The sequence below is a fragment of the Oryctolagus cuniculus genome, chromosome 19, assembly GCF_051225735.1.
Source record: "Oryctolagus cuniculus isolate XC-2025 breed Fujian yellow rabbit chromosome 19, ASM5122573v1, whole genome shotgun sequence".
In the NCBI taxonomy this organism is placed as follows: Eukaryota; Metazoa; Chordata; class Mammalia; order Lagomorpha; family Leporidae; genus Oryctolagus; species Oryctolagus cuniculus.
Window position 1 is genome coordinate 4,579,887 of NC_142885.1, and position 140,284 is coordinate 4,720,170.

Here is a 140,284-nt window from a genome sequence, read left to right on the forward strand (position 1 = left end):
ACACACTCCACATACTTACGACACACAGATACTGCACACACATGACACACAAACCACACACCACACACACACCACATACACACCACACATAAGCACATACCACAAAGTCACACACACAGGCACACAAACCATACACAGAGACAGACACACCACACACAGGCAGCCCCGCCCATCAGACAGGGCGAGGGGGTGTGCGGTGTGCGTGGGTTGGGCACGCACCGCAGCCTGTTGCCACAAGTCAGGATGCAGGGCCAGTCACGTGCAAGGAGGCGGTTCCAGCTGCTGAGGAGGGGGTGTGAGCCCGGCCCCTCGCTCACCAACAGTGGACGCCCGCCCGCCTGCCTACCCCTGCTGGGCCCCTCTGCTCTCGGCCCTGAGCTGCCCACACGGAGGTCAGCACTGGCCGTGACCTTGCATCTGTCCTGGGGGAGTGAGGCCGTGACATGCCTGCTCATCAGAGCCGAAGCCCCGTGGGCTTGTGGGAGTGGGGGGAACCGGGCTGCATGGGGGCACCCACCACGGTGAGCTCTGCCCTGGGAACATCAGACTTGGGCGGCTGCCTCAGGCATGTGGAGACGGCCATGTCCGCGGCTGCCCCGGGGGAGCAGGTGGTGGGGCCATGTGCCCCTGTGGGAGTCAGCCCTGGGCATCAGGGTTGGTGGGGGCTCCGGAGGGGGGAGAGAGGTGTGCAGACATGAGCTGGCCAAGGGCCCTCTCTGTAGCTCGTGCTGATTCCATGCTGCAAATACGGCCACTGCCACCAGCAGAGAAGCCACTGGCTGGGGACCAGAGACGCCCGCTGTGGGCCTGGCTGGGCACCACTGCTCCACCCTCTGCCCCCGCAGGCCTGGCTCCCGACCCCTGGGCACAAGCACCCGAGCTCACCCTCTTCCTGACATGAGAACCCTGTGTCTGGGAGCAGGCGGGTGGGGGACCACGCGGCACAGCCCAGGGCCGGCCCCACGTCATGCCCCTCGGCGGGCCTGGAGCCTACCTCAGGACCTTGGCACCCGCTGCTCCCAACAGTGCGAAGCCTGTGCCCCACGCCGCCCTCCCGGGCTCCCGGGTGGCAAACGCTCACCTCCGCCTCCTGTATTCCTGCCCCCCCCCTTCACGGAGACGCCCCCGCAGAGCTCCTCCAGGCAAGTGCACTCGGAGGTCAGAGGATCGGCGGCCACAGCCAGGCCCAACCAGTCTCAGAGAACCCACCCTCTTGGGAAGACCACCCCCAGGGCCCCCTCCTCTGACCCAGAGACCACCCAGGGCCCCGTCGTTAGCTCAGGGAGCTATCAACCTCAGAGCTTCGACAGCTGCGTGCGATTCGGGGAGACGAGCGGCACCCCGTCTTCTGACTGGGCTGCACTATGCCCAGCCCCCGGGGCCCAGGGGCAGTCATGGCCAAGTGACAGGCCCAGGGGCAGGTCTTGGCCAGGGAGGTGTGGAAACGAGGTTGCCCCACACAAGGCAGAGGCCCCCGTCTCCCTCTGTTCCCTCACTCCAGGCTTGGGGTCCCAGCGTGTGAGGCCGTGAAGTCCGGATCTGTGGCAATGAGCTCGGCGTGAGGAAGCAGGTGTTCCCCCAGGCAGGCAGTCTGGAAGGCTCCCAGAGTGGGGGCCGGGCCCCTGCAGGTGGACGACGTGGCCGTCTGGTGCGCTGTCTGGCTCACTGGCATCCTCGCTGGCCCTCAGGCAGCCCCCCACCCCGAGCAGGGCCTGGGCCAGGCATACGGAGGGGATGTGGGGAGGGTAGGACGGCACAGCCCAGTGGGATGTCCCGTGGTGGGGACGCTCAGTCATCGGCTGAGCCCAGGCCAGCGGCTGCTCACCCCACAGGGCAACCCAACACCTCAGGGGAACTGGGGCTCACCTACACCCTGGGTGCCGCAGTGGAGAACTGCCCACCGCCCCACGGCCCCTGGAGTGGGCGTCCACCTCTCTGGTTGCACACACAGCTGGCCAAGATCAAAGCAGGAAGACAGGGAGTCTAATCAGACCCACAACAAGCAGTGAGCTAGAAGTCGCCCTTCCAGGCCGGCGCTGTGGTGCAATGGGTGGAGCCACTGCCTGTGTTGCCGGCATCCCACATGGGCGCCAGTTCGAGTCCCGGCTGCTCCACTTCCGAGCCCGCTCCCTGCTAATGCCCCTGGGAAGGCAGCAGAGGACGGCCCAGGTCCTTGGGCCCCTGCAGCCACGTGGGAGACCAGATGGAGCTCCTGGCTTCAACCTGGCCTGTACCTGCACAGTGTGCTGGTGCTGGTGTGGCCATCTGGGGAGTGAACCAGCAGATGGTTCACGCTCTCTCTTTCCCCCTCTCCTTGCAACTCTCAAGTAAAAAGCAAAGTCTCCCTTCAAAGAAAGTCCAGGGCCTGGCGCTTCACCACTGCATACTCCTGAGCGTTTACAGAACAGCCCACGCCAACCCCTCCAAGCTACTGCGGATTACGCGACAGGATGCAACTCTGCCAGCTCTTTTTCTTTTTTTTAAGATTTACTTATTTATTTATTTGACAGGTAGAGTTACAGAGAGAGAGAGAGAGAGAGAAAGAAAGGTCTTCCTTTTCCGTTGGTTAACCCCCCAGTGGCCGCGGCACCACGCTGATCCGATGGCAGGAGCCAGGTGCTTCTCCTGGTCTCCCATGGGGTGCAGGGCCCAAGCACTTGGGCCATCCTCCACTGCACTCCCTGGCCACAGCAGAGAGCTGGACTGGAAGAGGGGCAACCGGGACTAGAACCGGTGCCCACATGGGATGCTGGTGCCGAAGGCGGAGGATTAACCTAGTGTGCCATGACACTGGCCCCACTCTGCCAACTTTTGGCACAAGGCCAGCGTTGCCAAAACCAAAACAGGGACAACATACAAAAGGAAAACTGTGGCCCGGTCTCCCTGATGAGCTCAGACGCAGGGGCTTCAGCACAAGGCCGGCAAGCGCAGCCCGTCCCCGTGATCCCACAGCACCGCCGAGTGGGATTCACCCAGAGCGGCTGGCTGGGCCAGCCCCGGGAAGGCCACACATACGGTCCACGCGGGCCTGGAGAACGTGACTGCTGACTCGGCACCTCCACAGACCAGGGACAGAAGGGACGCACTCGAAGCCACAGAGGCCAGCTGTGACAAACCACCCCTGCTCCGTGTTGACGCTTGAGAGGTGGGCAGCACGCCGGCTAGGATCCAGGGCGAGGCAGGCACAGCCGCGTCCCCCCGCCCCGCCCCCCCAGTATGGTGCTGGGAGGCACCAAAGTGCAGAGGGGACGTCCAGCACCCGTTTGCACGTGACGTGAGCTGCCCCGGAAAGCCCAAGCCCTACACGCCGCCAGTGACGCTGCAGGCCCCGAGACCAACACAGGAAACACAGCTCTTCTGCCGGGGAGGTGGGCAGCGGGGGCCTCTCCACGCCCCGCCCCTCGCCCCCGCTTCCTCCGGGCAACACAGGGGCGTGCAGCAGCTGGGACTGGCACCCGCGCCCACCGCCCCGCCCGCAGGCCTGTCAGTGAGGGACCCGCGACCACAGTCCGGGCGGGGTTTAATGCCAAGGAGGCGGCGCGGCGTGGCCCCGGAGCCCCGCGCGCGCCCGCGGCCCTCACAGCCCTCACAGCTGGTCCTCGTCCACCCAGATGGTCTTGCGCTGCTCCTCGCCGATCTTGTCCTTGAGCACGCGTAGCAGCTCCTCCACGCTGCCCCACATGTCGGCCTCCACCGTGGCGTAGAGGCAGGGCAGCGCCTCCAGCTCCTTCTCCTTCAGCCGGCACATGCGCACGAACTCCTCCTCCGTCTCCGGCCGCGCCAGCAGCTTCCTGCGGGACACGGGGGTGGGCGGGCTGCCTGCGCCTGCGCCTGCCGGGGCCCCGCCGCCCGCCAGGGACTTGAGCTACGCGCCTGCTACGGTGCAGTAGGACAGCGCACGCCTGAGAGTCACCCTCACTCCACCCGAGGCCCCTACAGCGGGGCGTGGCCCAGCGGCAGCGGGGAGACCGCGCCTGCCCACACACAGGCCGACGCCCAGGTCGGCTCCGTCCCCGAGCGGAGCCCCCAAGGCCGCTGGGACGGGACCAGGGGTCGAGGCGCCCCACCCTGCGGCAGGGTCACCATTGGCATGTGGTCAGCGTGCGCTCAGCCCACGTTCCATGCACTGTCGCCCACTGATGTACACCAGGGCGTGTCCGCCTTGTGGCTCTCATGAGCCACAGGACCCTGCCCTGAGCCCTCTGCGTCTACACTGCAGGGTGCTGACGGGTCACAGGAATCGTCCTCACAGCCGTGGCTCCTGGCAGCTCTGGGCCTGGCAGGGGCCCTCTAGGGTGCAGAGCGCGTGGGGATCCTCGTCCCGAGCACTCCGCAGTGGGCTCCCCAGTGCCTCGCACTGCACAGGTGCTCCGCGAACGCCATTCTTGCCATGCCAAGCCTCAGTTTCCCTGCCTGTAAAATGGGCTCATGCTGCTCGTGAGAGGCAGAGGGGATCTGGGATCAGGCCGTGTCAGGGCACTGTCTGTTGCTGCCGGGCCCCCAGATCTCAGCGCTGCCCTCTTTCCCTACCCCCTGTGGCTGCATGCTCCACCTGGGACACACACCCAGGGTCTCAGCCCACGCCATCGTCCTTGCCGGGGTCACGGCACAGCCCAGTGCCCCAGGGCACGGGGAGGTGTGATTCCTAAGTAGGCCCTGCACCCTACTGGGAAAGGACAGCACAGGGAGGTGGGCGGTGACGCCCTCCGTCCCCCTGCCCAACCCCGGCTGCCCTGGGTGAGCCCCACCTTAGGCACCAGGCCCAGAGCTGTTGCCGCGTGTGCTCGCCCACCCCTCACTGCAGGGGTTTCTGTGTCAGCCCGAACCCCCCCCCCGACCCCAGCCCATGTCGCGTGGCCTGCCTGTGCTCATCACCGTCCTGTGCACACGAACTTCCTCACGGGGTGTGAGCACGTGCACGTGACTGCTTGTGGGTGCATGCACACACGTGCAGGTTCTGTGTGCACACACGTGTAGGCACGCACATGCATGTGCACACGCACAGTATTCCACGCGTGTGTGCGTCCACGTGTCTGTACACATACCTGCATGCATGTGCACGTATGTGTGCATGTGCACGTGCACGCTTCTCTACGCCCTGTGCCCGTGTGCGCCTGGGGCAGGGGCCGAGGGCTGCGTGGGAACGGCCCAGCCTGGCGCCTACCGGAACCTCTTGCTGTTCTTCTCGGACACGCGGATGAAGAGGATGATGGGGTAGATCTGGCACCGGATCAGGTCCCTCGCGCAGCTGATGCCGGCCTCCAGCAGGCAGTGCTTGTTCTGGGGGACGGCAGCCGGCGGTCAGCGTGGGCCACACCTGCCCTGCCTGCGTGCGCGCCAGGGCAGGGGCCTGGGCGCAGGCCGGGCGGCTCAGCACGCAGGCCGCGGGGCACGCCTGAGCCCGCCCCGGCCCTGCCGCGCACACAGGCAGGGCAGCGGGGCTGTCTGAGGGTCTGAGCGGGAGGCCTGCCGCCCTGGGAGCCTAGGCAGGCGCGCTGGGGCAGGCGGGAGGCGGCGGCCAGCTTCCCAACCCCAGGCTCCTCTGGCTGGGAGAGGGCGGCCCTGCCTTGCCGAAGGCTTCGCTTTCATGACAAACTTCACACGGAAACTCGGAGTCCGGAGGTGCGGCTCCATGGACTCGACGCTGGACACGCCGGGCGTGGAAACGCCGGGAACAGGCCCCCATGGGCCTCCCGCCAGTCCCCACTCCCCACCCACGCCTCCTGCGTGCCTGGCTGCTGCCTCGACTCCGGAAGCTGGGGCCTCGCCCACGACAGCGCCTCTGGCGCCCGCCCGCCCACTCTCTCTGCACCCCGGCACCAGCTCTTCATCAACTGCTCCAGCCCAGCCTCGACAAACAACTCGGCTGCCCAAGGGCTCTGCCTCTGCTCCTGTCCACGTGGCACCACCTGCTGGACAGCAGGGCACCTGCCGGCGCCTGCTCCTGTCCCCACCGGGTGCACTGCCCACCCTGGGGCCGGCCTCCGGGGCCGCAGACCAGGAACTCCTCACGCCCTGTGAGGAGACAGAACCGGGCTTCGGGCCAGCGGGGTCACCGGGCTGGCCCCGGGGGCTGCCTGTCCCACGCCATGGCCAGTCGCCCTCCTGATGTCCCATTCTCCCTGGCCTGGCGTAAACACTTGCCACTGCACTCCCCGTCTCAGCCGGCTCCTGTTGTTAGAGCCACACACACACCGCCAACGCTGCGAACTCACACACAGAGGGCAGCTCCAGTGCATGGACCCGGAGCAGACCCGGAACGGCAGAGTGGAGAGCAAGCTGGCGCGGGGCGGGCGGCCAGGGCGAGGGCGTTCCCCCGCCGGCCACGTCCAGCCTCCCCGCCCTCACCTTGGCCGCCACGGCCTCGATGTTGGCGGGAACGATGCATTCGAAGGTGTTGGGGTTCTTCTCGCGGGAGTAGATGATGGTCTCTGTCTTCTGCTTTCTCAGGAACTCCTCTCTTGTGACGATGTCTGCGGGAGAGGCCGGGCCTGAGGGCGCCACCGTGGTGCGGGGCCGCCGTCCTCTCTGGGCCCAGAGCCGCATGGCCGACGCCCTGGCAGCCCCCTTTAGGCGAGCCCCCCTCCACTGGCCGGGCGGCTCCTCGCGGGCAGGGCTGAGGCCCCGCCTCACACCCCCACGCGGGCCATAGGCCTGGCGTCGAAGACCCTCGGTTTCCCTCATCAGTTTCAGCAGAAAAGTAGCTCAGGCACCATGGTGCAACACCGCTCACCAGTCACGAAGGCCGCTGATTCTTCCTCCCACCCATCTACCCACCCACCACCCACCGTCCACTCAGCTGCCTACACACCACCCTTCCCCACGGCCATCCACCCACCACACACCCATTGTCCACCCACCCATCATTCATCCGCAGCCATCCACCCACCACACACCCATCCATCCATCCACCCATCATCCATCCACCATCCATCCACACACCCATCTGTCCATCCACCCATCGTCCATCCGCAGCCATCCACCCACCACACACCCATCTGTCCATCCACAGCCATCCACCCACCACACACCCATCCATCCATCCACCCATCGTCCATCCACCCACCACACACCCATCCATCCATCCACCCATCGTCCATCCACAGCCATCCACCACCCACCACACACCCATCTGTCCACCCACCAATCATCCACCCCCACACCTACTCACCACCCACCTGCCCACCTCCCCCATCCCTCATCCACTTATCCTCCCCTCAGCCAGCCACCCACCCACCCAGGGTCAGGATGCAACACGGAGCACTGAGCAATGCTGGCGGGGAGTAGTCTGGCAGGAGGCCCAGCAGCCAGAGGACGGGGAGGACCCTCGCCTTCCTAGCCCCGCGGAGCCCACACCACCAGGTGTGGAGACGGGGGCCCAGGGAGCGGCCTGCAGAGGTGGAGCCCGGCCATGCCTGGCACCGACCGTGGCGCCTGTGTCTGCTGAGCAGGAGTCTTCCCGGCCTGGCCCTTAGGGCCTGCGGCTCCCGGGGCTCAGGCAGGAGGAGGGCGCTGCGCCCAGCAGCTGGGCCTTGGAGGGGTAGGACGCGCCCAGCCCCTGCAGAGAAGGGAGGCGGGGCCGCAGCCAGCTCCCCTGGGCACCAGGACCAGAGCCCTGCCCCCACCCCAAGTCCCACCTCCAGAAGCGGCTGCCGCAATCCTGGCCTTCCAGGGATGAGCTGCAGGGCCCACACCTGGACCCAAACTGGACAGGGAATAGACCGGGGGTGGGGGACTGGGCAGCGACTGCCCAGGCAGGGGAGCAAGTTCGGGGGGCGGTGGCTAGGGCAGGTGGCTGCCCGGGGGTGCGCGTCCAGCCTTGCGCCCACAGCCTGGAGTGGGGTCCAGACTCCCGCTGACCTGTGACCCCCGTGAGCAGGGCACTCGCGTGGGGCCAGCGGGCGGTCCCTGGCGCACCTGACTTGCAGATGGTGAACTCCATGGCGCCCCCCGAGTTGAGCAGCTTCTGCACCAGCGTCTTGGCCAGCGAGGTGGGCGTGAAGAGCACGGGCCGGCGGCGCTCGCAGTGGAAGGCGCGCACCAGGCTGTAGGGGATGAGGCTGAGGTTCCGGCCCAGCTCGCTCTCGGGGTCTAGCTCTGCTGGGGACGGAGGGGCTGCTGTCAGGAACCTGCCCAGGGCGCTGCTCGGGCGCACAGCTGCCGACCACACGGCTCTGAGCACCCAGGGCAGGCGCTGGCGCACACAAAGCCGGGTGCTTCCTGGCAGGGCTTGGGCTGGGGGGAGGGGAGGGACGGCAGGGGCCAGGCAAGCCGCAGGGCACACTGGCCGCAGCTCCCCTTAGCAGCCGCCCGGGGCTGTGTGCAGGGAGTGCAGCAGAGGCGTGGGCCGGCCGCCTGTCCCTCTCCTCCCTGTCCTGCCCCGCCAGCCTATGGGGCGGGGCCTTCCTCTGCCAGTTAGCACCGGGCTTCCCTGGGCACCCCTCCCCCACTGGGGAATGGTAAAGGCCCTGGGTGGGAAAGAAACCAGGAGGCGACGCTCACGCTGAGCAGGGCCACGAGCGGGGACGTGGCCGCCGCCCAGTGGGGACAGGCGTATGTGACCAAGGCCGGCACGCACCTTCCGGCTTGTCCGTCAGCAGCTTGGTGGCGTCCAGCGAGGCGCGAGCCAGGCTGCCCAGCGGGCTCCCCGAGATGATGCGCACCCGCTCGTTGCTGTTCATGCGCTTGTACTTGTTCTCGGACCTGCTGACAAACTGCACGGCCAGTGGCCAGCGGCGTGAGGCTGGTCCTCTGCGGGAATCCCGCTCTGCCCCGGGCCGCACGCCCCCGCCGAGGAGAGCAGGCCCCTGGGCCCTCGGCACTGGCAGGGGCAGAGTGGACAGACGCCTGTGCTCGCCACCCTGAGCCGGCCCTCGCCTCGCTCGGGGCGCTGGGCTGACGAGCCCCAGCGGGCAGGTGCCTGACACCTTGGCCTCCCCTGCCCTGCGCTCCTGCACCGCGAGGCGCCTGCTGCCGGCTACAACTCAGAGCTGTATCCCGGAAGGCAGAACGGCGCCTTCTTCTGCGCCCAGGCTCGCGCCATGTCCCCGGGTGACCGGGGTCTCCCCACCCCTCCATCTGCATGGAGGCAAGTGCAGGAGCTAGGGCCTGGCCGGGGCTGGGCGTCCTCGGCCACATGCTCTGACTCTGGGTGACATGAGGTGTGATGCTGTGGCTGCGCCCTCGGTCCCGCCCTGGCCAGGCTTCTCTGCCGCCTGCTGTGTGGACCTGGCCTTAGGAGCGTGCTGCTGCCTTCCCTCGCGGTCTCCTCTCCAGCACTGGGGCATCACCCGTGCTCCACTGGGGTACGCCAGTGTGGGGGCCGGCGCTGGGGGCTCCTGCGTCCCCCGTCCCAGGGCCCGGTGCAGGCCCCGCCTCTGCCTCTGCTCCAGCCCCGCTACTGCGCGCTCCTGGAGAGAGCAGCGACGGCCCAAGTACCCGAGTCCCCGCCACCCACGTGGAGACCAGCCTGGAGCTGCAGGCTCCTGGTCCTGGCTGTTGTGGGCATTTGGGGGTGAACGCGGGATGGAAGAGCTCTTAGAAACGAGATGAAAACAGACGCAGGAGCTAAGCTTCTTCCGGTGCGGTTCCTGGAACCCAGGCATCTCTTCACCGCATGTCTGCCGTTACCCTACCAGAGACCCCTGGCTGCAGGGGCTAACGCCCCCGTCCACACCGAAGCAGAACCCGTGGACGTAACGCCCCTGTCCACACCGAAGCAGAACCCGCGGACGTAACGCCCCCGTCCACACCGAAGCAGAACCCGCGGACGTAACACCCACGTCCACACCGAAGCAGAACCCGCGGACGTAACGCCCCCGTCCACACCGAAGCAGAACCCGCGGACGTAACGCCCCCGTCCACACCGAAGCAGAACCCGCGGACGTAACGCCCACGTCCACACCGAAGCAGAACCCGCGGACGTAACGCCCACGTCCACACCGAAGCAGAACCCGCGGACGTAACGCCCCCGTCCACACCGAAGCAGAACCCGCGGACGTAACGCCCCCGTCCACACCGAAGCAGAACCCGCGGACGTAACGCCCCCGTCCACACCGAAGCAGAACCCGCGGACGTAACGCCCCCGTCCACACCGAAGCAGAACCCGCGGACGTAACGCCCACGTCCACACCGAAGCAGAACCCGCGGACGTAACGCCCCCGTCCACACCGAAGCAGAACCCGTGGACGTAACGCCCCCGTCCACACCGAAGCAGAACCCGCGGACGTAACGCCCCCGTCCACACCGAAGCAGAACCCGCGGACGTAACGCCCACGTCCACACCGAAGCAGAACCCGTGGACGTAACGTCCACGTCCACACCGAAGCAGAACCCGCGGACGTAACGCCCACGTCCACACCGAAGCAGAACCCGTGGACGTAACGTCCACGTCCACACCGGAGCAGAACCCGCGGACGTAACACCCACGTCCACACCGAAGCAGAACCTGCGGACATAACGCCCCTGTCCACACCGGAGCAGAACCCGCGGACGTAACGCCCACGTCCACACCGGAGCAGAACCCGCGGACGTAACGCCCCCGTCCACACCGAAGCAGAACCCGCGGACGTAACGCCCACGTCCACACTGAAGCAGAACCCGCGGACGTAACGCCCATGTCCACACCGGAGCAGAACCCGCGGACGTAACGCCCACGTCCACACTGAAGCAGAACCCGCGGACGTAACGCCCATGTCCACACTGAAGCAGAACCCGCGGACGTAACGCCCACGTCCACACCGAAGCAGAACCCGCAGACATAACGCCCCTGTCCACACCGAAGTAGAACCCGCGGACGTAATGCCCACGTCCACACCGAAGCAGAACCCGCGGACATAACGCCCCTGTCCACACTGAAGCAGAACCCGCGGACGTAACGCCCCTGTCCACACCGAAGCAGAACCTGCAGACATAACGCCCCTGTCCACACCGAAGCAGAACCCGCGGACGTAATGCCCACGTCCACACCGAAGCAGAACCCGTGGACGTAATGCCCCTGTCCACACCAAAGCAGAACCCGTGGACGTAATGCCCACGTCCACACCGAAGCAGAACCCATGGACTCCCCCTTCTCATGTCGGCTGTGGTCCCCCGGTGACGGGCGCAGCGCCTGCACAGAAACACTCACAGCTCCCGTTCCGATCCAGTCCCTGAGCTTGTTGGCCGCTCACCAGGAAGTGGACACAAAGAGCCCTTCTGCACCCCTGCACGCAGCACACGTCCCGGGCAGGGACCTCGATGGACACATCCGCACACGTCCAGCAGCTGAACAACTTCCTGCTTTCCCTTTGGCTGCCAGGAAGCTCAACAGCTCAGATTTTCTATTAACTAATAGTCCGGAAGCCTGACCTGTTATGGCCACGCGTCTCACTGACCCCTCGTGGCAGCGCCACAGGCCTCCTGCAGGCTCAGGGCCCGTCTGCCCAGCCAGCACTCAGGGGGACAAAATACACGCGCACATGTGGCACCACAGGTGGGCACAGCTGTTCGCACGCCAGCTTCTCCCCTCCGTGGGTAGAGCGCAGTCACCGCGGCACGTGGCTGCCCGGTCAGCAGGCGCTCTGTGGGCCTTACCTGCAGGAGCTGGCCAAACAGGAAGCTCGCCCGCGAGAGGCGGGGGCTGACCCGGGGGTCGCTGGTGGACAGCAGCTCTTCGGGCTGCAGCGTGTTCTGGAAGGAGTGGACCAGTCAGCAGAGCTGCAGGAGCCAGAGCCCCGTGCACCTGCCCGTCTGTGGGCACGGATCAAGGCGCCAGCGCCGAGCAGCTGGGGGTGGGGAGCAGGAATCCCCGGGCCCCGGAGGGCGTGGCTCCAGTGGGGATGGGAGACGGACAAGCTGGGCTGGCAACCAGCACTCGGGTGCCAGTCTGCCTGAAGCCAGGGCATGAGGGGCAGGGCTCCCAGTCGCTCAGGCTGGGCCCTGTCGCCCCCCTCCCCCGGTTCACACAGGGCCGTCGCGGGGCCGTGCAGCCGTGCAGCCGACCTACCCGGAGCGTCCTGAGGGTGTGGTGGCCGCCGTCCGCCTCCTCCCGGGCCCCGCGGTGCATCAGGCGCTGCAGCTTCACCAGGAGGAGCTGCTGGGCCCTGAGGGGCAAGAGGGGAGGCGCCTGAGTGGCTGCGACGGGGCCCCGGGGCTGAGCAGGGGCTGGGCGCGTGCCGGGAGGGCCCTCAGCTGCCTGTGTCTGCCCCCAACGCTGCCGGCCTCATCTGGGAGCCCGGCCTGCCCGTGTTCACCCTGGTCTCGCCCGTGTCACGGTTTTGGTGTACAGATGCCCTCGGGACACCTGTGCCGGTGCCTGCCCCCTGCCCGGGCTCCGCTTCCTCTGTGTGTGCGTGTGCGGGTGTGACAGACAGACACGGACTACAGAGAACAGGCGACCAGCAGGCAGGGAAGGGTGTGCGGTGGAGGGCCACGCTGCGCTAGGCTGAAGAGCTCAGTGAAGGGACGGAGCCGTGTCCCGGGGGCCTCACTGTCAGCCAGCAGAGGCGCGGGCCCCTGTGCTGACGCGGGCAGCCTGGCCTCACCGGCTGTAGCTGGGGATGGTGCCCATGTCCAGGTCGTGGTCGGTGAACGGGTCGACGCGCGCACACAGCCACTCGTGCCTGTCCTGGTACATGGTGTCGCGCACGTGCACGATGTCGTCACACTTGAGGGACATGGAGCAGGCGTCCAGCTGGCTCGAGATGTTCAGGTTCAGGCGGATGTAGAAGGAGTCGCCGGATGTGATCAGACCCTCCTCCATGTCCTTGAGCAGCCGTCGGTACCCTGCGCAGGGAAGAGCCATTCCAAACGCCAGCCAGACCCCTACAGGCGTGGGCCCCCGGCTGTGAGGGCACCTCCAAGCAAGCACATGTGCTCACCACCCCCTCGACAGCTGCCCGCACTGTCCACTGCTGAGCTCACGGCCGGTGGAAAGGTTTCTTCCCGGTGAACGGCTGGCTATGCCATTGACAAGCTCTCCTTTTCACCCTGGCTGCCAGGAAGCTCCAAGCTGAGTTGCCACGACGCCCCTCGCAGGCATTCCTGCCCCACCTCCCTGCCTTCTGCACGGCCAGCCCACGTGCTTTGTTTGTCCACATGGAGGCTAAACTCGGAATACGGTGAACGGCATAGATTCCCCAGCCTTCGGCTCAGCGAACTTTCACGATGTACACTGGCAGGGCGCCATGGTGGGGTGCTTGCTGTCAATGCCTCCTCCCCCAGGGTGGCCTGTACCCAGGCTGCCATAGCCACAGGGGGCTGTGTGCCACCCCAGAGACAGGCCTGTCCAGGAGGGCTGTGCATGACGCCACAGTGTGCTGGTGGGCACCCCCAATCCTCCTCTGGGCTACTGCGTGCCCCGGGTGCATAGCTATGAATAGCTTGCAGCAAGCGCTCTTTGCCTGCTCCCGAGTGGGCAGGGGCACAGCCTTCCCTCGCTGCTCACCAAGGGCACAGCTAACCACACACAGCCAGCTCTGCCGTGGCTTCACACTCACAGGTTCAACCCAGGATTAAAAATGTCAGGAAAGGGGCCGGTGCTGTGGCGTAGTGGGTAAAGTATCCCGTATGGACGCCAGATATGGGCACCAGTTCAAATCCCGGCTGCTCCACTTCTGATCCAGCTCTCCACTCTGGCCTGGGAAAGCAGAAGATGGCCCAAGTCCTTGGGCCCCTGCACCCACGTGGCGGACCTGGAGAAGGCTCCTGGCTTCAGACTGGCCCAGCTCCAGCTGTCGTGGCCATCTGGGGAGTGAAGTAGTGGATGGAAGACCTCTCTCTCTTTACCTCTCCTCCGTGTAACTCTTAAATAAATAAATATTAGTAAGGAAAGCGTGCAAGCCTGCGCCTGTACTAATGCGTAGTCTCCCTCCTGTTGTTACTCCCGGCACCTACGCCGTAGCAGGTACCAGAGAAGGCTGGGGGGTGGGGTGCGCAGGTGAAGAGCATCATGCTAAGGGCCTGTGAGCTGTGGAGTCTGCTTTCCTGGGTGTCCGGGTGATCGGGCGTCCACGCCCCGTGGGTGGCGTCTCTCTGCAGTCTGCGTAGATGCCGCCGGACGGTTTCCGTGGGACACCGGGACCGCAGCCCACGCTGTGTTCCCTGACTTCAACACCACAGTCCTTTTGAGCAGATTTTTGCAAATGCTTCGGAAGGAAGCCAGACAGGTGCTCGGAATACTCCGGACGCAGCAAGCTGGCTGTGACCGCATGGTCACAGGTCCCTCACACAGGCGGCATCCGCATCACTCAGGGGCAGATGGGCTCAGAGGGGGCCGAGCCGCTCATCCACACACCCAGGGTCACGCCAGCCTGCAGGGGGACGCTCCCAGCTTCCCGCTGGTGCTTCGGGAGTCCAGCCTTTGCTGGGTGCGCCCGCCCCCCTCCAGCCCCCTAGCTGGGCTCACCCGAGATCCCCACCGCTAGAGAGAACTTTCCTGGGAACTCCCGAAGGCAGCGCTGTGCTACACAATGCCGGGCCCCGCTGCCCGGGGCACAGAGCCTCGTTCAGACTTTCTGCAGGGTGGGAGGGCCAGGCCCGGGGGCAGGGGCCGGGGTGCCATCATCAGTCCCTGCCCCCAGCACAGCGGGGCAGTACAGGAGGGGCGCACGCGGGCGGCGCAGGGCAGCGGCTGTGCGCTCTGCTGAAACATTCACGGGGCTGTGTTGCAAAGTCAGACGCAGCTGCAGAGAGACCCACGCGGGAAAACCAGAGGGGAGGAGGGGGACTCGGACCTGAGACGGCGAAAACAGAGCTCAGGGCCTGCTGCCCACTGGAGTCCCAGCTGAGAGAGAGGCTTTGATATGAAAACCTGCTGGGGCCACGATGCGACTCAGCAGCCACGCTCGCCGCGAGGCCACTGGGAGCCAGAGGGAGGGAGCACACTTCACACTTGGAGCTGGTGAGCCACGGCGTGGCCTGGGCTGCCGCCTCCAACGCTGCCCTTGTGGCTGGGGGCGTGGTGTCCACCTGGCCCACCAGACAGCCCAGGACACCCTGGGGGAGCGGGGAGCAGGTAGAGACCTGGAGGGCGAGGTCACCTGTCCAGGGTCAGGGCTGCCCCTGTGAGGAGCCAGTGCTGCAGGGCTCGGGCCTCACCTTCCTGGTTGACCTTGTAGTGCAGGGTGACGGGGCCGCTGCACCTCTGGATGGTCCAGTGAGCCTCCTCCTTTGTGCAAGAGTCCAAGGGCACGCTCTGCCTCTCGCCTCTGATGCAGCCTTCGAGCTGGGTACCAGAGACACATCGTTCCCCTCGGCCCCGCACCCAGGGGAGCCAGGAAGTGAGCGCTCCTCCTGGTCAGAGGGGCAGCCCAGGGCTGCTGGGAGGGAAGAGAGCATCCCTCCCGGGGGTGCCCCTGCCTCCGGCCACGCCCCTCCCAGGGGGTGCCCCTGCCTCCCGGCCACGCCCCTCCCAGGGGGGTGCCCCTGCGTCCCGGCCACGCCCCTCCCAGGGGGTGCCCCTGCCCCCGGCCACGCCCCTCCCAGGGGGTGTCCCTGTGTCCCGGCCACGCCCCTCCCAGGGGCTGCCCCTGCGTCCCGGCCACGCCCCTCTCAGGGGGTGCCCCTGCCTCCGGCCACGCCCCTCCCAGGGGCTGCCCCTGCCTCCCCGCATGCCCTGGGAGCATGTTACATGTGCCGTGTGCACACAGGCTCTGGACACACAGGCAGGGGGCTGGGGACAGAAGGGCTCGGAGGTACAGACAGCTCAGCGGCCCTCCATGTGGCTCCCTCTTCCTGGCGAGCCTTAGGGGTCCCCGTCAGAGCCCAGGGAGGAAGCCCCCAGCCCCCCGCTGGCCCCTCACCAGCAGCAGCTGGTGGCCCTCGTGCAGGCCCGCCTTCTCAGCCAGGGAGCCGGGCCTGACGGAGTGGATGAAGCTCCCGCGGGCGTTGCCCCCCAGCAGGGTGAGCTGCGTGATGAGGTTGTCACCGTTGAGTGTTGTGTGCTGCACCGAGGGCCCAGGGCCCCGTACGTGCCCCCCAGATGTGACCGAGGGGCGGAAGGGCCTGGGTCAGGAAAGATGGCAGCGTCAGGAGCGGCCGAGCCGGGAGGAAGCCCCGCCCAGGACACGGTGTGTGTGGGCCCCCGGGAACTGCACTCTGGGCTGCCTCCCTGGCCACGGGCAGTGAGCTCACAACCGAGCCCCGCTCCAGGAGACACACGCGGAGCTGGCCACCCTCCTGCTGCTGTGGCCGGGGAGCCGCTGTCCAGAGCCTGTGCTGTCCGTGGGCTTCATGTGCCACGATGGGGCCCTGCCTCTGCCTCCACCCTGCGGGGCGCCCCCGGTCAGCCCTCAGAGGCGGCGACCTCCGCCTCAGGTGTGCCGATTCCAGCTGGGACTCTGGGACAACCTCTGTACCTTTCGAGAGAGAACTTCCTGAACATGAGGTTGACCTGCTCCAGGTCATAGGCGTCCAGGCCCTCGGACTGGTGCGAGGAGGAGGAGGAGTGGATGGAGGGGGGTCCAAAGGAGCAGCGCTCGTGGCTGTCATCTACAACGGAGCAGCGCCGTCAGCAGCGGTGGGGGCCGGGGGAGCCCTGGGGACGGCACCCGCCCACCGCGAGGGCCGGGGCAGGCGCTGGGATGGCTGAACCCTTGTGTCTTTCCAACGCAGCCAACCCCCTGCCTCTGCCAGCCATCTGGGTTTTGAGACCGAGCGGAAAGCAAGGCCTCGGTGAACAGATCCTGGTGCTGCCCCTGAGTTCCATTCTGGGACTGCTGCAGGAAGGGAGCCAGCCGGCAGGGCGGAGTGCAGGCCCCGCCTGTCTTCCCAGCCCGGCCGGACCCCAGGGCCCACCGTCTGCAGGCCCGCACACGCCGGCTCGGTGCTGATAAGGCTTCTCGGTGAAGCTTTTCCCGCTGCTGCAGACATCCTCTGGAAGGCTGCCCAGGATTCTGCTCCCAGCCCCCCTCTCCAAAGCCCTTCTAATTCTTGTCATTACCCTGCCTCCATAAGCGGCTCCCCCCTCACACTGCTTCTGATGGCCCCCAGTTAAGGACAGCCACCCAAAGCCGGGGGCAGTGCCGGGGGAGAGAACAGTGGGGCTGCTGCCTCCTGGGGGCGGGGCAGGCACCTCCCTCAGAAGGCCATGACCACGCCTCCTGTGTCCTCTTTGCTCCTAACTTGAAGTCACAGCCATCACTCCACAGCCTCCACCCAGTGAGGGCCTGGGGATGCGCGTCTGCATCCCAGGCACCAGCACCGGGCCTGGTGAGGCTGGCCGGGTTGAACTGGGCCTCCCGGCTCGTGAGGACTCCCACTCTCTGCTCTCGTTTCGAACCTTGTACCCGGCCTACTCCAGGCTGATGGGACGGCCTCAGGCCCTGCGCTCGCTGCCCTTCCCGATGGGGTCAGGGCCCCAGGGTCTGCCTCAGCTGCGATGCCCACCCCCGGTGCCAGCCCCGCCCGACGACCCCTGCGCAGGGCGCTCAGCAGCACACACGCGTTTGTCAGGGGCACTCCTGGTTGCTCGGCGTCTCTTCCTCTAGTGATGAAACTAAGGCAGCACTTCTGTGAGCAGCAGCTGGGTCAGACTCGACGGGACCCAGTGGATGGGCTGGGCGTCTCCACGGCCTTGCTGAGACACAGCGACTCCTCTCTAGACACCCAGACCCCTGGGCATGGCGCAGGGGCTTGCGTCCCGCACCCCAGGTCTGGACTGGGCGCCTGCCTGTCTCCCTGCCAGGCAAACCCTGGGAGCAGTGGTCTGGCGGCTCAGACCCACGCAGGAAACGTGGACTGCACGGCTGGCTCCCGGCTCTGGCCCTGGCTGGTGCGGGTACCTGGGAGGGAAGCACTCTGTCTGGCTCTTTGTTTCTCTCAAATAAAAACAAAAGGAGGCCAGGCCTGATTCTGCTCCCCGCCCCGCGGCTCTCCCCTGAGCCCATTCCACACACGACCCTGAGCAGCTACTGTGTGCAGGCTTCCTTCCTGGGCAGGCCCTGCTCTGACCAGACGGCCCGTGCGGCCACCGTTCCTGCGACGCCTCGCAGACGGGCACGTACCGTCCAGGTCCAAGGCGTCAAAGCCGCCACTCTCGTTGTCTTCTTCGACTGTGCTGCAAGACACGAGCGGGGCAGGGGAGGACACTGTGTGACTGTGTGTGCAGGTGGGCGAGGCGCGGACGTCCTGGCATGTTCTAGCTGAGAGGCCTCGCTTCTGAAGGGCAGCGTGGGCAGGACGGTCAGCGGCTGGGGCCGGAGTGTGTGGGGTGAGGGCCAGGCGGCTGCTGAGCCTGAGTTCCCGACAGCCCTGCCCGCTCTGACGGCCAGCGCGTGGCTGCACTGGCTGACAGGTACACAGCAGCCCAGGGTACTGCGACAGGAACGGAGGGGCGAGGGCTCCAGGGCGGCAGGTCCTTGCTGTCTACATGTGCCTCTCACAGCAGGCATCAGGTGGAGGTGGCCTCCCGAAAACCCTGGAACCCCTCTGCACGCCGGCCAGAGGGAGCCGGCTGTTCAGGAAACCTGCCAGGCTGGGGGTCCCACAGCTGGGCTCGAATACGGTGGGTCTATCCTGCTGACCCTGCACCCACCCTCCAGAGCTGGCCAGGCAAAGTTGGGCTCCCCGGCACCCCCTGCTCTCAGGACTTCTGGGAGCCACTGACAATCTGACTCGGAACACCGATGCCAGGCGCACCTGGCTACGGACACTAGCGGTTCTGGTGGGGAAGATGTCCTTGGGCCTCTCACATTTAGGCAGAGAAAGCCAAGCCCTGAGGCCATGGACCTAGGGACCTGATTGCTGGGCTGCATGGAGCCAAGACACAGGCTTTGGCGTCTGACACTCATGAGGTGACCTAGGAAGGCCACTTCCGTTCTGAAGCCTCCATGTCCTTGTGGGCACAATGGGCGCCACCCCCCCAGGTTGCTTCCGAGACTGCTACAGAGACGGGCGTGTGGGGGGCAGCGACCGTCCCCACCTGCGATGCGGCGCATCTTCCTTGTAGCGTCTGACGATGGAGTCGTTTCCAGGGGGCTCGGCTGTGATGGACATGATGCTGCTCCGGCTGCGAGGGGGCTGCTGCAAACACACGTGCACGGGCGCCTTACAGGAGCCGGCACGCAGCCCACGCCTCCGCGACACGGCCGTCACACACGTGCATGGGCGCCTCACAGGAGCCGGCACGCAGCCCACGCCTCTGCGACACGGGTGTCACACACGGGGACCAAGGGTAACTCAGAGCCGGGCACGCACAGCCCACGCCTCTGCGACATGGGCGTCACACACGGGGACCAAAGGTAACCCGGAGCCGGGCACACACAGCCCACACCTCTGCGACATGGGCGTCACACACGGGGACCAAGGGTAACCCGGAGCCGGGCACACACAGCCTACACCTCCGCAGTGTGGGTGTCACACACGGGGACCAAGGGTAACCCGGAGCCGGGCACACACAGCCTACACCTCCACAGTGTGGGTGTCACACACGGGGACCAAGGGTAACCTGGAGCCGGGCACACACAGCCCACGCCTCTGCAGTGTGGGTGTCACACACACGGGGACCAAGGGTAACCTGGAGCCGGGCACACACAGCCCACGCCTCTGCAGTGTGGGCGTCACACACGGGGACCAAGGGTAACCCGGAGCTGGGCACACACAGCCCACACCTCCGCAGTGTGGGCGTCACACACGGGGACCAAGGGTAACCCAGAGCTGGGCACACACAGCCCACGCCTCTGCAGTGTGGGCGTCACACACGGGGACCAAGGGTAACCCGGAGCTGGGCACACACAGCCCACACCTCCGCAGTGTGGGCGTCACACACGGGGACCAAGGGTAACCCGGAGCTGGGCACACACAGCCCACACCTCCGCAGTGTGGGCGTCACACACGGGGACCAAGGGTAACCCGGAGCTGGGCACACACAGCCCACGCCTCTGCAGTGTGGGCGTCACACACGGGGACCAAGGGTAACCCGGAGCTGGGCACACACAGCCCACGCCTCCGCGGCATGGGCGTCACACACGGGGACCAAGGGTAACCCGGAGCTGGGCACACACAGCCTACACCTCTGCAGTGTGGGTGTCACACATGGGGACCAAGGGTAACCTGGAGCCGGGCACACACAGCCCACGCCTCTGCGACATGGGCGTCACACACGGGGACCAAGGGTAACCCGGAGCCGGGCACACACAGCCCACGCCTCCGCAGCGTGGGTGTCACACACGGGGACCAGGTAACTCAGGTGGCAGCACGGAGCAGCCGGCTGGTTCTCAGTGGCCACCTTGGCCGGGAGAAGGCTCGGGCTCAGCCTGGGGAGACGCAGCCGCAAGCCTGGAGCACATCTGCCCACACAGCTGCTCCCAGGAAGGGCGCCAGCAGGAACTGGCCCAGGCTCAGGACGACTGGGCAGAGCTCCAAGTCCTCAGGGCTCTGCCCGATGCAGGCACCTGCTCTGGACACAGCGGGCCTGGGGTGAGGTGGGGACCTCCCGAGACTGCACAGCCGTGGGTGGGTGGCCTCTGGCTCCTGTGAGGAAGAGCCCTGGTTTTTTTTTTGCCACGTGGAGCTGTCAGCAGGCAGGACTCACTCATTATCAAGGGCCTGGTCCTGGGCCTGCTGTTATGGCCTGGGGTCTGGGACCCTACCCTCTGCCAGGCTACAGCTGAGCAGTGTGGGATGCTGGGTCAGGGGAGGGGTCCTGGGCCTCGGCTCTGCAGTGCACCCATGGCTCCAGCTGCCTGGGCTGAGGGGCTGTGGCAGTTTGCAGCAGCCCCTGGGAGGCCCGTCTCCTCCTCCCACCATGTGTACACACATACACTGTGTTAAACTGGAAGGGGCGGAGAAGAGGTGTGAACGCCCACGAAGCCAGGGAAAGCTATCAGCAAGGCCGAGTGCAGGCGGCAGCCTGGGCGGGAAGTGCTGCTGCTCACAGGCCTGGCTTGGGAGGAGCCCTGTGGGTCCCAGCCCTCGTGGGGCTCGCTGGTGGCCCGGCAGGGGACCACGGCGGCTTACCATCTTGGCGAAGGAGCTGGTGATGGGCAGAGACTGCGAGGAGCTGGGGCTGGCATCGGCGCCGTCCTCCTCGAGCCCCTTGGCTACCCCAGACCCGGCAGGGAGCCAGGGCAGGGCCAGGGAGGGTCCGAGGTTGGAGGGGGAGAGAGAGAAGCAGGGAAAGGAAGTGAGAGCCCCAGGCTGCTGAGCACAGGGCTTCTCTGTCCCGCTGGGTCCCAAACCCCTGCTGACACGCGTGGGGATGAGGGTCCTCTGCCGGGGGCCTCACGCTACCCCCCATCTGCTGCAGGACAGAGCTGAAAGAGGTCCTCTTTGTATTTCCCGTATTCCTCTGCCTGACTGTGGCCTTGGTGGGGGTGTGTGAGTGCACACAGGGCCAGGCCAGGCAGCCCCGTGAGGCTGACCTAGTACCTGTCTGAGAGGACTCACGGGGTCCCCGGCTGACACTCCCCATGCAGCAACGGACAACAGGAAGGACCGGTCCAGGGGAGCAGGAGTTCCCCCAGCATCTTCCCCTGCCACGCCGGGCTGGCCCGCAGGAGACCAGGGCAGACTGGGGGCTGAGTCTGGCAGCTTCTCCCTCTGCACTCCCAACCCTGGGCTGTCTTCAGGCCCTGGGCACAGCCCTCTCAACCCTCAGCTGAAATCCTGCACCTGCCCCCCCCCCCCCCCGTGTGTGCACATGTGTACACACACACACCTGTGTGCACCTCGCAGGGACAACCAAGTGGCCCTAGGGCTCCGATGCACCCGGCCTCTGCTTTTCGGGACAAACGTCTTGGCTTCCCCAGAGGCCCAGGCCCTCGGCTCTCTCACGATAAAGAAAGGCAAGATGTGGCCACGAGGGGCCTCTGGGCCTCAAGGGAACAGCTGTGGACTGCTCACTCTCCGGCCCTACCCACGCCACCTGGAGGAAGGCGTCCAGGTTTCTGGCCCCAGCCCGCAGGCCTGCCCTGCCCCTGCCCACCACTGTCTCCTGCCCAGTGCTCCCCTGCTCCGTGCGCCAGGACGGCCAAGCTGCTCCAGCGTAACACGGCCCCCTGTGCAGTCCTCCCAGGCCGGCGTCCACGTGCCCTGATGCTCCCTGTTCCAGGTCCAGTGTCAACACATTCTCCTCCTGTCTCCCCCAGGCCCAGTGTCAACACATTCTCCTCCTATCTCCCGAGAGTCCCTCCCTTGGCCCTGCCTCAGTGCGTGGGCTCTGGGGGTGTCTTCCCACATCTGGAAGAATCCCGAGGAGAGAGAGGACAGTGTCTGGGAGGATGAGGGGCTTAGGATGAATGGGCTTGGGCCCATGGCCATGTGGCCCAAAAAAGCCCTAGGATGAGGGTCAAGGTGCTCTCCGGCTGATGAGCTGTGAGGCAAAGGGCACGTTCCAGCGGCAGAGACCCATGGGCAGGGGCGGGGCGGGGGGTGGGGAGCCACAGAGGTGACGTCCCTATCTGGACGCCGAGGCCTGGCCCAGGTTTCCCGTGCAGCGTGGTGGTTGCTGCGGTGGGTAGGGAAAGCAGACGGGCTGCGAGAGGCAGAGTGACATACGACACAGGCGAGAGGGGGCCGGGCTCTGGCTCACCTTGAAAATCTGATGTGCGCTTCACGCTGATGGGGGATTTGGCTCTCTGCAGCTGAAAGAGGGGCGAGAACCCGACAGAGGACACAGTCAGATGAGGCCCGCGATGCCTCACAGAGCTGAACATGAGCCCAGCAGGCCCTCGTCCTGTGGCCGCCTGGGCTGGCACATACACATGGCTGTGCCAGCGCCCCTGGCAAGACGAGACACAGCAGCCCCCGGGCCTGCATCAGGCAGCTGTGGGGCACACAAGCCACGGCGGCGGAGCTGTAGGGGCTGAGCGGGGCTGCGTGTGCCGCAGGGGCTGAGTGGGGCTGTGTGTGCCACAGGGGGTTCGGGAAGGCAGGCTCTGAGGTGACAGCCTCTCCCCGGGAGGTGGGGGGCAGAGGCAGAGGCCTGGCAGGCCCTGATGAGACAGCCTCATGCATTCCCCTCCCTCACGTGTTCACCACCTGTGGCCTGCTCAAGACACGGAGCCACGCGACAGGCAGAGGATGGCGCCCGACAGGCGTGTGACAGTGGCACAACTGGCACTGTGTGACCAAGCGAGGAAACATGAATCTGGAAGTGGTGCTAATCTCCTCCTGGCCTCAGCTGTGACTGTATTTACTGGACAGGGGCATCAGGGTCTCAAGTGTGCGAAGAGGGGCGGCTGGGAGGGTTTCTGCGTGCAGGGCTGCCTTCTGCTGAGTGGCGCCTGGCCCCACGGCCACGGCCACGGCCACGGGGGCTGCAGTGCCGCCCTGTGCACCGGGTACCTGGATGCCCTTCAGGTTCATCCTGCGCCGGGGCGGGTGGTAGGGCAGGAAGTACTTGCTGTCTTCGGGCGACTCCTCCGAGGTGGAGGAGTCGTCAGCCTCTTGGCCGTTGGTCCTGGGGCCAGCGTCCCCAAAGTTCTGGGAGATGATGGTGGCTGGCAGGTTCCTGGGCAGACTCTGGGGAGAGAGACATGGGCGCTGGTGACGGAGCTGGATGAGTAAGCAGCAGCCGCCAGGTCGGCCCCAGGGGCTCGTGGGACCCCTGACTCCCGCCACACACACCTCACTCCAGCTCTGCAGTGCCTTCCCTGTAGGCCTCCTGTCCCACCCCGTTCCGAGCCGGGCCCGGTGACAATACCCAGGGGCTCCCCTTCCTGTAGATGCACCACCCGTGCAGGCCCAACCGCTAGTGCCGTGCCCGAGGCAGAAACACAGGAAGCACTGCAGCGCGACTGAACAGGGACCAGGCGCTGCGCCAGGGCAGGAGCAGGCGCCGTGGGAGCCCCGCACGTTCCCTTCCAGCCCAGGGCAGCAGCAAAGGTCTCCAGCCTGCACCACACCCCAGCTGCCCGTCGTGGCAGCCGCCAGCCTGCTGCGGAAGACCCCCAGGCAGTGCCGGGCCCTCTTGCCCTCCTCATCGGGGGCCACTGCCTGAGTGCGGTGCACAGATCGAGCCGACGCTAATGGGGTCTGCCCCGTGCCTGGCGTCATGCGGGCAGTAGGGAACCGAGCTCATGTGTGATCACGGACCACGGAACATCCTAGGGGATGGGAAGAGCCTATGGCACAGGCTCGGGTTTCTACTACGGAGACCAGCGAGGGCCTCCCTGAGAGAGCGTGAAGGGGAGACATGGCCAGGGGAAGTCGGGAGAACATTTGAGGAGGAGAGCCCTCCTGCTGGGAGTGATGGGCCTCCTGCCTGGGCTCCCATGGCTGCCTGCGACTTGGACTGCCAGCCCTGTGTGGCCACCCCACGGCCCCATGTTTGCTGCTTGGGCTCCCAGCCCCGTGTGGCCACACCACGGCCCCATGTTTGCTGCTTGGGCTCCCAGGCCCGTGTGGCCACCCCACGGCCCCGTGTTTGCTGCTTGGGCTCCCGGCCCCGTGTGGCCACAACATGGCGCTGTGTCGGTAACACCACGGCCCCGTGTTTGCTGCTGCTGCTACGTGCTGAGCTGGACCCTCAGCAGGTGCCTTGGCAGCTGGGATGTGAGCAGCGGTCAGAGCCGGGCACCTGCCTCGCAGGACAGGCCCACAGGTCAAGTGTGCACTACACGCATGGATGAGGCACCTGCTGGGCCCACGGATGCCACGACCGCAGCATCGTCTACTGCATGGTCTGGTCCCTGCAAGTTCACCTGTGGGACACTCCATCCCGAACTTGTCATCAATCTCCAGTCTCTGAGGGCGGGGCCTCAGCAGGTGCACAGGGTTAGGGGAGCTCCAGGAGCACGGGGCCCCCAACACGCATCAGCAGTTTTCTCAGAAGAGGAAGAGAGGCCCACACTGGCACTGGCATGCTGGCTCTGACCCGGCGTGGGGGGCCTCCTGCCACGTAGGATACAAGGCCACACCAGACACGAGCACCCTGATACACAGCTTCCCAGCCCCCACAACCGCACCCAACACAGCTCTGGGGTGGTCTGCTGCAGCAGAGAATGGACCAGGACGGCCACCCTGGGGCCCAGCAGCTGCAGTGAGAGAAGGGAAGGGCCCAGCGGGTGGCCGCCCTGGCTGTGGCCGGCCAGCAGCCACGAGGTCAGCAGAAGGCCCTGTGAGGGCGTGGCTGGGGCAGGTCTTGCCCTGTGTCCTCTGACGTCAAAAGGAGCGCTTTCTACTCATCGCCGCGCAGACACGCGGCGGGCTCAGGAGGCGGGCTGCACGGCCCGGCGCGGGCGCACCTGGTCGAGGCTGCCGCTGTCCTTGGAGAGGCGCCGGAGCTTGCTCTCCAGGTTCACGATGCAGGCTTCCCGCCGCACCATCTCGATCCGCATCTCGTCGTTCTTCTCCTCCAGCTCGCGGATCTGCTTCCTGTACTTGTCCTTTTCGATTAAGCACTGCGAGTACTGGGTCTGGGCTTCGTCGCGGGAGTGGAAGGCCTGTCGGGGAGAGGCAGAGCCAGGCCTGCTTGGGGCTCCCCTGACCAAGCCCAAGGCCCAGGGTGCGGGAATGGACAGCCTGTCGGGGAGAGGTGGGGCCAGGCCTGCTTGGGGCTCCCCCAACCAAGCCCAAGGCCCAGGGTGCGGGAATGGACGGCCTGTCGGGGAGAGGCGGGGCCAGGCCTGCTTGGGGCTCCCCCGACCAAGCCCAAGGCCCAGGGTGCGGGAATGGACGGCCTGTCGGGGAGAGGCAGAGCCAGGCCTGCTTGGGGCTCCCCCGACCAAGCCCAACGCCTAGGGTGCGGGAATGGATGGCCTGTCGGGGAGAGGTGGGGCCAGGCCTGCTTGGGGCTCCCCCAACCAAGCCCAAGGCCCAGGGTGCGGGAATGGACGGCCTGTCGGGGAGAGGCAGAGCCAGGCCTGCTTGGGGCTCCCCTGACCAAGCCCAAGGCCCAGGGTGCAGGAATGGACGGCCTGTCGGGGAGAGGCGGGACCAGGCCTGCTTGGGGCTCCCCCGACCAAGCCCAAGGCCCAGGGTGCGGGAATGGACAGCCTGTCGGGGAGAGGCAGGGCCATGCCTGCTTGGGGCTCCCCTGGCCAAGCCCAAGGCCTAGGGTTGGGGAACGGACGGCTTGTCGGGGAGAGGCGGGGCCAAGCCTGCTTGGGCCAAGCCCAAGGCCCAGGGTGCCCCACCGCCTCCCACCCTGCTGTCTGCCTCAGCGGCGCTGTCATGCCTGCCTGCCTGCGTCGGTGCTCCCCCAGGGCAGCCTGGCAGCCGGGGCTCCCTGCCAGCAGCGTGTGAAGGGCTCCGATGGGGGGCAGGCATCAAGACGCTGGGCTGGGACACCCGCAGCCCCTCAAGGAAGCTGCATTCCAGTCCTGGCTTCACTTCCTGTCCTGGCTTCCTGCTAATGCATGTTCCGGGGGGCAGCTCAAGTAAGCAGGCCCCGCCCCAGTGGGGGAGAACTGGGTGGAGCTGCTGGCTCCTGGCTTCAGCCTGGCCCAACCTGGGCTATCGCAGGCATACGGGGAGTGAACCAGCCACAGGGGCTCAGCCTGTCTCTGCCTCGTACACAGAGCCTTGATTCAGTGGGCGGCAGTGCCGCTGTGATCACACTCGTTTTCCACGTGGGCACTGAGGCGGCGAGGGACAGCCCACAGGTGGGCACACGCCCCTGCCTCGTGAGTGCCGGGCTGGGATCTCAACCTGTCTTGCCCACAACCTGGCCTGGCGGGGCTGTGCTCCGCTATGGGAGACGTGGGCTCCCACGGACGCGTGCGTGGCGGCCGCGGGCCCCCGCGTGGCCGTGTGCGTACCTGGTCCCGCTCCCGCTCCACCTCGTCCAGCTGCAGCATGACCGTGCTCATGCGGTGCTTGTACATCTCGCAGTCCTTCCCCAGGGTCGAGCACTTGAGCTCCAGGTCCTCCCTCTCCTCCAGGTACTGCGAGCGACAGGGAGGCCGCAGGGCCGTGCGTCAGGCCGGCTCCTGCCTCCCGAGCCTTCCCGCTGCCGGCTGGCTGCAGCGGCTTACCCCCATGCTGGCACGGCCGGGACGTGGCCGGATGGGGAGGGACCCAGAGCCGAGCCGGCCAGCTGAGGCCTGCTGCGGGCCGACACCTGGAGTAAGAGCCAAGGTGCCGGGACCGGCGGCAGGGTCAGACCTGGTCCCAGGCCCGCAGGTGGGGGTCCGGGCTCCCACCTTGTCCCGCAGCTCCTCCGCCTGCCGGACCTCCTCCTGCAGGTTGTAGATCTTGTTGACGAGCTCCTGCCGGTCCTCCAGGGCCTCCTTCCGGTCGTGCTCCAAGATGTCCAGGATGGCCTTGTCCGAGTCCGGCAGGCTGCGCTTCCCGGCCTGGGCGGGTGCGGAGGAGGGTTTAGGCTGCGGGCGGGGGAGCAAGCTGGACCCGGAAGAGTCAGTGACAGAGACAGGGCTGGGGCCAGCAAAGCGAGGCGAGAAGAGCCAGCTCTCATCGCTAAGCAGCTTATCGCTTAAGAAGTTTATCACCTGCACGAGGCACGAGACTCCGGAGGCGGCCGGGCCCATTGTCTGCTGCAGCTCTTATCAGAGCCCAGAGAGGCAGCGGCTGCGCCTCAGAGCACACACAGGGACGACAAAGGGAAGGCTGATCTGCTTCCAGAAAGAGCCGTTAATCGGCTCGATTAAAGCAGCCTGGCTCGCTGGGAGAGGGCCCCGCGGTCGGGGTGATCGGCAGGAGGCGTGGGAGGCTGCTGCGTGCTCTCCCGCAGAGAAGTGCTCTGGGATCTCGCCCTGTCCCCGCACGCGAGGCTGCGGCGACACAGGCCGGGGCAGTCGGGGTGGGACTGCAGAGGTCGGTGACGGTTCTGCAAGTGCCATCTCGTGTAATGTCACGGCGCTGACAAGCGGGTGGGCTGGTGTACACAGGCAGTCACGCGTTGCCTGGGGCACAGGCTCTGGGACTCACACCAAGCGGGCAGGTGTGTCTGCCCTGCTCTAGCTGATCCCCATTCTCACTCCCGCCTCCGCCCACACACTGTTCTAGGCCCTCACCTGTACACAGGGCCCCAGCCCCACCCTCACCTGTGTGATGGACTATGGCACCTGGATGATGGACGCAGCCCCGCCCTCACCTGGATGATAGATGCGACCCCGCCCTCATCTGGATGATGGACGCGGCCCTGCCCTCACTTGGATGATGGATGTAGCCCCAGCCCCGCCCTCACCTGTGTGACGGACACGGCCCCAGCCCCGCCCTCACCTGGATGATGGATGCGACCCCAGCCCCACCCTCACCTGTGTGACGGACGCGGCCCCGCCCTCACCTGTGTGATGGACTATGGCTCTGCCCTCACCTGGATGATGGACGCAGTCCCAGCCCCGCCCTCACCTGGATGATGGACTGCAGCCCCAGCCCCACCCTCACCTGGATGATGGATGCGGCCCATCCCTCACCTGGATGGACGCAGCCCCAGTCCCGCCCTCACCTGGATGCTGGACCCAGCCCCAGCCCCGCCCTCACCTGGATGATGGACACAGCCCCAGCCCCGCCCTCACCTGGATGATGGACGCAGCCCTAGCCCCGCCCACACCTGGATGCTGGACGCAGCCCCAGCCCCGCCCTCACCTGGATGCTGGACGCAGCCCCGCCCTCACCTGGATGATGGACTGCAGCCCAGCCCCGCCCTCACCTGGATGCTGGACGCGGCCCTAGCCCCGCCCAGACCTGGATGCTGGACGCAGCCCCAGCCCTGCCCTCATCTGGATGATGGACGCAGCCCCAGCCCCGCCCTCACCTGGATGATGGATGCAGCCCTAGCCCCGCCCACACCTGGATGATGGACACAGCCCCAGCCCCGCCCTCACCTGGATGATGGATGCAGCCCTAGCCCCGCCCACACCTGGATGCTGGACGCAGCCCCAGCCCCGCCCTCACCTGGATGCTGGACACAGCCCCGCCCTCACCTGGAAGCTGGACATGGCCCCGCCCTCACCTGGATGATGGACACAGCCCCAGCCCCACCCTCACCTGGATGATGGACACAGCCCCAGCCCCACCCACACCTGAATGCTGGACACAGCCCCAGCCCCGCCCTCACCTGGATGCTGGACACAGCCCCATCCCTGCCCTCACCTGGATAATGGACGCAACCCCATCCCCGCCCTCACCTGGATGATGGATGCAGCCCCAGCCCCACCCTCACCTGGATGACAGACTGCAGCCCCGCCCTCACCTGTGTGATGGACACAGCCCCAGCCCCGCCCTCACCTGGATGACAGACTGCAGCCCCGCCCTCACCTGGATGATGGATATGGCCCCAGCCCCGCCCTCACCTGGATGCTGGACGTGGCCCTGCCCTCACCTGTGTGACGGACGCGGCCCCGGCCCCACCCTCACCTGTGTCATGGACGCGGCCCCGGCCCCGCCCTCACCTGTGTGACGGACGCAGCCCCAGCCCCGCCCTCACCTGTGTCATGGACGCGGCCCCGCCCTCGCCTGGATGATGGATATGGCCCCAGCCCCGCCCTCACCTGGATGATGGATATGGCCCCAGCCCCACCCTCACCTGGATGACAGACTGCAGCCCCGCCCTCACCTGGATGATGGATATGGCCCCAGCCCCGCCCTCACCTGGATGCTGGACGTGGCCCCGCCCTCACCTGTGTGACAGACGCGGCCCCGGCCCCGCCCTCACCTGTGTCATGGACGCGGCCCCGGCCCCGCCCTCACCTGGATGCTGGAAGTGGCCCCGCCCTCACCTGGATGATGGATATGGCCCCAGCCCCGCCCTCACCTGGATGCTAGACGTGGCCCCGCCCTCACCTGGATGATGGATACGGCCCCGGCCCCGACCTCATCTGGATGCTGGACGCAGCCCCAGCCCCGCCCTCAGCTGTGTGACAGACATGGCCCCAGCCCCGCCCTCACCTGGATGATGGACTGCAGCTCCTGGATCTTGGTCTTCAGCATCTCATTCTCCCGCTCCAGCTCCAGCACCTGCTCCTTCTTGGGCCGACTCTCGATGTCATTCTTGAGCTTCAGCGACTGGTTTCTCTCCAGTTTGCATTCCTCCTCCATCTTGTTCAGCCGGTGCTTCAGCTGATCGATCTGAAACCCCCAAGCGCGTGGGAGGGCGATGAGGTGGGCAGCGCTGCCCGGGTCCTGCCAGGTGCCCAGCACTGCACGTGTGGTGTGGCTGTGGGGGGCTCCCGGAGACCCTCTCCAGGAAAACAAACCGCACTTCACTCCGACACAGCTCTCGACCATAACTCAGGACGGCTCTGAAGGGCTACCCGTCTCAGAACCTCCTCCCAGTAACCTGTGGGGTGGACAGGCTGTGGGACACTGCTGTGACGCCTCTCGGAGCCCTGAGGAACCCTGGGGCCATCAGAAGAAGAGGAGGCTGGGAGCCGGGGTCCGGGCAGCCTCCCCGCTGCTCCCTGTGCTGGTCTCCTGGGTTCCGCACGAGATTTTATCTGAGCAAACAGCATTGCCACAAAAGACAAACAAGACCAGAGAACAGCTTGCGACCCACTGGGCTCTAAGTTTGCGGGCTCTCTGAAATTAGCGCCCAGAGGAGCGGCTTCCTGGGGCACGGAACCTGTCCCCCCCAGTTAGCATCAGGCCCTGGGAGCTGTGGGAGACCTGCTGGCCTCCTGTAACTGAGCCCGGCTGCTGCTCCACGCCGACTGGCCTTCGTCAAACTCCCCACCCACGGAGACAGGGCTCAAGGGCTGCACGCCGGGGGGCACCAAGGGAGTGGAGTTATTTCTGAAATCGAGGCTCGTGGAGGGAACGGCCCTAACCACTTTGGCAAGAGGGTGGTGGCGTCAGAAAGGGAAGGCCTGCTGCTGCACCACCGTGGCATGGGCCAGTGATGACAAGGGCATGCTGGGAAGCAGCCCGAGCTGAGAATCTAGGGGCTTGGGCGCCGGCGCCATGGTGCAGGTCCATCCTCCCCTGCAGAGTCGGCATCCCCTATGGGCACCCGTTCGAGTCCCGGCTGCTCCACTTCCCATCCAGCTCCCTGCTATGGCCTGGGAAAGCAGAAGATGGTCCAAGTGCTGGGACCTCCGTACCCAAGTGGGAGGCCCGGGAGAAGCTCCTGGCTTCAGATCTACACAGCTCCACCCACTGCGGCCTTTGGGAAGTGAACCAGCAGAGGTGCACTCCCTCTCACTGTCTGTAACTCTCTCAAATAAATAAATATTAACAGAAGAAGAAGAAGAAACGGGCTGAGCTGGGCAGGTCACCATGAGTCTTTCTGCAGCCGAGGAGGAGGCGTAAGCCGGGGGCCTGGCATCCCCGCACAGGTTAACTGCCCCCAGACCGGGCAAGACCAATGGACACCACTTGTCCTGGCTCCTGCAAAGCCAAGTGCTCAGCGTCTTTGAGCGTCAGCCCAGTGTTTCCTGCCACAAGTGGGCAGGCAGGGAGGCTGGCACTGCAGGGGGCTTACCAAAGGCGTCCGGAGCAGGGACGCAGAGGCCGGGGCCTGGTGTGGTAAGATCAGCACCCCACTTGCAAGTCAGAGACTAGAGGCAATGCCAGACTGGTGCTAAAGCTAAAAACCAGAATCCGACTCAAACCTGTGGGACCTAACAGCTCATGCTATTCTTACGAGTTAATTCCTGAATTGATTTCGCAGAGAGAGCGAGTGAGAGGAATCCCATCTACTGGGTCACTCCTTAAATGGCTGCAATGGCTGGGAACATGGAACTCAATCCAGGTCTCTGTGTGTGGTGGGCACTAGCGACGTGAGCTGACGCCTGCAGCCTCCCACCGTGGAGGTGGGACTCAGATCCGGCATTGATATGGGAGGGGGGTTTCCCCACTCAACACCACCCGTCCACTGTGCCAGGGCCTCCATCTAACGGCCTGCGTACCGATCTGGCTGCTCCACTAAATTTTCAGCGACTTATTTATCTCTGTCCCCTCACAGTGTTTAGCACAGCGCCAAACACGTGGCAGGCGCTCAATAAATATTCCCAGAGTCTATTTTCCACCCAGCAGCCAGAGTGAGCCTTCCAAGACATCAATCAGCTGTCACCGCCGGCCCTCAAGCCTGCTGTGGCTGGAGTCAGCGCAGGAGTGCCTGTCGCGGCCACCCCGCCCACTGTGCCCACCGTGTGCCCCGCGTCCACCACGGTCACCCCACATGCACTGTGGCCTCCGTGCCCACCGTGCCCCACGCCCACCCCACCCTGCGGCCACCGCGCCCACCCCGCACCCACTGTGGCCTCGGCGCCCACCACGGGCTCTGCGCCCACAGTGCCCCACGCCCACCCCACCCTGCGGCTACCGCGCCCACTCCGCGCCCCGCACTGTCCACCCCCGTATCCACTGTGGTCACCACGCCCACCCCACACCCACTGCGGCCTCTGCGCCCACCGTGGTCACAGCGCCCACCCCGCGCCCCGCACTGCCCACCCCACACTGCGGCCACCGTGCCCACCCCACACCCACCGTGGTCACAGCGCCCACCCCACACCCACTGCAGCCTCTGCGCCCACCGCGATCACAGCGCCCACCCCGCGCCCACTGTGGCCTCCACGCCCACCCCGCGCCCTGCACTGCCCACCCCGTATTCACTGCGGCCACCGTGCCCACCCCGCACCCACTGCGGCCTCTGCGCCCACCGTGGTCACAGCGCCCACCCCGCGCCCTGCACTGCCCACCCCGCCCTTCCTCCCGGCACCCCTTCCTTCCACCGCGCCCCGCCCTTCCTCCCCGCACCCCTCGTCTCCCGGGCGGCCCTCAGCCAGGGGCTGCGTTCCGGCCACGTGGACTTGAGGGCAGCCCGCATCCTTGGCAGGGAGCCCGCGGCCCCGGGAAGACACACGGTCCTCCGGCTCTCGTTCTGGGGGCCGGCTTCCGCGCGGTGTCCCCGACCGGGTGGTGGCCGCTCACGGGCACGCCGCCGGGACGGGCACCACGCTGAGCTGCGAGCCTCCCACGGGGCTGTGCCCGCAGGACTCAGCTTTCTTCGTTTCCTCAACTTTCCTGACAGTCAGGGCCCGGCACCCTGCGTCTCCCACTTCCCCTCGCGCCCACCGTGGGCACGGCCTCAACTTCTCGTTTGCACATGCTCAGAGCAAGCCCAGCGGCTCTGGGTGCGCATGTGCGGACATGCGCAGCGCGAGGCCAGCGGGCGGCTGAGCTCTGCACATGCGCAGTGCATCTTGTGGGTGGAGCAGGCGGTTGCGCACATGCGCGCTGCGGCTCCCCGGCGCCCTCACCTCGAGCTGCAGGTCTCGGCTGCGCATCACCGCCATGTTCTTCTCCTCGCTGAGCTGCGCGTAGCGCATGGCCAGGTTGTAGTTGTCGTCCTTGACCTTGACCAGCTCGTCGTTGTAGCCGTCGCGCTCCTCCTTCATCTTGTAGTAGCGCTCCTGGAAGGTGAGCAGCTCCACGCGCGTCAGCGTCAGCTGCTTCTTCTCGTCCTCCAGCTGCCGCGACTTGGCCAGCAGCTCGCAGCGCTGCAGGTCCTTGGCCTTCATCTGCTGCTGCAGCTTGATCACCTCGTTCATCAGGAAGTGCGTGAGGCCCTCGTGGCCCTCCTCCACTGCGGGCGGGGGCGCCGGTCAGCCCAGCAGGGCACCCTGGGCACCGGGGACGCGGCGCGGGGCCGAAGCAGCCTGGGCCCGGAAGGCAGCGAGAGGCGACAGACCGCACGCACGCAGCGGGAGACAGCGGCGGGGCGAAGGCAGGCCCGCGGGACGGGGCAAGGGGCGGGACCAGGCCACGCTGGCCGAGCACAGAGGCTGGCCCAGTGCGTGGGATCCTCGTGGCGCCTGGGGAGCCACCGCAGGGTTTGCGACAGGGAAGGAAGGAGAAACAGTTGCGGCAGATCTGGAGTGGATGTGGGGAGGCGCTGGGGCCGTGGGGTCTGGCCTGGAGAGAAGATTCCAGAACGTGCAGGAAGGCAGATGAAGACAAGGTGCCCGTGGGCGGTGGCTCCTGGACACCGGCAAGACACAGGCCAGGCGAGGACAAGGGGCAGACGGTGCCCTGCGGGGTCCCACCCCACCGCCGCTAGCGGGGAAGCTGCACGGGCACTCACGGCTCTGCCCTGCTGTCACCCACTCCCTGTAGCGGGCAAAACCCAGCGAGGGCTAGGCAGCCCGCAGTCCTCCACGGCACACTCCCGGCTTTAGACGCCCCTCTGCTGGGGACACACACCCCTCCCGCGAGAGGCCGGCGCTCCCCCGGCCAAGCCACTCACCCACGATGGTGGAGAACCTCCGGGTGGGCTCCTTCCCGGTCACCAGCTTGTACAGCTCTGGGTAGTAGAACTCCAGGCTCTCCAGGAAGACTACGTAGCCCCTTTGCCCCTTGGTGTGGAGGATGTCCAGCAGCCGGCCTGGGGGCAAGGCCAGATCACTGGGTGAGAGGCAGGCAGGCAGGCGTGCCGGCCGCGGCTCCACACCCCGACTCCTAGGCACGTACGCCTCAGCCAGCAGTCTCGTCGCATCCTGTCCCTCCCGAGCCGTGCCCTGGAGTCCAGACAGAGCACAGCACCAGCCCTGGCGGGGACCCGCTGGGTGCTATCGCCTAACCAGGACAAACGGAACCAACACGTCCCAAGAGCTCCCCAGCTGACCGGGCCCAAATCAACCACACAGGGCCAGCCTGCCTGCGATGGATGGAGCTGGAACCCCAGAAGCAGGTTTGGAGCAACACGGCCCTCCAGGGCAGGCGGACACTCGGGAACGCCGCAGGAACCCACACAGCTTCCTGCTCGCTGGGGTCACCGTGTGGTCTGGGAAAAGTCCTCAGCCTGAATACAACGTCAGCGGTTTGTTTCTTTTTGACAAGATTTCATTTATTTATTTATTTGAAAGACAGAGTTAGATCTGCCATCTGCTAGTTCGTTCCCCAAGCCAGGAGCCTGAACTCCATCCGGGTCTCCCACATGGGCAGCAGGGCCCGAGCACTTGGGACCTCTTCCACTGCCTCCGCAGGCGTGCGGCAGGGAGCTGGACTGGACCTTAAACCAGCGCTGAAGCGGGACGCGGGCAACGCAGGCGGCAGCGGAACCCCCGTGCCACGGCAGCCCCAGCTGGAATCTGTAAACTGCGGTTCCAGTGGTGCTCGACACTGCTTGGCCCTTCCTTGCACACTTTGTTCCAGGTGTTTCTTCCCTGGAGGAGAGTCGTGGTACTGGCTCCCTGGGACCGTGTTGAGCAGGGCTCCAGCTCAGTGGGAAGACACGCTGTCACTCAGGGATGATGTGTGCAGTGGATGCCAGGGAAAGCGTCGGTGGATGTGCCACGGGTCCCCAGCCAGGCCGTGGGACAGCGGCTTGCAGACCGTGGAAACTGACCCACAGGGAGAGAAGTACGACTCCCCACACAGAGACAACATGCACATGGGTAGGAGGCTACTTCAGAGGGACCCTGCGAGAAGGAACTGAGAGATGCCGATTCTGGAGCCCACGCTTCCTGAAATCCACCAGTCGTCTTTCCTAACATGCACCCGAGGGCTTTGTGAGGACCCCCCTGCCTTTGTGCATGGATTTTGGATTTTTTTTTTGCACCAAAAGAAACATCTAATTGCATTTCCACAAACTTCCTGAAGTGCCCTCATGCCTGCGTACACACACACACACACACACACACACACACACGGCATTCATCCGACCAAATCAAGTTTGCAGAGCAGCCCAGCACCTTAACAGTGCCATAAAGTGCGCAGCCCGCAGTCTGGAGACCCCTCTAGGAGCCTCTCTAAGCGGATCAAATCCATCAGTACAAGGGGAACCGGTTAAGAAAAACAGCTGTCAGACGCTGAGTCTGATCAGCGACAGAGCTGTTTCTTCCCCAGTGCGTTCAGTAACAAGGGCACCTGCTCGCGCACGACTCCAGGGTTTTCCAGGGCGGCGCGAGGGCAAGGCCTGGGGAGAGCCTGCCACAGCAGTCGGTGGCGTGAGGACGCTGCCGTCCCGGCTGTTGACAGTGTCCCAGGTACTGATGGTCACCGCTGCCGCTCCTGCCGACAGGCGGGCGCCTACGCTCACTTTCAGTTTAGGTTTGTAAAGGAAAGATGGAACCCCTTTCGTCACCCCGAGTTCGCAGGTGCTCTGAACTGTGTCCACGGACAGCTTGGTGGGGGCGCTGGCGGTGGGCTATGGTCTAGGGACCCCCGTTTAAAATCCCCGAGCCCCCCGCGAGCCCGCTAACCACGGGGAGGTCCCGAACGGCCGCCCGGGAGCTCGGCCTCCGCACAGGCTCACCTGCCCGGTTGATCTTGGACGGCAGCATGGGAGCGCTGAGCACCTCGTCCTCGTCCTGCTCGTCGATGACCTTGCACTGGCGCAGGTAGGGGGTGAGCTTGGCCGGGTTGATGTAGCGACTCAGCATGTGCCGGTTGCACTCCACGTTCTCCCACAAGGCGTCCTCCTCGTCCTTCAGCGTCTCCATGTAGTCGTCCATCTCGGGCCCGCCTCCTGCGGACACGAACCCCTGCAGGCTTAATAAGGTGAGCCTTGCCCTCCCTCACGGCGGCCCCTGGGCAGCATGGTTCAGTTCAGCGTGACGGGGCGGGCACCGTGCCTAGTGCTGAGGCGCTGGTTACAATACCCGGGTTTTTTGAGTCCCAGCTCTGCCTGCTGACGCCCGCTTCCTGCTAGTGCAGACCCTGGGGGACGGCAGGGGTGGCTCCAGTAATGGGGCCCCTGCCACTCACGTGGGAGACCTGGCTGGAGCTCCTGGCTCAGCCCAGGCTGTTGTGGGCGTCTGGGAAGTGGACTGGGAGATGGGAGCTGGCTCTCTCTGCCCCTCTAATTAAAAAAAGGAAAATAACTTATAAAGGTGTACAGTAGAGTCTATGTAGCATTTTACCATTAAGGAAGAGGATGTGAACACGTATGGATGTGTATATGCTAATTATAGAGAACAGAAAAATACATCATAAAATCTTCAAAGATTACTTATAGGGGAGAGGCGAGACCCTGCTACTGCCTTCCCACCCCATGTTTGCATCTTCCTGAGAATACTCAGGCATCTTTCTCAGAACAACACGTGCTATTGTGCCTTTTCAAATCGAGCGTCAGCAGTGCCATGCTGCCGGTCTCCTGTTCGCACCTCGCTTCCTCCCCTCGGAACGTTTCTGGGACGCGCCTGCGAGGATACCTGTAGCAGGTTCACTCGTGTTAATAAACTGCTGTGAGACCACGCAACTACCCACAGAAAGTGCACAATCATCTTTGTAAACACACCCGTGGGGTTGTGACTATCAGCAGTCCTGCTGTCTACGAATATTTCTGTCCTTCTAGCAGAAACTCCATGCCCAGAGGAGGCCCCTCTTGGGTCCCCCACCATCTCTGTCATTAGCAACCCCCAGTCTACTGTCTCCGCCCATGTATGTGTTGTGGACACACAGACTCATGACATACGTGGTCTCCTGTGACCGGCTTCTTGTACTTGGCATGATGTTTTCCAGAAGTGGCCACATCAGAGCAGGCACCACCGTTTTTATGACAGCCGTAGGAAGACATAACTCACGCGGCCCATTGCACCTTCTCAGCACGCACACAGTGGACTCCAGGGATGCACAGGGCCGTGCAGTCATTGCTACATCGTTCAATTATTTACAAGAAAACAAAATACTCTGCTCGTGGCTCCGGGCTTGCATCTCATCTCGGCCCCTCCAGCCTGAGCTGGACAGTGAACATGAAGGAGACCATGTTCCTGAGTGTCTCTGGATGCCTTCCACCACTCAGCGTAGGTTTTCAGCACGTGTCAGCACGCATGCCCACCTGCCTTTTCACGGCATGGATACACCACGTTCTGTTTACCCATTCATCTGCCAAGGGACACGCGAGTCGCTCCTACTTTGTCAGGTGTGACGCTGTCATGGCTGTCCACGGACACGCGCTTGTGTGGCTGTGCACCGTCCTCTTGAGCACACACACACACAGTGAGATTCCTGGAGCCGCGCGCTGACCCTCCGTTCAGCACTGAGGAGCTGCCACACGTCTGTCCCGGCAGCCGCAGCGTTCGCACGCCCACCAGCGATGCGTGTAATTCTTGCCAGCACGTGCTGAGGGCACAGCTCTCCGCCTGGGCGGGAGGCACGGTCTCTGTGGTTTTGCTCCGTGGTCTCCTAGGGACGAAGGCATCACCCACCTGTTCACATGCACATTGGAAATCTGTGTATGGAGAAACTTGGCTCCTTAGCTCCCTGGCGCATTTTAAAATTGCTTGTCTTTCTTTCTGCGTCCCACGGCCCCTTCAGTGTTTGGGATGCCGAATCCCCCATGCTGCACGTGCCTGCTCTGTCCGTCACCTTCTCAAAGGTGGTGCTGATAACCTGCGTCTTAGGTTCTGATCTGGTCACATCCACGTCTCACTCATGCTTCCAGCATGCTGCAGAACAAGTCCTGTGCCTGGGTGCTGGGCACGGGCTTCCGGACTGCTCAGAGCTGTCGGGCAGTGCTCACCTTCGGGCCTGTGCTCTAGGGGAACACACGTCCAGCTGCATCCTTGTAGCGTGGACGATGGCTGTCCCAGCTCCCCATTCTTCCCCCCACTGGCCGGTCTTGGCCCCCTCGCTGACAGCTGACTGTGAGTGCAAGGTGTGGTCTGGACACTCAGTGCCGTCCGCTGGCTCCGTGCGTCTGTCCTGACGGCAGCGCCGTGTTGTCTTGACCAGATGGACAGCCGGAGTAGGTTTCAAAACTGCAAAGTCGGAGGCCTCCAGGCTCCTTGTTTTTTCTTCACAGGATGGTCTTGGCCATTGGTTGCCTTTCACAGTTTCACGAGTTTTAGGGTCAGTTTGTCCATTTCTGCAGAAAGGGAGCTGGCATATTGATACTGAATCCGTCAAACGTGTAGGTCGCTGTGGGGAGCATGACCATGAACAGGCGATGTCTCTCCATTGACTTAAAGCTGCTTTATGTCAGCAGTGTTTTATAATCCTCAGGGTACAAGTCTTATCCTTTTGTTAAATTTACTCCTAAGCATTTTAATACTTTTAAGAAGTATTCATTTGGATGAGAGGCAGAGACAGATCTATCTACTGGTTCACTCCCCAGATTTACAGATTCAGTCTCGTTACAGATCTGTTCATCTTTTCTGTTTTATTTATTTTTTTTTTTTGAGCCAGTTTTACTAGTTTGTGTCCTAGGAATTCGTGTAATTTGGTTTGTCTAGCTTACTGATAACTGTTGCTTCAGGTTGCTTTCGTAAGCCTTTAAGAAACATCTCTGTGAGGTCAGTTCTAATGTCTTCCCCTTCATTTCCTAATCTGGCAACCCGGGCCTTCCTGTCACTCTAGCTAAACGCGTGTCAAACTTCTGCATAATTCAGAGACGCGACTTAGACTCTATTCCCTTTGTATCCCCAGTCCACTCACTCTGGTCTGGTTCTTAGCGCCTGCCTCTGCTCCTTTGTGTTACGGTGGCTCTTACTTTTGCTACTTTCCTAAGATGGGAGGCTGGGTTACCTTTTGCGCCCTTTTACCTGTTAAAATCCTTGCGGCTGTAGTATTTCCTCTGACCACTGCTTTAGCTGCATCCTGTATTTGGTAGTTTGTGTTCCGTGTGCGTCTGACTGTCTTGAGAGTTCCCAGTTCCCCTTGTGAGTTTTTTCTTTGACTCACTGGTTGCTCAGGAGCGCGTCGTTTGATTTCTGTCCTCCGACGGCTGCTACATCCAGGGCTGAGCCAGGCTGAGGCCGGAGCCCGGAACTCCATCTGCTTCTGCCACGCGGGTGCAGGGCCCAAGCGCTTGGGCCGTCCTCCACTGCTTTCGCAGGCCACAGCAGAGAGCTGACTTGGAAGTGGAGCAGCCGGGAGTCCCACTGGCACTTAGATGGGATGCAGGCATCACGGTGTCAGCTCCACCTGTTGAGTGGCGACGCTGCCTTCCCTTGACCTTTAATGTCTCTGTGTCTCTGACACTCAAGTGTGGCTACTGTGCGTAGGTGATTTCTTTTAAAAACCAACCTGGAATCTCTGGCTTTTGATTGGACCTTTCTCTTGTAAACTGTTGTATATTTTTGCATGATTAATTAATACACAATTTATTCATTCATTCCCCTACTACTGGATGTAGTCGACTTTCCCTGTTTCACTTGGAACATTTCTTACTGTTGTAACAGGAAAAAATGAAAACTGCCTATCAGTGGTTATTATTTTTTTTTAAAATTTTTTGACAGAGTGGGCAGTGAGAGAGAGAGAGACAGAGAGAAAGGTCTTCCTTTTGCCATTGGTTCACCCTCCAATGGCCGCCATGGCTGGCGCGCTGCGGCCAGCGCACCGTGCTGATCCGATGGCAGGAGCCAGGAGCCAGGTGCTTCTCCTGGTCTCCCATGGGGTGCAGGGCCCAAGCACCTGGGCCATCCTCCACTGCACTCCCTGGCCACAGCAGAGGGCTGGCCTGGAAGAGGGGCAACCGGGACAGAATCCGGCAACCCGACCAGGACTAGAACCTGGTGTGCCGGCGCCGCAAGGCGGAGGATTAGCCTAGTGAGCCGCGGCGCCGGCCAACCTAACTGCCTATCACTGGTTATTCCTGGTCCTTTTGAACTGCACTGTGTAACCTATTAAAAGGAAATAGCGACGTGAAAACATTCCCGAGACATACTGTTTTAAAAACAAATTTTCGAATATGTGCAGGAGGCCCCCAGAGGGTTCACAGGGAGCGTGCACTATGAAAACAGCACTCGTGGAGTGCAGCGAGTGCACAGTTCTCTGCAACAGAGACTTGACTTTGAACCCTGTTTTTCCACAACGATTTAAAGTACCTTGTACGATACAAAATTATTTATATAACCCAACCCAAAGCAAGGCTTCCATCATGGAGGGTGAGTGGGAGTGAGATCCGGAGCGAGGGGCGGGTCTCAGGATTCGCGAGCCGGGTTCCCACGCAGGGAGACGCATGAGTTTCGTCTGGTCAGCACCCTGCACTGCTTTACAAAAACCGCGTGCTACAGGGATTACTCGAGCAGCTTGGAAACAGCAGCACAGTTAACACAGATGAAGCCGAGTTCGGGGCAGTAGGTACGCCAACAGGCACAGCCATCTGCCGCCCCATCTGCAGGCTGTGGCCCCTGGCTCGCCAGCCCCACCCTGAGCGCTCCGGCCACAGCCAAGCGTCCTGCTCCAAGGAGGGTCGATCCACAGGCCAGGCAGCAACAGCCAAAACTCCTGCCCCCTGGCGACTGCCTGTGGGGCCCAGGGAGGATGGGCTGGGCCGTGGGAACTGAACCAGCAGGCGGCATGAGGGCAGCCGTGGAGGCTCCAGCCAGCACCCAGAGAGCAGGAACACAGGCCGAGGCGATGGGGGCAGAGAGGGGAAGGGTGCAGGGGCGGCAGTCTACAGGAGGCGACCGGGAGGGACCATGGGAAGCAGAGGGCGGGGTCGCCTCCCCTGTGCACGGCCTTTCCTGACCCCATGAGCCCCGCGTGGTTCTGGTGCTTGCTATGGCCCTTCCATAACCTCCCCCGGAACTGAGCTACTTCGGTGGGCTTTCTGTTCCGTGCACACAAAGGGCCTTGAGTTTGCTGTGATGGGAAACCAGGACTCGGTTCCCACTCAAGCCCATGAACTCCGCACGGGCAACAACCCTGCCTCATGGAGTTCAGTCCTCACCCCTGCCCTGCTCTGTGCTGATCCAGCTGGGGAGCCTGCTGTGTCTCCCACAGACGCACCCACGCAGCGGTCAGTGTGTCCACACGGTCACCCTCACTCTCAGCACAAGGTGCACCTGCCTGCATTACTCTCCCAGTCGACATCCCGAGGATTCGATTTCACGCGTTATTTCCTGAGCATGCAGCAGACACGGCTGTCACGGACCCACACCGCCTCCCGTGAACACCGCAGAGGGTGTTCCAGGGCTTCCCCCACCGCCTCCCGCTAACACCACTGAGGGCGTCCCAGCCCCTCCCCCACCGCCTCCCGCTAACACCGCAGAGGGTGTTCCAGCCCCTCCCCCACCGCCTCCCGCTAACACCACTGAGGGCGTCCCAGCCCCTCCCCCACCGCCTCCCGCTAACACCACTGAGGGTGTCCCAGCCCCTCCCCCACCGCCTCCCGCTAACACCACTGAGGGTGTCCCAGCCCCTCACCCACCGCCTCCCGCTAACACCACTGAGGGCGTCCCAGCCCCTCACCCACCGCCTCCCGCTAACACCACTGAGGGCGTCCCAGCCCCTCACCCACCGCCTCCCGCTAACACCACTGAGGGCGTCCCAGCCCCTCCCCCACCGCCTCCCGCTAACACCACTGAGGGTGTTCCAACCCCTCCCCCACCGCCTCCCGCTAACACCACTGAGGGCGTCCCAGCCCCTCACCCACCGCCTCCCGCTAACACCACTGAGGGTGTCCCAGCCCCTCACCCACCGCCTCCCGCTAACACCACTGAGGGCGTCCCAGCCCCTCCCCCACCGCCTCCCGCTAACACCACTGAGGGCGTCCCAGCCCCTCACCCACTGCCTCCCGCTAACACCACTGAGGGTGTCCCAGCCCCTCACCCACCGCCTCCCGCGAACACCGCAGAGGGCGTCCCAGGGCTTCCCTGGGAACTGGCGGCCGCTCGCTTCGGGGCAGCTGGCATCTCCTGGCTGCAGAGTGGGATCTCACTGGTCTGCGCGGTTTAGGAAGAAGCATGGGTATGTCCCCTAGGGGTGGTTCTGTGGTCTCCCCTGATCTTTGTCGGGGTGTTAGTGTGCGGGGGGTATGGGATGCCTGGGGTCGTTGTGCCTGGCCTGTGCCCCTCCAATGGTGGGGCACAGAGATGGGAGGTCCTGGCACCCCGGGGTTGAATTCTTCAACCCGGACCCCTCCTACCTCCGCACCATCACCTGTAAGATAAACAAGTGCCCTTTGCCCTAAGCCGTGCAACCCTGGGTCTACCATGGTGGGCAGCCCAAAGCCTCCCAACTGGCAGGTGCGTCTCTTATGTGGGGAGTCAGATCAGCGCCTCGTGTGCAGACTGCCCGCCCAGGAGCACATGCCCAGGAGCTGGCTCCGGGCTCCCTGGGGCAGGAAGACGGACAGACGTGGAGGCAGTGAGGAGCATTTCTTTCTATCTTTTTTCTTTGGATTGTTTTTAGTTTATTTATTGGAGAGGTAAAAAGACATAAAGAGAAAGAGAGACAGAGAGAGCTCCCCTCTGCCAGTTCACTCCTCAAATACCTATAATGTCTTGGACTGGGCTGGCTGAAGCCTGGAGCCAGGAACTCCATCCAGGTCTTCCCACATGGGCAGCAGGCACCCAGTTACCTGAGCCATCATCTGCCACCTCCCAGGGTGCACGTTAGCAGGAAGCAGGAGCTGGGAGCCGGAGGTGGGTACAGAACCCGAGGTCTCCATGGGGGACTCAGGCATCCTAACTGCTCAGCCAGCCGTGCACCCCACCAGGAAGCGTTTGTCATGGACGAGGTGCTGGTGGTGGGCACCGCGGAGCTGCAGGGCCAAGAGTTCAGTGCCGCGGGAACGCTTCCCCCAGGGCCGGGGTGGCCTCAACCAGGCAGGGGTGCCTGGGGCAAGACCTGCCCCAAACGGAGTTGAAGGGGACCGTGCAGCCGAGAGGCGAGGGACTCAGACCCTGGGTCTTGAAGACACCTTCCCAGGAATGCTCAGGGCTGAGCCTGCGGCGGGCATAGGGCGTGGGGAACACGGAGCTCCTGCGTGTCCTCACCCGGGCTGGGCGCTGGGCTGGAGAGAGGCTGCGGAGACGTTTCCGACCCAGCGTCTCCCCAGCGGAGGGAGCTGGCTGCCTACGCAGACAATGGCAGCGTGGCCCGAGGAGCAGTGTCCCGTGCGGCCTGTAGGCGGGCCGCGAGCCCCTGCCTTGGGCTGCCCTGTGTCAGCCTGCGTCAGAATCGTCTCCCTCAGTTTTCCCAGAGATTGAGAGGCACACATGATCGACCCAGCTTTGCGGGCAACGACAGCGAGACAGACACCCCGAACAGCGCACTCGAGGTCACGGCCTGAGTCCGACTGGGATCCTGCCCAGACCTCCCCGCGCTAACGCTCCCCTGGGGCTCCTTGGAGAGCAGCAGCATTCTGAGCCGGAGTTTGCAGGGCACAGCGAGAGGGGAAACCGAGCAGCCAGGTGAGGGGCTGCAGTTCACGTGGCAAAGACCCTGGGCTGCAAAGAATGAAGTGGCCAACCTACGCCCACGAAGGGGAAGGAACACACTGCCCACTTCCTCGGGGTAGCTGCCCACGGACATTTGCAAGGGGCCGAGAAATGCGTGAGGATTAGAAAGCAGAGGGCCTGTGACCCAGGCTTCCCGCTTGATCCCTACAGGAAATCTACCTGTGTGCGTCAGGACACCTGGGCAAGACTGTACCATGGCAGCATCGTCTGTGCGCACACCTGGAGACCACACACGTGCCCTGGTGCCGAAGAGGGGACAGCACCTGCCTGTTCCACAGGGGCGAACTTGACAGCAGTGGTAGTGAGGAAAGACAGCCGCGTGCACCCGCGCCGGCACAGGCACGGCTCAGGATCTGGGGCAGCCGCATGCACCCGCGCCGGCACCATCACGCGTGCGGCTCAGGATCTGGGGCAGCCGCGTGCACCCGCGCCGGCACAGGCACAGCTCAGGATCTGGGGCAGCCGCGTGCACCCGCGCCGGCACAGGCACGGCTCAGGATCTGGGGCAGCCGCGTGCACCCGCGCCGGCACAGGCACGGCTCAGGATCTGGGGCAGCCGCGTGCACCCGCGCCGGCACAGGCACGGCTCAGGATCTGGGGCAGCCGCGTGCACCTGCGCCGGCACAGGCACAGCTCAGGATCTGGGGCAGCCGCGTGTACCCACGCCGGCACCATCACGCGTGCGGCTCAGGATCTGGGGCAGCCACGTGCACCTGCGCCGGCACAGGCACAGCTCAGGATCTGGGGCAGCCGTGTGTACCTGTGCCGGCACAGGCACAGCTCAGGATCTGGGGCAGCCATGTGCACCTGCGCCGGCACAGGCACAGCTGAGGATCTGGGGCAGCCGCGTGCACCCGCGCCGGCACAGGCACAGCTGAGGATCTGGGGCAGCCGCGTGCACCCGCGCCTGCACCATCACGCGTGCGGCTCGGGATCTGGGGCAGCCACGTGCACCCGCGCCGGCACAGGCACAGCTGAGGATCTGGGGCAGCCGCGTGCACCCGCGCCGGCACCATCACGCGTGCGGCTCGGGATCTGGGGCAGCCACGTGCACCCGCGCCGGCACAGGCACAGCTCAGGATCTGGGGCAGCCGCGTGCACCCGCGCCGGCACCATCACGCGTGCGGCTCGGGATCTGGAGGCCGAGTGAAGAAGCCAGCCATGGAACACAGACGACACAGACTGTCCACACGCACTTCAGAACCACACGATGCAGAACTCTGGTGCTAATGGAACACAGCCACCAGACGCTGGGACCCAAGGGGACGAGCCAAGCCTGGGGAGGCGCAGCCAGGCAGAGGTGACGTGGGAGGGACGCCCGGGGAACCACGCTACTGCCAGCTGGGGACAGCGAGCCCGTGTTATTGTTCTTTGTCTTGAAGCTCCACTGCGTGTTTAGAAGGCAATGTTTCATGGGTGGAAACTAGGGAGTGCACAGCCAGGCTGAAAAGATCAGAGACGTCCTGGACGTGGTTTGAGCGTCGTCTGCCTCCCAGATGCCTCAGGGCACCTCGGCCGGACTCAGCACAGCGGCCGCGTCCTGCTCCAGGCAGCTCCTTGGAAAGACTCGTGCTGCGGTGGGCTCTCCCACGCTAAGACTGCCCGGCAACGGCGGCCCTGGGCTGGCCGGCCTGTCCCTCCCCTCGGCCAGAGCTGCTGGAAGCCCTCACCCAGCCCTCGGCAGGGTTTGGCTTCCGGGCTGAGTTAAGTCTAAACTCACCAGTCTTCTCTACAAACAATCCAAAAGCAAGCTCAAGGCTGCCGGGCCCAGCTCTGGCGCAAGGGCTGCTTCGCCCACCTTCTCATGGGAAGCAGAGGACAAGCAGACGGCTTCCTGTGACAGCTCCCTCCGCTCCCCTCCCCACTGAAGGCATCCAGCTTGCAACCACGGCCCTGTGCAGGGTGCCTTCAGCTGGCCCCGGAGTCTCTTCACGGCCGAGCTGGGACATGCTGGCTTTTCCTCCGCCAGGCCCCAGGACTCGGACCCTTCCAGCTCAGGTAACCCCGCGCTCTGTTTTTCTGCACACGTCACGTACCTGGCATGCAGCAGGTGTCTGACGGGTAGGGCTGCTATCCTGTTACGAGGTCGAGGTCCGGCCTTCACTCCTGGCTGGGTCTCGCCTTGCCTCGAGCCAGGCTCCCGCAGGGTCTGCACCGGAGATGCTGGGCTCTGAAGAGGGAAAGAGAATCAGACACGGAGCAGGGGCAGAGGTCAGAGAGAAAGGGAGCCGCCCGAGCAAAGGGACGCTTGCTCTGAAAGAAAAAAGAGCAGCATGTCCCGGGTGCCCGTGTCTCCAGGTGACAATGACGGGGCACATGGTGCCAGCAGTCATGGGGGGAGAAGGGCTGGAGGCCATGGTCAAGGTGGGAGACCTTCCGGGCCAGACAACCTGACACGGCCACGGTTAAAGTCAGCTCGGTGCTCCAGGAGCTGCGGCTGTAGGTTTTTTTTTTTTTTTTTTTCTTTTTAGGGAAGTGCCACTTCTTGTGCAGGCCAGGGAGCGGGCAGGTGAGGAAGGGCCTCCCTGCTCCCTGACAGCTGCTCCAAGGAGTGGGGGGGACACTGGGTCACTGTTTCATCAGGAACCTGGTCGGTGTGGGCTCTGAGGGTTCATCACAGGTGACGTCAGATCTCCCAGAGGTGACAGAAGCCGCGCCCGCAGGGCGGGGGCCAGGGCCACTGTTTGCTGGCAGAGGCCCGCTGGCCGGGCTCCATGGCCTCCTGCCTCGCGGCTGGGTGAGCAGCCAGTCCAGCGCCACGTGCCAGGGAAGGCGGCAGGCGCGCCACCCCGAGCACGCACGAAGGGAATGGCACTTCCAGCACTCGCGTTTAGAAGGAGAAGTGCTGCTTCGTCATCAGAACAGGACAGGGAGAGCAGGTTCGCGGCGCCACCCTTGCTGCCCCACCTTCCTGCCGCGCCGGCACAGCTCAGGCCGCAGGCACAGGCAGGCAGTACACGAGGCTGAACTCCCCACTTCTGCACACGGTCTGACCACAGCCTTTGAGGCCTTGGTCTGAAGGTCAGGGAAAACTGCAAGGATGCTGGCTGGGTAAGTCCATCTCTCGGTCACTTGAGAGATCAGCTTGGTCACTCACAAGTGTAACACCCAGTAGGCCCGACATCATCTCTGCTGCTTGCATTCACTGTTAAAGACGTCTGACAAACCAGGGAACTCTTCCCTGATGTGGTGCCATCAGCACCCCCATCACCATCACCACTGTCACTATCATTGCCAACATTATCACCACCCCTATCACCATCACCACCGAAACCATCATCACAAAACATCTCCATCCTCATCAACATTATCACCATTACCACCAACACCATCATCATCACCAACGTCCCTAACACCATCCCCATCCCCATCCATACCAAAATCACAAACATCCGCAAGATTACCGCCACCACCACCACCATCAACGTCATCACTACCACCATCATGATCACCAGCACCATAAATACCAAAACACCATCACCACCCCATCGCCATCCCCATCAACACCAAAATCATGACAACATCTCCATCCCTGTCAACATTATCACCACCATCACCATCACCATCAACATCTTACAGCCAAGTAAACAAAAACGTGAAGTTCTAGGTCACATAATTTACACCAAAGGTCGTCTGATTCCCTCTCGATCACCACTGGACAGCCTCTACAAAAGCAGCTTTGGTTGAGGGCTGTAACCAGAAAGTGTGCACGGAGCTCCTCGCAAGGTCGCCGCACCACGCAGGCGCAGACCGAGAGGAAAGCAAGGCTTGCTAAGTGGCAGCTACTGGGTCAAAGTTCAGAGCAATACCTACTGCTTCCCCCAGAGACCCCAGGGGTCTCAGCTGCTGAGTGGGCGCTAAGTTCCCTACCACTGAAGGCAAGCAGGCCCAGTCGGTGCCCCCCTCCCCCCAGGGAAGCCCGGTGGCCGACAGGAAGAACGCCAGCTTCCGTCACCTTGTACTGAAGGGCACCTGGAAGAGCCCACCCTCCAGCCCAGCCTCCTGCCGATGCGGCCCCTGGGGCAGCGGTGATGGCGCCAGGGCCCAGGCCCCTGCCGCCTACACGGGAGACAAACCTGGACTCCTGGTCACTTGCTGCAGTCCCGGCTGCTGCAGGCATTTGGGGAGAGAACCAGTGGATGGAAGCTCTCTCTGCCTTTCAAAAACTAAAGAATAAAACTAAATGAAAAACACAGGGCCAGGGATCACTTGATGTTTTAGCAAGGCCTCCATGGGAAGGGTAGAGATGAGAAGAGACAAGAGGACAAGGGGGCGTCCTGCAGACAAGGCCAGAGTCAGAGAACACACAAAGACCAAGCCTAACAAGGCAACCCGATAAACCTGACCCTGCTGGAGGTGAGCTGAGATCCTGCAGCCATCCAACAGCTGCACGCTAAGCACAGGGAGCAACCAAAGAAGAGATCTGGGAGATTAAGGACACAGCAGCAGAAACTGGAAGCCTACGGAAGGCAGGGAAGACAGAAGTTGACTTCCCAGAAGTTCAAGAGGACGACCATAAGTAGCCGGGAAGGGCTTGAGGTCAATCTAGAAGGTCCAGCACCTACGACACAGGAATCCTAGAGAGCACAGACTGTGTCTCCTCCCTTCTTTTCACGTTTTATTTATTTGAAAGGCAGAGTGAGAGAGAGAAGGGAGGGTGAGCGAGAGAGGAGAAATCCTCCATCTGTTGGTTCACTTCCTGAACACCCCTCATAGTCAGGGCAGCGGCAGGCTGCAGCCAGGAGCCAGGAACTCTATCCTGGTCTCTCACAGCGGGGCAGGGGCCCAAGTACCTGGGCCACCTTCTGCTGCCTCCCGGGGTGCATTAGCAGGAGCTGGGTCGGAAAGGAACGCTCTGGGGCTGGACTGTCACTCCGCTATGGGCTGTGAGCGTCCCCGGCTGCAACTTAACACAGCGCACCACGACGTCTACCCCGTGTCTCCGTTCCTGTATATATGTCTGGGATAAATGTAAATGAAGGGATGGAGTTAGCAGAGAAATAAGGACACGGATCTTCCAGTGTCAGCGGGAGAGAATCTTCTCAGAGCACGACGTTCTGACATTTCAGACCACTAGGAAATGACGGAAGACCCTAGAAGCTTCCAGAAGGAACACCTCAGACCACAAGCAGAGAACCGGAAGCAAGGGTGGGACCTCTTACCAGCAGTACTGGAGGCGGGGGACCGTGAGGCCATGTCTTCCCTTTTTTGATGGAAGAGACTTTAAACTCAATTTTAGCCTAACCAAGTGTGTGGAAACAGAATGGAACTCTTAGGAGAGGCAAGGACTCTAAGTATCGACCTCCTCCTTGAGGGCACGCTCCAGCAAGATGAGGGAGCAAAGCCACACAGCGGAAGGTGGAGAGGCCAGGATGAGGGCCAAGCAGCATGGGGCGGCTGCCCCAGGTTCTGGCAGGCTCAGGAGCTCCCACCACAGGGAGGCTGCCGGGAAACACCGAATGCCTACGTGGCAGAGTTGATCATCGCCAGGATGATACTGTGAGGCCTGGACCAGGCCCAGCCCTGGTTGTGGCCATCTGGGGAGTGAACCAGTGGACGAAGACCTCTCTCTGTCTCTCCCTCCTTCTGTCTTTCCAATACATACATTCGTAATCTTAACACCCAACAGAGCTCCCGCACTCTGGTGCGCAGTCACATTGCCCCACACCTTCCCTACCCTGTGGGGCTTCGGGGAGGGGCTGAACAAAGACAAAATCAAACCAGGAACATCTTTGCCTACAGAGACAACAGCGACAGCTTGCCCTCTGTCCTGACGGTTTATTTTCATCTACTTGAAAGGCTGAGAGACAGAACAATCTCCCTTCGCTGATTTACTCTCTCAAGGCCCCCAAGAGTCAGGGCTGGGTCAGGAGCTCCATCTGGGACTCCTGCGGGGGCGGCTGAGGTCCAAGTGCTGCGGCCGACACCTGCCGCTTCCCAGGATGGGGAGTGGAGGAGCCGGGACGCCAACCCAGGCACCATGAGACGGGTGCAGGCGTCCCACACCGTGGCATCGCCTGCCTGCCCACCCTCCCCACCGCTTCTAAGCAGAAAGGGTGCAGCCCCGAGCAGGAGAACCCTGGGTGTGAGCTCTGCGTCTGCCACCTGCTGCTGCTGCTGCTGCTGCTGAGTGACCCTCGACACATCGCTTAACCTCTCTGGGCCTCCTTCTGTCATCTGCAAAACCAGACAAGCAATGCCAGCACCTTCAGATTGCTGTGTCTCACGAGGGGTCCACAAATCGATACCACCACCCTCAAGAAAGCAGCAGCGAAACGGAGACAGAGTCACACAGTGCCGCCTGGCGGCTCAGGGTAGGCGCCTGCACGCCCGGCACAGCGGCGAGCCAAGCTCAGGATTTCTCCTCAGCCCTTGTGCCGGGGACGTCACTCGGCCCAGCGATGCCTGGCACGAGTGGGAGACGGACATCTACTAGGGAGAGATTTCGATTGCATGAACTCCGGCCTTGTTTTCCATGCGACTTCGTCCCTTCAGTGAGGAGACCTCGCTCTGCAGGCGTCTGCTGAGTTCTCGCCAAGGCAGCAGCTTGGGGGGGCCCCAGCGCCCTATGTGTGGTCCCAGCCGGCAACCTGGAATCAGTGCCTGTCCATCCTGCGCTCTCCGTCGGTCACCGGCTGGAAGCCGAGGGGGACGTCCATAGACTCTGACCAGCGGGGACAGAGCTGTCTTTCTGGGGGAAAGGAGGATGGGCTCTCCACTTGCTGGTGTCCCCAGATGGCTGCTGCCTGCAGTGTGCACGAATCCTTAGGGGGTCGTGACACAGGTGCATCCCGTGTGTAGCCCCGTTTGTGGAGTTCAAATTCTCTGAAAGCTGACAACCTGGGAGCAGCCAGCATTTGCCAGATCACGTGAAACCCGCCAGTCCCTGGTGACGTCCTCACGGGCGGCGCGGAGGAGAGCTGCCTGCAGAGCCAGGGTGTGTGGCCTTCCTGGGGAGGGTGCCTGACCTGCGGGGTCCTCGGGCTCAGAGGCCAAGGCTGCGATGTGCAGCAATGCATCCCAGCAGGTGTGCAGGGTGAGGGGTCGCGTCTAGGAGGGTGGCAGGCAGGAGAGCTGAGAACCGCTGGGGCCCGCGAGGGCCATCTGCAGCCTAATCCAGGGCTGCTCTTGGTCAAGGCTTGGCTCTCCGGGAGCAAAACAGAGCCAGGACGCTCTTTACACAGGTCCAGTGTATCGCTCAGCAGGTAAAGCTGCCGTCCGGGCACTGATTCATGGTCCAGATGTTCCTCCTCTGACCCAGCTCCCTGCTGACAGCCTGGGAAAAGCGGCACAAGATGGCCCAAGCGTTTGGGCCCCTGCCACTCACGTGGAAGACCTGGGTGAAGCTCCTGGCTCCTGGCCTCAGCCTGGCCCCGTGCTGGCTGTTGTGACCATGTGGGAACCAGTGGATGGAAGACCTCTCTCCCTACGTCTCTCTGTAACTCTGACTTCCGAATAAATAGATAATCCTTTAAAAGTACTTAAAAATATAAAATACAGGCACTGGCATAATCCGGAGAAGGAAAATCCTCAAACGACGAAGCACGCAGAGGACACACAAGGCCACACGTGGCTCCCCCACGATGTGCGGGAAGGAAACTGACAGCCGCAGGCTTCAGACCTGCAGCGGGTCCTAGGGCTGACCCGCGCTGGAGGTCCAGGCCCTCCCGGCGGGCAGCAATGGAGGGAGTGACCGCTGGGGACCTCTGTGAGGATGCAAGCGGGCTGGAGCCTGACGGAGCGGGCTGTCCAACACTGCGTACGCACTGAAAGACACAGGGTTGTGAGCTCACAGACAGCAGTTCCTACGTTACGCGCATTTCCCTTCAACAAATAAAATAAATAAAAACCGCTACGATCCCTTGAGCGCAGGTGAGCAGGGGTCAGGCCCTGAACCAGCAGTAACTCCAACCCTCAAACACCCAGCCAGGGTGGTGTCCTCGTCACTGGCCAAGGCCCAGGAGAGGGACGGGGTCGCGGGACTTGGGTGCAGGTGGCAGGCTTGCGGCTGTGCGTGGGGGTCTCCAGGGGCTTTTCACACCTGAGGGCCGAGAGAGAGAGAGAGAGAGAGAGAGAGAGAGCACTCTGCGTGACAATGGCAGGCAAGGCCTCTGCGGGCGCAGGGTCTGTGGGCGTAGAAGGCAGAGGAGCTGGGGTGAGAGCCGGAGCAGAGGGCGGGGACGTGCGGCTGACGACAGAGAAAAGGGAACAGGAACCCGGGTTTTATTTAGTGCCCCAGGTGCAGAGCTGAGAGGGAGAGAGACACGGGGGAAGGCAGCACGGAGGGAGGAGAGGAGGTGGGGGGAGGGGGAGGGAGGGGCCTGCCTGGAGGGATGGCTCACAGCCCCCTCCCGGGAGTTCCAAGACCGCAGGTGCCTTGCACATGAACTTGAGTAATTTCCTGCAGGCCAGCTCACCTGTCTCAAAGCCATTGGTGATCTTGAAACTCAAGACATTTCGACTCACACTTTCCATATTCGTGTGCAGGACAAGAGGGGTCGGGAGCCCGCGGCCGGCAAACACCCCCACTGGCACCATTTTCTTCAATGAGTCTGCCAACGCCGGGAGCCAGCAGGGGTTTCGTTTCCACTCCCCCGGCTGAGGCAGGGGCCCTGTCTCTCCGAGGCTTTACCTGTCCTCTGCCTCGGCTGTAATGCAACACATGCCCAGTGTTGGCGGGACAGGAGCTCAGCACGCTGGGGCTCCTGGCCACGGGGGTGTGATGACAAACCAGGCACGGGTGCCAAGCCACGACTGTGCCGGAATCTGAGCCAGCACTACTGAGCCGAGGCTGCTGGGCGTGGAGTGGCAGAGTGTAGCCGGACTCTGCTGGGCTCGCCCTGGTCCCTGAAAACGTCTCGGACCGTGTGTGCATGACAGTGGTCCACACTGTGGGCTTCCGCTCCTCTGAGGCCTGGCTGACCCCACAAATGTGGGTCATCTCTCCCAAGCCTCCAGGCCCCGGGTCTGCTCCAACTCCTTCAGAAACCATCTCGCCACCTTCACGAGACCGGGGTGGGGTGGGGTGGGCGACCTTGCCCCCAGGGGTCCGCGCTGTGCTGTGTGCTCCTGGACCCCCAGCGCCTGCGGGGGCTCTCCAGGTCTCCATCTTGCTTGCGGGCAGGGGTGGGAAGGGGAGGACTCTTGGACAGCACTTATCTCTTGGCATTTGCGACTTCCAGCACCCAGGACAGCAACGGTGGAAGATGCTGGGGTGGGGGAGGGGCAGTGGGGGTTCTTCCCAGGTGTAGAGGGGGCCATGTGGCGGGGCTGCAGCTCCCCGTAAAGCCGGGCCCTGCTTCTGCAAACAGACACTGCACACGGCGCTCCTCGCCCAGCCAGCCTGCATCATCACAGAGCTTCCATGGGACCTGCTCTGCGCTCTGCCACCACCCCTGGTCCAGGACAACCCGGGCGCCTGGTCCCTGGAGGGTCCTCTCCATGTGTGCGTGCGTGCGTGCGTGTGTGTGTCCATGTCTGGGCTTGTGATATGTGTGTGCACGTGCCATGTGCTGTATGTGTACACTGTACACATGTCTGCGTGCTGCACCTGTGTGATGTACTGCATGGGTGCACACACAGGTGCATGTGTGTGCACATGTGTGGTATACATGTGCACACACAAGAGTGGTCTGTGTGCATGTTAAGTGTCTGGTGTGTTTGTGTGTGCTGATGCGTGTGCAAACCTCCTGTGGCCTAGCAGGAGCTGTGGCCCTGTCCCACTGTGCAGTCGTGGGTCCGGTTAAGGAAGTTGGACAATAAGGGCAAGCGAGAAGCCACTGTGACCCCGGGCTTGGAGGAGGGCAGGGGACCCGCGGGCCCGGCTGGAAAGCTGACTTGCGTGTGTGTGCCCAGTGGCCACACCGGGGTCTGGCCTGAGTCTGTTCATCCCCTCTCCTCCGCAGTGGCCTGGGAGGCCCCGGGAACCCTGATGCGGTGGGCTGCAGTCGCCACCCCCGGAAGCCCCGGCGGGCTCGCCCTCGCAGGCACCTCTATCTTTAGCCGAGCATGGGGGCTGCACACTTCCCTTTTTCTTTCTTTTCTGAGCAAAGTCTGTACTGACTTCCCACCCCAGGGAGGGGGCGGCTGCGGAACAGAGTGGGGGCTGCGGAGAGGCTGCGTCTGCCCCAGGGGGTCTGGAACAAGGCAGGTGTCCCCAGCATTCCGTGCACCGCCCCCCCCCCCCACCCCGCCCCGGGGACTGCAGCCCTCGCTCTGCCTCTGCGCTCCCCTGGAGGAGGCTGGGCCGGCGGGAAGACAGGGCCTGGAACACTGCAGGGAAGATCCTTCCAGAAGTCCCCAGAGGGCCTCCTCCCTTCCTCTCCTCCACTCTCGGACGAATGTCAGTGCCTTGGACGCCCTATCTCAGCCGCCACCTCCAGCCCAGACTTGGCCCGTGGACCCCCTCTGCCCACCTGCCTCGGGTCTGTCCCTCCCCACGGCCCCTTCCATAGCAGGTGGCCCCTGGACGCTGTGGGGAGACACCTGGGGGCGGATGGGATTACCCCGTGTGCAAAGTGCAGCAAGAGGAGCTATAGCGGCTCCTGTGTGTCTGGGCCCAGCCTCTCCCCCCGGCCCCTCAGTCCCACACGACAGGCAGCCGTCTCTAGTGTTAAGCCCGTATCGACCCCAAGGTTACTTCCTTTTCCCAAAAAACAGAGAAGTGCCCAGAGGGCCACACGGATCCCAGGACACGGCTCAACATGCCCAGAGGCCCAGGTGCCCAAGGCCCGACCCCCCAGGAGGGTCCTCCGGAGGCTGGGGTCCCTCCCGTCCTGTCACCCACACTCAGAGCCCACAGTGCCCTGGATCTTGCCCGTGTTCGCCTCTCTGAGCCTCGGAACCAGCCGGCAGCACAGGAGGCGCCGCCACGGGCCTGGCTCCCCTGTTCTGCGTTTCGGGGTGCAGCCGCTGGTGGGCTGTGAGGTCACTAGCTTGCTCCCTTTGTCACGGAGCCACACCCCATGCCGTGGGTTCTGCCTGGGGGTGGACACTTGGGTGCTTTCTCATTTGGGACGTTTTGGCACAGGACTTCCCGTGGATGCAGGCGGTCATTTCCCCTGGGCAGGTGCCCTGGCGGAGGGCCGAGGGTCACACAGTGCAGCCCACGCCCCCCGAGGGTCACACAGTGCAGCCCACGCCCCCCGAGGGTCACACAGTGCTGCCCACGCCCCCCGAGGGTCACACAGTGCTGCCCACGGCCCCCCGAGGGTCACACAGTGCTGCCCACGGCCCCCCGCGGGTCACACAGTGCTGCCCACGGCCCCCCGCGGGTCACACAGTGCTGCCCACGGCCCCCCGAGGGTCACACAGTGCTGCCCACGGCCCCCCGAGGGTCACACAGTGCTGCCCACGGCCCCCCGAGGGTCACACAGTGCTGCCCACGGCCCCCCGAGGGTCACACAGTGCAGCCCACGGCCCCCGAGGGTCACACAGTGCAGCCCACGGCCCCCCGAGGGTCACACAGTGCTGCCCACGGCCCCCCGAGGGTCACACAGTGCAGCCCACGGCCCCCCGAGGGTCACACAGTGCTGCCCACGGCCCCCCGAGGGTCACACAGTGCAGCCCACGGCCCCCCGAGGGTCACACAGTGCAGCCCACGGCCCCCGAGGGTCACACAGTGCTGCCCACGGCCCCCCGAGGGTCACACAGTGCTGCCCACGGCCCCCCGCGGGTCACACAGTGCTGCCCACGGCCCCCCGAGGGTCACACAGTGCAGCCCACGGCCCCCGAGGGTCACACAGTGCTGCCCACGGCCCCCCGAGGGTCGCACAGTGCTGCCCACGGCCCCCCGCGGGTCACACAGTGCAGCCCACGGCCCCCCGCGGGTCACACAGTGCAGCCCACGGCCCCCCGCGGGTCACACAGTGCTGCCCACGGCCCCCCGAGGGTCACACAGTGCTGCCCACGGCCCCCCGAGGGTCGCACAGTGCTGCCCACGGCCCCCCGAGGGTCGCACAGTGCTGCCCACGGCCCCCCGAGGGTCGCACAGTGCTGCCCACGGCCCCCCGAGGGTCGCACAATGGCTGCCCACGGCCCCCCGAGGGTCGCACAGTGCTGCCCACGGCCCCCCGAGGGTCGCACAGTGCTGCCCACGGCCCCCCGAGGGTCGCACAGTGCTGCCCACGGCCCCCCGAGGGTCGCACAGTGGCTGCCCACGGCCCCCCAAGGGTCGCACAGTGGCTGTTCACATGGCAAGCCTCAGCTCCCTGTCTCCCGCCAACACTCGGCCGCAGGCTGGGATGCTGAGGCTGTCCCTTGACTTTGCACACCCTGCCCTCCCCCTCAGCTTGCACAGGGCCTCCCACCCCCCGGGGCCCCTCTCTTCTTCTGCTACACCCTTCCCACCTCAAGTCCTGTCTGGGGGCTGAACAGAGTCCTCCCCAAGCTCACGCTACCGGCAGCCTCAGAATGTGAGCTTAGCAGGAAAGATGGCCTCAGCACAGGTAACCGAGTTGGGACGCGGTCTCCCGGGACACTGGGGTGGTCCTGAACCCAGCGGCAGGTCTCATTATGGGCTGTGGAGATGACGGACACCAAGACGACAAGGCGATGATGGGGGAGGAGCCCGCAGTGAAGGTGCCCTGAGCCGCGGAACGCAGCTACGCGGGCCCAGAAGTCTGCGAGGAGAGGGAGGCGCCTCCTTCGCAGCTGTGGGGGTGGGAGGAGCGTGGCCCTGCAGGCACCTGGCCTCAGGGTTCCCGTTCCCACAACTGTGCGAGGACGAACCTCTCTCATCTACAGACAGAGACCAAGCCCAAAGGGTGGAACGGGGGCTGCAGGCTTTTCTGCACCCAAGAATGAGGAGGTTCCCACAGGGCCAGGCCAGGGGTCCACAAGGGGCTGTCCCAGCGGCTGCCCAGCACAGACCCAGGAGAGGAGGGCGCTGGGAGCCCCTGGGAGGAGGAGAAGCAACTGTCCCACACAAAAGCATACGCCAGAGAGGGTGGCGTCCGAGCGCGCGGCGGACGACGGCTTTGCTGCAGTACGGCCACAAGAGGAATCGCGAAGTAGCTCGCTTTGCCACGCCACAGCCTCACGTGGCCGGAGTCCCTGGCCACGGAGCCGACCCCACTTGGCCCAGGGGCTCAGGGCACGAGTGCCCGCCCTAGCGCTTGGTGAGAGGAACCCCCTGTCCCATGCTGCTCCCAGGGTGTACATGGACCCATCCCCCGGAGCCCCCAAGCTGCGCAGGACCAGGCTGCCCCAGGACTTGGGATTCAAGCTGGCCCGCGAGGCCTGTTTTATTTATCATAATTGTGAGCCGTGCAGGCCCCTAACTGCTGACTCAGCTGCCCGAGCCCCAACCCGTAAAACCCTATTTCAGGAAGGTCCAGTGGTTTTATTTTCTGATCATAAATATGAAATTTAATTAGCAGCTTGCTGCTAATGAAGTCCGGCCTGGAGACTGCAGAGCAGGCCACATAGCACGTGCGACTGTTAACCCTTCCCGGCCCAGACTGGCCAGGAGCTGGGGAATGCGGGCGCGTAGCCTCAGGCCTGGAAGGAGGCGTAGCGTGGCTTGGGCATCCCCCCCCTCCCCCCCGCCATAGGGTCCAGCAATGTGTCCTTCTGTGTCAGCGACAGGGCAGGGCAACGTGTCCTGGGCAAGCACAGAAAGTGACCCCCAATCGAGGGGACATGACCACCCCGGCTGCCCAGGCCCGGTTAGGACAACCCCACAAGTCTCTCCTCCACCCCAAGTGGGGGATGCGTGTCTGTGGTGGGAGGGCGAGGGCAGTGAGCCCGGCACTGCTGTGTCTCAGAGGCCAGGAGGCTGGGAGGCAGGCGGGGAGGGCACAGCTGCCCCGGATCCTCCTGCGGGACGTCCCCGAGACCCCTGGGGTCCCTCGCCCACATGCAGGATGCAGGGGAACTCAGCAGCTGCCGCTCTTCCAGCTGCACCTGCCTCAGGTCCTCAGACCGCCACAGGGTGGTCACCGCGCCTGTGGCCCACGGTGAGTGTTGTTCAGAGCTGGCTGAACGCGCTTGGGAAGCCCACACCCGCAACACGGCAGGCGACTGGCAGACGGGTGCTCTCATGGCTATCGCCCAGGTCCTCGCTCGACACCCACAGGCTAGAACCCACCAGAAGGCGGGGGGTATGCCACGGTGGCCCACTCCCCCTCCTGTGTGTGCCCGCGGGGTCTCGACGTGCCCGCCCGGCGCCAGGATGTCCTCGTCTCGCCGTGTGCAGCTCTGCCCATGGAGCAGGTGCAGCAGGAGGGAGAAACACGCCCCCTCCCCAGGGCGTCTGCCGGGAATCACACCTAGTAAGAAAGGGGCGTGCTTCAGGCAGCAGGGTTCCGAGGGATTTCGTTCCTGCTTCCGCTCCACTGAGACACACTGAGCTCTGCACGCCCTCGGGTTCCAGCCCCGGAACGTCTGAGATGCGCTCACACTGCGGCCAGGCACTGCGGCACAGCGGGGTAAGTCGCATCCTGCCATCCCACATGGGCGCCGGTTCAAGTCCTGGCTGCTCCACTTCTGATCCAACTCTCTGCTCATGTACCTGGGAGAGCAGAAGACGGCCCAAGTGCTTGGGCCCCTGCACCCACGTGGGAGAGCTGGATGGAGTCCCTGGCTCCTGTTTTTTGTAGGAGCTCCAGCTCCTACAGCCATTTGGGGAGTCAACCAACAGATGGAAGATCTCCCCCTCCCTCCTTCTCTGTAACTCTGTTAAATAAATAAATAAGTCTTTAAAAGAAGAAGAGCTCACGCTTGGCTCTGGGTGGCCCTGCAGGCAGTTCTCCCGGGGCCACCTCGGCGGTTCTGGGACACTGGAGATGAACTCCGTCAGGTGCCGTCGTCCACCCCAGCAGGTGCGTCTGGAGTAAACGCTCTGTGTGAGCTGAGCCTGGAATAATGCATCCGCCTTCTCTCGCCTGCTGGGTTGAGGGTGGCTGGCTCCCACGTGAGGAGCTGCCCGGGGCGAGCCCACACTCAGACCTGAATTCCTCAACAGGCAGTGGTCAGCTGCCGCCTCGGCATCCCCACCGCGGCGCCTCACCACAGCCCCTCTGCGTGGGCGCCTGCGCTGGAGCACCTCCCCAGGCGATTCACAAGCCCACAGGGGCAGGTGCGGCTTGCGCACAAGGGCGGGGCAGGTGTGGCTCGCGCACAGGGGCGGGGCAGGTGTGGCTCGCGCACTGGGGCAGGTGCGGCTCGCACACAGGGATGGGGGCGGCTGGCCACCTGTCCTCCCTCGGCTGCATCTTTCAGGACTCCGGTTTGAAGCAGGCGCTTGCCCCTCTCCTGGCTCCTGTCCCTGCCTGGTCTCTGGGGGGTTTCTGACTTCCTGTCTTGGCTCCATGCACTCAACAGTCTTCTGGGGAACCGTGCCCCGAGTTGGACCATGTCTTCCCTCTGTATTCTCGGCCTTGCTGGCAGCTGTCACAGCGCTTCAGTGCGCCTGAGCCTCGCTCCTGACCGACCGCGCCACCTGCAAACACCTGCCCACTGCTGACCTCTCGCCGCCCACCCCCTAAGGGGTTAAGGAAGCACATGGCCTGCTGGTAGCTGCCCTGTCTGTCAGTGACGTGCTAAGCAAGGACCAAGCTAGGCAAATGACACACGTGTCCTGCAACCAGACTGCTGGGCACCCTCGACGTCTCATCAGGGGACAGGTGCCTGGGGAGTCCGACCTAAGCCACCCCACAGCCCGTCTCGCATCACTCCCTGTGACCTGGTCTGGTGCATGCACGTCACTTGTGAGGGGTGTGCAACCTAACACTCCGCAGTACAGTGAGCGCGTTACATGACTATGACGTGGGACAAGACCTCTGGAACGACGGCCCGCGCACACTGGACGCTGGTGGCTCAGGACGGACTGAGCGCGCTAAGCACGGGTGGGGGGTGGCACCAGCACCTTGCTCGTTGACAGGATTCTCTGTAGTCATCAGGGGGTGAGGTGAAGGGAGCCCAACGGAGCAGAGATGAGGACCACAGTTCAGACAGAGCTCCCGGCTCCTGGCCTGGAGTGGCCCAGCCTGGGCTGCTGGGAGCATCTGGTGAGTGAACCACCCATTGGACGGTGGGTCTCTCTCTCTCTCTCTGCCTTTCAAAGAAAAATTTAAAAATGCAACCAAAATGCGATTCTTTGAAAACAATCAACAAAAGCAATACACTTCTAAGTATACTACAAAAAAGGAGAAAAAAATACTAAGGAGTGAGAAGAGTGAACACTACCAAGCTATTAGACACTTAGAGTATATTACGAGATTCTAGAAAAAACATTTTGCTCACAAATCCTACAACACAGATTTAAAGATGGCATTAAAAAGATTCAAATTCCCAAACTTGACAGAAGAACAATGTGAATTAGTCCTGTAAGCTTTTTTTTTCTTGACAGGCAGAGTGGACAGTGAGAGAGAGAGAGAGAGAGAGAGAGAAAGGTGTTCCTTTGCCGTTGGTTCACCCCTCAGTGGCCGCTGTGGCCGGCGCACCGCGCTGATCTGATGGCAGGAGCCAGGTGCTTCTCCTGGTGTCCCATGGGGTGCAGGGCCCAAGCACCTGGGCCATCCTCCACTGCACTCCCTGGCCACAGCAGAGAGCTGGCCTGGAAGAGGGGCAACCGGGACAGAATCCGGCACCCCGACCGGGACTAGAACCCAGTGTGCTGGCGCCACAGGCGGAGGATTAGCCTAGTGAGCCACGGCGCCGGCCAGTCCTGTAACCTTTAAACAGTTGGAAGTCATCATCAGACGTGTTCCTACGAAGAACACTCCAGACGCACGTGGCGTTACTGGTGAATCTGATCAACTACGAACAAGTAACACCAATCTTTTACGAACCCTTGGAGAGAACGGAGGGAGAACTGCTCTCGTGTGTGGCCAGCACTGTACCAGTTCCAGAATCAGACAAAAAATGTAACGAGAACAATGAACCAGCATCTTCCACAGACACAGATTCAAAATTTGTAACGGAATTTTAGCTAAAATTTCAGAAACATATAGAAAGGACAATACGTTCTGACCAAGTGGGACTTATTCTTGGAATGCAAGGTGGGTTCAACATGCAAACATCAGCCAGCGTAACTGGGGGACCGGCATTATGGCGCAGGGGGTTAGGTGTTGGCATTCAATCTGAGTACCAGTTCGAGTCCCAGCTGCTCCACTTCAAACCCAGCTCCCTGCTAATGCACCAGAGAAGGCAGAGGAAGATGGTGCGAGTACATGGGTCCCTGCCACCCACGTAGGAAATCCAGATGAAGTTCCCAGTCCTGGCCTCTGTGGCCATGTGGAGAGTAAACAAGTGGACGAAGATCTCACTCCCTCCCGCCATCCCTAACCGTGCCCTTCAATAAATAAATAAATAAATAAATAAATCTTTTAAAAAAATCCAGAAGAATCTATAGAAAATCCACTAGAATGGTAATTTATTAATAACTAATGACTATTCTCTCTATTAGCAAAATCACAAGACGGTTCACACAGAAAAATAAAGACTTAAATATAATGAAAGACATGTAAAATGTCTACACTGAAAACAACAAAACCGCTAAAAAGTTGGAGAAGCCCTATGTCAAACAGAAACATCTTACGTGCCCGGATGGAAGATCTGTTAGTCGTGTTACAATACTGACGTCAGGCCCAAGCCGAGCTCCAGTCTCCGCGGACTCCAGCAAACCCCGACGAGGTTTCCTGGGAGCGCAGGAGCAGCCTCCTCTCGGGTGTAGAAGGGAGACCCGGGGCCTGGGAAGAGAGCACAGCTCCAGAAAGACAGCATGAAACCCAGGCGTCCAGTGCAGGGGTCGCTGTGGGAGGCGTGTGGGGGCAGCCGAGGGCCAGCAGTGAACTGGTGACACAGGGCCGAGCCACTCACTGTCCCATACGAGTCAACACCTGGCTCCGCGGAGGCGCTGGCAGCTGGTGGAGAGAAATGAGGTTCCCAGCCCTCATGCCTGGGGCGCCAGCTCCTTCCCAGCCGTGAGTGCGCCATGTTGACCATGGGCACCCACCACGGGGACAGGGGCTCAGTGCCCTGCACTGGGAAATCTTGTTTTAGAGATCCGGTTATTAGGAAGGCAAAGTAACACAGAGCGGTAGAGATGGGGGTGTGTGTTGTGGGGAGAGAGATAGAGATCCACCTTCTATCTGCTGGTTCACTCCCCGATGGTTCCAACTCTCAGGGCTGGGCCAGGCCAACCAGGAGCCTGGAGCTCCATCTGGGTCTCCCACATGGGTGGCAGGGCCCCAAGTCCTTGGATCATCTTCTGCCACCCTCCCAGGCACATTAGCAGAAAGCTGGATTGGAAACAGCAGCCGGGACTCAAACTGGGGTTCCGCTATGGGCCGCTGGTGTCGCGGGCAGCCTGTCTGTGGAAGCTGTCCCTCAGGGTACAGTGCCAGCTCCACCCGAGCGCCCCTCAACTTTGTGCCTCCCAGCCCCACTTTCAGAACCGTACTGGCCAGGCTGCACGGGGCCTGCTGCCCACACTCTGCCTCTCTTCCCATCGAGAGCTGGGGCCTCGCGTCGGGCTCTAAGTGACCGACCCTCAGAGCCCCAGGCAGGTGTCTGGATGCAGACCCAAGACACCACAGCTTCCCCTTCCACACCACGCTCCGCGGAGGCGCTGGCAGCTGGTGGAGAGAAATGAGGTTCCCAGCCCTCATGCCTGGGGCGCCAGCTCCTTCCCAGCCGTGAGTGCGCCATGTTGACCATGGGCACCGCAGCCCACAGGGCAGCTGCGCCTGTTGGTGGCACGTGGAGCAGAGGCCCATCTTCCCTGCCAGGCTGTGCCCACAGCACACATCCAAGAGCTAAGTAAAGCGGGGTCCCTGCTGGCTACGGTTTGGTCAGTTGTCCCCTCCACAGCTGGGGCTGGAGTCTAACCCTCACTGTGCCATGCCAAGAGGGTGGAAACTGAATCCCGCTGTGGGGGCTGGTGTGGGGTCTCAGAGCGACCAGGATGAAGCCGGGCCGTCAGCGTGGAGCCCCGTGACGGAACACGGGGGGGAGCCGGAGGAACAGCGAGCAGAAGACACGCCCTCCACACACGCGCCGCGGTCTGCCACATGGCGCCCTGCGCCCCGGGACTCTGCCACACAGAGCTCCCTGACCTCGGTTGCCAGAACCCTGAGACAAAAAAGTCCCTTCTTTTTCTGTTTAATTTATTTGGGAGGCAGAGAGACGGGGGGAGGCGGGAGAGAGAGGGAGGGAGGGGAGAGTGTGAGCTTTTCCATCTGCTGGTTCACTCCCCTAAATGCCTGCCTGCAATGGAGGGGGCTGGGTTGACTGAAACCAGGGCCAGAAACTCCACCCAGGTCTCCCCCGCGCGTGCAGGGACCCAGGCACTTGCGCCATCATGGCCGCCTCCCAGGGTCTGCATCAGGAGGCGGCTGGGGTCAGGAGCCAGAGCCGGACTCCATCCCAAGTTCTGAGACGCGAAAGGCAGGTACCTTAACCAGTGTCCTAACCGCTGGGCCAAACACACGGCCCTCTTTCCTGGTAACTCACACAGGCTGAGGTCAGCAACCAAAAACATTCCAGCACACTAAGTCGGCCACCAGGCAGGGGGCGGTTCCTAGGCGGCCCACGACACGCACTTGCTCTGGGCTCTGTTTCTTCCTCTGGAAAGACAGGGCGCCCAGCACACCCTCTCAGTAGGAAGGAAGCTGTATCCTCACACACTAACATCTTCCCTCAATGCACCAGAACACGCTACGTCATCACTTTTTTTTTCTTTTTATTAGAGAGAGCAAGAGAGAGAGGGAAGGAGGGAGGGAGGGAGCAGTCGTCTACTCACTGGTTCACTTCCCACATGTCTACAACATCCAGGGCGGGGCCAAGACCACGTCAGGAGCTCAGAGGCCAATCCCTGTCTCCCACATGATGGCAGGGCCCCATGCACTTGAGCCATCCCCTGCTGCCTCCCAGGATACGCACCAGCAGGATGTGGGAGCAGAAGTGGAGGAGTCAGGATTTGAATCAGGCACTCCGATATGGGATGTGGGTGTCCCAGGCAGTGTGTTAACCATGGTGCCAGACGCCTGCCCTGTTAGTACCTGATAAACACGGACGCCCTGAGAAGTCCAACACAGGGCAGGGGTGAGGGTGGGGTCAGAGGGGGGCCTGGGTGTCGGCATGGTTGCTGACAGACTGAGTAGCAAAGCCCCCAGGTCTGTCCCCAGCAGCCGCCATGACCTGTGGGGTCAGCCACAGGAACTTACAACTCCACGAGGAAGGTTCTAGAACCTTTGTCCTTTACAGATTAGGGACCCATCATCTGGAGAGGTCAGGTGGCTGTCCGTGTTCACAGAGAGTGGGCAGCGTGGCCAGAGCTTGGCCAGCTTGGTCAAAACCCGTTCCTAGAAGCCCCTTCCCCCAGAGCCCCAGGTGACTTGTGATGAACCACTCGCTTCTTAATCTTCCCCTCGTGCTGGCGACCGGGAACCGGGCAGCTGGGATGCCCATCCATCACGGAGGACGCGGCGGGGACCGGGCACACAGCGGGAATAACAAAACGGAGCTCACAGAGACAGAGGTGACTTTTCCAGGCTTCCTCTCGCCAGCCGTGATTAATCTGCAGCCTCTCCCACGTTAATGTTTTCCTGCCTTCTGCCAGTAATAAATAACCAATAAGCCTTAATACCTGGTTATTATTCATCCCTCTCAAATACTCGGATCCTGATTCTTTCCTGCAGTTCAATCACATTGAATTTCTTTAATCAGGACAGCTCCTTTACGAGCCCCTGACAAGGACGCCCTGGCAGGGCGCTGACAGTCATGGATAAAGGGTGACACGAGAGACGGGGGAGCTGCAGTGGGAGATATTGGCAGACACAGGGAAAAGAAGAGGAAACCAATACAAATCACCCCCCGGGCTCAGGGAAGTGACCTCGGGGTCACGGCGCAGACCAGCAAACCCAGACACTGGCCCTCTGTGACGTGGCTGCCTCTGTGGCCAGAACGGGGCTTCCTTCATCCCCTCCGTGCCACCCAGAGCCCTCTGGCACCACCTACCAGTGCACGCAGGAAGTCGGCAGGAATGGCTCCGTGGAAGAGTGGCTAAGCATTGTTCAAGTCAAGGCCAAGCCCTAGAGAAGCTGCTCATGGAACTATTTCCTTCTAGAAAAGTCTGTTCCTTCTCCCACAGTCTGTGACTTCCAGCCATCCTGCCCTCCCCCCAACACGCCCACCTGGCTCCACCGAGGACGGACCTGACAGTCCCCATCCTGCCCTGCCGCGCTGACCCGTGCGTCGGTGCCCCGTGTGCCAGTCACGGGCCGGCTCCTCCCTCCGCCACCACCTCTGGACTTCTTGAAACCACCTGCTCTCCCGGAGCACTTCCAGAACCCGGAAACGGCACACGCAGGGCCGCAGAGGGAAGCAGTCCCACAGAAACGCGGCCACCCTGGCACGCCTGCCTCACCACCAAACACGCACCTGTGACCGGTGATTCTGAGACAGCTCTCAAAGTGGACGGAGACGAAAATAACTCCTTTGCATTCTGTCAGTGACAAAGCCACAAGCACTACTGACACCGTGGGCTTGTCTGTCACACGCAGCGAGTGTGCATGAAGATAAACACGTGCCCTCCTCGTCCAAGTCCACGTGGGCTCCAGGCTGAGGTCCCTGCCCAGGGCTCACTTCCCTGCAGCACCTACAGAACTGCCGTGCTCCCTGTGGACCTGGACAGGAACCCCAAGCGTCTTGTTCATGGCAACCCCACAGTGCCTGCCCAAGCGTGCGGCACATCTGCAGGTGCGTGACCAACAGCTGGCGGACGCATGACGTGGCTCAGCCTCGCATCTGTGCACAGCGCTGCTGGCGGCTCCTGGAGCGGGCTGCCCCTGTGGTCGTCTCACCAATCAAAATAATATCTTTTACTTCTACTAAAGGTTTATTTATCTACTTCAGAGGCAGAGTTAGAGAGAGGGGCACAGAGAGAGAGAGGGGTCTTCCATCACTGGTTCACTCCCCAAATGGTCAATCCAAAGCCAGGAGCCAGGAGCCAGGAGCGACTTCCAGCTCTCCCACGCGGGTGCTGGAGCCCAAGCACTTGGACCATCTTTTGCTGGTCTCCCAGGCCATCAGCAGGGAGCTGGATTAGAAGTGGAGCAGCCGGGACTGACCCAGCGCCCACACAGGATGGCAGTGCCGCAAGCAGCTCCTAAGCTTCTACGCCACAGTGCTGGTCCCTCAGAGCAGTCCTGCACACTGAGGGTCTCTGGACTGCAACGCACACGCTATGGAGTTCGCCATGTAAGAGTGAGCGCTTCCACGCACACTGACCATCTTCACACGGTCACACAATCAATCCACCACGCAGTGGGTTTCCATCCCCCCAGGAGATGCTGTGCCTACTGGTTCCCCATGCCCCTGCTGCCCCAGCCCCCACTACCAACCTCCGGTCTCCACGGGGTCCCTCTCTGGACCATTCACAGAGGTCGGCGTGCCACCTGCATCCTTTTGGGTCTTACTTCTTACTGAACAAGATGCTCACAAGGTTCACCCACGTGGTGGCACGCGCCAGTGCCTCACTCCTTTTTTATGGCCAAATAGTATTTCACGTAGACACAACGCACTGTATTTATCTGTCGATAGTTACTTTAATTTATTTGAGAGGCAGAGACAAAGAGAAAAAGAGCTCCCATCCACTGCCTTACTCCCCAGACACCCACAGCAGCCGGGGCCAGAGCCAGGAATGCAGCCCAGGCCTCCCGTGCGGGTGCTCCCAGGGTCAGCCTTAGCAGGAAGCTGGGGTCAGGAGCACGAGTGGGGAACCGAACCCAGGTACTTGGATATCGCTGCAGGGGTTCTGACGGCTAGGCTGAGCACCCACCCCTAAGCCTCTCTTACTTCCACCTTTATGAACTTTCTTAAGTACCCCTGTATGTGGTGTTCTACCTAACAGATCCAGAAGATGATATTGTAACACGTGGTCAATATGACAGTCATCAGAGACATTCCGAGTCCCCCTGTCTCCTCATCCTGTCCTGGAAACCCGCCGTCTGTTTTCCTGAGAAAGGACTCTGGGAGTGGGACTGGCCTGTCTCCTTGCCGGGCGGCGAGCAGTGCTGCCTGAGGAGGACTGGCCACGCTGCTTTCCTTGCGCGGGCCGAATATATCAGGACCGTCTCGGGGACGGCCTCAGGGGGAGAGGGCCGAGAGCCCATGCCCGGCCCCGCTCTACTCAGCACTGTTTACAGTGACGAGAGCGGCGACGCAGCAGGGCTCTCATCAGCCTCACAGGTCACACAAAGCTGGGCAAGACGGTTACAGGACAGGTGCGCTCATCAACAGCCATCCAGACTCGACAGGCGAGAACACGGCCCACAGCACGGGACACTGTCAGTGAGAATACATGGAAGGTGCTGATGTGTGCTTTGAAAGCTGGCAGGAGCCAGGAGCTTCTTCCAGGTCTCCCATGCAGGTGCAGGGGCCCAAGCACTTGGGCCATCTTCCACTGCTTTCCCAGGCCATGAGGTGGAGCAGCCGGGACACAAGCCGGCGCCCATATGGGAAGCCGGTGTTGTAGGTGGCAGCTTTACCTGCTACGCCCCAATGCTGGACCCACAAGCTGAGTTTCATGAAGACAACAAACTCAGTAGGTGCTGTCGTTTGTGCTCCCTACTCCACTCCAACCCAGTGGAAAAGGAATGATGAAAATTCTTCCAGGAGCCGGCAGACGGGAGCAGCCCAAGAGCAAGCCGAGGCCCCACAGGGCTGTGGGGAAGGGCCGCGGGGAGGGAGGGGTCAGCTGAGGAGCCACGCCTGCCTGAGGGCAGCACAGGGTTATCCCCACCCCAGGCTCTCTGCCCTGGGGCCCGGGGCAGCCAGGCAGCCTGGGGAGGGAGGTGGTGCAGGCCTTGCAGGCCGGAGGAAGCCCCTTCTCTGCAGCCCAGGGGCACTCGTCTGGGCTCACAAGGAAGCTACTGGGAACAGTGATCCGGCCTAGGTATTTCAACATTTCCCAAGTGAGAACAGGATTTAGTTAGCGGGGTGGCCACTGTGCGCCACCCCACATACAGAGACACCCTTCGGGAGCGGCCAGGAAGCTGCACGCGGAAGCAGAGCGAGCGAGCGGTCCCCCATGGCGTGCCCCACAGGACGGAGCCCGCTCCTGCTCCCAGCCTCTCCATGAGGTGGGGGTGGTGCCTCAGAGAAACAAATGCAGGGAGGGGTTCAGTATGCATCCTGGCTCCAGAAGAGACACAAGTGCATCCTGGGAAGGCGGGCCTATCAAGCTCAGTGAACTGACCTGACGGCCCAGGTAGGCCATACCAAGGGCAGAGAGGTGGCAGACCGTCCCGTGGGAATACAGGCAATACCGTGAAGGGGGCAGGGCCAGGTACAGAGGGACCCTCACGGAGGAGGGCGCTCCCCGCCCACAGAGCAGGCCTCGGAACACACGTGCCTGGCATCTGCAGGAGCCTGGTGGCCCAGTCACTGGGCTACAGGTTGAACCGGGGAGTTCTCCGGGGACCTGGAACCACCATCATTGTCCTCACAGGAGGGGGACAGAGCAGAGGTCAGTCACGAGGATGAGGAGGTCTGGAAGTCCCGGCACCTATCTTAGAGGCGACCCCACGGGAGAAAACTCCTAGAGTGGGTGGAAGCGGGGAGGTGGCTCCCAGGGTGCGCAGTGGCGCAGCCCCTCCCTGCCGCCCCACGGCTGTTCTGCTCCACAAAACCACACAGCCAGACCCTGCGTGGCTGCCAGCTGCACCCCGTCATGACCCGAGCTCACTAACAGGTCAGTGTAGTAAAACTCGCAGCCGACACTCCACACCCATCGTGCGCCTGACACCATGACACCTGCAAGACTGCCAAAGAGAGCAAGGAAATGGGCGGGACTCAAGCCCTGCCCTAAGCCCCGCCCCTTAGCAATAGTCAAGGAAACTCTGCCCAGACACCACCCTGTGCCTCTCCAGGGAGCCCGGCTCTCTCCCGGGCCTGCCCACACACCTTCCTGGACGCATGCTTTCACTCTGCATGCGGATGACCCTTCCTCTCCGCTGGCCTTCGCCTAGGACTTGTCCTCCAATCTTTCCTGCATCGAGACAAGAACCGGGACCAGCCACCCAGGACAGCATGGAGGAAGGAGTGCCCGCAACACTGGCGCCACAGTGAGCACGCGGCCTTGGGCTGCTCTGTCCCACACTGACGTGCCTGGGTCCAGTCCCAGCTCTCCCTCTGATCCAGCTTCCTGTTAACGTGCACCCTGAGAGGCAGCTGGCGAAGGCTCAAGTACCTGGGTCCCCGGATGGCGTTCCGAGCCCCTGGCTTCAGCCTGGCCCAGCTCCAGCTGTTGCAGGCCTTGGAAGAGTGAAGAGCAGAAGGGGGATTCTGCCTCTCTCTGCCTTTCAAATGGAAATAAATAAAATTTTAAAAAATGAGAGGAATGTAAACTCAAATAAATTCTAGGGCAAAAAATGCCCAGAGGCGAACACGGATGTGACTCCTGAACTTGAAAGCCCGTGGAGGACCAGCACAACACAGGAGGAAAGACGGGTCCAGGACTGTGGCGGACAGGACTAAGCGGCCACCTGTCTCATGGCGTCTCATGGGCGCCGGGTTATGTACCCCGGCAGCTCCACTTCCCATCCGGCTCCCTGCTGATGGCCTGGGAAGGCCGTGGAGGATGGCCCAAGCGGCCAGGTGGGAGACCCAGATGGAGCTCTGGGCTCCTGGCTTCAGCCTGTCCATTGTGGCCATTTGGGGAGTGAACCAACAGATGGAAGATCTTTCTCTCTCTCTCTTTCCCTCTTCTTCCCCTTTCTTTCTGTAACTTTGCCTTTCAAATACATAAAACAAATTTTAGATTAAGACTGGGACACAGGCCAGTGCTGTGGCATAGTGGGTAAAGCCACTGCCTGCAGTGCTGGCATCCCATACGGGTGGCTGGTTCTAGTCCCAGCTACTCCACGTCCTACCCAGCTCTCTGCTGCGGCCCAGGAATGCAGTGGAGGATGGCCCAAGTCCTTGGGCCCTGCACCCACATGGGAGACCAGGAGGAAGCTCCTGGTGCCTGGCTTCGGATCAACGCAGCTCCGGCCAATGTGGCCAATTGGGGAATCAACCAGCGGTGGAAGATAGCTCTCTTTCTCTTTCTCTCTCTCTCCCGCCCCCTTTTCCTCTCTCTGTGTAACACTGACTTTCAAATAAATAAATAAATCTTAAAAAAAAAAAAGACTGGGACACGGGGTTCTCAGGGAAAGCTGAAAGCTGGCAGACTTGTCCACTTGTCCCCTACAAACATAAAGAACTGGACAGACCCAAGGGCGACACCAGACCAAAGGGCAGCAGGAGAAATCACTTAAAAACTAGACTACTTTGTTCCACTAGACAATGACTCAGGTGTAAAAAAGGAAAAAATACACTTGTCACACAAATAAGGGCTCACAGGTCTATCACCCCGGGGCTCCAACAAACCATCACCAAAAGCCACGCACCCGTGAGGAGCCCAGGGGACTGTGGGGATGGAAGGGCAGGGGCGGGGACGGCTGTGAGGACGGAGGACGGAGGTTCCACCACGCGGCTGCCCAGCCCCCCCCCCCCCCCCACGTCCAAGTCTGGCCCCAGGAGCCCGGGGTCTGCGGACGCCCTGATCTGACAGCACTGCCGTCCTTGGATGAGAAAACAGAACACAAAGGACAAACGCGGAGAGGGCCCAAGAAGAGTTTATTCCCTGAAGAGGGACTCTGCCTGTCACGACTGGTGCTGAGCAACCCTGGTCCCCGTAGGAGCAGGGACCGGGAAGACCTGTCACAGAGAGGCCCTCCCTAGAGGGGCAAGCAAGCCCCGACACACCATCAGCCGTAACCGTGTGGGCTGGAGCGGGTGGAGCGGGGCGCAGGAGCTGAGTGAGGCTGGAGACTCCCACATCCCCTAGGAGTGCCACTTTGAGCTCAGCTGCTCTGTGCCTCCAACCAGCTTCCTGCTCGTAAGCCTGGGAGCCAGCAGATGGTGACCCAAGCCCTTGGGCCCCTGCACCCACGTGGAAGACCCATACGGAGCTCCCGGCCGCGGCCTGGCCCAGCTCTGGCTGTCGCAGCCATTTGGGGAGTGAACCAGCAGATGGAAGACTCCCTCTCTGTCACTCTTTCCAATAAATATATCTTTTAAAAAAAGTGTTTGCTCTAAGAGATCCACAGAACTCTACTCAAAGACAGAATTCAAATTCTTTTCACACACGTGGAAATTTTACAAAAATTCTCCATGTATTAGCCACAAAGGAAATTTCAAGCTGTAATGAAAGGTGCAATTAGCATATGGAATATTTGCTGGCAAAAACTTAATACAGCTTTAAAAAACACTGCCAAAGACATCCCCAGCCGATCTACTCACTGGAAAATTAAAAGACAAATTAAAAATTATTTGAAAACAAACAATAATGAAAGCATAAACTGCTAGAACTAGCAGCCGAGTTCAGCAAAGTAGCTCAGTACAAGGTCAACTTATCCCTCCAGATATTAAAACAGACTCAAAATAACAATAGGCCACACACACACACACACACACAACTAATTAGCTAACTGTACAAATGCCTAACAAACAACCCCGATCCGTGTAAAAGCGCAGGGTAGGATCAGGGCGAAACTTCAGAGCCATGTGGGGAATACAAGCAGTACTCAAGAACTATTGGATAATTTGGGAAAACCCATGCTCCCACCTGCCCCTTGGCAAACACAACTAGCGAAGCGATGGATGACTTAGAAATTAAAGAACACACTCTCAAAGTATTAGAAGAAAACCATTTAAATGCACTTGCAACCTTGGGATGGTACGGGCGTGTTAATGAGGCACAGTGCGCTGGTGCCGGGGAGCGGGTGACTGACAGGTGCGCAGGCGGGGCCCTCCTGTGTGGAACTCTGACCTGGGGAGAGCCGCACAGCAAAGTCAAAGCGCAAGTCCCAGTGCACGGAGACACTGTTGTGCAGGTGCTGACCAGCGACAAGCAGGAGGCCAGGAACGTGGCAGAGTGGCCAAGAGAGAAAGGCTCTGTCTTCAGGACCGACAGACAGGGACGGATAGTGAGGCCGAGACCCCGGGCACGGTGGGCACACAGCGAGAGCCCCTCTGCACCCCAGGCTCCCTGCCGCGGAGCACGGGCAGTCGGGGTCGCTGCGGAGTCAGTGAACATAAGGAAAGCTCTTGGACCAGTTCCCAAACAGGATCACAGCCGACAGGCACGAGCGGCTGTCGCCGTGGTCACCAGCATGGTGCAGTGGCTGAGCGCTCAAAACGACCCGGCTGGGTCGTGTTCAAGGGCATTTACACAAAGTTCATACATAAGAGAATTAAAAGATGGGTTTGTTTCAGTGCAAAGAGAATACGGGAGCTTATGTGTAGGAGGGGTCTTCCCAAAGCTCATAAAAAATGTGGACCACAAGGACACAGAGCATGGATTGGTCCGGCAAGGTCCATGAACCCACACGGTCATGGCCCCTACCCCGGTGCCACGGACCTGGGACTCCCATCCTCCCAAACGCATGCTGAACTCCCAGCGCCAGGGCAATCGTGTTTGGAGGTGAGGCGGAATCCTCACTTTGGGAGGTAAGTGGGACACGGGGTCCAGCAGCGCCCTCTCGAGGGGGATCAGTGTGCTCACGGCAGAGGCCCCAGAGGCCACTGGCTGTGGCTAAGCAGCCCACACCACGGGCCAGCCTGGCCGGCGCCTCCATCTTGAACCGAGGAAGAAACGGTGTTGCTTTTATGTCACCACTGATGGCAGAAGGAAGGGACCGAGACGCCAGGCTGCCCCACCCTGGCCCCTGACCGTGGGGGATACTCGCCCCTCTGCACCAGGGTGGCTGCACCACACCAAGGCACCCAGAGAGACCCACAAAGTCACAACTGGGGCTTTCGTACCGCGGGAGCTTTGCACCACGTCTCCCACACGGGCGGCAGGGACCCCAGTACCTGCTGCCTCCCAGGATATGCCTTGGCAGGAAGTCCCGGAGCCGAGCTGGGATGTGAATGCTGGCAGTCTGGCGTGGGGTGCACGCATCCTACCTAGCGCCTTACCTTCCGGACCAAACACCGCCCCTGAAGTTATCCTTCATCACACTTTTCCAGGAGCTTTCTCAAGTACGCTCCTCTTGCTAAGCAGGAAGCTGAGTCCGCATGAACACGGCCAGACCTCCGAGACGTAACTGAAGCGAAGCAGCCGCAGAGAGCAGGGTGAGGCGCGCAGGAAGGCAGTGACGCGGGACCGGAGCTGCGCCGTGTGTCTGGAAGGCGACCCCGTGCCAGCACTGCTTCCTCAGGGCCCCGCACCCATGCTACGCCTGCGAAAGGAGACCCGAGGGTCTGTTCACATCACTTCAAACGTGTGAAACAATGTTCTCACGGGCGATTTTTAGAGCCAAAACCAACAAAATAGAACACAAATTCCAAACCAGAGCTATCCTTGGCTGTTTCATAAGGCTGGCAAGGCGGGGTCCACGCCACAGCAAGTTGTGTCCACGTTGTACGGTTAAGTGACCCATTCGCAGTGGCAGTGGGACAGCCACAGTCTGCCGATGACCTGTGATAACCACTGCCGCCCCTCACCCTCACCGGCTCCCCGGACTGACTCGAACGGACCACTCCCACCTTCCATAAACGCCTAACCTCACTATATTTCACATCCACCTCACCCAGCAGGAACGGGATCTGTTTACTCGTGACCATAAAACACTTATGAAATAAACCACAGAAGACAGAGATAAATCCTGACCAGCCTGATATACTTAACTCCGTCACAGTAACAGTTACAGCAGGAGCGGCTCAGGCTGTCACGGAAAGGTACAAGATCAAGCAGAGTTGAAACACATTTTAAAAGTTGACTTAAGGCCGGCGCCACGGCTCAATAGACTAATCCTCCGCCTTGCGGCACCGGCACACCAGGTTCTAGTCCCGGTCAGGGCACCGGAATCTGTCCCGGTTGCCCCTCTTCCAGGCCAGCTCTCTGCTGTGGCCCGGGAGTGTAGTGGAGGATGGCCCAGGTGCTTGGGCCCTGCACCCCATGGGAGACCAGGAGAAGTACCCGGCTCCTGGCTTCAGATCAGCATGGTGCGCCGGCTGCAGTGCGCCGGCCGCAGCGGCCATTGGAGGGTGAACCAACGGCAAAGGAAGACTTTTCTCTCTATCTCTTATATCTCTTAACTCTCTCTCTCTCTCACTGTCCACTCTGCCTGTCCAAAAAAAAAAAAAAAAAAAAAAAAGTTGACTTAAGGGGCTGGCGCTGTGGCATAGCAGGTAAAGCCGCCGCCTGCAATACTGGTATCCCATATGGGTGCCGGTTCGTGTCCCGGCTGCTCCATTTACAATCCAGCTCTCTGCTGTGGCCTGGGAAAGCAGTGGAAGATGGCCCAAGTCCTTGGGCTCCTGCATCTGCGTGGCAGACCCGGAAGAAGCTCCTGGCTCCTGGCTTTGGATCAGCGCAGCTCTGGCCATTGTGGCCAACTGGGGAGTGAACCAGCAGATGGAAGACCTCACCCCCACCCCGCTTTTGCCTCTATGTATCTCTGCCTTTCAAATAAGTAAATAATAAAATCTTAAAAAACAATGTTAGCACCAAGGAAGCCAACAACCCAGTCTGAGAATGGACTAGCATGGACGGACCTTAACAGAAAAGGACCTGTGTGTGCTAAACCAGCATGCCAAAAGGCATGGGCTTCGTCAGACTTGAGGGAAAGGCCAATACATCCAGGACGAGGGAGCACCACATGGCTCCACCATGCTCAAAACCAGAGGGCCCAGGGAGATGGGCAGCAGGGCTGCATGTGCCGCCACAGAGTCATGGCTGAACACTCGCACACGGAATGAAGCAATCCCACTGCACGAAACTCCCATCCACGCGTGTCTGTAACCGTGCCGTCGTCCCACACTCGAAGCTGCCCTGATGTCCACCAAGCGGTGAAGAGCCGGGCATGGTGCTCGTGCCCCGCGAAACGTCGCTCAGCGACACACAGGGGACAGACTCACAGTCGGACGCGGGTTCAGAGGCTGCACCGGAAACACGGGGCCAGAACACGGCAGAGGTACCTTGGAGTGGCTCCGGGCACAGGGGTGCTGAACCTCGCTTCTGCCCAGGGCCATCTGCTATCTACAACACCATCCACGGGCCACACGGAACCATCAACTTAAAAATCAGCCTGTACGGATTACTGAATTTTGAGCCCTGCCTGTGGCTGCCTCGTTGGGACCAGACCCAGCGCCTGCCAGGCCCACACGGGACCAGACCCAGTGCCTGCCGGGCCCACACGGGACCAGGCCCAGTGCCTGCCGGGCCCACACGGGACCAGGCCCAGTGCCTGCAGGGCCCACACGGGACCAGACCCAGTGCCTGCCAGGCCCACACGGGACCAGACCCAGTGCCTGCCGGGCCCACACGGGACCAGACCCAGTGCCTGCCAGGCCTCACATGGGACCAGACCCAGTGCCTGCCAGGCCTCACATGGGACCAGACCCAGTACCTGCTGGGCCCACACGGGACCAGAACCAGTGCCTGCCAGGCCCAAACGGGACCAGGCCCAGTGCCTGCCAGGCCTCACAAGGGACCAGGCCCAGTGCCTGCCGGGCCCACACAGGACCAGACCCAGTACCTGCCGGGCTCACACGGGACCAGACCCAGTGCCTGCCAGGCCCACACGGGACCAGACCCAGCGCCTGCAGGGCCCACGCAGGACCAGACCCAGTGCCTGCCAGGCCCACGAAGGACCAGACCCAGTGCCTGCAGGGCCCGTGCAGGACCAGACCCAGCACCTCCCAGGCCTCACACGGGACCAGACCCAGTGCCTGCCAGGCCTCACAAGGGACCAGACCCAGCGCCTCCTGGGCCCACACGGGACCAGACCCAGCACCTCCTGGGCCCACACGGGACCAGACCCAGTGCCTGCCAGGCCTCACACGAGACCAGACCCAGTGCCTGCCAGGCCTCACAAGGGACCAGACCCAGTGCCTGCCAGGCCTCACACGGGACCAGACCCAGTGCCTGCCAGGCCCACAAGGGACCAGGCCCAGTGCCTGCTGGGCCCACACGGGACCAGACCCAGTGCCTGCCAGGCCTCACATGGCCTACGGCCACACACTCCCCCACCCCTGCCTAGGGAGTTCTTTCAGGGACAGGGAGCTGTTCTGCACTGGGCCTGGGGCGGCGGTTATGTGACTCCAGGCACGTGTGTATCAAGGTTCCTGAATCTGCAGCCAGGGGAGTCCTTTTCCCGAACGTGAATTAAAGCGAAGAGTGTCCTGCTTTGGACAGTAAATTCTGTGGTCGTCTTCATACCCAGGGAGAAGGCGGTTAATAGGAAAATCCAAACAAGGCCAGTGGAGGGCCCCCAGATCGTAAATACCAATCCTCAGTAACCTTGGCCGAGCGTGGCACCAAACAGCCCACAATCAGCATCCTACGGCAAACACAGGCCAGCATCACCCTCCCTTAGCGGCGAAGTGAGAAACTGCCCCGTGAGTGAAGCCAGTGTGCAACCATCACCCCCATCAGTTCCCAAAACATAGTCATCAACCCCAAAAGAGAGCTCATCCCCTTTCTGCAGGCCCTCCCCAGCTCCCCGCCGCCCCGGCACCCACTCGTCTGCTTCCTGTCCTTGTGGATTTGCTCAGCCTGGACGCTGGCGTCACCATGTTGGCCAGGTCCCCCGTGCGGGTCAGTGACAGCCCACCGCGTGGGTCTGCCAGGCTGTTTCTTGGCTTGTCCTTGGCAGTGGATGTGGGATACTTCCCCCTGGGGTCACTGTGAGGAGGGAGGGGCGGCCTCGCGGGTCATCCCTCCTGGCATGGCCTGCCGCAGCACCGTTTCACATTCCCACTGTGGCTTCTCTTTTAATCACGAAGCACAGTGAGAAGTTGGAGAAGGGAGGCAGTGGTGCTGGAGGAGGCGGCCAGAAAAGCCTTCCTGGGGCTTGAGGACAGCGCAGGAGGGAGAGTGGCGGGAGCAGGGAGCAGCCGGCAGAGTCCTGGGGATCCTGACTGGGGGCGGGCGGTCCTCTCGCAGAGGGTGACCCCAGGCACTGGCCCCTGGCCTCCAGGCGGGTGATGGGAAGTCTGCTCGAAGAGGCGGAGAGGCTGGTAATGAGGCCGCTGGCCGCCCTGACCCTCGAGTGCAGAGGCAGGGCACGGGAGCTGTCATCCGCCCGCTTCCAACTGTCATAAAAGAGATGGGCCAAGTGGGGCAGCTAGCAAACCAGATTTAACATGCAATTGAGCCAGGGAAGCAGCGGCTCCACTTCTCTCTCTCTGACTTTAAAATGAACTCCCAGAAGTCCCAGGGCAGCTTGGACAGAGCCAATTTAAAAAAAAAAAAAAAATGAACTTAGCACCGTGCCCACGGCAGGGCTCAGGAACAGCGGGGGTGACAGTGATGCTGGGCAGGGCACGTGGTGACTGCAAACCCTGCAGGGCTGCCCTGGCCCCCGGGGGGCTGAGCGTGTGCTGGGAGAAGCCTGCCGATCAGAAGCCGGCAGCAGCAGCTGGTGTCCCGGAGGGAGCGTCTGGTGGCCAGGGTGGGGTCCCATCACAGGGCCTCACAAAGGTGTGGCCTGTGGCCGCAGGAGCCACACTGGAGAGACCAGGGTCCACAGGGGCCTAGCATGTGTTCCTGCGACCGCGCCTCAACCAGCAGTCATGGCTTCCTGGGGGCCCGAGACCAACGTGTTGCAGGCCTGGCTTCTCCCGGAGCCTCTCCGTGGGCTGCAGGCGCGATGCTCCGTGTCTTCACCTCCCCCCACCTTTACTTATTTGAAAGGCAGAGCTACAGAGAGGGAGGAAGATGCAGACAGAGGTCTTCCACCCGCTGGGCTCGCTCCCCACATGGCTGCAACGGCTGGAGCTGGGCCGATCCAAAGCCAGGAGCTTCTTCCAGGTCTCCCACCTGGGTGCAGGGCCCCAAGGGCCATCGTCCGCTGCTTTCCAGGTGCAGCAGCAGAGAGCTGGATGGGAAGTGGAGCAGCCGGGACAGGAATCGGCGCCCATGTGTGATGCCAGCGCTGTTCACTGACCCCCCCCCCCTTATCAGGACACAGACTGGGTTAGGGGCCATCTGGTCGAGTCCCTCATTCCTATTTGCAAACAGTCAGGGTCCCCATTATTAGAAGTCAGGTCCTCCACAATTCAGCCCCACAGATCCCGGCAGGGACTCCGGCCCTGGGCCAGGCCTCTGCTCCCCGCAGCGGTATCAGGGAATTGACCAGTCCAAATGGTAGCCTTCCACAGGTGCCCACCTCAGGCTGCCCCTGGCTACCTGGGGGCAGCCCAAGGAACGCTCCCACCCCCAGTGCAAACGCAGAGCTGCCGTCCCGGGGAGCCTACCCCCAGGAGCCCCCCACCCGTCACTCATCACCTGCACAAAGCCCAGCGCAAAGCCTGGTTCCCAGCCTGGGCTACTAAAAGGACCGAGAGTCGCAAGGACAGACGGCGGCCAGCGATGGCCCTGCCATCCCTCTGCCCGAGGTGTGATGGCCACACCCCTCAACACTGCGGACCCAACAGGGCACAGTCGTGCGCAGACCCGAGCCCTGCAGAGCCCGGAGGGAGGGCGGCGGCGGCGGCACCATGGGACCCTCACCCTGTTTCTCCCACGTCAGTGCCCGGATGGGCCACATTCCCGGACAGGGCCTGAGCTGTATGTGTGTGAGCGACTGTATGTGTGTGCATGTGTGGGTGTGTACATGTGTACATATATCTGCACATGTACGTGTGTGCGCATGTGCACAAGTGTGTACTCATGCGTGTACGTGCATGGATGTGTACATGTGTGCGTGTGTGCACACGTATGTGTGTATGTGTATTGTGTGCATGTGCACGTGTGTACTGTACAAGTGTATGCATGTGTCTGTACAAGCGACTATAAGTATGTACATGTGTGATTGTGTGCAGGTGTTGCATGTGTTGTCAACATGTGTGCATGTGTATGCGTGAATATGTGTAGGTGTGCACATTGCATGTGTATGTATGTGTACGTATCTGCGTATGTGTGTACGTGTGTGCACATGTGTACTGCATGTTTGTATTGTAGGTGTGCGTATGAGTTCAAGTGTGTATATGTGTGCATATGTGCACACATGTATCTGCATGTAGTTGTACATGTGTGTGTGACCACATGGATGTAAAGACAGGAGAAGGTGACAGCAGGCAGGAGGTCAGAATTTCAGATGGACAGCAGCAGACAGCACTGTCCCTGGGCTGTGGCCTGGCTATGACCCCCCAGGTGACAGATCTGGAGGTGGGCCCCCCGCACGGGACTCGAGCCCACGGGAGAGACATGGGAGCTATGCGTGCCCTTCCACGGTGGGGGACGCGGGCCAGAGACACAGAACCTGCCAGCGCCTCGGTCCAGGATGACCCGGCCTGCAGTGCTGAGAAGGGGTCCTGCCTCCTCCAAGCCGCCCCCTGTGGTCTTCCGTCAGAGCCGCATGAACTCAAGCACACAGTCCATACTCCCCTCCACCATCACAAACCCCAGTGCCAGACCATAGACGCCCTGGAACCGTCACCAGCACACACGGCTGCCCAGGTGGGCCACGGGACAGCACTGGCACTGCCCCCGCGTGGCACAGGGCGCGGCCCCCAGGGTGTGGGAAGGAAGCTGGGAGGTGTGGAACAGGCAAGACTGGTCCTGTGTTGATGGCGGAAGACGGTGACAGTGCGGGGACGCGATCAGGCACCCAAATTCTCCACCAGGAAGTGCAGTTGGCAGGGGACTTCCTGCTGTCACCCCTTTCTGGACGGGTACAAAAAGCTACCGACCCCAACCAGTCACCTAAAGGACCAACTCCACCCAATGGGCGACACCGTCTCCCCGGGCTCCCCTTGAGCTCAGGGCTTCCCTGGAGCAGGTGCCCTGCCTCCGCCCACCCCCAGTCTTCAGTCCCCACCAGGGGCTTCTTCATGAGCACCTGTAGCACCTTTGTGCTGGCTTGGGGCAGCCCGGCTGGCGACCGTCACCCCAGCGCTCTCTGTTTACTTGCACCGGTCACGAGCTATCCGTCATAAACAGTCTCTAACATACACAACAGACATAACCACGTAAGCAGCAGATTTTGAGGAAATGAGAAACCTCCCTAGAAGCACGAAGGATACTAAAACTGACGCAAGAGGAGATGGAACGCAGCAGTAGCCATAAAGTGTATGAATAACCACGGAAGGAATTCAGCCCGCCATCTACAGACTTTGTACAAGGAAAGCTCCAGGCCCAGGCGGTTCTGCTCCCAGAATCCAGGGAACAAATGATGACAAGTTCACCCAACCCTTCTGGGAGCAGCAAACAATAGCACAGTGTGGTGTGAGAATCGCACGGCAATTTCACTCATGAACACAAGTACAAGTTTTCTTAAAATTATAAGTGTACCAAGCCTAACCAAACTAAATAAAATCGTGAGAGCAGGCACTGTGCTTACAATGCCGGCATCCTGTATTGGAGTGCAGGTTCAAGTCCTGGAAGCTCTGCCCATTCCAGCTTCCCGTTAAAATGCACCTGAAGAGGCTGGTGCCACCCATGTGGGAGAACGAGACGAAGCTCCTGGCTCCTGGCTTTGGCCTCGCCCAGCCCCAGCCTCTGCAGCCACTTGGGGAGTGAACCAGCAGATGGGAGACCTTTCTCTCTGTCTCTACCTCTCACTGTCTGTAACTCTACCTCTCAAATAAATAAATAAAATAAAATAAAAAATAGAATAGAATTCGGTGATGTTGTCCTCAAAAGTGAAGGAGAAATAAAGACTTTCTCAGACTAACAAACACTGAGAGCACGGACAGCCAGCACACGTGCCCTGCAGAGGGTCTTCAGACAGAACAACAACGGTACCCAGAAAGGAAGAATGCTGGAGAAGAATAAATTAAAACTCATTCTCTTTTTAACAGATTTATTTATTTATTTGCAAGGCAGAGTTATAGAGAGGGAGAGACTGAGACACAGAGAGAGGTCTTCCATCCACTGGTTCCCCAGAGGGCTGCAATGGCCAGCGCTGGGCTGAGCCGAAGCCAAGAGCCAGGAGCTTTGTCCGGGTCTCCCATGTGGGTGGCAGAGGTACAAGCAGTTGGGCCATCCTCCACTGCTTTTCCCAGGGGGCTGGATCAGAAGTGGAGCAGCTGGGACACGAACAGGCACACATACAGGAAGCCATGTTGCAGGCGGTGGCTCTACCCACTAGCCCGCCACAGCGCCAGCCCCTAGTCTTCAAAGGTTTTCTCATCTGAAAGGCAGACCAGCAGAGAGAGATCTTCTAGTCACTGGTTCACTCCATAAATGTAACAGCTGGGGCTGGGCCAGGCTAACACCAGAAGCCAGGAACTCCACCGGAGTCTCCCAGACAGGCAGCAGGGACCCAGGTCCTTGGGCCATCATCTGCTACTTCCCAGGTGCACTGGCAGGAAGCTGGGTTGGAAATGGAGCAACTGACACAGAAGCAGGCGCTCCAAGCGGCCGCTTAAGCCACGGCGCCCCCTTCTCCCTCTACACCTAAGACCTGGAGAAGCCCTGTTTAAGGTAGCAGCAGGAATGCCGTGTGCAGCGGGTACAGCACGTGGGTGAGACCAGCTGCAGGGAGCTGGCGTGGCCGGGAAGGGCGAGCCAGAAGCCTGGACAGGCTTCCTTGGCAGTGGACTCCCACCCGAGAAACACGCCATCTCCGAACTCTAAGGCCGAGAGACGACAAGTGTAACCGATTCGCTGCAAGGACATAAAGGAGAATCCCAAGCTGCCGGGTTAAAACCCAGGCAGGCAGAAAACGAGGTGGGCAGAGGAAGGGACCCCGTCTCGAAACAGCAAGCGGGCTCAGGGGTCCCACTCAGGCTGTCAGGGGCGCTCACCGGCTCCAGGGGCCCTTGCAAGGGCAGAGCCCCCACTCACCCAGGACCCCTGTCCGGGGCGTCGCCTCTTAAAGGCACCACACCACCTCCCCGACCACACGGGGGACCAGGCTCCCAGCACAGACCCTCGGAGACAAACCACAAGGTGGCATCGGGGGAGGCGGGGACTCAGGGGTGGCTGGGGGCCTGCTGGTTTCTCTCCAGAGGCTGTGTGCTGCTGGTTCAATTTTTAAACCTAGCAAATACACATTATTCAGGTAGCAATAAAAGTTACACTGGAATGATGAAAAACCCCAATTAAGGTCTCTCCTGGCCTTCCCCTGCGGGGTTTTCTCCGCTCTGGTCCTGGACCCAGAACAGGAAGTGGCTTCCCCACAAACCCAGTGGCCTCAGGGACACAGCCTGGCCCTCAAGGGCACAGTTCTGCAGGGCATGGGGAGGGCAGGGGTGTGGTGGGGAGCGGGGGTGCTGTGCTCGGGACTTCACAGTCCCTGCGCGGCTTCATCAGCCATGGCTCACTTCCTCCCAGCCCCGGCCTGCATCGCTTGCCTGGGCCTTGCTTCAGGCTACGCTATTTATAACAGCAGGAGCAGTTTCTGGCTTCTCGCCTTGCTCCCAGCCTTCCCCACACGGCAAGCACTCAGGAGTCTTGTTAAGAAGCCGAGTGGGGCCCGAGGCAACTTTGTGGGGCGAGAGAAACATTGTAAACCCTGCCTGTGCTCACGTGGCTGTAGACACCCACCCAGAACTCACCCAACTGTGCACTTAAATTGGGTGGACTGCAGCGTTTTATGTCCATCACACCTCAATCAAGTTGCTTTTAAAGGCAAAGGATCCGTTCTGGATGGGTTATGTAGATGCAGGAACTAAAGCAATGGCGCTTTCAGAAGCGGACTGCGTCTCGGGGCTGGTGCGTCTTCCTTAAACAAGATGTGAGTAGATTCAGCCCCGAGAACTCACAGGACTTGGACTAAATCAGAAAAAAACTTCTGCTCATCAGTAGGCTATTTAGAGTGAAAAGAGGGGCCGGCGCCGTGGCACACTAGGTTAATCCTCTGCCTGCGGTGCCAGCATCCCATACGGCCGCCGGTTCTAGTCCCGGCTGCTCCTCTTCCAATCCAGCTCTCTGCTGTGGCCCGGGAGGGCAGTAGAAGATGGCCCGAGTCCTTGGGCCCCTGCACCCACGTGGGAGATTGGGAAGAAGCTCCTGGCTCCTGACTTCAGATCAGCGCAGCTCTGGCCGTTGCAGCCATTTGGGGAGTGAACCAGCAGATGGAAGACCTTTCTCTCTGTCTCTCCCTCTCACTGTCTGTAACTCTACTTCTCAAATAAATAAATAAAATCTTAAAAAAAAAAAGAGTGAAAAGGCAAATTATACACAGAATATACACTTATCTGACAAAGGACTCATACCTATCATATGTAAAGAGCAGCTACCAATCAATAAGAGCCAAAAACAAGCAGGCAATTCACAAAGGAGGAGATCCACAATGACCAATAAACATGAGACCCTGCTTAACAATCCTAGGTGAAATGCAAATTAAAACCGCAGTTATTTGTTGGCTACATGCTCACAGAACGGCTAAAGGCAAGAGGCAGAGGACGCCACGTCAACCTGCACTCACATCCCTGACTGATGGGAGTGTGGACTGGAGCAACTCGGCAGTATTCACCAGACCAGACCAGAAACACATCCTAGGGTCCAGGAAAGCTGTCCACGGGAGGCAAACACATGTCCCAAGAGAAAGGGCTAAGAATACTCACAACCGCATCGTTCCCAACAGCCAGAACTGCGAACAACTCCACGGCCCATCAACAAGAGCTTAAAAAGTATCAAATATTCATGAATGGGCTCTTCTAGGGATAAAAAATCCCAACAAACCACTGTCATGTGCAACAATACAGAGGATGCTAGGGGAGCCAGAAAACACAGAACACTCAAGGAAATCAGCATTTTAAATCAACCACCTGTGATTCTGTCGTGCAAGAATGTTCCGTGACCTGCCTGGGACATCCTTACATGTAAAACTCTTCCCACCTAGGAAGGTGCTATCGTTACTGTATCCCAAGTGCACCCTGCAGCTGGTCACGCTGTGGTCGTGGCCCGGCTGCCACAGGTGACACGCGTGTGTCGGGTTTTGTCAAAGCCCCTGAGCTGCACGCTGAGATCCGTGAAGGAAGCGTGTGTGTGCTGTCCGTCCACACAAACTGCACTGAAACCACAGCGAGGCTACGCCTGGCCCGTGTCCCAGCCAGCCAGGGCTGCCTGTTGCCTCGAGGGCCCCACCTGTTCTCCTGGCTGCTGTCCGTGATCTCCATAACCCGGACCTCCATCCTGGCTCACAGCCCCCGCTCGGAACAGGCGGCAGGACAGCACCTGCCCTCCCTGGCACAGCACCCCAGGGCTCCCGAGGCCGCTCCCGCACCCCCCACATCTTTATCTTCCAGCCCCAAACACGAACCCCGGCTCTGCTCGCGCTGAGACCCACATATCTGCCCAGCTTGTCTGGGCTGCCGTGTGCTCTGAGAGGCCTTTCCCGCCTCAGGCTGACCGCCCGCGCCTCTCCCTGGGGCTGCCCTACCTTGTAGCAAGTGCGCCATCCTACAAGTGACTCCTCACCAGATGGCAGACCTGTGGGGGCGGGGGCCCCGACTTCCCATCTCTCCCACCCCCAGCCCCAGCAGCGTGTCGCCACAGCCAGTGCTGGGTCTGCACACAGGTGTCTCTGTGTGTTACGTGCTGCTGGGAGAGACAGCCATGGACTGGGTCGTCTATGAAAAACACATGATTCGGTTCTGGAGGCTGAGAACTTCAAGGTCAAGGGCACCCTTCCTGCCGTGCCTCCCCATGGCGGAAGGGCAGGGGGCTGGTCATCCTCACCAGGAACCTGCTCCCGTGGCAACACACACATCTATCCATGTGGCCGCGGAGTGGCCCCCGCTTTTCAACACTGCAGTGCCGGGACTAAGTCCCTGGCTTGCGCTCCGGGGAGACACAAGCAGCCCCTGGGGGTGGTGACCATCGTCACGGGTGACTGGGAACCAGGCAAAGGAAAACAAGGCTGTGCAAAGGGTCCACGCTCCACTCGAGCCTCTGGCCGCTGACCTCGAGGCCCACCCCTGGGGCTTTCCGTACGCACTGACCGCAGCCCGGCCTGAGTGGTGTGCTCCGTGCACCTGCTGGGCGCCAGCACGTGGCATCGGACTGAACCTGCTGTGAGGAGGGTGCCAGGGAGCTAAGAAAGGGGACCTGGCCAAGGTCTCGTGGCTGCCACTGAAGACAGCAGGCGCTGAGTCACTCACCAGCCCCTGTGCAGCAAAAGGAGCGCCGTGCCCGCCCTGCCCCGGGGACACGTTCCCTCTCAGGCAGCCTTCTGGCAGCTCTCAAATCGGTCCCTGGGGGTGGCTGCCCCTCACGTGGGAGCGCCCAGGGTGGGGGCAGGGGCGACACCTTAAGGCCTGGGCTTTATTCAAAGACTCCGCTGCCCTGTGAGGTCTTCAGGTTTTAAACAAAACAAAAATCTGATTCACTGTTTCCAGTCCTGCAGAAACTCAAGTCCTTTATGGCAGAGTTCTGGGCGCATCACACTTCACACAGTGCCAAACACTGCTCACGTCCTAGGCAGCGGAACGAATCCCAGAGCAAAAGACAGAAGGAAATGAAACGCATTACAATAAAACACACTCGCCAATAAATAACAGCCAGGGCAATGAATCCGACGCGGAATCTCCCACTGGCAAGAAAAAATGCCCCAAAGCTTTGCTTAAACCAAATAACAGAAGAACAGACGGCTCCCCTGGGTCTCGGCACGATGGATGCGCGCGGGAGGCGGTGCGGGGAGCTCTGTCTGCAAGCCGGCACGAAACACAGAAGAGCATTCAAGGTGAAACAAAGCAAGGGCTTGGGTGGGGGGAGGCTTCTGTGACGTCACAGGACACACCGGGGGATCCCCACTGGCCCGCGGAGCTCGCGGCCACGCCAGTGACGCACCAGGGCTGCTGACTGCCGACTAGAGAACTCACGTAACACCAGCAATGGGGAGAGCGAGGCTGGACCCTTACGGGCGAGATGGATTTACCTGGGGATGGTCCCCCCCCAGCCCTAACCCGCATTGTGGAGTGATGGGGACAAGGCAAGGGGAGCAGGTGCTCTGGGGCCCCATCACACAGCGGAGAGTCAGGAAAACATCTCTCTTCCCCTGCCCAGGAGATCCCCCTCCACACGGAGGGGTTGCACCCCACAGCCACGCGGAGCCCCATTCTCATCAGCCCAACAGAAACCCAAAGGCATGGGCTGGCCAGAGCAGAGGAGCTGACTAAGGTGGGCGCGAAGACCTGGGCCCGGAAGACAGTCGGTGGCGGGCGTGGCCCCCACTGACGTGGATTCACAACCTCGGAGGTCAATTCATAAAAGTAACACCTCCCACCGGAGCACGTTCTGGGATTTCCAGCGCCGTTTTTCACACGCTTATCTCACAGGCTCGGACAGCAGTCCTGCGCAGCCGGGAGCCACAGTGTATTCATCTCCATCTCGCTGACGAGGACACGGAATCTGGGGACACTGCCGTGATTTGCTCAAGGTCACGAGGTCAGCGTGGACGCGCAGGGCTGCCAGTGCTGTCGGCCACAAGGGGAGGACTGATGGGGGCAGCCAGCCTTCAATTTTCAGTTTCACACCCACGGCAGACATCGGCAATCGATCACAGAACCCTCTTCCCAGGAGCTCTGATTTTCCACATGCTGCTTCAGGAAGCCATTGCTAGCCGATTGGGATTGGCGGGCAAGATGAAACCCCTGTGCCACCCCATGCCATGTCTCATCTCCTCACCTGGCCCGTGGGGAGGAAGGGACTCAGCCCAGACTGCCCAATGACCAGTGTCCCCAAGCCAAATCCCAGCGCTCACACTGTGCCCTACCTGCTGCACTAAGTACTCCCCACCCAGAGAGGCACACGCGTGCACCTGGCCTAGTGGTCAACATGCTCACGTCCCACGTCAGAGCGCCTGGGTTCCATCCCCAGTCCCGGCTTCTGACTCCAGCTTCCTGACAATGCAGACTTCAGAAAGCAGCCGAGACGGGGCAAGTGACTGGACTGAGCTCCTGGCTTCAACCTGGCCCAGGCATTCCGGGCAATAAACTAGCAGGTGACAGCTCACTCTTTCATTCTTGTTCTCTGTGTCTCACAAGTAAAAAAAAATTAATGCATTAGCAACACAAGAGAACAGCATTCTTCATAACCCAGCCGCAGCGAATGCTTTTCTCTGCACCGAGCACATGGACACCTGATGCTGAGAAGTCAACAGATCCCAGCTGGATCCGGGATCCACCCCGTCCAGGCAGTCAGGGAGGAAAGGGCAAAGGTCAAGAGGGGTGTGGCCAGGGGAGCCACGGGCTCATGGATGAGCCTGGGCGAGCCCCCAGGAGAGGCGCCAGGACAGCTGGGGCAGCACACCCTCAGCCAGGCGAGGGAACAGAAACTGCGACGGGCTGCCGGCAGGGTGGGAGAGAAACCCAGGAGCAGGTCCCACGGGTGTGCAGCTGCGGGGGGACGTTTGCACCTGCGGTGGCCAGCAGGTCCAGTCCCACCAGGGCTCAGCGTGGAGCATGGACAAGGATGTCGGTGACCTTGCCAAGAGCCATTTCGCCTGAGCGCCGGGACACGGCCCCGCTGAAGTGGATTCAAGGTGGAAGGAGAGGAGAGGAACTGGGCAGCGAGTGTAGACGGTGGTTTGGAGATTCACTGTCCAGGTGTGACGGGCTGAGCACTGCCCCCCAGTGTTGCAGGCTGGCGTCTTAATCCTGGCACCGGAGGGACTGTCTTTAGAGACATGAGCAAGTCAAGAATGAGCCACTGGGGCAGGCTCGAGCCCAAGGTGACCCATATTCCTTTATTTGTTTATTTGAAAGGCAGAGTGACAGAGAGAAGGAGAAAGACAGAGACAGACCCCCCATCCTCTGGTTCACTCCCCAAATGGCTGTAACAGCTGGAGCTGGGCCAGGTTGGAGCCAGGAGCTTCATCAGGGTCCCCCATGCAGGTGCAGGGGCCCAAGCACTTGGGCCATCTTCTGCTGCTTCCCCAGGCCACAGCAGAGAGCTGGATCAGAAGTGGAGCAGCCGGGACAAGAGTCAAGCCCATATAGGATGCTAGTGTTGCCACAACACCAGCCCCTTAAAAATGTATTTTAAAATCAGTTAAGAAAAGTGGAAAATGTAATAAATTTTTTACACGAGATGAAGGGCAAAACAGACAAGAGAGGTTCTTTCTGAGCAGGTTTTGTGCCTGCCAGGTTAGGGCAGGTGGAGAAAACCCGGGGGTGTCTGCAGGCGCCTGCTCTCACGGTGTGCCCAGGGCCGAGGCAAAGAACGCCACCCGACAGGAGACAAGGGGCCGGCCGCTGCTCCACTTCTGATCCAGCTCCCTGCCAGTGTGCCTGGGAGAGTAGCAGCAGGTGGCCCAAGAGCCTGGAGACCTGGGTGCAGTTCCTGGCGCTGCAGCCATTCGGGGAGTGAACCAGCAGACTGACGATCTCTCTGTGTCTCTCCACCTTTAAAAGAAATCAAATAACGGGGCTGGCGCTGTGGCATCGCAAGTAAAGCCTCTGCCCGCGATGCTGGCATCCCACATGGGTGCAGCGGCCGAGAGGATTCACTGCACCTCAAGTCCCCTTGGCCCCCAGACCTCAACGACGCCCCCTCCACCTTCTCCTTCATGAGAACCCGCGCAGGCAGTGACTGCTGGCAGCGAAGCCAGCTCTGCTCGGCCCAGCTGCGGGACAGGCTGGGGACAAGGAGGGCTGGTACCCACTCCCGCCCTCTGCCTGGGTGACGCTGGCGGCATGGCCAGGGACTGACGCTGGGAGGGGGCACCGGAGAGCCCTGGGGGTCGAGAAGACACTGAGGCAAGGGAGCAGCCCTGGGGCAGACGCTGACCCCTCCCCTAGCTCTGTGCTTTAAACCCGGGCAGCGCACTCTGTTAGCGCCCCCAGGAATCACGGTTTTGTCTCTGAATGGGCGCGCTGAGGTTGGGACACTAACATCCCTGGGGCTTCTCCACCTTCTCGTTCCTCGCTGGTCTGACAGGTGACACGTGCACGCTGACATGCTGGTCTGCGTCTCTCAGCCATGCTCCTGCTGCGTTGGATCCTGGTTCTGAGGCCGGCACACAGGCACTCTCGTGCGCCAAACACGGCCACCCTCGCTCCCGCATGCGGCTGCTTCTCACCAGGCCTCCAACACTCAGCATTTGGACCTCCCGAGCCCCAGGGCGTTGGCTCCTGCCTCTCACCGACTAGGGCTCGCTCGGGCCTCCTGGAGACCAGGGAACGGACTCCTGCTCACGCACTGTCCTGGGGTCTGCACTGTGCTTGGATGCCTACCCCCAAAATAACCACGTCTGAATAAAACTGAAAAGCAGAAGCCCCGGGTGCGGTCGCACACCGCGGCCCAGGCCGCCTGATGGGCGGTGTGTTTACACCCACTTGGCACAGGGGACGTGGCTGAATGTCACATAGGCAGTGCGTGGTGGGGTCGGGATGGACTCTGCCTGGCTCCAGGCCCACGGAGCCGCCCTGGAGAGCACCTGCCTCCTCCTGGAGGAGACCAGGACCAAGGTGTGGCGCAAAGCTCTGTCCTGGGGGCTGGCACTGCGGGGCAGCTGGTTAAGCCACCGGAGATGCCGGCAGCCCACAAGGGCACTGTCTCACGTCCCAGCTGCTCCGCTTCCAACCCAGCTCTCTGCGAACGCACCTGGGAAAGCAGCCGAAGATGGTGCTAGCACTTGGGCCCCTGCACCCACATGGAGACCAGACGGAGTTCCAGGCTCCCGGCTTCACCCAAGCCCAGAACTGGCTGTTGTGGAACCAGCAGGTGGAAAATCTCTTCTCTCTCTCCCTCTCCCTCTTTCTGTCTCTAACTCTGCCTTTTAAATAAAAACAAAAATGAATCTTTAGGGGCTGGCGCCGAGGCTCACTTGGCTAGTCCTCCGCCTGCGGTGCCAGCGTCCCATATAAGTGTCGGATTCCAGTCCCGGTTGCTCCTCTTCCAGGCCAGCTCTCTGCTGTGGCCCGGGAGGGCAGTGGAGGATGGCCCAAGTGCTTGGGCCCTGCACCTGCATGGGAGGCCAGGAAGAGGCACCTGGCTCCTGGCTTCGGATCGGCGCAGCGCTGGCCGTAGCAGCCATTTGGGGAGTGAACCAACAGAAGGAGGATCTTTCTCTCTGTCTCTCTCTCTCTCTCTGACTCTACTTGTCAAAAAAAAAAAAAAATCTTAAAAAAACAAAAAAGGCATGGTTCTGGCAGGTGTTGCCCTGACATCAGTGGGGTCTGCGAGGTTGGGGCCAGAGCGCGGGGGAGCCCCCACCGCACCAGCACGCAGAGTCTGAAGGCTGCTGGTTCCCAGGTCGGGGAGGGGCAGGAAGGAAGTGCTGACTTAATGCGGAAACCACACGGTGGGGGAGGGGCCCTGGGGCAGGGATTTTGCACAGCTCCCACCCCGGAGAGGAGCAGGGCCCACGGGAGGACCTGACGGGGCAGCCGTGCCTTGGGGAGAAGCGGGCCACCGCCGGGCAGCAGGCCTGGGGCACCTCCCTGAGCCCTGGCGCTGGGCCACACACACCCATTACACAGATTTGATGGCGACCGTGAGGAGCTCGGAGCCCTTGGACAAATCACAGCCCCGAAGCTTACCCTCCCGACAACCGTCACCTCATCAAAGCGACCGAGCCAGGAGAGCGTGGGGACGGCGCGGGGCTCCTGGAAATCCTGTTCCGTCTCACGTCTCCGCGGCAGAGCAGCGTGTTTAAGGCGCAGCCTCAAAGGCTGTCTCTCTCTCTTAGTTTTCTATCGATCCATACACGTTCGAGAGAGACTGCACACGGGAGCCACAGAGTGGGGAGAGGGGCTTGTGTCAGGGTCGATTTATCCTCCAGGGGGTCCTTCATGGCTCACAGTCCCCGTAAGACAGGGACACCCCCAGTCCTGGCTGCTCTGTGTGTGAGGAGGCGGGTGGTGCAGCTCCAGGTCCCGGGTCCTGGTCTGCTCCGACCTCGGGGACAGCAGCACACAGAGGTGGCCGTAAGGTGTCACATCTCAGTTTCGCATTCTCACGATGCAGCTGCCGACACTGTAAATACTGTTAATATGTGGCTTCCTAAGAAACATGACCTCTGAGGGCTTCAGGCAGGGACGTCCCAAACCCATGTCTTCACGGCCTCAGCTCCCAAAGACTGGACACTGCCCACTACTACCTTCATCCCTGGTTGTATCTAAACACACACAGACACACACACACACACGGACATACATGGACACATGTGTCGCGGGTCTGGTTCTGTCAAACAGCCATGCCCCGAGTCGCGGCGTCTGTCTGGGAATTTTCGGGAAATGCTGCCCGGGCGAGTGGACACAGACAGGTGCATACCGCCTCCCAGTGCAGCCTCACCCCGGACCCAGCCTCTGCGACCCACCCATCCCAAGACAGGGAGCCTGGTGTCCGACAGTCCTCTGTCCCCCACGGCGCATCGGTCATAGCCACCCCAACAGTGGCACCGATGGATGGAAGAGTTCGGTTCCAGGGTCCTTTTTAAACATCCCATGAAGAATGAGTGGACCAAAGCCACCACGCCGGGTCCAGGGAACCCAACGCACTGAGGCCTTAAAAAGTGCTGACACGGGTGAACCTGCAGGCACCACGCACAGCGAGATGGGCCCCAAAGCACAGATGCCGGGTGATTGGCTTCTGTGAGGTCCGGGGAGGGGAGCCAGGCTGCCAGGGGCTGGGGGAGGGGCAGTTCCAGGACACACTGCCCTGAGCATGTTCCTGCTGCCCAGAACTGGAGGCCCCACAAGCAGTTACAATGGTACATTCCACAGCAGGCTATTTAAACACCATGTTTCTCTTTTAACCAGACTCACAGAGGGCCATGCCCACACTCAGCCTGCATGCCCGGCTGAACCTGCCCCAATGAAACAGAGGCAGGTGCAGTCTTGGGCCCAACGGGCTGCTGCGGCCCACGTGGAGCCGTCACCTGGGAGCCTGGTGGGGGCGGGCAGAGGCCGGGTTACAGGAAGGGCTCAGGAGTGGAGAATGCACAGGGCTCCCAGCACCGGTCTGCCCCAGAGGGCACTCAGTAACTCTTCTGAACCGTGCCGGGCGGGCTCTGTTCTTCTGGTAGGCTGCGGCCCTCACACCTTCAGGGCTTCCCAACTACAAATGAGGGCCGGGCTCAGCTCGGCCCAAGACCACCCGGCCAGGCGGCCGCTTGCAGACTGCTGAGCCCAGCTGTGGGAAGGCAACCGTCCTCAGCACCCCAGGGGGCAGTGCACCTGTGGGGGTGCTGGGGCAGCAGGGCCCACAGCACAGCTCCCGGGGGCGGTGGTTTCAGACCTGAGGCTTGTGGGGGGGTGGGGGTTCCGAGCCGCCCCCTGGCAGGGGCCATCCTCACCCCTGCGGACCCGCCTTCTCAGCCGCCTCTGCGTCAGGCCCCAAGTGTGGTCTGCGAACTTCCGGGCCCTTCGGGTGTCAGAGAAGGGTCTCTTCCTCCCTGGTGGCAGGTGCACCCAGGGGGGCCTTTTCCGCTGCGGCCCCGTGAACCCCCATTCATCCTCTTTTAGCAACGTCAGAGACAGGGAGGCAGGGCGACAGGTGTCGGAAGGGATGGTGGGGAGCGGAGTGGGGGCTGGGGAGAGGGGAGGTGGAAGAGGACCGGCGCGGGGTTCCGTCCCGGCGCCCGCGCCCCCAGTCCCCAGAGCGCCCGCAGCGCGCCCCCGTGTCCGCCCCCTCCCCCGCCCAGCCCCGCGCTCCTACCTGGGGCGCTCATGCTCCGCCGACTGCGCGGGACGTCTCCTCCACGCAGGCCGCCGGCTTCCTCCTGGCACGCAGGGGGTCCCGGGTTCCCCCGCGGCCCGGACGCTCTGCGGGCCGCCGCCCCGCCCAGGGGCTGCAAGACCAGGAGCAGGCTGCGCGCGGCCGGGGCAAGAGTCCGGAGGCCAGAGGAGGCAAAAAGAGAAAAAAAGCAGAGAAAGTGTGTCGTAGGCTGGGAGGGGCGGGGGAGGGAAATGCAAACCCGGCAGGAAGTGAGAGCGAAAAAAAAAACGCAAAAGGTTCGAACCGGAGGTGAGGCGGAGGGGGCGGGGCGGAGCCCCGGGCGGGGGCGGGGGCCAGGTCACCCTGCACCTGCTGAGAACCACGGTGGTGGTGGGGGGGAGGAGCGGGCGTCCCGGGACTGGGGGGTGGCCTCTTTCCTGGTTCTCCAGAGGGCCAGGCGCCTTCGGGGGGGAGGGGGCTCCCCAGCAAAAGAGTGGGCAGGCCCAGGTCTGCCCAGCCCCTCCCCTCCCTCTGCCCTTGTTCTGGAAACTTCCCCAGCTTGCCCGGTGTCAGGGCATCCCTTGCGGACCCTCCCTGCACCCCATACACCTGCCCCAGCTTTCTTGTAAGAGAAATTGTGATTTCTGGATGTCATCCTTTTAATAATTTTTTAAGACGACTTACTTGTTTTGAAAATTTCAAAGACAGAAGGGGAGAGGGAGGGAGAGAGGAAGAGAGATCTTGTAACCACTGGCTCACACCCCAGATGGCCGCAATGGCCAGTGGGCCAGGAGCTTCATCCTGGTCTCACATGAGTGACAGGAGCACTACCTCTTGGGCCGGCTTGCACTGCCTTTCCCAGGCGCATTAGCAGGGAGCGGGATCGGAAGTGCAGTAGCTGGGACTTGAACCGGCCACCCGTGTGGAATGCTGATGCTCCGGCAGCTTAACCAGCTGCGCCACAGGCCCCAGCCTTTTAATAATTTACCCCAAATGGCCTCCTTGTGGTTTGCTCTTTGCCGATCACTGTGTGGGTGGGGCAGCCCCCAGGTAGCTGAATGGTGGTGGCAACACCTGGCCGCGCCAGGTGTGTCCGAGAATCTTGGGTTCTGGCGCTTGGCTCCTGGCCCCCTGGCCCAGCCCCTACACCCCTCGTTCTGCTCTGCCTGGGTTTGCACCCTTTGACTAGAGGGTGGGTTTTTGAGATGGATCGGCGGGGTTGCATGACAGTACAGCCCCTAGGTGCGTCTGCCCGTTCCCCCAGACCTTGTTAAGAGCAGTGAACATTCAGAAACGCTGGGATTGCCGAGTGAGCACCGATACACCCCACCGACCACCACGCGAGTGACGTTTGCTGGGCTTGCTTCATCACACGCTTGGCCGTCAGCCTGTGTTGTTTCCTTCTCCTGCTTCATTTCCTAGCACATTGCCGACGTTGGTACACATCTCCCTTCAACCCTCCGCCACCCGTATCCTCAACTACAGAGGATTTTGGGGGCTGCACAGCCGACCAAGCCTCTGCCTATGAGGCCGGCGTCACATATCAGAGTCCTGGTTCGAGTCCCGCAGCTCCACTTTTGATCCAGCTCCCTGCTAATGGCCTGGGAAAGCAGCAGAAGATGGCCCAAGTGCTTGGGCCCCTGCACCAACATGCGAGACCTGGAAGAAGCTCCTGTCTGGCCCAGCTCTGGCCATTGTGGCCATTTGGGGAGTGAGCCAGCAGATGGAAGATCTCTATTCTCTTTCTCTCTCTCTCTCTCTCTCTCTCTCTCTCTCTCTGTAACTCTGCCTTTCAGATAAATAATTCTTGAACAGAAACTGGGGAGGATTTCCGAGGTGACTGGATCATGGGGTGGTTGACGGTTGTGCGCACCGCGTAGCTGGGACCCTTGTACAGGCATGCGACTGCGGGAACCAAGAGGGCGGCCGCTGGGCATGATCGAACGGCCAGTGCTTGAGGCCTCACTGTGCAGGGCCGGCTTCTCCCTCACGCCAAGCCGGAGAAATATTTCTAAGGAAACCTGGTCAGAACAGCGGCCATGGCCCACGGGGACCCCTCTCCGTGGGACTGACCCTGGGTGCAGGGCTGGCCCGCGTGGGCCCCTTCCTGAGTGAGCTTCCAGTCTGCAGAGAGCCTCACCCCCTGCCCTCGACATGTTTAATCTGTTACGATGGACACTTTTGCAAAGTATAATAAAAATTAACTACTGGAAAATGGACCCTAAAGACACGGGGATGCACGCCAGCCGATCGCGTCTGGTTACCGCAGCAATGTCCGAAGTGCCAGGAGAGCTTCCACGGGCTTGGTCACAACAGCTGTCCTTAGCGCATCTCGGACCAGTGCCAGGGGGACACAGGGCCCACGGACCAGGCCCTGTGGAGCTGGGGCCTGGAGGAGCGGCAGCGGTGAGCGGAGCCTGGACCTGCCCAGATGTGGAATGGGAGCCAGCAGGTTCCCCGCCAGGGTGGGAAGGGACCAGAGAACGCTGGGAAGGGGATGGAGCGAAACGAGCCAGAGAGCCCCCTGCGGGCGTGCCCCGAGTCCACACGAGAAGGCCCCAGCCTGGATGATGAAGGAACGGTGCGTGGCAGTCAGACACGATCGCTGGAGGAGGCCTGAGTGTGCGGCCTGGCCTGGGCAGCCGAGACAACACCAAGAGATGAGAAGCGAGGAGAAGGGCTGAGAGGCACGCGACCTGCTCCGCCAGGCCAGGCCGGCGTCCAGCAGGAGGGGCACCGCGGGGGCCCCAGCCCAGCAGACCGGTCGGGGTACACGCATGGCTCTGGAGGAGTGAGTGGCAGGTGTGCACCTGCGGCTGCGGCAATTTATGAAGGACAGAGATGGGTCGTCTGCAGTAGAGGAGGCTGGGGAGACCTGGACAAGGGGCCCGTGCCTGGCGGGGGTCTTCTTGTGGAGTCATCATCCCACGGCAGCAGGTGGGGGCACGTGGGGGAGGGGAGAGCCAGGGGAGGGGCTGAGCCCCTTCTCTCATCAATGCCCTTCTGTGGCACGTGAACCAGTGACAGCAGCGCCCCCTGGGGACTGAATTCCCAACACCTTCAGGACTGGACCATGCCTTGCACCTAAATGCACCCCCGTAAACCCCAGGAGAGAAAGCAAAGGACGGGTGATGGGGAAAACGGGCCCCGCTCTCGCCAGCCCCGCAGGCGAGGCTACTGCGACCGCACGGCTGCACGCCCAGCCAGCTGGTCCCTCGAGTGCGGGAGCGAAGCAGGTGCATTCCCAGCCACGAGGCAGCTCCGGAGGGCCCCGCCCAGGCACCCCTCAAGAGCACGTTCAGGGGTACGCCACCGCCTGTGACGGCAGCACCCCACGTCACAGCAGCACTCTGAGTCCCGGCTGCTCCACTTCCAGTCCAGCCCCCTGCTGTGGCCTGGGAAAGCAGTGGAGGACGGCCCACGTGCCTGGGCCCTGCACCCGCGTGGGAGACGGAGATAGAGTTCTCGCTCCTGGCTTCGGTGTGGCCCAGCCTGGGCTGCTGTGGCCCATTAGGGAGCGAACCAACAGATGCAATCTCTCTCTCTGTCGCTCTGCCTCTCAAATAAATAAAAGGTCAATCTTTTTATTTTTTAAAGAAAGCAAAAAAAAAAAATAAAATAAACCCAGGAAAGAGGCCGGCACAGCACCTCAGGAAGACTGAAATAAACCCAGGAGGAGGAGAACAAGCGCCACGATAAAATAGCCACGCAGAAGGCCTCTGCAAAGCCAGACCCCACCCATGCTCTCTCCGAGGACCCTCGCTGGCACATGAAGGCCCAAGCCACGGGAAGAACAGGAAGGACCAGTCACGGAGCTGCGTGGGGCTGAGTTGTCACCTGGATCCACGAAGCAGGGAGTGGCGGGGCCGATGGGCGTGTCTCCTCATCAAGGCCCTCTGTCCACACCCATGCCTCTGTAAGAAGCGTGTGTACACATGCGGATATGTGCACACATACGTGTGCGTGTGTCACGGAGCTGTAAAACCCGGACAGGGAGCCGGTCATTTCGTCCCCTGCTCTCCCCACGCTCCGCTTCTCATTCTCTGGATGTGAGCGCGGTCACAGGTCGCTCTCAGCCAAATGTGTGTTTACGGAAAGCCTCTATTTTATCTGGAATTGATCTGTCGCTCCTCTGGGTCCTCCTCCGTGCAACCCAGTAATTTACGTTTTTGCAGGCAGGGCTCTGTCTTTGCCACAGCTGCTTCTCCCTCTGCCTTCCCACGGGGTTGGCATCTGAGGGCACAGGAGAAGCAGGGCCCAGAGGGCCTGGGCTGGGGGCCGAGAGGAAGACCGGGGTCCTGTGGCTCGGTCCACACTGCGCCTCCCACCCTGTACTGCGGGACCCACAGTCTGCTGTCTAGGCATGGCTGAGTCTCCGCTGTGTTCTCGTCCAGCCCGAGGCCCACCTGCAGCCCTTGCCGAGGGACCCTGGAGTGCCACAGCAGCTGTCACCCAGGTCCAGAGCAGAGATTTCCCACGGCCAGCCAGGCAGGCACAGCCGGCCCTTGGCTGGCCCCTCTCCATCTGCGTCCAACACGTGTGGACCACATCTCCTCCGGGGGCAGCTGGGAACAAGAGCTGCACCCACAATGCACGCACGCAGCGTGTTCCTTTCCTTGGCCCCACCCCTTGGGAGTGGGGGTGTGAGCTGCCCACAAGAGGGAGGAGGTATGTGGGGGACATCTTCCCTGAGCGGAGATCATCGGAGGATTGGGGTACACCTCCTGAAATGCTCAGGTCCCCTTGCAGCACCCCCTTTTCCCACCATCGCCCCCTGCATTGTCTCAGCTGGTCTGGCAATGGTCCCAGCCTTCCAGTCCTCTCTCCTGGACAAAAAAAAAGTATCTACTCGACGGGACTTCAAAACGTTTGCGGAAAGTGGAATTAAAAGGTAAGTTTGGCCGGCGCCGCGGCTCACTAGGCTAATCCTCCGCCTTGCGGCGCCGGCACACCGGGTTCTAGTCCCGGTCGGGGCGCTGGATTCTGTCCCGGTTGCCCCTCTTCCAGGCCAGCTCTCTGCTGTGGCCAGGGAGTGCAGTGGAGGATGGCCCAGGTCCTTGGGCCCTGCACCCCACGGGAGACCAGGAGAAGCACCTGGCTCCTGCCATCGGATCAGCGCGGTGCGCCGGCCACAGCGCACCAGCCCCTGCAGCCATTGGAGGGCGAACCAACGGCAAAGGAAGACCTTTCTTTCTGTCTCTCTCTCTCACTGTCCACTCTGCCTGTCAAAAAAAAAAAAAAAGGTAAGTTTATTTGCATGCCAAAAAATATTGAAATCTGTGCATACGAGGGGTCTCCAAAAAGCTGGTGAAGCTGTGTATCCTGAAGATTTCAAACACCCTCACCTGGACACCCTCACACGTCTGTGTATGACACACGGACATGACATACAGCCGCTCGGGCAGGTCCCAAGCCCAGCCTCGGCCACGGTGCTGTTTGGAGCCATGTCCCTGTGTGTGCAGAGCAAGTTGCAATGAGCGTGGGAGCCCAGCAGCGCCCTGGCCAGGGCCTCCCTCCCCCCAACCAGCTCCAGACAGCAATGTCACGCGGCGCCAAGAAAATCTTTCCTTCTCAGGGCGGCAGCCACACGTCTGGGGCAGAAGGAGGCATTGCACAAACTATTGATCTGGGAATGAATAGACTGCTTCCTTCCTGGGTGCTGCACCTCACTGCCCTGGTGCCTGCCACGGCCCCTCCCCCGCAATAGCATCACGGCTGAACAGAGAGCATCCTGCACCTTTCATTGTGTTCTGCGCTCTTTTCAACGCCATTGTTGCTCCCTGACCCTGCAGGCAAGTGCATGCCTCTCTATTTCACACGCCTTCGCGCCCATTCCCCTCACAGAGAAGATTCCAGAAAGGCACGATGTCTGTGTCACCCTACACTGACTTGCCTGGAGCCACACAGCTTCAATGACCCTTGACTTTGATGTGTTTTAAAGTTCTTGCAGAGGGGCGGGCGCTGTGGCGTAGTGGGTAAAGCTGCCACTTGCAGGGCCAGCATCCTATATGGGCGCCGGTTTGAGTCCCGGCTGTTCCACTTCCGATCCAGCTCTCTGCTATGACCTGGGAAAGCAGTAGAGGATGGCCCAAGTCCTTGGGCCCCTGCACCTGTGTGGGAGACCCGGCTCCTGGCTCCTGGCTTTGGATCATCCCAGCTCTGGCTGTTGTGGCCATCTGGGGAGTGAACCATTGGATAGAAGATCTCTCTCTCTCTCTCTCTCTCTGCCTTTCAAATTAATAATAAATCTTTTAAAAATTTCTTGCAGAAGGCACAGCTCAAGCCAGGGAGGAGAAGAGTCATATCTGCAGGCACACAGCACGCATCCGACAGCTTCTGATTGCCTGGGCTGTGAGATACGGTGACAGGCGCCGCCTGTGGAACCAGCACCCAGCTTGCTTTCTGCACGAAACACAGGCCCCTGACAGCAGCCCTGTTGGTCTCAGCCGGGCCGTCTCGTGCCCTGAGGTGTCCAGAGCCGCCGTCCTTAGCACGAGGCAGATGTAGGAAATGCAGCATCACCCGGCTCCCTGCAGACTGCTGAGCTCCGGCTGTTCTCCGCTTCCAAGGAAGTGGACAGAGGACAGCTCCCGGAACCTGACACCTCGTCTCTTCCTGGTGACTGACCCGTGGCTGCCACGTCACCCTGCGGCGTCTGGGCCCATGGCTCCCGATACGCAGGGACTGACCACTGTAATGACCAGACTGGGCACGAGCTGTCGTGGCCGACACAGAATGGACACTGTGTTTGTCTCTGGGGACTGCGTTAGCAGCACCTAACAGAATAGCCTTACACGCCCTGGGCTACCCGAGACCTCCAGGTGCTGCGGGCTGTGCCAGTCTGTTCCCCTCCGCGTGGATCAGACAGGCAGCCCAGGACTTGCTGTTGGTCCGCTTGCTTAAAGACGGAAGCCATCAGCCCTGTTCGTGGTCACCATGCCTGCTGGCTGCTCTTAGAGAAAGCAACTGGACACACCCGAGCCGTGGGAACGGCCCTGAGTTATGCGTGCGTTTAGCTCACGGCGCTGGGGTTCGACAGTCAGGGCTCATTAAAAAGACGAACGCTGTAGCTTCTGGAGCTGGCCACTTCTCACACAGCCTCCCACACACCAGCGGCTCGCAAACCCTACTCTGGGTTTTAATGAAGCGTCTCTGAGTGTGTGTGTGTGTGTAACACACACCCGTGTCTCTCCCTCGCACCCAGCTGGGCATGGCATGCACAAGGGGACCCCAGCCAACAAAGCAGAGTGCCTGTGACGGACGTGGAAGCTGGGACCAGGAGCAGGCCCTTGGATACAGGCTGCGGGTACCCCAGATGCCTTCTTTACCGTGGCGCCAAACGCCTGCCCCCTGATGTTTTTGAATTCAGAGTGTTTTACGTGCTGGAAAATGAGTGTGTTTTCTTACCGACTTTGAACTTACCTGCACATAGAATGTTTGGAAACAGATGTGTCTCTGAGTTGCTCAAAGAGCTGTACCCATTCGAAACAGCTGTGCAAAAATGGCCCAGCGCGGGGGGCAGGAGCCCAGAGAAGACGCCCACCTGCTGATAAAGGACCCACCCCCGCCGTGGGGGCAGGGGTGGCACTGCAGAAAGACAAGGTGACAAGGTGACGGGAAGTGAGAGGAAGAACGGGGCGCCCTGCTCCGGCCAAAGCCACGGCCAGGGATGGCCACCAAGGGCCGCTGAGGGTCAGTCACTCCAAGGCCAAGGCCGAGAGACACATGGCCCGCCCTGCCCTGCTTGGCACTGCGAGGGCGAGCTCCCCCCGGCCCAGTCGGAGACCCCTGTCCCCAGCACTGCCCACAGCAGGGGCCCACAGAACAAAACCAAACCAAAAATCCAAACCTGAACAGCCAGCCGGCCAGACACACACACTCACACACACACATTCACATATACACACTCACACATGTACTCATATACACATACATACACAACCACACATACTCAGTCACACACACACTCACCCTCACACAGTCTCACTCGTACACGCATTCACACACACAGTCACACATAAACATACACATTCACATACTCACACAATCACACATACACACGTTCACACACTCCACTCACAGTAACACACAAGCACACATACAGTCTCACACACATTCACATACTCACAGACACACTCTCAAAACACACTGACACACATAGTCACATAATCACACACTTCACTGAAACACAGTCACACACTCAAACTCAGTCTCACAATACTTACAGTCACACACACTCACAATCTGACACACATGCAGTCACATACACCCAGAGTCACACATACTCACAGCCACAACACCCACACACTTACACATACTCACCCTCACAGTCTCATATACTCGCACATACACTTACACTCAGTCTCACAACACTCACAGTGACACACATAGTTACAACCACACACTTCACCGAAACAGTGTCACACACTCAAACTCACAGTCTCACAACACCCACAGCCACACACACTCACACATAGTCTCACAACACCCACAGTCACACACACTCACACAGTCTCACAATACACAACCACACACATGCACACACAATCTAACACAAGTCTCACAACACTCACACACAGCCACACACAGTCTCACAACACTCACACAGTCTCACAACACTCACACTTACACAGCCACACACAGTCTCACAATACTCACACACTCACACAGTCTCGAACACTCACACTTACACAGCCACACAGTCTCACAATACACACACACTCACACAATCTCGCAACACTCACACTTACACAGCCACACACGGTCTCACAATACACAGCCACACACATGCACACACAATCTCACACACAGTCTCACAACACTCACACAGTCTCGCAACACTCACACTTACACAGCCACACACAGTCTCACAATACACACACACACTCACACAGTCTCACAACACTCACACTCACACAGCCACACACAGTCTCACAATACTCACACACTCACACAGTCTCGAACACTCACACTCACACAGCCACACACAGTCTCACAATACTCACACACACACTCACACAGTCTCACAACACTCACACTCACACAGCCACATGCACTCACACACGCAGCATCACTCTCCCTGCGGCTTTTGTCTCCGGGACTGGAAACCATGAACAGCGCCAGCGCCGCGTCCCTGAGGGCGGGGGCCGCCCGGTCCTTGCCCGTGGCTCTGGCTCAGCCCTTCCTCCTCCTGGCGGCCCCTGCCCCTGGAGCCCCTGACTGGTGTTTGCAGACGGAGCCCACATGCCCCAGCCCCACTAAACCCCGCCCATCCTTCAGCTTTGCCAGCTCCGAGCTCCCGGAGCTCCCCAAGGTCTCCTGGATCCCAGCCCCCTGGGGTCCTTCATTTCCTTTTCTTTCAAGTCCTATGTGTGCGGGGGGGGGGGCAGACACAGAGCTGGTGGCTCTCTGGATTAACTCCCATGTGGAACACCGTGCTCACTCAAGTTCACTCCGTAGAAACTGCAGCTCTGGCTCACGTCTGCACTCCACAAGCCCAGTGGCAGCCCCGGCAGGTGCCCGGAGCCCCGACCAGGCCAGGACCCCTCCAGGGACGAGTTGCCGGCCACTGGCTTTGCCTGCGATGGCTGGTGCCTGCTGACGACAGAAATGGACCGATTTTTAGCTGCTTTACCATTTCAATTAAATTTTACTGCTGCTTTTAAATTCTCTACACTCTATCCCTTTATCCCTGCACCCACTGTCCATCCTTGGGGCACCTCTGCCCCCTAAAATGGATGCAAATCTCTCTCTGCCGTGCCTGGGTCCCACACCTGCCTGCCTCCCTGGAGGCCCGCAGAGCCACACTGGGACAGTCGGGACCCTTTGCACGGCGCTCAGCTGGCCCTGGAGCCTGTGCCCGGGGTGGGGTGGGGGGACAGCAGTCCTGGCTGCAGCTGAGGCTGGGGATCCCCGCCCCCACCTGGGGGCAGCAAATGCCTGCGAGGCTGGTGCGGCCCGGGGCTCTTGGTTCTGCCAGTCACGCCTGCTACGTGCCTTTCAGCTTCTCTTCTGTGACGTGGGCACAGTGGTGCCGGCCCCACCTGCCCCCCCCCCACCTCTCCCTGCACACCTCAGGACGGAATGGAAGGGACGACCTGTTTGTGTCACTCCTGCCCTCCCTGGGCTCCCATTCTTGAGCTTGTCAATCACAGACGTGGCTGGTGAGGTGGGGGGGGGGCAAGGGTCTGGGACCATTTCTAGGGGAGATAGAGATGGAGACTTGTTTCCAGTAATGAGGCACTGGCTCCTGAAGAAGCCGTCAAGGGTAGAGGACCCACCCATGGCCCCTGGGGCTCGCCCCTCTGAGAGGGAAGGCCCCACCTCACCACCACCTTCCTGGAAGATTTCTTGGTGCTGTTGGAGGATAAATGCTGCAATTTCTCACCTTCCAGCAGGGGGCGCTCTGCTGTGTGTCCGGGAGGTCCCCAGCAGGCCAGGGGCTCTGGTGGCCTCCCCTCTCCCGCCCCATACCCTCCCACTTCTTGCAGGGGTTTGGGGACCCCCATAAATGACCTACCCACAAATCTTTCAGAGTCTGCATCTGGCTCCCCCCATCCCCAAAGCAGCCAGATAATTTAAAAACTGCGGGAAATGCAATGAAAAGATCAGTTTATTTGGCTGCAAAAAAAAAATTTTTTTTTTTTTTGACAGGCAGAGTGGACAGTGAGAGAGAGAGACAGAGAGAAAGGTCTTCCTTTGCCGTTGGTTCACCCTCCAATGGCCGCCGCGGCCGGCGCGCTGCGGCTGGCGCACCGCGCTGATCCGATGGCAGGAGCCAGGAGCCAGGTGCTTTTCCTGGTCTCCCATGGGGTGCAGGGCCCAAGCACCTGGGCCATCCTCCACTGCACTCCCGGGCCACAGCAGAGGGCTGGCCTGGAAGAGGGGCAACCGGGACAGAATCCGGCGCCCCGACCGGGACTAGAACCCGGTGTGCCGGCGCCGCTAGGCGGAGGATTAGCCTAGTGAGCCGCGGTGCCGGCCGGCTGCAAAAAATTTTAAAGTTCATGCATACCAGAGGTCTTCAAAAGTTTCTAGAAAAATGCACACGATGGGACTTGTGCTGTGGTATCCCATGTGGGCAGTGGTTCGATTCCTGGCTGCTCCACTCCCAACCCAGCTCCCTGCTAATGTGCCTGGGGAAGCAGCAGAAGATGGCCCAAGTGTCGGGCCCCTGTACCCGCATGGGAGACCTGGCTGAAGCTCCTGTCTCCTGGCCCTGGCTGTTGCAGCCGTTTGGGGACTGAACCAGCAATGGGAGATCTCCCTGTCTCTCCCTCTGCCTTTCAAGTGGATAAAATAAATCTTAATAAAATGCATATTAGGAGAAAAAGATACTTGGATTTTAAGTTCTTTTTGCACCAAAATTAACTTATCTTTTCATTCTGCATTCCACGAACCTTGAAGCACCTCGGTAAAAGACAAGGGAGAGATCTGCCAGGGGCTGTCTTTGCGGTCAGTGGAGGCCACGGTCAGTGGAGGCCATGACCACCTTCTTTTTCCAAGGGTCACACAATTCTCAACCAAGGACAGCGTGCCAAAGTGGCTACAGAGTCGCACGTATTTAAAATAAAGAGATGTTGCTGAAATAACTTTTCACATGCAACGCAATATAATTGTGCTGACTTGGAGAATCTATTATTTAAAAATTATTTGAGAGGTAGAGAGAGAGGATGGGGGGGGAGGGGGAGGGGAGGGAGAGCTGACATCCACTGATTCTCTCCCCCAATGCCTCAACCCAGCACCAGGGGGCGCTCTTTCCCCCTTCCTGCCCACCCCGCCTGGGTGACTTTGTCCACCCCCAGGTCTGACCCCTCCTCCTCACCTGGCTGTGCCTTTGAATCCAATCTCAATTCAGTCTCTCCCAGGAAGCCTTCCGAACCCCACCCACCCAAGGGCGGAGTTGCACAGTCGCACACCTGCTGTTGACCGAGGCCCCTGGGTGAGCATCTCCCAGGAAACGCTGGTGGGGGGCGCGAAGGGGACGCAGCGCTGCCGAGTGAATGAGTGATGAGATTCACGCTCGGAGGGCCGGCTTCGGAGTGAGCCCCCCCCCCCGCCCCCGACTGCAGACCCGCGCCGTGAATCGCTTCTCCCAGCACGGACTTGCTCCACCCCCCACCCCCACCCCCGCGGGATTTTACTGATGAGCCAGCGAGGAAGGGGACTTCAAAACATTCGTGGAAAATGGGATTAAAAGATAAGTTTATCTTGGCGCAGAAACATTCAAAATCCATGCCTGGCCTTTCACGGTTGGCATCGCACAGTTTGTAAGACCCCGCGCAGGCTGGCGTTTCCGAGGCTTTCTGGGCGCGGAACTGAACTCGCCTGTGACTCCTGTCTGCACAAGCCTTTCGAAGCCCCGCCCCCCGTGTAGCGGCTCCTTGGGTGCCTGCAAGTGTTCCCAGGGTGCTCCCGAGAGGCCAAGGCTCCTCCCCAGGGAGGCCGAGTCCCCAGGCCAGGAAGCGGACGCTAACCAGGGCCTCTGAGGGTCTGAACTGCCCCCGCTGTCCCACCGCACGCCCCAGGTCCAGCACCACAAGGCACCCAGCTGTGGAGGAGTGGGCGCAGGGTCACCCACCTGCAATCCGCCAGCCGAGTCCAGGGACGGCTTCTCCCCTTCGGGCTCCTTCCTGGAGGCCTGCTGCATGGCCTCCTCGTTACAGTGGGAACTGGCGCCCACCTGGAAGGCGAGCATGCGTAGAGGAGGGAGCCGCAGCCTCAGAAATTGTCACTCACGAGGGCCAGGTGCTGCAGTACAGCCCGGCTACTCCACACTTCTGTTTCCCGCTAAGGCACCTGGGAAAGCAGCAGGTGTGGCCCAAGCACTTGTGGCCCCTGCCACTCACGCGGGGGACCTGGATGGAGTTCCTGGCTCCTGGCTCTTGGCTTTGGCCAGGCCCAGCCCTGGCTGTTGTGGGCATTTGGGGAGTGAACCTGCAGACGGAAAATCTCTCCTTCTCTCCCTCTCTTTCCCACTCTGCCTTTTCAGTAAATAAACAAATCTTTGTTAAAAAAAAAAATGAAACACTCACGGATGTGTCTTTGAGCTGCCACTGTCCTGGCCACACCCCAGCGGCTCCCCAGGCCCTCAGGTGTCAGCCCCCTGTCCCCGGCAAGCAAGGACAGCTTCCTTTTAGAAGCTGGAAAACTGGCCCGGGGACTGAGAGGGGACGCTGCATTCCACACCGTGTGTTTGTAACGGGGGTGGGGAGGGGCTCCTAGACCCTTAAACTTCCCAGGCCGTGGTGTGGTCTTCCACAGCACCCCCTCAAACCATGCCCGAGCTGGCCAGCCGCACCAGAGAGACCCACATGTGATTAGAGTATTGAGACTTAAAAAAAAATGTTTATTTGACAGTCAGAGTGCTGGAGAGAGAGAGAGAGAGAGAGAGAGAGAGAGAGAGAGAGATTGAGATCTCCCATCCACTGGTTTACTCCCTAAATGGCCCAGGCCAAGCCAGAGCCAGGAGCCAGGATTCAAAAACCGGTCTCCCACGTGGGTAGCAGGGACACAAGCACTTGGGCCATCTCCCGCTGCTTTCTCAGGCGCGTCAGCAGGGAGCTGGATCAGAAGCGGAGCAGCCAGGGCTTGAAGCAGCGCTCATATGGGCTGCCGCCATCACCGGTGGTGGCTTAGCCTGCTGCGCCACGACACTGCTCCCCAGTGCCGAGACTGGGTCAGGTGACAGCAGCCTGACTTTTGGGTGGGCGAGTGGGTGGGCTGCAGCCCCAGTTCATTCCCGTGGCCCGCAACGCTCAGAGCTCGCAGGGCCTGGCTGGTGGGCAGTGGGGGGATTCTCCCTGCACCACCCCCCCACCTGCCACGTCACCCCCTGTGCTGTCTCTTCTGTGGGCTGGACCTGATTCACATTGTGCACAACCAACCGCGACAGAGAGCAGGGCCTTCCCTGAGCTCCGGGAGCTGTCCATGGCGGCTGACCCCGAGGAGCAGTGGGAACCCCAGATTTATAGCCAGTAGGTTGGGAGCCCCGGACGTGGGGCTGGTGTCAGCCTCGGTGGGGGACTTCAGTCCCTCCAGGGGCAGCTGGTGTCAGATCTGCCTTGCAGCCTGTTCCCGCCTTGTCCCGTGGCCGCGATGTCAGGAGGGAGACAAGCCTGTGCTCCCTGCTCGGAGAGGTCACCTGTTAGGGGCAGCCACTCTTTCTGAGGGCCCCGGCCACCCCCCTTGTCTCCCGGTACAGCTTCGAGTTCAGAGCTCTCTGCCCAGTGTTTCATTTTCTGCTTCCAAAAGCAGGCCACCTGCAGAGCGGAAGCCCCCGCCCCCACAGTCCTTTAGGATTTTCCATCTTGAGAGGAGGCCGGCAGAGGGGATCAGACGGCAGACTAGGGCTGCACCTCCCGGGTCGGCGTAAACATGTCCACTGGAGGCGACACACGCATGGCCCCCGAGACCCCCTCAGAACCCCGTGAGCGGCCACGGAACGCGAGGGACGACTCGGCGTGTTAGCTGTGGAGTTACGGGGCTCAAGCTGGATTTGGTTTGTTTTGTTGTCTGGTTTGTTTTCAGAAATCAACCAGGGAAGACAGAAAAGATGCTAGGAGCAGGTGAAAGGGAGGGCGAGCGGGCAGTGGGTGAGCGGGGCTGCTGCTGTGCCAGGACAGCCAAGGCACGGGCCGCACTGCTCCCCCTGGCCAGCCTGGCCCCTCCTTCTCATCTCCCAGGGAAAACCCCCTATGTGGTAGAGACAGAGAGATGCGTGTTGTGTGCTCTGAGAGTCTGTAGCCTGGAGCGTCAGGTCCTTTGAGAACGTTCACCTGGGGAAGCACTGGGGAGCTTGGTTGCACCCGGCCCGCCCCGAGCTCCTCTCTCCAGCCACGCCCAGCTGCCCAGCCTGTGGATCGAGGCTGACGCCACCCCCTCCCCACCCCCTCAGGGTCCTGGTTTGTGACACTGGGTCAGAGTTTCCTTACTTGGAAGCAGGGTCTCTGCAGATAGAACCATTTAAGGATCTTGAAATGAAATCATGCTGGCCTTGGCGGGGGCGGCAAACCCAACGTCAAGGGCGCACAGAGACTCAGCCAGGAAGGAAAAATGGGGGTGCAGGCAGAGGCTCGCGAGCCGAGGGTCACTCAGTGTATTTGATTGGTTTGAAAGGCAGAGTTGCAGAGGTAGACAGAGAGAGAGAGAGAGAGAGAGAGAGAGAGCCAGGCCAGGAGCAGGGAGCCGGATGGCAAGTGGAGCATCCCGGGCTCCAACCTGCTGCTCCCACATGGCTCGCTTCTGCACGCGCCGGCTCGCCAGGGACTTGGCTCGGCAGCCGCCACCCTCTGAGAGCTCGCTCTGGCTGCTGGCTCCTGCGTGGCGTGGCTCACACACGGGGCAGGAAGGGCAGCACCCTCAGGAACCTCCTTCGCCGGTGGCCGTGGGGGTCTGCGTCCCCTGCTCGGCTCCCTTGCGGGGGCGGGGCTCCCTGGTGGTGCACCTTGGCAAGTCAGGCAGTGGTGAGGGTCAGGGTCAGGGTTAGAGAAAGGGACCATAACCGTTGACTTCTTACTTCTTGGTGTTGCTTGGCTGCGGCTGCTCCTCTCCAGGCTCTGCCCCTGCCTTCCCACGGCCTCCACTCTGTGGCCAAAGCTGCCTCCCTCTCTGGAGGGTGTGTGTGATGGCAGGAGCCCCTTAACCACAACGTCAATGCCCCCTTTGCCCTAGAGGGGCGGGGGACAGGTGTCAGAGCTCAGGACGTGGTTGTCTCCCGGGGCTCGGCAAGGTCTGACCCTCCATGCTGCCTCTTCTCCACTTCCGTCCCCCGCAGCCTTCGATCCATCCCCCTGTGACCCCTGGCGGCAGCTCCGAGGGCGGGGTCCTCCCCCTGGCAATCTCTCTTCGTGGGGCGTGAGCTTCGATCTTTCGCGGAATCATTTATTAGCTTGTTGTACTCTCGTCTCACTAACGATTGTACTTGCCAGAGACTGTGTGGTGTGCGGTCGTTCTGTGGGGCGTCATCCTGTCACCCCAGTGTGGCCGGGGCAGTGGACTTTCGTACGATGATGACCCAAGGGAAAGAGACCAGGAGAAGTTTGCCGGGGACTCTCACGGATGCTGGGAGCACCCCTCAGCTTCTGTTTCAGGGTCTCCCAATCGGCTGTATCTGGCAGGAGAGAAGCGAGGGGCAGGTCCCAGCCCAGGGAGGACCCCGACACTGTGGGGCACAGGTGCGCTCTTCTGGTCCTCCACCCACTGGCTCACTCCCCAAATGGCTTCAATGGCCACAGCTGAGCCACTCTGAAGCCAGGAGCCTGGAGCTTCTTCCAGGTCTCCCACGCGGGTACAGGGATCGAAACACTGGAGCATCTTCTACTGCTTTCCCAGGCCATGGCTGGGTCAGAAGGGGAGATCTGGGACATGGACCGTCGCCCGTATGGGATGCCAGTACCACAGGCAGAGGCTTAGCCAACTGCACCACAGCGCCGGCCCCTTAAGCATCTGTTGGGTGCCTGCATCGATGGAGCAGGAGGGAGAATCCTGGAGGGCTTTCCTGAGGAAGTGATATGTCAGTAGGGACAGAGTTGGCAAGACAATAAGGGGCGGGAGCCAGAGAGCATCTCCCAGCAGAAGGAAGGGTCCAGGAACCCCCTGCGGCTGAAGAGAAAGACCTGGGCGGGTTGAGGGACGCACGAGGGGCCAGGGCCTGAGTGCGCTGACCTGTCCGAGCCGGGGGCTGGGCAGGGCTGCTCTGGTGCCCTGCTCAGATCCCAGTGGGAAACCACCAGGGCGCTGAGGGGATGACATGGCCAAGCGGACATGTTAGGTGGTCACTCAGTCTGTCCGCTATGTGCAGAAAGGGGTGGGGTGGGGACAGGGAGGCCGGGCAGAGCCGGGCAGATGGGGGCAGGTGTGACGTGGGGCGGCTGGCTGGTGGCATGGTGGCTGCTACCGCACTGGGACCCCGAGCTCACACTCTGGGGTCTCGCTCTCTGAGCCTCAGACATGATGCTTTTAGGGGCTGGGGTCACCAAGGGGGCAATTTTGGGTGAAACAAGGTTGAGCCCCAGCGCCCCTGAATTGGGGGGATATCAGAGGAGATGAGTGTGGAGACACATGGAGGAGCGGTCTTGGGAGGGACCACCAGGTGACTGGTCCCCTGGGCTCAGGCTTCCAACCTCCAGGACTGGGACATGGGATTCTGTGGCCTGGCGCCTCCCCCGGCTCTGTGGGGCTGTGTCATCGCGACCAAGTGCATGGATGCGCACCTTGTGGGCTCAGACCGGGCAGCCCACGGACCACGGTCTCTCCTCCTGCTATCCCAGGGCTGTGCCTCCTCTCCGATGCTCACGGCCAGCTTTGAGCTCCAAGGGCTATGTCTGCTGTGGACTCTCTCACTGGGGTGTCCGACCCCTGGACACCCGCTGGCCTTCTGTCCCCTGCTGCCCGTGCACTCCTCAGAAGTCCCCTTTTGCTGCACCATGTGCCTACCCACTTACAGCAGTCCCCCAACCAAGTGAGCGCACCTCCTGCATTATGGAGACCAAATCAGCAGTTAGCAGAGAAAGGGGCTTCTTCTCCTTTTCTTTTTTTTTTTTTTTTTGCAAATCATACAACTCTAAATTACCTTCAATTTCCTAAATGGAATCTGGCGCGAGCTCTGCTCTGGTACGGAGTAGACTGTAATGAGATTATATTATGTTTTGGGGAAAACATTCAAATGACCAAGATAATTAATTTTGCATAACAGCCGACATACAGCAAGACCCAGAGCCTTTATTCAAAGCCTGCAACCTGCAGGAGCCCCTGGGGCTGCTCGCACTTCTTGCAAAGACGGCTGTGGGACCAGGCAGTGCAGAGACTGGGAGCCGGAAATACTGTTTCCTCTGCCCCCACCACGCCCACGCGCATCTCTCTGCAGCTGGCATGTACCCACCGGAGGAGCTGAGACGCCCTCAGGCCTGAAAAGCGTCCTGGGATCCTCCGCGATCCAGCCCCAAGTGTTCAGAATGCACGGTCAACTGTGGCATGCTGTGTGTATCAGTGTGTGTCCCTGTGTGTGTCCCTGTGTGTGTGCATGCACGTGGGCAGGACAGAACAGGGTCCAATGCCCCCCGGATTCCTCGAATCCTCACTGGCAGGTGGCTTTGTTGGTCTGGCATCTGGCTCGCCTGAACATCTGGGCAGGGTTTGATGCCGCAGCAAATTTCTGTTCTGACTCATTGTTAAAATCACCTTAGAAACAGCGGCGCTTGGCCCGCTGCCCACCCCCACGTCTTGGTCTCTTGCTTGCATCTGATTCTGAGACATCTAGGGATGTGCAGGAGTGTGGGAATAGAGAACCCACATCTGCCTTTGAGGTCTGCCTCTAACTGCCTGCCGGGTCTCAAATCAAGTTCTGGTACTCACAGCAGTCACCGTGTGGGCGTGGCCAGACCCGCACCGCTCACAATAGCCAGCAAGTGGGAACAGCCCAGTGCCCACGGATGGCTGATGGGATGAAAAACTGGGGACGTCCACACGCAGAGCACCACTCAGCCACAAGGAGGAAGGAGGCACTGCCGCCTGCGCAACGTAGATCTCCCTCCCTCCCCTCCCTCCATCTCTCTCTCTCTCTCTCTCTCCTCTCTGCCCTTCAAGTACAAAATAAATAAACTTGAAAAAGAGATGCTCATTTTGAAATGCATGCACTACTTTTCATAGTACTCATGTCTGTGAGTTTTTGAATTTTGAATCGTATGCATAGATTGGAAAATTTTGAGCCAAAATAGACTAACATGATTCTGTTCTTCCATGAAAATTTTGTAGTACGCTTGTATAGACATGTGCATATACAGATGCATGTGTGTATGCAGGTGTGTGTGTGCAGGTGTGTTGCAGGTGTGTACAGATGTGTGTGTGTGCAGGTGTGTGCATGGGTGCAGGTGAGTGCAAGTGTGTGTGCAGATGCATGTGTGTGCAGATGTGTGTAGATGCATGTGTGTGTGCAGGTGTGTGTGCAGGTGTGTGTGCAGATGTGTGTGCATGTGTGTGCACAGGCGTGTGTGTGCAGGTGTGTGCAGATGTGTGTGCAGGTGTGTGTAGATTGTGTGCAGGTGTGTGTGTGCAGGTGTGTATGGGCAGGTGAGTGCAGGTGTGTGTGCATGTGTGTGCAGATGTGTGCATGCATAGGCAGGTGTGTGTGCACAGGTGTGTGTGCATGTGTGTGCACAGGCGTGTGTGAGTGCAGGTGTGTGTGCAAGGCGTGTGTGTGTGTGCACAGGTGTGTGTGTGTGAGAAGATTGGGATTTAGGAAGTCAGTACACAAGAGTGTGGGGACTGGCAAGCCCAGAGTCTGCAGTGCAGGCCCCAAGCTTGAGAGCTAGAGAAGTGTTCACCCCACAGCTACAGCTCACACGGCCTCAGCCCTCCCTCCTCCTGTGCTCTCCCCATTACAGCTCACACGGCCTCAGCCCTCCCTCCTCCTGTGCTCTCCCCACAGCTACAGCTCACACGGCCTCAGCCCTCCCTCCTCCTGTGCTCACCCCATTACAGCTCACACGGCCTCAGCCCTCCCTCCTCCTGTGCTCACCCCACAGCTACAGCTCACACGGCCTCAGCCCTCCCTCCTCCTGTGCTCTCCCCATTACAGCTCACACGGCCTCAGCCCTCCCTCCTCCTGTGCTCTCCCCACAGCTACAGCTCACACGGCCTCAGCCCTCCCTCCTCCTGTGCTCACCCCACAGCTACAGCTCACACGGCCTCAGCCCTCCCTCCTCCTGTGCTCACCCCATTACAGCTCACACGGCCTCAGCCCTCCCTCCTCCTGTGCTCTCCCCACAGCTACAGCTCACACGGCCTCAGCCCTCCCTCCTCCTGTGCTCACCCCACAGCTACAGCTCACACGGCCTCAGCCCTCCCTCCTCCTGTGCTCACCCCACAGCAGCTCACACGGCCTCAGCCCTCCCTCCTCCTGTGCTCTCCCCACAGCTACAGCTCACACGGCCTCAGCCCTCCCTCCTCCTGTGCTCACCCCACAGCTACAGCTCACACGGCCTCAGCCCTCCCTCCTCCTGTGCTCACCCCACAGCAGCTCACACGGCCTCAGCCCTCCCTCCTCCTGTGCTCTCCCCACAGCTACAGCTCACACGGCCTCAGCCCTCCCTCCTCCTGTGCTCTCCCCACAGCTACAGCTCACATGGCCTCAGCCCTCCCTCCTCCTGTGCTCTCCCCACAGCTACAGCTCACACGGCCTCAGCCCTCCCTCCTCCTGTGCTCACCCCACAGCTACAGCTCACACGGCCTCAGCCCTCCCTCCTCCTGTGCTCTCCCCACAGCTACAGCTCACACGGCCTCAGCCCTCCCTCCTCCTGTGCTCACCCCACAGCTACAGCTCACACGGCCTCAGCCCTCCCTCCTCCTGTGCTCTCCCCACAGCTACAGCTCACACGGCCTCAGCCCTCCCTCCTCCTGTGCTCTCCCCACAGCTACAGCTCACACGGCCTCAGCCCTCCCTCCTCCTGTGCTCACCCCACAGCTACAGCTCACACAGCCTCAGCCCTCCCTCCTCCTGTGCTCACCCCACAGCAGCTCACACGGCCTCAGCCCTCCCTCCTCCTGTGCTCTCCCCACAGCTACAGCTCACACGGCCTCAGCCCTCCCTCCTCCTGTGCTCTCCCCACAGCTACAGCTCACACGGCCTCAGCCCTCCCTCCTCCTGTGCTCACCCCATTACAGCTCACACGGCCTCAGCCCTCCCTCCTCCTGTGCTCTCCCCACAGCTACAGCTCACACGGCCTCAGCCCTCCCTCCTCCTGTGCTCTCCCCACAGCTACAGCTCACACGGCCTCAGCCCTCCCTCCTCCTGTGCTCTACCCACAGCTACAGCTCACACGGCCTCAGCCCTCCCTCCTCCTGTGCTCACCCCATTACAGCTCACACGGCCTCAGCCCTCCCTCCTCCTGTGTTCTCCCCACAGCTACAGCTCACACGGCCTCAGCCCTCCCTCCTCCTGTGCTCACCCCACAGCTACAGCTCACACGGCCTCAGCCCTCCCTCCTCCTGTGCTCACCCCACAGCTACAGCTCACACGGCCTCAGCCCTCCCTCCTCCTGTGCTCTCCCCACAGCTACAGCTCACACGGCCTCAGCCCTCCCTCCTCCTGTGCTCTCCCCACAGCTACAGCTCACACGGCCTCAGCCCTCCCTCCTCCTGTGCTCACCCCACAGCTACAGCTCACACGGCCTCAGCCCTCCCTCCTCCTGTGCTCTCCCCACAGCTACAGCTCACACGGCCTCAGCCCTCCCTCCTCCTGTGCTCTCCCCATTACAGCTCACACGGCCTCAGCCCTCCCTCCTCCTGTGCTCTCCCCACAGCTACAGCTCACACGGCCTCAGCCCTCCCTCCTCCTGTGCTCTCCCCATTACAGCTCACACGGCCTCAGCCCTCCCTCCTCCTGTGCTCTCCCCACAGCTACAGCTCACACGGCCTCAGCCCTCCCTCCTCCTGTGCTCTCCCCACAGCTACAGCTCACACGGCCTCAGCCCTCCCTCCTCCTGTGCTCACCCCACAGCAGCTCACACGGCCTCAGCCCTCCCTCCTCCTGTGCTCACCCCACAGCTACAGCTCACACGGCCTCAGCCCTCCCTCCTCCTGTGTTCACCCCACAGCTACAGCTCACACGGCCTCAGCCCTCCCTCCTCCTGTGCTCTCCCCACAGCTACAGCTCACACGGCCTCAGCCCTCCCTCCTCCTGTGCTCACCCCATTACAGCTCACACGGCCTCAGCCCTCCCTCCTCCTGTGCTCACCCCACAGCTACAGCTCACACGGCCTCAGCCCTCCCTCCTCCTGTGCTCACCCCACAGCAGCTCACACGGCCTCAGCCCTCCCTCCTCCTGTGCTCACCCCATTACAGCTCACACGGCCTCAGCCCTCCCTCCTCCTGTGCTCTCCCCACAGCTACAGCTCACACGGCCTCAGCCCTCCCTCCTCCTGTGCTCACCCCATTACAGCTCACACGGCCTCAGCCCTCCCTCCTCCTGTGCTCACCCCACAGCTACAGCTCACACGGCCTCAGCCCTCCCTCCTCCTGTGCTCACCCCATTACAGCTCACACGGCCTCAGCCCTCCCTCCTCCTGTGCTCACCCCACAGCTACAGCTCACACGGCCTCAGCCCTCCCTCCTCCTGTGCTCTCCCCATTACAGCTCACACGGCCTCAGCCCTCCCTCCTCCTGTGCTCTCCCCACAGCTACAGCTCACACGGCCTCAGCCCTCCCTCCTCCTGTGCTCTCCCCACAGCTACAGCTCACACGGCCTCAGCCCTCCCTCCTCCTGTGCTCACCCCACAGCTACAGCTCACACGGCCTCAGCCCTCCCTCCTCCTGTGCTCACCCCATTACAGCTCACACGGCCTCAGCCCTCCCTCCTCCTGTGCTCACCCCATTACAGCTCACACGGCCTCAGCCCTCCCTCCTCCTGTGCTCTCCCCACAGCTACAGCTCACACGGCCTCAGCCCTCCCTCCTCCTGTGCTCACCCCATTACAGCTCACACGGCCTCAGCCCTCCCTCCTCCTGTGCTCACCCCATTACAGCTCACACGGCCTCAGCCCTCCCTCCTCCTGTGCTCACCCCATTACAGCTCACACGGCCTCAGCCCTCCCTCCTCCTGTGCTCACCCCATTACAGCTCACACGGCCTCAGCCCTCCCTCCTCCTGTGCTCTCCCCACAGCTACAGCTCACACGGCCTCAGCCCTCCCTCCTCCTGTGCTCTCCCCACAGCTACAGCTCACACGGCCTCAGCCCTCCCTCCTCCTGTGCTCACCCCATTACAGCTCACACGGCCTCAGCCCTCCCTCCTCCTGTGCTCACCCCACAGCAGCTCACACGGCCTCAGCCCTCCCTCCTCCTGTGCTCACCCCACAGCTACAGCTCACACGGCCTCAGCCCTCCCTCCTCTGCGGCCGGAGCTGCTGTGCGGGACCCAGACTGCGGGAGCGCTGGGGGCTGGGGGAGTGGGGGCCTGGGTGGGAGGTCAGCTCCCTGGCCTTGTGTGAGGACTGCCCGGAGCCCCGAGCCACCCTCCAGCGCTGCTGCCGGCTCCGGCTGAAGCCAAGGTCGCAGCTGCCCTGCTTGCTCACCACTCACCTACAGCTTATCCCAGAGCACCCAGGCTCGCCTCCGGACCTGAGTCTAAGGGGCCCCGGCTAAGATACCCCGGTGACCAGAAGGACAGCGGCGTCACCTGTGCTCAGAGGGCCGTTAGTTCCTTGTCATTCCTGGGCTCTGGAGACGGAGCTGAGCCAAATAGCCCAGGAGCTGACACCCCTGGGGGCTCGGGGCAAGATCTGCACGGCTGTGCTGGGAGTGCCGGCCCCTGGCGGACGCGGGAAAAGGCGACTCGTGTCAGTTTGATAGGCGCCTCTTGCATCTCCCCGTCGCCCTTTCAGCATCGTGTTCCTGCAAACAGAGAGAGAGCACCCATTGCAGGCAGCGGCCCTGGAGTGGCAGCTGGGGTGCAGTGGGGCCAGGCTGGCCTGCTGCCGGCTCCTGCCCACTCAGCTAGTGGGGGCCAGGCTGGCCTGCTGCCGGCTCCTGCCCGCTCAGCTCGGCGCCCCTCTCCCTGGGGACCTCATCACCGGTCCCAGCATCACAGGACACGACCAGCTCCTCCCGTGATCGCAGGCCCGCGTGTCCCTGAGCACCCCACGTGGTGTGCTGGCTGACTTCCTAGGTGCACATCGGGGTGTGTTGGTGTTTGGTGAGAAACATGGAAACCTGATGAAAGACGCGCTCATTAGCACAGAGCAAGCTGCTGCCTGCGGCGGCACAGCGAAGCTGCTCACTCTGACTGAGACGGAGCTGCGGGGGGCCTCGGGCTCCCTCCCTCCCTCCTACCCTCCCTCTGTGTCTTGGGGTCTGTGTGTCTGGCGTTGGGGGGCAGGAAGGGGTAGTTCCAGTCTGGGACTGTGTTATGTGTGCACATGCATGTTGTGTGGGCGTGTACAGATGTCCCTGGGGCCGGGGTTACATGTGAAGAAGGAACCCCAGGCGTGAGTGCCGTGGCAAGCCTGGAGCCCTGGTTTGCCATCCCAGTGCCTGGTGCTGACTTGTCACCACGGTAACCCTGCAAGCGACGCCCTGGTAGCTGCTGAACCGCGTCCTCAGAATCCACTGCGTCTGTGCACGAGGCCTCTCCATGAGTGATTAGGGGTAAAGGAGGCCCCCCTGCCCCAGTGTGACTTCCTGGGATAAGGTCGGGAGGCAGACGGCACAGAAGGACGGCCCTGTGAGGACACGGGGAGCAGCAAGCCTGGGAGAGGCCGCAGGAGAACCCAGCCCCACCGTCACCGGCATCCTGGACCTCCAGCCTTACGCAGTGGCTGCCGTGCACAGATAGCCGACCATTCATCACTCAGGGGTCGGCAGGTGGCTGGGCTTGTTGTCATGGCGACCGCGGAAGCTGCAGAACAGAGCTCCGGATGCAGGGACTTCTCCAGGTTAGGCGCCTAGGCACTTCCGCTGCGTGCTATTGGCCAGAGCAGATCATGTGACCAGTCTGACCTTAAGGGACGACCACGTGACCAGCCGGGGTTCAAGGTGTGGGAAGCAGACTCTGTGCCCTGGCAGGAAACGCCAGGGTCACGGGAGAAGGGCATGGAGTTGGGCGAGGGGCGGAAAGGGTTCACCGTCAGAATCCAGAATACGGCACATTTTAGTTTTCAATGTGAAAACGGACTCCAAGCCTGACTCACTTGGAAGTCCACTGATTCACCATAGGCCCTCCCGATTCCAGGGCCGTCCTGGCACGTCGCAGGGATCCCTGGCAGGCTGCCCACCCCTGGCTGGGAGAGGGGAGGGAGGAGGGATCTAGGAGGGAGACACGGAGAAACAGAGGCAGGAGCCCTGCCAAGAAGCCGTCAATCAGAGGCCAGGAGAAGCCTCCCTGGAACAAAGTGCAAAGGAAAATGTGGACTGGAAGCAGAATCCTGGTGTGGGACTGGCAAGTTGACAAACCCCACCTTAGGCCACAGAAAATGCCCTGCCTGCTGGAGTCAGGCTCGCCCGCCTCAGGCCCTCAGCCCAGCCTACACGGGCGTCGCTGTCCTTGTTTGCCGGGGCCTCCCGGACTCATCCTGCACCTGACCGTGTGTGCTTCTGTGGGCTCCCTTGTCTGCTGGGTGGCAGACGGCGCGAGGGCAGGCAGCGTGCCCGCTTGTTTTCCCAGCGTGGGGCCAGCCTGCGGTCAGGATCTGCTGGTGGACGTCCCCCGGCCCCAGCCTGAGCACAGAGCCCTCCCCGGCAAGCCCGTTCCCTTTGGGCAGCCTTGGAGAGAGGCAGAGATTTATTTACAAGGAAATAAAAAGGGTTGCATTTCTAATGGACTGAGACCCATTACGTTGACGCCATCCTCTGCCCGCCTGCCAGGGATGTCAGAGAGGCAGATGGTGAAACAGTGACCGGCTTGGGAGGCTCAAACAGACGCACCAGCCACCCAAGCCCTGTGGTGGCTCCAGGGGACTCCCTCCCTCTGGAGGGCCCTGAACCCAACAGTAGGGCTGGTTTATGGCTGTGTTTGAGCCCAGCTCTGTCCAGCAAGATGCTCCGCCACAGCGCCCTGAAGCATGCCCGCACGTGCCTGGAGCAGTCGTAATTTAGTTGCAGTTGCTGCTTGCTGGTGGAACTGCGAGTGCAAACGCACAAGATTCATACTGATTTGGAAGCTCGTTGCAATACGGGCAAAATTAACTTTGGTAAATAAGACCCGGGGTTGCTGGAGACCGCTCTGCTCGCTGGAAGCTAATCCCGAGGCTGAAAGACCAGTCATCAAAGGCGGCAGCCGTGATTGCCGGCAGGCAGGGAGCTGGGCCGGGCTCTCTCGGGAGCACCCACGCTGCCCCGCAATCCGTTTTCCTCCGGCGTCTTGCACGTGGATGTTTAACAAAACGCTCGGCAACTAATTACCGACTTCCTATGCAAATCAGGCAGTGTATCGATCGCCACTCATCAGCGGGGTGAACGTTTGTTGACATCTGGGACAATCACAGACACGGGGAGCGGGCAGTCTCCATGGCTGGAGACGGGGGCCACCTGGGGGCCGTGGGCTCTGGTGTTACCAGGGAGCTGAATTTGACAGACCAAGGCACCCTGGAGAGAGCCAGGAATTGGGCACGGAGCACACACGGGGCATTGATCTGGAGAGGGGGAGGTACCAGGGGAGGCACCTGCTGGGGAGGAGAAGGAAAGAAGGGGTGGGCCACTCTGGCCGACAGCCCCCTCCTAGGGACCCCTGGGGGTGACGCTGGCTGGGTCCTGATGTCACCCAGTGGTAGGTGGGGGCAGGACATGCGGTCTCTGGGAGGCTGGTAGGTACCAAGTGCCGTCCCCAGTCTCCAGATGAGCAAACCAAGGCTCAGTTTAGGGGAACCTGCCAGAGAGATGGTTACGGGCAGGCCTGGGGATCCAAAATCCAGGTTCTGGCGACAAAGACGACTTCCAGCTTCAGCCTGATCCTCAGCCCCGACACGCACCCGCTGAACGCAAAAGCAGAGAGCAATGAAGCAAAACGCAGATGAGTCCACACGCTGCACATTCGGGAAGGGATGGGGGGATCAGTCGGATCGGCTGCTGGCATCCTACAGGTAAAGGAAGGAGGGAGGGAGGGAGGGAAGGAGGGAGGGAGGGAACCAACCCAGACAGTATCCTGGTGAAGAACTGGTTTTCCGCTTTCGCACCCCTCTGCTTTTCGGATGCCAAGAAGATCCAGGGGCGGCCGACACGGGCCCAGGGGTGCTGTGCTCTCCCCCTGCAGCGCCGCGAAGGGCGGTCCCGGCTGCCCACTCCTCCGCAGCGGCTGGAAGTCAAGGTCAGACGCGGAGAGCGCCCTCAGAGGCGAGCCTTCCACCTCCACAAACGGAAGAATTACGAGGCTCTTCCCCCTCGTGCCGTCCGCTGTCGGCGGGGCAGAGGAAGATAATATTTACTATTTTGTCCTCACAGAGCGCGGGCCGAGGTGCCGGCCGTATATTTAAGCAGAAGGGACTTAGTATTTTTGAGATGGGGTGTTGGGCCAGAAAACACCGCACGGTGTCATCGTGTTAATTTATCTAAGTGTGACAGTGGGACCTTCTCCTGGGGAACTCAATGTCACGCCTGCAAAACGCCCAGGCAGGAAACAAGGCGGAGGAGGACCGCGGGATTAGTTACGATGTATTTACATAAGGGCAGCAAAGCCGGGCAGGGCTGGCCTGGCCGGAGGGAGCTGTGCCCTGAGGCCCCAGGGGAGTGGTCTTTCCGGCCAGGAGGAGTTGAGAGTGGTCTTTCTTAGGCGCTGAGCTGACATGTGTCATTTCTGGGAAGCTCACGTCCACTCCCTCCCGTTAGCTGTGGCTGTCTCACTCTCCTAGAAAAACCCCAGCTTCCTAGATGGCCTGGGACGGGTGATACCCGCCCGGCAGCCAGGGAGCGAGACACGTGGGCTTCCTCTTCGTCCCTTGCGGAAGAGCGGCTCCCTCTGCCGTGGGAGCTGCCTCCTCCCGCCCCGGGCAGAGCCATCCTGGAACAGGTGTAGGCCTGCAGCCACGGCGCCCCGCCAGCCGCTCGGGAGCCCTGCACCTGCCTTCGCTGGCAGTGACGGATGAGCCTGCTGGCCGGTCACGCGCTGCCGGTGTGTCGAGACAGAGCGCACGGCTTCCCATGTACTTCCCGGTGCGGGGCTGGGGACAGCCGGCCACAGGAGGCTGGCCACGGAGCTCCCGCCTGTCAGGCGCTGGTGGCTGCACCTGCCATGGAGGGCTCGGTTGCAGGGCGGCGTCCAGGGCTCCGGAGCTGAGGCCAGTACCGGGTGAGCACCAGAAAAGACGGGGAGTCGGCAGCTGCCCCAGCAGGGGCGAGGCCAGCCGCGGGCCTGAGTCACCTGCGTCTGGAGCTGTGGCCGGCGTGGGAGTCACCCGGCCACAGGAGCAGCAGGCAGAGGGGCCAGCCGTGAGGCACTGAGGCCGGTGGGACCACCTGCCCTCTCCTTCTCACAGGATAGGGCCCGAGTCGGTGGCTAGCGCCCACGGGAGCCTTCCAAGAGGCCCACGGACCGTGCAGGATTCAAGGCATGGCCAGTGCCTCAGCCTCTCCCTGTGTGCAAATGGGCTCGCTTTGTGCAGGAGTCATGCAGACGGGTGTGTCCACAGCAAGGGTGGGGACCCGAGGAAGCAGGGACCCAGGGTCAGCCGAAAGGAGGGAGGGAAGCCGGATCGAACCTCCTGGGCAGCCTGGCCGATCACGGACCACTCCGATAGAGCTGCAGCAATGGACTCCTGGGGGCGCTGGCCACTTGCTACCCTAAGGCTACAGCAGCTGTCCAGACCCCTGCGTTCCCCGCCCCACCAGAAGGCCCTGCACACCAGGAGGCTGTGCCTGCAGGAGGAGGCCCCGCCCCATGGGGAGGCCCCGTCTCTAGGAGGAGGCTCCGCCCCACCAGGAAGCATGTGTCCTGAGTTCTGTGATGTCCCCCACAGCTGGGCCTGCAGAAGTGAGGGCCTCCCCCCGCCCCTGCACGCTGGGAGCCCTTGGCTTCCAGGCCCTCAGGGACCGGCTCTGCAGGGGAGGGCAACCCAGGCCCCACCCCTTCCCCAGAAAGCCAGCATCAGGTGCATGGCCCATGGGGGTAGGAAGGCCCGACTGTCTCCCACTGAGGGCCGGTCTGAGGGTCCCCCAGAGTTCTCCGCAGGGCTGGCCCAGGCCGTCACCCCCGCCCCCCGCCGGCCCCTTCCCTTCCACAGGCGAGCATCCTAACAGCACCACCAGCACATCCCCCACAGTCGCCTTCCCCCTGACCCCCGGGGGAGAGGGGGCCAGAGAGGGTGCGGAGTTGACGGATTCTGTAAGGCGGGCCAGGGGCCGGTGACCTGCACTGGGGCTCGGGAGGAATGAAGGGACCTGATGGGGCTAAGTCGAGCCCCACACTCCCCGGAATGCTGACATCCCACACCAGTGGCTTTGCAAGTGACCTGATCCAGAAACAGAGTCTTTGCCAGTGACCCCCAGGGTGGGCCTAATCCAGCAGTGGCAAAACACGCCCTCAGGGAGGGGGCACGCAGGGGTGGGGAGAGGCCTGGAGCAGATCCCAGGTTCTGCCTTGCAGCCCCCAGACACCCACAAGACCTCCCGTCTCTGCTGCTGCTGTCGCCCGGGCAGCCGAGCTGACCCGTGACTCGGTGAGCTGCGTGCATGGCGACGTGACAGCTCCGAGTTCACCAGGAAGCCCCTACTGAAAATACTGGCGGGTAGGAAAAACAGAAACCAAAAACCCAAACACGATGCTTTACAAAACTCCGTGGCTGCTGAGCAGAGGGCAGAGCGCCCCACCTCGGCCTGCCTGCCAGCCGAGGCCCCGGGGGGTTCCCCTGAGAGCCTGATCGCCCAGGAGCACTGGGAGGCTGCGCAGGCCCTCGGAGTCTGGCCACTGCCCTGTGCCTGGCCTGCAGGGTGCACCTGCTCCCCCCCGCCTGCCATGGGCCCGATTCCCAGTGGGCAGGCCCTTGGCCCCCAGAACCCCCAGGGATGGCTTGTAGAGGCCGTGGGCTGCACTTGTTGGTCGCTTGTTTCAGTCACGCTCACCGTCTGTGCGAACCACGGAGATTCTCGCAACTGAAACACGGACGCTTTTCCAGGCGGAGTGCCTGCGCGGACGCTCAGGTCGCAGGGAGTCTGGCGGATTCGGGTGTGCTGTGTGAAGCACAGTTCAACACACAGTTTCTTGGAGCTGACGTTGTGGCGCAGCAGGTACAGCTGCTGCCTGTGACAACCGCACCCCTTATGGGCACTGGTTCAAGTCCCGGCTGCTCCACTTCCAACCCAGCTCCCTGTTATGGCCTGGGAAAAGCAGCGGGAGATGGCCCAAATGTTTGGGCCCCTGCCACCCACGTGGGAGACCTGGATGAAGCTCTTGGCTCCTGGTTTTGGCCTGGCCCAATGCTGCTATCTTGGGAGTGAACCAGCGGATGGAAGATCTCTCTCTGTCTCTCCCTCTCTATCTGTAATTCTGACTTTCAAATAAATAAATAATATATTTTTTTAAAAAGGTAGAACTTGGAATGTCACCAGAGCATTCCAAAGATAAAATCCAGAAAGAAAAAAACACAAAAACCTCACAACAAAACACGACCAACCCTTATCTTTGGAACAGAATAAAGTTGAAAAAAAAAAAAAAGAGATTAAAATAATCAGAAAGGTGTGATTCAATCCTTACAATGTTATAAATATTAATATGAAAAGGACTTTATCTTGGGAAATTTATTCCACAGTGCAATGTTAATTTTATGAAAATCAATTCATTTAGCACTCATGCATTTTCCACTTCTCTCCTTGGCTTTGGCTGATGATTTAAGTCGTGGGGGCCGGAGGAACATTCCCACTTCCACAGCCGCCGCCACCTTGTTCGGGGCCTAGAGCGGGATGCTGACATCACAGTCGCCACTTTCCTACAGACGGCGAGCCCCACGTGGGGATGTCCTTCCTGTCAGAGCCGGACTGGACGCACACTGGCTCCCTCGGGAACGCCACACCCCAAGGAGCGGTCCCTCAAGCACCAGGGGCGGGGTGGGGGTAGGACACCGTCACCATCCATTCTTGGCAGGCCCCAGGAGGCGGATTTGGGAATATCCCCATTCCACAGCCCAGGAGACTGAGGCACAAGTACCAACATCACCCGTGTGCACAGCACTAGGAGCAGCTGGCCGGGGTTGGAAAGCCAAGTCCACTTAGCCCCCTGGGCCAGCTGTATGTGGATCAAGGCACCAGGGTTGGAACTGGCAGGTCTTGGGGTGGACACTGAGAAGGGACCCCCGTGGGGCCCCCAGGTGGAGACGTCCTCCCCTAAGTGGATCATTTGCATAAGCTCTGTGGCCAGACATGCGTTTAGAGACGGCATCATTAATGGCCGCTCAACACCTGTTCTGACACGCGGGAGGTGAGGGACCAGACAGGAGCTCTTCAAAACCTGGTGACAGCTACTTGTGCTAAAGGAATGACAACCAGAGCCGAGCTCCAGGTGCCGAGGAGCCCATGGCAGGGACGGAGCCCGCGGCTCCTGCGCCCCGGTCTGCGGGAGGAGGGAGTGGGATTCGTTCCCCAGACCCCGAAACAGGTTTGTGATTGTTCACCCTAGTTGGGGAGGCCTCGGTTTCCTTTTTGTTTAATGTTGGAGGGGGCTGTGGCCAGCGCCCACAGCAGGGCCTTGTCGGGTTCAAAACGCGGCTGGCGGCTGCTTCCACGCTCCCTCCAAAGAGTCATGGAGCGCGCGTCTCCGCCAGGGCCGAAAGAGAGAATGCTACCGTGAGAAGACAAAGGGGGTCAGCCCGTCCCCGGAACCCCCAGAGCCTCAGACCGGGACAACCTGGTCCAGGGAGGGGGAACGGGAAGGTACCACCTCGGGCCAGGTAAGCCGGCCGGCAGGACCCGGGACCCAGGGCGCACCTGTCCTGGAACTTTTCCCAAAGCCATCAGTGCCCTTGGCTGAAAGGCCCAGAGACGGAGCTGGCCATCGAGGGAGCCCAGGGCCTCGAGGCCGGCTCAGTGCCCAGCAGGGGAAGGGATGCCGCACAGGCAGGGCTGGGGCCAGCAGAGGCGGGGAAGACACTTGGGGGTCCCTTCCAGGTACAGAGCTGGGGGAATACAATCCGGGGCCCAGAGGGCAGAGGGACAAGCCAGGCCTGGGGGCTGTGACACGGGATAAGGCGAGTCAGACCCCAGAGAGGGTGCACCGGCCGTCAGCACCGGGCAGGGACCAGCCGGGAGTCCTGACCCGGCAAACAGGGTCTGCAGAGTCAGGACCGCAGTGGACGAGGCCCCTCGCGCATCTGGCACCAGGAGCGCACGCAGCTGTCCCCCAGGGTCCCCCTTCCTCACTGGACAGGCCCACGGCACGCGCCGGAAGGTTCTGTACTCACCGCTTAGTTTCTTGCAGAGAAAGCGGGCGGAGGCATCAACTTGAATGAACCGAGGAAGGGGCGCAGCGGACAGAGTCCAGTGAGGCCCTAGAACGCAGCTTCCCATCGTTCCTGTGGGGGTGGACAGCAAGGAGGACCCGCGCGTGGGAGCTCCCCCTACCAGGGAAGCCCCCGAGCCCCCGAGTCCAGTCTATCCTGGGCTCCAGCACCAGGAGTGTTGCTGTCCCCACGGCCGACTTCAGCCGCGGCCCTGCTGGAGAGCGCGCATGCGCGAGCAGATACCCCACCCCACCCCCCCACCCCACGTGCCGGGCTATCACCTTTTGGAGTTCCTGGTGTGGAACAAGTAGCTGAGGCCACCCACGGCCAGACTCCCCTTTGTCATGGTGAGGGTCTTTCTCACAGAGGGCCACAGGCAGGTGACCCCAGCTTCCACGTGGGGTGCAGCGAGGGGACTGGGTCCAGGATGGCTCCCCTGGGGATGGGAGGTGGGGTGCTGACTCCAGGACACAGGCCAAGGTGCGCGTCCTCCGCGCGTCGGGTGAGGACAGGTGTGCAGGAGCTGAGGGCCGGAGGGGCTTCCCCTGGACCAGGCAGAGTGGGGAAGCCCCAGGGAGGGCTGGGCGGTGAGCAGGTGAGCCGCGTCCCACCTGCGGAGCGTTGGGGGTTTGGATTCCTCACCCCCCGGGCCCAGCGAGTTCACATCTGGTGGTGGTGGTGTTGGTGGGGAGGCCGGGTGGACCCAGAAATCTGCATTTAACCTCGAGGCCGGTCTCAGGGACATTGGCTGGAGCAATCGAGGCTGCCTCCTGCCTCAACTTGCCCAGCTGGGCAGCGGGGTCTTAAGCCGTGCCCCAAGGGGCCTGCGGGGGGACTCAGATGCTGTTCTGGGGCCATGAAGAAGCACTGGTGTGGGACGGAAGCGGCGGCTGCAGAGAGACACCTTCAGTGGTTAACCGTGGTCCTGTGGATTTCAGCTCGCTGATAACAATTCACCAGACACCCAGGATATGGAGCAGCTAGGACCTGAACCATTGCCCATGTGGGATGCTGGCACTGCGGGCTGGGGCTTTAACCCGCTGAGACACGGCGCCGGCCCCTGTGGCTGTCTTTCAGGGTAAGGGGACTGGCAGGGCCTCCCTCCTAGCTCCGCACACGCTCCCCAAAAGGCCGCAAGTGAACCCCACCAGCAGGACCTGGCCTCTGCCCACCGCGTCCTGACACAGGCTCAGGGTCCCCCTGCAGTGATGGATCTAAAAGGCCTGGAGGTTCCCGCCGGGCGTGACCGCAGCCGAGGGCCGGGGCCCCGGGTCGCGTGCGGTTTTTCATGGGAAGCCGAGGGCAGACACCCTCGCGGCGACACTCGAACTGTGGCAGCTGTGCTTGCTTGGGGCTTTGCATTCAGCAGGGACCAAAAACATAAAATAAACCAGGACGGAGGTCCTTATTGGGTCTCCTGGTGTCTCGCTGGGATTAAACAGTCAAAGGCAGGGGGCTGCCTCCGCTTGGGGCAGGGGGCACCGGACACCGTGAGGGCCAGCAGATGTGTGGCCCCTGGCCCTGCCAAGTCCTCTAGCGCTCCCGCCCCTCGCCCGGAAGACGGTCATTCAGTGTGCTGAGAACAAGGGGGAAAAGCAGGGATTTTCGCCCAGTGCAGTGTTGGGCAGCAGGGAGGAGAGTCACTGAGCTCGCAGGGACGCGACTCGGGGTGCGGCAGGCGTCCGTCGCACCCCAGTGGGGACAGGCTCGGCCTCCCTGACCACGCCACACCTGGGTTTATGCCAAGGGCGCATCCTTAGGCTGGCCTGGGCTGGGCAGATGTCTGTCCCCAGATGGGGAGACGGAGGCCAGTGATCCAGGGGCACTGGCTGCTGGGGTCTCTGTCCTTAACTGGCCTCAGAGCACCTGAGGTCCGGGAGAGTGACCCCCAAGAGGGTGGCCGCCAGCAGGTGGGGGACTCCGGAAGGTGGCTGTCCTTCCACTCGGCCTGCAGCTGTTTCCTCTCCTTCAGAACCCCATGGTGGGGCCGGTGCTGTGGCACAGCAGGTTAAAGCCCCGGTCTGCAGTGCCGGCATCCCATATGGGCACCAGTTCAAGTCCCGGCTGCTCCACTTCCGATCCAGCTCTCTGCTGTGGCCTGGGAAAGCAGTGGAAGATGGCCCGAGTCCTTGGGCCCCTGCACCCATGTGGGAGACCCAGAAGAAGCTCCTGGCTCCTGGCTTCAGATCGGCACAGCTCTGGCCATTGCAGCCATCTGAGGAGTGAACCAGCGGATGGAAGACCTTGAGAGAGATCTCTCTCTCTCTCTCAGCCTTCTGAAACTCTGCCTTTCAAATAAATAAATAAATCTTCAAACAAACAAACAAACAAACCACCGCGGTTTGGTTTTCCAGCCAGAAACAGAGCGAGTGTGCCTGGAAGGCCCTGGCCTGGCTCCGTAAGCGCTGACTGCCCAGTTCAGCCGTTATCTGCAGAGTGACCAACCACGCGTGAGCCCCAGGGCCAGGGTGGGTGACAGAGGCAGCAGCTTCTGCCCCGAGGCCCCGGCACTCCCCTCCGTGGGGAGAATCGGATCATCAGGTTCTGGCTCCTCAGGTGTCCCAGAGAGGGGCTGAAGCAGGGCTGTCTTTGTAGCCCCTCCCTCTCCTCCAGGGTCCTCGAAGAGCCGGGGGACCCAAGTCCACAGCCAGTGCCACGCCACGCCTGGCCTTTCTTGGGGACACAGAGTGGGTGGGAAGCACCAGACAGGTGCCCAGCAGGACGGGCTTCTCCTGGGACACCGGGCCGGGCCCTGCAGGGGAGGCAGAGGCGGGGCCAGCCGAGGGGAGGCCAGGGTGGGCGGGTGATCCCAGGGGCACCTTGCGAGCTGAGGGCCAGCAGCCAGAGGAGCCGTGCAGAGCAAGCCTCTCCCGTGGCTGTTTGCTAGGGGACTTGGGCCTGGTGAGGAGGGCGCTGTCCCTCCGGCAGCCAACGGGGACCACAGAACGCCCTCAGTGCCCCTGTGCGTGAGGGGCTACAGGAAAAGGGACTCCGTGGGGAGACTCCTGCCACGGAGAGGGGAGGGTTCCATGCCTGAAGGGAGGCATTTGGGGCGCTCTGGGGGCAAGGGCGGGAGGAGAGGGCGCAGAGAGCCGACACACAGCGTGCTCCAGGAGAACGGAGCCGGGATCGGGCGCTCTTGCCACGCCCTGGCTGACCCCCAGGCGCCCAGGCGAACCCGGGGCCGGTCGTGGTCGTGGTCATGCCGGCTCCTGCAGGCCAGAGCATGGGGTCGCAGGCCAGCGCTTCAGGGGCAAAGGCGAGGAGGCTGCAGGGGGTATGAGAGCCGCTAGATTGGGGCTGCCAGGGACGGAGCCGTCACCGTGGTAGGTGGAAGACCTGAACGGTCAAGGCCAGAGCCCCTCAGGCCGGGCGAAGCCCCTTTCTCCCCGAGGGGGCAGTCACCCTGTCCGCTCAATGAGCCGGACACTGGGGGCTGCCAACAGCAGGTGACGCCCTGGCCTGCCCGCCGCGTAGGCGGGGGACCGTGGTGACCTGTGTCGCTGTGAGAACTCCAGGCTCCTTGAATAATAAGAACATGGCAGAAGTGGAGCCATCTGTCATGTGGACGCCGGCACGGGAGAGAGCCGGCCTTGGGGGTGGGGCGCAGGGCCACCAGGACACCTGTGCAAATGAAAATTGATTTTCTTGCGAATTCCTTGCCTGGTGAAATAAATTAAATCTGCATTTACTTCTATTTGTTTAAAAAGCTCTTTGTTAAAATAAGTACAGCAGTATAAACACGTAATCTAATAAATTAGAGGAGGATAAATCACGCCCGGGGCGCTGGCAGAGCAGATCCGCCAGGAAGCACGCGGCAGGGGCTGGGGGCCACTTAAGGACCTGGATTAATTCTGGTTGTGACGGGAGAACTGGAGCGCCGCGGCTCCGTTTGGGCCTCCTCCAGCTCCTCTTATTTTTTCCGAATCAGTTTATTATCTTTTAGTGTGGGAAAGATAATCGACCGAGTCTCCACCTGCTAAAAGTTGACGCCTCTTGGGGTCTCCTTCCCTCCCGGGGAAGGACACGGGAGCAGCAGGAAGTGCGAGTGGGGGTCCAGGGCGTGGCTGGCAGGTGTGGCTCACCCGCATCCCAGGACTGCAAAGCAGACGGGTTTGTTAGTGGCCACACCTACTTTTATGTTATTTACTTGAAAGAGTGGCAGAGGGAAGGGAGCGAGGAAGTGAGAGAGAAAGAGAGAGGGAGAGAGAGGGAGAGGGAGAGGGAGAGGGAGAGGGAGAGAGAGAGACGGAGAGAGAGGGAGAGGGAGAGAGGGGGAGAGAGAGGGAGAGGGAGAGAGAGGGAGAGGGAGAGGGAGGGAGAGAGAGAGGGAGAGAGAGAGAGGGAGGGAGGAGAGAGAGGGAGAGAGAGAGGGAGAGAGGGGGGAGAGAGGGAGAGGGAGAGGGAGGGAGAGAGAGAGGGAGAGAGAGAGAGGGAGGGAGGAGAGAGAGGGAGGGAGAGGGAGAGAGGGGGAGGGGGGAGAGAGAGGGAGAGAAGGAGAGAGAAAGGGAGGGGGAGAGAGAGGGAGAGAGGGGGAGGGAGGGAGAGAGAGGGAGAGAGGGGGAGGGAGGGAGAGAGAGGGAGAGAGGGAGGGAGGGAGAGAGAGGGAGGGGGAGAGAGGAGGAGGGGGAGAGAGGGAGAGAGGGGGAGGGGGGGGAGGGAAGGAGAGAGGAGAGAATCTTCTATCCACTGGTTCACTCCCCGGATGCCTCATTGGCTGGGGCTGCCACAGGCGTGGGAGCCAGGAGCTCAGAGCGCCACTGGGGTCTCCCACGTGGCGGCAGGCTCCCAGGTACTTGGGCCGCCTGCTGCTGCTTTCCCAGGCGCACGAGCAGGTTGGGGGTGTGCAGGGGGAAGGGGTGGAGGGAGCCGGGCCCTGGGCAGGTGGGCCTGGTAGGTGTGGTCCTGCAGATGCCACCCCGTGTCCTCTCCCTCACTCACTGCCTGCTTCCCTTGCTGGGCACATGATCTGGAGGGGCTTCCTTCCTCGTGTCTGGGGTGTTGGTGTCACATCAGTGGATCACTGCGCAAACACCCCTTCCCCAGGGCTCAGCTCCACACTGCCTCTCCCAGCCTGCCTTGCAGCTAGGTCTGTCGGGTGACACAGAAGGGGGTTCTGGGAAAAACTTTCATTTTCTACCAGGAAGGAGACGTGTATCTTACCTCCCTCCCTACCCTCCTGCCTTTCTGCCTAGGACGACAGCATGATGGCTGGAGCTGCAGCAGTCACCCTAAGACCTGAGGGACAGGACGCAAGATTTGCTGGGCTGAACCAACACAAGCCTTGAGCCTCACGTCAGGTGGGGCAGGCAACCCCTTTTGCCCGGAGCCTCCGTGGCCAGCGCTGGGTCGTTGACTGGCTCCATGCTCCTGTCTGTGTCTCTTCTGTTCTCACAGGCCCTCTCCCCGCAGGCCCCAAGCCCTGTGAGGGCAGGGAGCCCAGCCCGGTGGAAGCTGTCAAACGTTTGCTGAATGACGCTGACCACCGCAAGGTCGGGGAGGTTTTCCGGGTGCTCAGCGGCAGCGTGTCCGCGGCACTTCCGGCCGGCAGTTTCGGAGGGGAGGAGCAGGAGGAAGGCCAAGGCTGGCTCCCGGTGGTCTCAGTCCAGCGCCTCCCGTTCCCAAGGTCGCCCACAGCCTGCCCAGCGCCACCATGGGCCCCGCCTGCACTGGGAGCGTCCGTGGCTCCCAGCCCTGCCCCCTGCTATTAGCAAATGTTAATTTGAAGCAATGATCATTGGCCTTTCAAGTGCCCTTTATGCTACTATAATTTTGTGACTTCACGGCCAAAAAAAAAAGCACCTTGTAATTTTGCTTGGCCTAACAGAAAAACGCTCGGAGCTGCATCCCAAGTCAGATGTTTTTTTCCCTGCTGGAATTTATTCTGCTTTGCCTTCAGATTCAGGCTGTTAAATAAAGAGCGAGAACTGCTCCGGCAGCTGTAGGGCCCTTGCCCGGCCTTTCTTCCTGCGCTTGGTGGTCAGATGGGCACCCACAGGGCCGGCCCCTCGCTGGCGTTTAGGCTGAACACCCGTTCCTGTACTTCCAACATCATAACAGCCCTGTTAACAGCTGTGCCTCCTCTAGCCGTGGGCCGGGGCCTCGTGTCTCCCACGCCTGCGCCTCCTCCAACCGTGGCCAGGGCCTCGCGTCTCCCACACCCGCGCCTCCTCCAGCTGCCCCATGTCTCCCATGCCCGCGCCTCCTCCAGCTGTGGGCCAGGGCCTCGCGTCTCCCACACCCGCGCCTCCTCCAGCTGCCCCATGTCTCCTATGCCCGCGCCTCCTCCAACCGTGGCCAGGGCCTCGTGTCTCCCACGCCCGCGCCTCCTCCAGCCGTGGGCCTGACAGCGCCTGGCATCCACGGTCGCCTGCGCCCATCTTCCAGGGGCACAAGTCCTTCCCAGATGACGACACCCACCTGGCTTTGTGTCCTGGGGCAGCTCTCTTAGCCTTTCTGTGGCTGATCTCTGTCCATCTTGGAAGTGGATGTGAAAGGTGCTGAGTCACACACCTCCCCATGGGCTGGAGGGCCGAGCCCAGGTGCTCCTAGCTGGGAGGTCCGTGTGCACGAACACCTTCGTGCCTCAGTTTCCCCACCTGTGAAACGAAGGAGTCGGCGAACGGTTTTTTTTGTTTGTTTAAAGATTGATGTATTTGGAAGTCGGCGCTACAGAGAGGTCTTCCATCCGCTGGTTCACTCCCCAAATGGCCGCAAGCCAGGAGCCAAGAACTTCTTCCCAGTCTCCCGCCTGGGTGCAGGGTCCCAAGCACTTGTGCCGTCTGCATCTGCTTTCCCAGGCTATTAGCAGGGAGCTGGATCCAAAGCGGAGCAGCCGGGACTAGAACTGGCGGCCATATGAGATGGTGGCACTGCAGGCGGCGGCTTTACCCGCTATGCCACAGCGACAGCCGTGAAACCCTTTGCGACCCTGGCTGAAGTGAGGGGTGAGGACGCCATGCTCTGCGCTCCTGGTGGTCTCTGGAGAGGGGGGGTGCATGCCTGGGAGGCGGTAAGGAGCGCTCCTGCCCATGGGAGGTGCGATCTCCGGCCCCCTGCCCAGCGCTGCGGGAGCCAGGCAGGAAGGCGCGGAGGTGCGGAGGCAGCCGGCGTGACCAGTGCGGTGAGCACCGCGGCCGAGAGCGCTCACAGGTGGGTCCGTGTGCCGGCTGGCGGCCTGCGTGTGCCCAGGGTGACTCTGAACAGCCACAAGCAGACTCAAGCAAATCTTTGGCTTTTGCAGGGGGAGCAGCAGCGGCCTCCGGAAGCTTCTAGAACAGGGCCAGCAAGCTTTATCCTGGAAGAGCCAGAGTAAGGATTTCAAGCCCCAAGGACGCTCTGGTCTCCTGTGCACCAGTGGGGAAGCGGCCACCGCCCAGGACAGCTTCCCTGAGGGACTCTGAACCGTGAACTTCACCTGTACTGAATCTGACTCTGCTTGTGAGTTCCCGCCACTTGTTCAGAAAGGCAAAACCACGCCGGCCCGCAAGCTGGTGGGCTGGAGCTGCTCCCACGCCATGCGCATCTCGCAGCCCTGCAGTCGGCCAGGAAACAAACGCACCGGGAACCGGGAATGCGGGACTCCTCAAAACTGAAAATGAAATAAAGTCTGCTTATTCCTCCAGTGGAAGCGCTAGGATCCAGCCACGGCTCGGACAAATGGCGGAAGCTGGACGACGCGGCACTGCCCACACGTGGGAGAGCGCCCAGACCGGGCTAAAGAGTTAACTCCAGGGAAGAGGTGAGGCAGCCTTCCTGGGAACAGACCCACGCGGACAGCAGCCCCGCCTGGCGCGTGTGTGCAGAGGAAGGCTCACAGCAACATGAGAGGCCCTTAGGACAAGCGCACCCCACAAAGCCACAGGACAGCACAGTCCATACTGCGCACCCCCACTTAGCAGAACCCCCAGGGCATATGAAAAACAGAAACCAGAAAGCAGTCACCCCAGCGCGGAGGGAGCAGACCGACAGCCAAGGAGGAAGGGGACTTTCTGGACGGTGGCGACGTGCCCATCTGTGCTGCCCACTCCGGGCACCTGGCGCCCTACGGCAGCCACCGCCTGGCACAGCCCCTGGCCTCGGAGGAGAGTCCAGCACCACACTTGGGCTCATGGCCAGGTTCCAGGACAGCAGCATCTTTGACCAGGAAGAGGCCCTCGCACCTGCTGCAGTGACACGGAGCACCGGGCTGCTGGTCCCAGGGTGCCGCGACCAGCGTGGCCACACGTGAGAGAGGAAGTGCAGGCGCGTGGAGGGACGCGAAGTCAGTGGCGGACCCCAGCTGGGGCGGCCAGCAGCACAGGGAGGTCCACCCCTCTCTGGGAGGCTCAGACCTGCACACAGTGGGCAGCAGGTGGGGTGTGCCCCAGGCACAGACGTGACACAGCTGAGGGGCCGTCTACCAGGCCGGGGGCGGGGGGGGGGGCTCTGGTGCTGGCGAGGTCGAGGTGCCCAATTCAGCTTCCATGCATCTCCAGCCCCTCCCCTGTAGGACAGGTCAGCGATGGCCGCTCCACAGGGCTCCTGCGGAGGCCAACGGGGTGACAGATGCCGAGTCTCAGGGGCTACTGTGACAAAGGCGAGACTGAGGGAATGGGGACCAGGAAGAGGGCCAAGGGCAGGCGCCATGCGCGCACAGCCTCAGAGCACCCACGATGGCCACGGCTCCCGGGGTCTGCACCCTCCCACGGCCCTGCCCTGCTCAGGCTGGGGCTCTCTGTGTGGGAAGCACTCCCAGGCCTGGCCCAAGGCAGACACGGTGCTTTCTCCCCGCACTCCTGGCCAGCCCGGCCACCATGCTGCCCGCGTGCGACGGCCATCCTCCCACGGTGGAGAGCCCCAGCCGGCACCTGGACGGCAGCGCCTAGGAGGTCCCTGAGCCTCGGCCATGGAACCCGGGCGCTAGTGGACGTCTGCTGCTGTTCTAGCCGCATAGTCTGGATAACTGGCCTGACAGGTCGCACGGAGAGCTGGCAGCCACTGGCTCGGTCCACAGAGCCTGGCAAGCTCTCTCCATGCCCAGGGAAGTGGGTTTCCGGTCGCTGGAAGGCAGGTGCCCTCCAAGAGGGGCGGGTACTGGCCACCGGGACCTCGGGGGGGGCGTCTGTGTGAACAACACAGCAAAGGCATCTTGGGGCACACAAGGGAGCCCCGATACCCACTGCCCCATGGGGCCGGCCTGGACCCAAGTCTCAGCTATTTGTGGGGATGCAGCGGTAATGGGGGCCTCACTATGTCCAGGTTGGAATATGGGTGTGACGACCTCTCGGAGCCTCAACACCCCATCTATGAAATGGGGCAGCAGTGACCCTCGTCCCCAGGGCTGCTGTGGACAGGCAGGGAGCTCTTCTGCTGACTAGTGTCAGCTGGAATGGTCAATGCTGAGACTAACAGGACGAGCGGGGGAAGCACTGGTGCCCACTGCAGGGCCAACCCTGGAGCAGGGTCGGTGACACCTGTGCCTCAGGTGTGGCGCTCACCACAGAACAGGGGACACAGGCAGCTCGGGCGGTCCCCTGCCCATGGGAAGACACCTACACAACTCCCTGGGGACCTGGGGGTGGCTTAGCAAGTGAGGCATGGGAGGTGGGTAGCAGCCCCCTTCCAGGCGGTACTGCCCCACTGCCCTTGGCGCCAGGAGAGCTGGCTTCCACAGCCCTCCCTGTGCCCTTGAGAGCCGGGAAGAGGTCTCTGTGCCAGGCTGGGCGCACAGCCGCCCCTGATCTGCCCTTACCCAGAGCACGCGGGACTGTCTGTAGGCAGAGGCACCACCATGCACTGAGCTGGTGCCCGCGTGCCGGCCGCACTCCCGGTCACGTTCCTGAAGCGTCCTGGGGGACCAGAGTCCCATGCCTGGGAACCGAGCAGAATTCCGAGTCCAGAGGGGACGGGCTGCCTCCCGGGGCTGGCCTGAGCGTCCTCCATCCATTCTCCTGCATGGTGACAGGTGCGGCTCCTGGGCCCTTTCTCCTGGGCTTCTCAGCTGTCAGCCGGGAGGGGTAGGGGGGGTGCTGAGGCAGGAGGCAAGCACAGCCATTCTGCAGCACGGTCATCCGGGAATGGGCAGCTGCAGCCACGCCGGCAACGAGGGTTGGTGAGCCCCGGAGGCCATCTCCAGACACCTGCTTCTCCGACGCGCGTCCTCTCCATGCACCGCGTGCCGGCAACACAACCCCGGCTACCGCTGTGCTTTATTTCTGACCCGCCCACCAGCAAAGTCAGACGCAACCCCGTTCCTCCGTGTTGGAGCTGAGATACTTTGCACCGTCTCTCCAGAAGTGACCTGCATCTCAGCACCCTCAGCCCGCTCCGTGCTTGGGAACAAAAACGCTCAGGCCACGGCAGGCGGCAGGTGTGGAAACAATTTCTCCAAACGGAGCTCCCGGGCCCTGGCAGCCACGGGCACCCACAGGGTGAATGAGATTGACCTCGGTCATCTTTAGCCGCTGGATTTATGAGGCAGGGTGTGCAGAGGTGGCAGGGTGGGGTGGGGGGAGCCCGGTCTGCAGGAGACGGCTCTCTGGCTCCCTGGAGTGGGGGCTCCTGGGGACACTGGAGGGCAGCCAAGGAGGCTGTGGGACAGGCCGAGGGGGGCGGCTCCCTCAGGCCACCACAGCCACCTGTGCGTCCTGGACAATCCCCGCGCCATCAAAGGAAACCCTGGAGGGTGGGGGTGGCATTGTGGTGCAGCCAGTGAATCCGCTGCCTTCCACGCCCACATCCCCTGCGGGCGCTGGTTCCAGGCCCGGCTGCTCCTCTTCCAAACCAGCTCCCTTCTGTGGCCTGGGAAAGCAGCAGAACATGGCCCAAGTGCTTGGGCCCCTGCACCTGCGTGGGAGACCTGGATGGAGCTCCTGGCTCCCAGCTCCCGCCTGGCTCAGCCTGGGCTGTGGCTATTGGGGGGTGAACCAGTGGATGGAAGATCTCTTTCTCTATAAATCTTTCAAATAAATAAAGTAAATGTTGAATGTTACTGTTAAACCCTGGGCGTGCGCCTGCTCCCGCCCTGCAGCTCTGCCCCACGGGCCTCGCCCTGCCGGGCATCCCCGCCCATTGAGCATCCGTGGTCATTTTCCGCTCCGGCCTCACCTCCCGCTTTGGGCCTGCCGCCTTCGCAGGGCTCCGTCAGGATCAGATCCGCTTCCCACTGATGGCTGCGCCCCGCGTCTTCTGTGCACCGCAGTGGGGTGCAATCAGGCGCGGTGAGAACCGCCTGCAGCCTCTCCTGCAGGGGGCGCGCTCCTCAGTGGCCCCTCCGCCATCCACCCGCGCAACCGGCGCTCCTGCGCAGGCCGGCCTTTCTCCACACCTCCCTCAGCGGGGAGCTGGGGCCTTCCTCCTCCTCCTCCTCGTGCTGTACCCTCCCCTACAACTCCTCACAGGGGAGCTGGCTTCTCCTTCCTGCTCCTCACGCTGGCTCCCCACCCCGCCTCTCACCTCCCTGCTAGAGTGCTGGCTCCTTCCTCTTCCTCCTCCAGGCGCAGCCCCAGGCTCCTCCCTCCTTCGCTTGGTCTCTACTCTGGCGACCGCGGGCCACAGCAGTGCCCGAAGCCCCCCTGGGCATGACGTGGTTCAGAGGCCGTGTTCTTCCCTTGGGATTCCGAGGCGGGGTGGCACCGAGCGCTTGGGAATTACCCAGATATGGAGCGCGTGGTCCTACCGGGCGTGCCCCTAGGGACAGCAGGAAACGCTGGCGGCCACGCCGGGGTCCTGTGGGTCCTCGCGGGCCAGCTCCTGGTGCCCCAGAGCAGATTTAACTCAGGTGCCTGGAAGCCCCTGCCCCAGCTCCCCTGGGGTGCGGTGTGGTCAGCAGTGGCCAAGGCTGCACAGGTCCCATCAGGCTGAGCTGCTTAGCCTTAGGGCTGGCTGTGAGGTCATCCCCAAGCCGAGCCTGGCTGAAGACCAGGAGACTCGTGGGGGGAGTCACGGGAGTTCAGGTTCAGGACCGGGTATGCAGGTGTTAGCTGGGCAGCGGCGGTTATCGCCATCCCAAAGAAATAGGGCTGAGCCCCTGTCCTAGGAGACTTTGTCCTGAAAACGGGCATGTGTGCAGCCTTCATCCTCATCACCGTCCTCAGCACCAGCGCTGGCCAGGTGCTGGCTCCACATCAAAGGTGCCTGTAGTCCCTGAAAGCCCATCCCTGGAGACCTGCCCCAAGTGCTAGGGACCTGCTCCAAGTGCTAGGGACCTGCTCCAAGTGCTAGGGACCTGCCCCAAATGCGGCCTCTCCCTCGCTCCTTGCTGAACAGAAGCCTGAGGCCTTGTTAACCATGGCACAGGATTAGATGTTTAACGCTTAAAAAACCCACTCTCTCTGTTTTTTTCCTAAACGTGGAAAACTGTTGGAAATCCAAATAAGCTGTCCTATGAAATAAGATTGATGGATAACACACGTGCATCGCCAGCCTCCTGTGCAGCTAGGTCATGTGACACAGTCGAGCCAATGCGATGAGAGGAATGCCAGGGACTTCTGGGAAAAGTTTGCCTCCCTGGTGCAGGCTCCATCCCTTCCTCCTTGGTTGTGCTGGCCTCTTCTTCCTGCCTGGAGCGTGGGCCAGGGGCTGTGGAAGAGTAAATCTCTCATACCACCTACTAAGCAGGATGGAGCCGGAGCAGGAGGCTTGGGCGTGGAGGACATCGTGGGAGAATTTGCCAGCCCTGGGCTGCCGCCCCGGACACTGCGCTGTGTCGGGAGTGAGAGAAGCGCCCTACGGCTGAAGTCACTGAAGTTGATCCAGGTGAATCCAGTGCTCCGCAGATGGCCAGACGATAGGACCCTTCCAGAGATGGGAGACATCGCGCCAGGGAGGTGGCGCACTGTACCCCACAGTGGAAACCAAACAGGCTCCCAACCTGTGCCCCTGCCTAAAAGGGAGGGGAATTCCGACACCTGCCACAACACGGACGAGAGCCGGTCAGGGCAGGACCCACGGCGCAGGCTTCTCCTTCTGTGGGGTCCCCAGAGGAGTTGCATCCACAGAGACAGAGAGAGGAGCGGTGGGTGGCAGGGGCTGGGCAGGGCAGCAGGCAGGGAGAGAGTGTTCACGGGTTTTGGTGGGACGATGGACAGTGGTGATGGTCCCCCAGTGCCCGAGTGTGCTCACTGCCCCTGCGCCGGGCGCCTAAGGCTGGTGCTGCAGGCTCAGCGCGGGTTGTGTAGCTTTTACTCCAGTGTGGGAAATTTTACCAAACCTTGAAGCATAAAGCCCAGTGCCTCTGGTTCTCCAGCTTGCGAAGGGTTTGGCGTTCTGGTTGCTCTCAGCCCCGTGCTCTGTGCTCTAGAGGCTGTCGCTGGGTTGGGTGTTGCCGAAGGACTCCTGCCACCAGGGCTGGCAGCCTGTGCCACGGCAAGCACTGGGGACAAACGGGCTTCTGCTCACCGGAGCACCAGAGACCAAAGTTGAGCTCCTGGTGTGTGGGACGTCGGGGCTGCAGGTGCGACCCAGACCCTCCCAACTGGTGCCGAGTGGCAACCCCGAGGCAAGAGCAGTGGGCGTGTCAGACCGTCTCCAGAGTGCACGCATTAGCATTCAAGACTCCCCTAGAATATTCCAGTGTCCCCAAGGTTGTGATTGCTGGAGACACTCCCCCTGCCCCCAGTGAAGATGTCACTGCTCCGCGGCCGAGCGCAGTTCCTGGCAGCTCCTGTCTCCTCGGCCCCGGCGTCGGGTCAAGGGCTTGCGCGTGGTTTGTCCTCTCCTTCCATTCATCTTCTCTGTTGACATCCCAGGGCGCGGGGTACAAGCTCCGGGGAGGTGGTGTTCCCGGCGGAACCTTCTTTCCGATATTTCAGGCAATTCTCTCTGGTTTGAGGATCTGTAGGGAAAGAGGCCAGGCAGGGAGGTATGACAAATGCCGATGCCCAGGCCGCCCCCACCACCAACACAGTGACCCCCTCCAGGCGCGGAACCCAGGAATCAGTATTTTTTAAAAGTTTCCCCGGGTGACTGCAATGGGCCAGATCGGAAAGTGGTGCTTTGGCCTCTTCACTGTTCAGTATGTGTTCTGCAGACCGGCAATGCAGGGCAGGAATACGGTCCTCAGCCCTGCCCCAACCTGGGGGACGATCCTGGACGAGTTTGGGGGGCGTGAGCTCGGGCGGCCGAGGAAGGAACCTGGCTTGCTGCCCCATCGTGCCCAGCTGCAGTCGGTGGCTCCCCCGGCTCCTCCCATCTTGTCGGGGGCCCGGAGAACGAAGTCACTTATTCAACAAGTCCACACAGTCGGGAAGCGGCAGGTGGTGCAGGGCTGGTGTCCCTGTACCCACAGTTCCTGGAGGCCTCGTGTTGGGTGGTGAGAATGAGAAGGGGAGAGAAGGATGCAGAGGAAGAGAACAGGTGGAGGAGGTGACTTAGACGCAGTGAGGGGGCGGGCGCTGTGACGCAGGGGACGCCTGCAGCAGTCCTGGCGTCTCCGCTTCCGATCCAGCTTCCTGCTGGTGCTCCTTGGGGGGGGGGCAGCAGTGGCGGCCCACGCCCCTGAACTCTCCGTTCTGTTATCAATATCATTATCAATATGCCTGTCCTTATGCCAGGATCACACGGTCTTGTTACTGTAGCTTTACAGTGAGTTTTAAAGTTGAGTAGCGTAAGTTTTCCACCTTTGCTTTTCTTCCAAATGATTTTGTATTTTTTGCATTTCCATATATATTTTAGGACTGGCTTGTCGCTTTCTTCAAAAAATCCTACTGAGATTTTAACAGAGATTATACCGCATCTATAGATCAATCTAAGGACATTGACACCTTACTAACATGGAATCTTCCAATCCAATAACATGAAATATCCCCCCCTTTATTCACTTTGTCTACTTCTCTCAATGATGTTTTAGTTCCCAGTGTGAAAATTGTGCCTTCCTGGTGTTAGGTTCATTCCAGGTCTGTTTTCTTCTTCCCAATGATGCTGTGAGCAAACTTTAAAAAAATTCATTCTCCATTGTGCATCACCAGTCCAGGAAAACTCGGCTGAAAACTTGCTAAGGAGGGCCAGCACTGCGGCTCACTTGGTTAATCCTCCGCCTGCCGCGCCAACATCCCATATGGGCGCCGGGTTCTAGTCCCGGCTGTTCCTCTTCCAGTCCAGCTCTCTGCCGTGGCCAGGGAAGGCAGTGGAGGATGGCCCAAGTGCTTGGGCGCCTGCGCCCACGTGGGAGACCAGGAGAAGCACCTGGCTCCTGGCTTTGTATCGGCATAGCTCCGGCTGTAGCAGCCATTTGGAGGGTGAACCAACGGAAGGAACACCTTTCTCTCTGTCTCTCCCTCTCATTGTCTGTAACTCTACCTGTCTGGGGAAGAACGTTGTGGATTTCCTACCAGAGGACGACGCTGTCTGTGAACAGCAGGTTTTACTCCCTTTCCGACTGGGCTGTCCATTTACTTACTCATTTCTGTGGCTTCGCTGCACCTGCACGGTGTTGCCAGAGAGGAGCGGTGAGAATGGATGCCGGCCGCAGTCTTTCCCCATCAAGCCGGAGGCCAGCGGTGGGTTTTTCTGATGCACCTTGCCTTCCTAGTGTGTGGAGGACCCTTTTCATCAATGGACGCTGGCTTCGGTCCATGGCCCTGTGCACACCTGTTGAGCTACTGGGCGGACTCCCCAGTTGGCAGCGCCACCTGTCTCGTCTTAGAACTGGACATTGCTAGGACGCGCTCACGGCAGGTGCCGGGTGTGTGAGGGAGCTGGGACCCCCAGAGTCCCCGCCCAACGCAGGATTGCGCTGACTCAGAGCCAGTGCTCCCAGATTTCTGATTTCAAGAGATTCGGTTTTCCAATTTGGCCATGAATAATTTGATCCTCTGTTCTCTGACAGTGGAGCTGATCCGACCCCCTCTGCACATGGTGGCTGCCTCTGATGAGCAGAAGTG

General features: G+C 61.6%; 1 protein-coding gene across 3 annotated transcripts; it reads right to left on the reverse strand.

Moving 5' to 3' along the window:
- Positions 1-3,108: 3,108 nt before the first annotated feature.
- Positions 3,109-92,770, reverse strand: CARD11 (caspase recruitment domain family member 11). 3 transcript variants are annotated; one of them, XM_070064304.2, is made up of 25 exons: positions 92,515-92,770; positions 45,992-46,125; positions 36,080-36,292; positions 34,070-34,207; positions 33,084-33,409; positions 29,773-29,952; positions 27,066-27,218; positions 26,682-26,807; positions 25,167-25,364; positions 23,266-23,442; positions 22,511-22,562; positions 20,938-21,020; positions 18,902-19,002; positions 17,985-18,037; positions 16,338-16,470; positions 15,783-15,984; positions 15,079-15,205; positions 12,525-12,765; positions 11,987-12,083; positions 11,575-11,670; positions 8,579-8,714; positions 7,918-8,100; positions 6,349-6,473; positions 5,165-5,280; positions 3,109-3,791 (listed from the first exon to the last, which is right to left on the reverse strand). In XM_070064304.2, exons 2-25 carry the CDS (start codon positions 45,996-45,998, stop codon positions 3,587-3,589), a joined length of 3,468 nt encoding a protein of 1,155 aa, XP_069920405.1. In that variant the 5' UTR covers positions 45,999-46,125; positions 92,515-92,770; the 3' UTR covers positions 3,109-3,586. The 3 variants fall into 3 exon arrangements, with proteins under 3 accessions (XP_069920405.1, XP_069920406.1, XP_089176888.1); XM_070064305.2 differs by having other exon boundaries at positions 7,918-8,097; positions 92,515-92,769; XM_089320762.1 differs by lacking the exon at positions 92,515-92,770 and adding an exon at positions 90,414-90,434.
- Between the last annotated feature and the right edge of the window lie 47,514 nt (positions 92,771-140,284).

Coding starts and splice junctions, on each gene's coding strand:
- CARD11 (XM_070064304.2), bottom strand. Junction 12,084..12,524: donor ACCATCCCCAGCTACAGCCG/GTGAGGCCAGGC, acceptor CTTGCCCCTCAG/GGCCCAGCAGCTCCTCCTGG. Junction 8,715..11,574: donor TGTTTGGCCAGCTCCTGCAG/GTAAGGCCCACA, acceptor CTGGCCGTGCAG/TTTGTCAGCAGGTCCGAGAA.